A 144179-nucleotide genomic window follows, 5' to 3' on the forward strand; every position below is an offset into this window, starting at 1 on the left:
AGAAGGGCAAGGTCTAAACCCCCACCTGGGCTTCCCAGCCTACAGCAACAGAGTGGAAAGTAAAATAGTATCCAGCTATGAAAAGTGAAAAGCCACAGGATTTCTTGCTAGCCAGAGAGATACAGCGGGAGAAAAAGAGCTCTTAAGTGGATCACATACAAAAATATTTTGGCCCCCATTACCCTGGGCTCAATCAGAGGGAAGGCAGAGAGGAATGAAGATACTTGGGGAGAGTTTGGCGCGGTGGCTTTGAAGGGAGAATTGGAAGAGCAGCCGACCAGTGCTGACTCATCTCCAGTACTGCAGGAAGACCATTCCCCTCCAAGTGGCACCAGCCTGAGGGGAAACAAAAGCCCTGCCTATAGGAATTAAGCTGTCACATCCACGGTCCTTAACCCTGATGGCTACTCACAGATTGAATAAATTAGCAACTAAAGAAGACAAACAAAGGCAGTAGATCCCTGAAAGTCTCCAACAGGCTGCCTAGGGCCAGAGTGGTACATGATCTGAAGCCACCAGAGGCAGATCCAGGAAGTGCAGATCATTCTAAGAAGCACCAACAAACAATAGGAGTCACAAAAATGGGGAGACAGAGAAACAATCCCCCATTGAAAGGAAAGGTAGAATCCCCAGAAAGAGTGCTAAATGAAATAGAGGGGAGCAAAATATCAGATACACAATTCAAAACATGGATTATAGAGAAGCTCAATGAGCTCAGCAGAAACTACAAAGAACTCCAGGGAAACGACAAGGAACTCCATAAAAACTACAAGGAACTTACTGAGAATTACACCAGCATGAAAAAGGACATGGAAGCTATCAATAAGAGCCAGGAAGAAATAAAGAATACGATCTCTGAACTGAAGAACAAGTACAAGGAATTAAAAGCAGGCTAGAGGAAGCAGAAGATCGGATCAGCGAGCTAGAGGACAACGTAGACAAAAACTCCCAGACAGTGTAACAAAATGAAAAAAGACTGAACAAGAATGAAGAGGTTCTAAGACAGCTGCAGGACAACATGAAACATAATAATATTCGTATCATAAGAATTCCAGAAGGAGAAGAGGAAGAGCAAGGGATAGAAAACCTCTTTGAAAAACTAATGACAGAAAACTTCCCTCACATGAGGAGAGAAAGAGTCACGCAAGTCCAAGAAGCACAGAGGATCACAAGGAAGATGAACCCCAATAGGCCCACTTTAAGACACATCATAATTAAAATGGCAACATTCAAAGACAAAGAGAGAATCCTAAAAGCAGCAAGAGAGAAACAACTAATAACATATAAGGGAGCTCCAATAAGGCTATCATCGGATTTCTCAGCAGAAACACTACAAGCCGGAAGGGAATGGCAGAAAATATTCCAAGCAATGAAAAACAAAGGCCTACAACCAAGAATACTCTACCCAGCAAACCTCTCATTCAAAATAGAAGGTGAAATAAGGAGTTTCCAAGACAAAAGAAGGCTAAAGGAATACATCTTCACCAAACCAGCATTGCAAGAGATGCTAAAGGGTCGGCTTTAAGAATATAAAGAAACAGAGAGACAGAGAGGAACATGAACACAAAGGGGGAAAATGACAATGAATAAGTACTTATCGGTAATAACCTTAAATGGATTAAATGCTCCAATCAAAAGACATAGGGTAGCTTAATGGATTAGAAAGAATGACCCACATATATGCCGTCTACGAGAGACCCACCTTAGAACAAAAGATCTACACAGACTGAAAGTGAAGGGATGGAAAAAAGTATTTCAAGCAAATGGACATAAAAAAAAGCTGGGGTAGCAATACTTATATCAGAAAAAACAGATTTCACAGCAAAGGCCATAATAGGAGACAAGGAAGGACATTTCATAATACTTAGTGGAAAAGTCCATCAGGAAGATATAACCCTTATAAATAAATATGCACCAAACTTAGGAGCACCCAAATATGTAAGGAAATTTTTGAAAGACTCCAAGAAAGATATAGACAGCAACACATTCATAATAGGAGACTTTAACACACCATTGTCAACAATGGACAGATCTTCAAAGCAAAGAAACAGCAAAGATATTGAGGCACTGAACAACACTCTAGATCAAATGGACTTAGTCGATATATATAGAAGTTTTCACCCCAAAGTAGCAAAATATACATTCTTTTCAAGTGCACCTGGAACATTTTCGAAGATAGACCACATGGTATGACACAAAACAAGCCTCAAAAAATTCAAGAAAATTGAAATTATATCAAGCATCTTCTCAGATCACAATGGCTTAAAACTAGAAATAAACCTCAACGAAAAAACTCAAAAACATTGAAACTCATGGAGAATGAATAACATGCTGCTAAATAATGAATGGGTTAACAATGACATCAAGAAGAAATCAAAAAGTTTCTGGAAACTAATGATAACGAACACACAACAACACAAAACCTATGGGATACAGCGAAAGCAGTCCTGAGAGGAAAGTTCATAGCAATACAAGCCTACCTAAAACTGCTAGAAGAATCTCTAATAAAAAATTTAACCCTACGGCTACAAGAACTAGAGGAAGAACAACAAGCAAAGCCCAGATCAAGTAGAAGGAAGGAAATCATCAAGATCAGAGCACAATTAAATGACATAGAGACTAAACTAACAATTCATAAGATCAACATAAATAGAAGCTGGTTCTATGAAAAGATAAACAAAATTGACAAGCCTTTAACTAGGCTCATCAAGAAAAAAAGAGAGAGGACCCAAATAAATAAAATCAGAAATGAAAGAGGAGAAATCACAACTGATACCACAGAAATACAAAGAATTATAAGAATTTATACGAACAACTGTATGGCAAGAAATTTGACAACCTAGAAGAAATGAACAAATTCCTGGAAACTTATAGTCTTCCCAAATTAAATCAAGGAGAAGCAGAAAGCCTGAATAGACCAATAACAGCTAGTGAAATTGAAGCAGTAATCAAAAAACTCCCAACACAAAAAAGCCCTGGACTGGATGGCTTTGCAGGTGAATTAAAAAAACATTTAGGAAAGAACTAACTCTTATCCTCCTCAGACTATTCCAAAAGATCCAAGAAAAGGGAAGACTGCCAAACTCGTTCTATGAAGCCAGTATAACCCTAATTCCAAAACCAGGTCAAGACACAACAAAGAAAGAAAACTACAGGCCTATATCGCTGATGAATATAGATGCTAAAATCCTCAACAAAATATTGGCAAACCGGATCCAGCAACACATTAGAAAGATCATACACCACGATCAAGTGGGATTCACCCCAGGGATGCAAAGATGGTTTAATATTTGCAAATCAATAAACGTAATACACCACATAAAATGAAAGGCAGAAACCACATGATCATATCAATAGATGCAGAAAAAGCATTTGATAAAGTACAACACCAATTTATGATGAAAACTCTCAGCAAAATGGGAATACAGGAAGCATACCTCAACATAATAAAGGCCATATATGAGAAACCTGAAGCCAACATCATACTCAATGAGCAAAAACTGAGAGCAATCCCCCTGAGGTCAGGAACAAGACAAGGCTGTCCGCTCTCTCCACTCCTATTCAACATAGTCTTGGAAGTTCTAGCCACAGCAATCAGACAAGAAAGAGAAATAAAAGGCATCCAATTTGGGAAAGAGGAAGTAAAACTGTCATTATTTGCAGATGACATGATAGTGTACATAGAAAACCTTATAGACTCCACAAAAAAACTACTCAACCTAATAAGTGAATTCGGCAAAATAGCAGAGTACAAAGTCAATATTCAGAAATCTAGGGCATTTCTGCACACCAACAATAAAATCTCGGAGATAGAAACTGAAAGAAAAATCCCATTTACCATAGCAACAAGAAAAATAAAGTACCTAGGAATAAACCTAACAAAGGAGGTAAAAGACCTGTACTCAGAAAACTACATAACACTGAAGAAAGAAATTAAAGAAGAGAAATAAATGGAAGTATATACCATGCTCATGGAAGGGAAGAATCATCATCATTAAAATGTCCATACTACCCAAAACAACTTAGAGATTCAATGCAATCCCTATTAAAATACCAATGACATTTTTCACAGACCTAGAACAAATACTTCACAAATTTATATGGAACCAAAAAAGAACAAGAATAGCCACAGCAATTTTGAGGAAGAAGAATACAGTAGGAGGAATCACAATACCTGATATCAAACTATACTTCAAGGCCACGGTAATCAAAATAGTCTGGTACTGACATAAGAACAGACTTATAGATCAATGGAACAGAATAGAGAGCCCAGAAATAAACCCAGGTCTCTATGGCCAACTAATATTTGACAAAGGGGGAAGGAACATCAAATGGAGTGAAAAGAGCCTCTTCAACAAATGATGTTGGGAGAACTGGACAGGGATATGCAAAAAAGTGAAACTAGACCATCAACTTACATCATACACCAGAATAAACTCAAAATGGATCAAAGACATAAATGTAAGGCGTGACACCATAAAAGTCCTAGAGGAAAACATAGGCAGAAAAATTTCAGATATCTCATGTAGCAACATTTTCACTGATATATCTCCTAAGGCAAGGGAAATAAAGGAAAGAATAAACAAATGGGAGTACATCAAACTAAAAAGTTTCTGCTCAGCTAAAGAAAACAGCAGCAAGATGAAAAGGGAACCAACCCTTTGGGAAAATATATTTGCCAATGACATCTCAGACAAGGGATTGATCTCCAAACTATATGACGAACACATACAACTCAACACCAAGAAGACAGACAACTCAATTAGAAAATGGTCAAAGAACCTGAACAAACACTTCTCCAAAGAGGACATACAGAGGTTCCTTAGACATATGAAAGAATGCTCAACATCACTAGCCATCAGAGAGATGCAAATAAAAACCACAATGAGATACCACATCACACCAGTCAGAATGGCCATTATCAGCAAATCAACAAACCACAAATGCTGGCGAGGATATGGAGAGACAGGAATCCTACTGCACTGTTGGTGGGAATGCAGACTGGTGCAACCACTATGGAAAGCAGTTTGAAATTTCCTCAAAAAGCTAAAAATGGAACTGCCTTTTGAACCAGCTATTCCATTGCTAGGATTATATCCGAAAAATCCTGAAACACCAATCCAAAAGAACCTATGCACCCCTATGTTCATAGTAGCACTATTTACTATAGCCAAGTGCTAGAAACAACCTAAGTGCCCATCTGTAGATGAGTGGATCAAAAAACTGTGGTACATTTACACAATGAAGTACTATGTAGCAGAAAGAAAGAAGGAACTTTTACCTTTTGCAACAACATGGATGGAACTATAGAGAATTATGCTTAGTGAAATAAGCCAGGCAATGAAAAAAATATATCTTATGCTGTCACCTATTACAGGAAACTAATGAACAACACAAACAAATGAGCAAAATTGAACCAGAGATATCTAAACAAGGAGTAGACTAATAGTAACAAGGGAGGAGGGGAGAGCGAGAGAAGGGGGTAAGAAGGGGACAGATCTAGTCAGAGAACATGTATAAATGACCCACGGACATGGACAACTGAGTGGGTACTAAATGTTGGAGAAGGATGGGACAGGGTGCAGGGAAGCAAGAGGGGGAAAAGAAAAGTGAGACAACTGTAATGGAAAACAAACCAAAAAATTCTTAGTGGGGTAAAAATGAAAATATGATGAATGGAAATGCCAGTTCAGTGCATATTAGAAGGACAAGGATTTTCCTTCACACTTATATTTTTCTCCCTATCTGATCCCTCCAGAGTTTGGCATTCTAAAGAAGTAAGTAATGACATAAGTTTCTTTGCATAAAACTAATAAGACCAGTTATTAATAGAGGTTTTTTTTTTTTTGTTTGTTTGTTTTTGACCAAGACATTGACCGGAATGTCATGCCTAAAGGAGACATGCTAGGGCTCTGGTTGTTACCAAAAAGCTCTGAGGAACTGGGATTGACTTTTGAAGGTAATAAAAGCCCACAAAATAAAAGGCCTGGTACCATGGTTGGTTGTGTGGTCCAGAGCAATCTTTCCAGGGAAGGAACGAAAGTTGTTTTCCTGAAAGATTGCTGGAAGGGACCTTAAGTCACAATGGAAAACCAGAAGGACTTGGAAAAGACAGGTGTGTACAGACAAGGCTGAATGCCAGGTATGTGGCTCAGCTTCTGTGCCCTGAAGGGAAGGCTGAAGGTCACCCGAAATGTTTCTTGGGTAAGTTCCAGCAAAGCAGAACTAAAGGTCATAAGTGATCATTTTCTGCTCTTATTGTGTTTATGCAAATGAACAGGATAAATTAAAAATGGACTTAATGCAGTCCCTTTAATGACAAGGAGGGTAATATTAGGGAGAAAAATCATTATGCAAGGAAAATCACAATGATCAGTAGTAGACTATAAAGTAGTGCAGCTGTCTTTAAAGTCTCTTTTCATTTAAAATATGTTTTCACTTGAAAGTTAAACTATGTCTGTGGTATCATCAAAGATATTTAAGTTACAGGCAAGAAGAATGTCAAGTGCCTTGCAACTGGATGTCTTTCCAATAAGACAGTCTTACAGATTTAGAGACTTGTATGTGAGTTATGCTACATAAATTAACATGTGTTTTCTGTTTTCAAAGGGCATAAGCCTATGATCTTATTACCTGAGTTATTGTCTGTACGTATAGGCCTCATTTAATCCTGTCTGCATCGCTGCCTCCTGAGACTCAACGGTTTGGCTGAACTAAGTGGCTAGGTTGGTGAAGAATGGGGTGGTCTGTGGGCTTCACTTTAAAACTGGTTCTTCTTTTCTACCCTAATGGCTTGGACTGAAAGGGCCCAGAGGTCTAAGAGGGGGGAAACCTAAAATATTTTCCTCAGCCCAAACTAAGTATAATGGTCAAAAGGGTTTTGGACAGGTGAGATGTGCCTGGCACACCTTCCTCCTAAGAAGCTCTTTCTTTTTTTTTTTCCCCTAATGTGGAACATTGAAAAATTAATCCCTGCCTTTTGTCATCTAGTGATTATGGATTGAATGATGTCTTTTCACCCTGTTGCCAAATCTGTTGCCCCCAGAATACAACAAGGATGCCAGCCTGTTAAACCAAGCATGCTGTTGTCCAGGGACAGCCAACTGACCTGGAGTCTGCATGATCCTTCCCCATGTGGGAAGGCCACCCTCCCCTCCATACCCCCACTGTTATTAGGGATGTCTGGACCCAAGGCTAGGTAGGACGACGACCATGTCCAGCTTGAAGCATCTAGAGGAGCTCGAGACCTTCGCCCATTGTCCTTTATAAGATTATAAAGGGTCTTAATATCTGAGAAGGAGGGATTGTTATTTTTTTATTGTTAAAGTAATTATTTACGTATTAAAAAGAAGAAGAAGAACATGTGAAAGGGTGAAGCGGGAGAGCTTGTATGTATGAATCATGGGCACGGAATTGAGGGGGTATTGCTGGGGGCGGGGGGTGCTGTGTGAAGGGGAGTAAAGGGGGAAAAATTGGAACTATTGTAACAATATAATCAATAAAATATATATATATATAAAATAAAGATCACGTCAGAAGTGTTTTACTTCATGAGTTTCATGAAGGTGCCAATGCAAGCACAGCAGCAAAGTCTATTCAGAGCACTTATGGAAGTGATGCAGTGACTGAAAGAAGTTACAGGAGGTGGTTTTCCCATTTCCAAAGTGGGGATTTCAGTTTGAAAAACGAGCCAAAACAGGGTCATCCAGAAGAACTTGATTCTGAAGTGTTGGAAGCTGTTGTCACAGAAAACCCCACCATTACCCCTAGGGAACTTGCAGAACAATGTAACGTAGCCCATACAACAATGCTACACTGAAAAGTATCAGAAGGTTTCAGTAGCTAGAAAATGGGTCGCACACGAACTGTCTCCGGAGAATCTGCAACAGCATGTTGCTTGTTGTGAATCATTGCTTTCGCGACACCTTCAGGCACCTTTTTTAGGTAGGCTTGTCACAGGTGCTGAGAAGTGGATCCTTTACCATAATGTTAAACACTGCCAATCATGGATCAGTCAAGGAGGAAGAAGAGTTCAACAACCAAGAGGAGGACTTCATCCAAAGAAGATCATGCTGAGTGTATGGTGGGATATGTAAGGAATTGTCCATTACGAACTATTTAACAACAATCAAACAATTACTGCTAATCTTTACTATGAACAACTTTGTCATTTGAAAGCAGCTTTGAACCAAAAGTGATCCTCCTTAGTCAACAGAAAGGGTGTCATCTTCCATCACGATAATGCTCGTCCTCACACAGCTCGACTTACCAAAAATTTCTTGAAAGAGCTTGGTTGAGAAATATTGCTTCATCCTCCATATTCTCCTGACCTTGCTCCTTCTGATTATCACTTATTTCACGGACTACAGAACCATTTTGATGGTCTTAGGTTGACATCAAGAGAAGAGGTTGAAAATGAGTTGGATTCATATTTTGCTTCAAAACCTGAAGAATTTGATAAGCGTGGCATTTATAAGCTAGTTGACAGATGGAATAAGGTTCTAGAAAGCAAAGGATGTTATGTTAATGAATAAATATTTTCATAGTCATGGGCTTTTTCATTTTTAAAATAGACCTCGAAATCGGACATTATTTTTGCACCAACCTTATAAATGAGATGTGTGGCCGATTTTGGAGGCGATGTGCATATTTTGCATTTGTGAAGAAGGTTAATAATTTGTAGTCCAAGAGCAGACACTGATGGTTTTATAATGCATGCAAAAAGTCTTTAAGGCCCTGGCCAGTGCGGCTCAGTTGGTTAGAGTGTCGTCCTGTAATTGAAAGGTTGCAGGTTCGATCCCCAGTCCAGGCACATACGGGAGTCAACCAATCTATGTTTCTCTCTTACATCAATGTTTCTCACTGTCTAAAAAAATTAAAAAACAATAAATAAAAAGCAATGAATAAATGTCCTTGGGTGAGGATAACAAAAATCTTTTTTAAGTTTTTGACATTTGTCTTTTGAAAGGAAGAGCCTAAATCCTCTTCCCTAGACTATGGCTCAGACTTAGCAACTTAGTTCTAACAAATAGAATGTTCCAAAAACGACAACATGTATCTTTTGATGCTAGGTCATAAAGGCATTCTTACTTCCTCTTTGGTCTTTTTCTCAGACCATTTGCTCTGGAGGAAGCTAGACCTACACTATGAGGACACTGAGGCAGACTGTGAGAGGTCCACAGAACAGAAGCTGAGGCTTCCTACCAAAAGCCAGCAGCAGCTCACCAGCCATGTAAGTGAGCCGTGTCAGAAATCTAGCCTATATCCTTCAGATCCAGTCAGGCATTTAAATAGCTGCAACACTGACCAACACTTTGACTGCCAGAAACTATGAGCCAACACACCGTAGAGTTTTGTTTTAGGTGGACATTGGGGTTGAGTATTCATAAAAGAATGTATGTCTGCATATTTATTTTAATAAAAATAATGAATTATTTTATATTTAATAATATATACATATAATTACTAATACACATATATGTGTTATAAAAACAATGTTACCATCACTTAGTCTGTTTGACAACAGAGGGTCACATTTGATGTCATATAATATTTATGAGGTATACTGCAGCAAAAGTGTGGAGTAGACAGAAACACTCATTTATTAGTTTAAATTCACTATATTGCAAGATACTGTAATTTACATGTTTCCAGTTAGATATCTTAATAACATTATTAAGTTTTAAATAAACTAACTCTCACAAATGATTTCAAAAGATTTCTGCAAAGAATATTTATGATATTACTATTGTAAGTACAAGTGGGCAAGAAATGGACAGCATTCTTCATCAACTACATTATTAATTTAAATACAAAACAAATTCAAAAACAATGACGTAATTAGGCCTGCCAAAATATTGGTCTACAAAGTTCAAAATTAACAAAAAGACGGATGCATGAATTTATATCCTGTAAATTTCATCCTAAATATGTTTTGTACCTTAAGATATTAGTTAATTATGGCACTGCGTGCATATAATTTATAAATAAACATACATCTTCTGAGAGAATGTGTTCAAAATAAAGCACAATGGAGTTTATTATCTACAAAGTTTGGAAACTATTGTCTTAATACAATTCCTTATCTTGCTATAGTAGCAATGTTTATTTACATGTCTGTTTTCTATGCTAAATACTAATGTCCTTGGGGAGAGAGGGGCTGTGTCTTATGTTTGTATCTAGAGTATGTAGCTCTTGTTTTTGCAGTGGTAGGTGCTCCATTAATCTCTGCTAAATGGAAACAGAAGTTCACAGCCAACATAATAATGAAGAAAGGATTAAAACAGCCTGAGTTCTGTTACCAGATAGACTAATTTTGGTCATGTGATCTTGGAAAACGCATTTTTATTTTCCTCATATAGAAAATGAGTGAGTTCCTCCCTTTTACCTGTCTCAATGGTTTCTTATGAAACTTGCATGTAAAAATAAATTTTAAAATCATCTAAAGCTATGACGCATTCATATTATTTTTTAAATATAAAGTATTTTCAAATATAAACTTTGAAAGTCTAGTGTAATGAAAAACTAAGCTTAGGAATTGACAGGTGAAAAACATGTTAACTATGTCCTGAAAATTAAATTGAAGTAAGTGTCTTATAGTGTGTTTAGCCTCTGAAATGCTGACACTTCCCTTCAGCTGTTCAAACAAATTGTTCCAACAAACATGCTGTAAATGTCACAGGATTTTTTGAAAAGGAGAGATGTAGGCATTGCTTGCCATTTCCAAATGCCTCTTCTAGTCCAAAGTGGTGTCAGCCTGTCCTTTGTTATTGTTTTAGTCAGTTCTACTTAAAAATAACTCATTTGGAAATAAGAAATGAAAATGGAAAGCACAGAAAGGAAACCAATGGGGCAGCTTTCCTGTTCTGTTTGAGAACTAATTTCCTGAGAATGTGAAGACTTAAAGTTACATGAGAAGGCAAGTCTAATACTTCATTTCTATTTTGTTAACTGAAGTAACCAAATACCTTTGTTTGGGTTTCTTTTTTTGGAGTGTGAGGAAATTACCTTGAGCGGTTTAATGAAACCAAGGAGATGTGTCAATTTGGAAGACTGGACTTTGGTGTTAAAATCTCAGGTTTTTAACAGGTAGGGATCACAGAAGCAGGAATAAACGGGGTGAGGTTTACATGGAGTGAGGCTGACTTTTCCACCAGATCAAAATTAAGGTACGTGAGCGATCCAGGTGAGATATTTTCTGATTATGCTCTGACATCACCTCTTGGTTTTGTGTGTGTGTGAACATTTGTACTCTTTTCAGCTCCTCGCAAACTACTTGCTGCTACAACTTCATGAATCAGTCCATGGTTGTCTGCATTTTATTTTCACTTGCCTTCTATTGTTCTCCTTTACTCCTTTTGATTCTTGCACGTGTGACCTTGTCTAAGTGTTCATAAACACTGCATATGTGATTGTGTATATGAATAGCTACATCAAATTGAACAATGATGACACGCAGCTTGTAAGCACTGAATAAACGTTCTAAAACAAATAAATAAAAGCAACACCCAGTGACTGCAGTTGGATAAATTATACTTACATTTTCTGTTTTCAACTTCACGAGTTAACGAATGATTTACGCCTTCACAAGTTTCTCAAAGCAGAGCTTGTCATAGTGCCAGTCTGTATACTAGCTATCTGTCATAAGGATTATTCAACTCATTCACTCATTTAGAACATATTTACTGAGCACTTAATGTGCCTCAGGTACTGTTTACAGTACCTGGGTGCTATCAGTGAACAAAATGGAGGAAAATACCTGCTGCATAGAGCTTACATTCTAGAGCAGGGAGACAGGCAGAGCCTTCATACATTCCTTACAAAAGTTCAAATTTCAAATATATAATACATGGCAATTCAACCTTGAAAATGCACCTTGGGATGCACTATGTAATTCTCCAAACAATTTAACTTCATAAAATGATGTGGTCTGGAAATGAGGACGAGTATGTATTGCTCAGCCAAAATATTTCTCTCATGACATAAGAATCTGCGGGTAGCCAAGAATCACATCACCCACTCCAGATTTCTGGCTTCCTCCCAGGTGTCTAAACATTTGTTTCCTGAGAAATACCACTTGAGTAATTTCTTGGCCTCTGGACTGGGATATCACAAAGCTAAAACTGCATGGCCCTTACTTTATTTTGTGAGCTCGAGTCAGGACTTTAAAATTTTTTAAATTTGTATTGTTTTTTATTTTGCACTGTAGCAATGTAGCTATATTTTGGATAATCTGGGCAATATTGCTCAATTTTATTATGGGAAATAAAATTTTAGGGAAGGAGCAGATTCTATAGACACCATGGAAATTTGAAATACATTGTAATGGGTTTTAGAAGGCAAAAATGAAAAGTGAAACTCAAATCCAGGAAGACTTTACCAGAGCTCTGATGCAAGTTATTTACCTACAGAAACAGAAGAGAGGTCACAGGATATGAGATGTAACCTGAGAGGAATGTTAAGGAAAGAGTATTCATTAACCCAGAAAAAGAGAAGCTTGGGGGACAATTTAATAATTGTCTTAAACTATCAATGACTCAGATGTAGAGGGTAGTCAACAAACAGTCTCTTAGTAAATAGACTTAAGAAAGGCCATGAGAGATTTAGGTTAGATTTAAGTAGGAATCTTGATTGTGAAACACAGGAAGTGGTTCCTGAGGAAAGTTGCATGACGTCTTCTTACTAGAGAGGTTTATAAGTAGGAGAAAGTCTCATTCATTTGTGATGGGTAGAATGTAGAAGCAAGACTTAGGGACTGTAAGGTTTCTTCTGCAGTACTACATTTGGTACACTGGTCTTTTGGAATCAAGTTGTCTTTGTATAATGTTGGAGTAGACTGGTATGGTTTGTATTTAAACTCTTGGTTAAGTGGCATTTGTAAAAAATATATATCATCTGTAAACAAATTATAGCTTTTAGTAGTTTCCTCTCATTTCTAAACATACGACAGTCTGAGTAATATGACTGAGTAATAAGAGTATGCTTTTTTTTTCTGTGTCAGTAGTGATTATTTCATTTGGTGATGATTAAACTAATGTGAACAATGCCAGTCCACACAAGTACTGTTACCTCAAATATTTTGTAAAAGAAAACAGTATTTATTTGAATAATGTCCACAGATACCATCAGGAAGTTACGACATTTAATGTTCTTTTCCTGGAAGTTTACTTGCTTTTAACCCATATAAATTCTCCTTACTTAGGGCTTGTACAGACAATTCACAAGAAGTGGCTGAGTTTCACACACATTTGGAAAGGTAAGTTTTAATTTTCTTAAAATTTATAATAAAATTATACAAAATAAGTTTATTTGTAATAAAGAAAATTTCTAGTATTTTTGGGGAATAATCAGAGTTGGATATGACTTTGAAGATCATCAAAGGTCATCAAAGTTATTTTACTCTTGAGAAAATTGAGGTCCTGAGGAAAGAAAATTTATATCCAATGTAACAGTGGTAGCATTAGGGCCAAAAGTTAGGCCCCCTAACTCACAGACTAGTGCTGTTTACAACACACATCACTAAATCTTTCTCTGTTTTGGTGGTTATTTGTTTGGTGAGGTGATATGAGTATGTGCATGTTTGTTAAGGCTAAGAATCTGTTGGTCCATAGAAGTATTACAGCCATATGAAAGGGATAGGCAGTTCAGAAGAGCATGTTTTTTAAAGAACAGGGACACAAGAAAGATAACATGGTAAAGGGAGACTCATACAGAAGATATTTCCTGCTTGTAGAGATGACCTTTTTTTTTTTTTTTTGTGGGGACTCTTATAGAATAAGGAGTGAAGAAAACAAAAGAGAGATACTAACTTAGCATGCCTGAAAATATAAACAAACGGTTGACATTATGGGAATTTGCCTCATATTAAATATCATAGATGATAGTTAAAAAATTGAAGATGTCCCACCACACTTTATGAGGAAGGTTTCAAAATGATTGAATTTTTCACAGCTATTGAATTTTTTCTAAGGTATTTAGAGTAAGCAGTATCTGTGTGGCTTAGAATTAAAGTCCATCTGTGTCATTAAGTATTTGAGTGACATAGCAAATGATAATTGTCAAGCAGTGTGACACTCTAAAAGACTCGTGGTAATTTGGAAGGCCAATATCAGTGAGACTTTAAATGAAGGAAAATGCAGATAGCCCAAATTTACAGTCAACCTAGACTGTCCTAAATAAAACCCATGTTTTCTGGACCCATCCCAAGATCTGCCATCCCAAACCATTCAAGTTCTCTCTCATATTTTTTCTCCCTCTCACCCATCCTCCTTGGCCCCACTATACATGCATTGTGTTTTATACTCTAAGAGATCAAAGATGAATACAAATATATTTCTGTCCTTGAAGAAGCTTTCAGTGCAGTGCAGGGAGGTAGAGCTTTAAAGAAATAATTAGGATGCAGTCTACTAAATACTATGATAGCAGGAAGCATTTTCCCAGATGGGTCAATGGAAACCCAGGCTATGAGTTTCAGCAAGGACATGATGTCTGAGTAGAGTTTTTAATGACAAATAGGAAGATCTCATCATCTTTTCCTTGGATTATTGACTGTATTCCCTGACTGGACTTCTTGTTAACATGTTTCCCCCACTACATTTTAAGAGAGCTTCCAGTTTAAAGGCAACAAAGCATAAGAAATCCATAATATATCTTGGGAAATGGCAACAGTTTGGTATGATTTTATTGAGGAATGAAGGGATCCAAGTATAGAAAGTAAGCAGAGGCTAAATCATAGGATGCTTTGTGTACCAGGAACCATGCTTAGTGAAATTAAAAAACAATAGAATATGTTGTAAGTGGAAGACTAACCAAGTCCACTTCACCTTTTGATTGTAGGACTTCTGACTGGAGAATGGGATGGAGGAGGGTAAGCAGGATGGCAGGAAGCCCAGTTAAGAGGCATCATAAAGAACATAATAGCATTCTCAGCTAGGGCCATGGTGGTGGGAATAGAAAGAGGTGGACAGATTCAAGAGGTAATTAGGAAATAGCATTGACAGGACTCCACGTTGGACTGATTGTGTGGATGAAATTTTGCGGAGAGGACAAGGATTATCTTATCTGGATTGAGCAAATAGATAGCAGCTGTAGTTCTGTGGAATCTGGAACATAGAAGGAGGATCAGTTCTAGGTGAAGGAGGAAGATGATGAGTTCAGATTTGGACATGTCGAGTTTGACTTGCCTGTAAGACATCCGGGTGAAAAGTTTTAACAATTTGGTATAAAAGAGCTCAGGAGAGTAGTATGTACTCTTTCTGTTTTGCCTCTTCTGAATGTCCTTAGAGACCATCTTCGACAACCTAGTGTTTGGTTCTGTACTGCCCTGGACATACCCTTTGTTTTCCTTTTTTCCTTCTACTTCCCAAAGGCAAGCATTGTGGGTGAGTATATGAGTGATGACTTTGTAAAGGCTTCTGAGGACTTGCATTTGGCCACCTCACCATTGAGGTCGTCGGCAGCCGTCCGTCTCGAGAGACGATGGTGTAGCTTCTTAAGAGTCTATCTACAACGCCGAGAATGGCTGTGCAGTCCGACTCGGGAGTGACATGGTATCTGTCTCCTCCCGTGTTGAATCGACATCTTGTGATGACGCTGAAGCTACAGAGCCTGGGCAGGGTGATATGGAGGGTCTGCTGTTGCCCATGCAGCAGACCCCCCCTCTCTTCGCAGCTGAAGGATCCAAGGGAAAGACGGAGTCAATACAGCTTGGCTTCAGGTGCGCCGCAGGAGTTGCCGGTGTTGACTACAACGTCAAACCGCCTTAGGGACTCCGGCTCCGGATTTTCTGTCGGGGTTTACTCCCTTAGCCTTTCCCCTGAAGAGGTATGCCGCAAGGCAGCGGAGGTTTTTTGGAGTCAGAGTTTTCCTTCTCTGATGTAATTGAGGTAATTCAGGAAAAATATGGCACTTTAATACTTATTATAAGGTGCAAAGGATAAGTGTTTATAAATAGCTATGAATATCATAAGTCCGGATTAAATGTGTGACAAATTTTACTTGAAAATTACTAGAATGTTTTCCATTGTGCCCTTTCCCTAATTTAGGTTTTTTAAACTTTAGGAAGAAGTGCAAATGATAATTGCTTTTCTACACTGGCTTTCTTACAATCCTTTATTCTATCTTCTGGGTCCCTGAGATTCTGCATCCCAGTCTGGCATATGGAATTAATAAACCAGGGAAGGGATCTGGTCATTGTTATTTAATGTTTGAGGATTTACAATTATCTGTTAATGTGGTATTCTGAGATACTCTCTGCATTGTTTTCACCAAAAGAGGGGCCTCTGTTGTATCAACAATGGAACTTGAAGGATTTCTGTTAAGCATTTACAGCAAATAGCTCCTCTTAACATTAAAAAAATGCAGGAGGATTGGGCACATTTGTCAGCATGGGAATGAGGTCTTTGATAGCTTAATAGTTCTCGCTTTTCCATCTCCTTCCCTTTTGATACTTTTTCATTATGTTTACCCTCGGACTGCACAGCCATTCTCGGCAGTGCAGATAGACTCTTAAGAAGCTACACCATCGTCTCTCGAGACGGACGGCTGCCGATACGATATACGATACCCTTCCTCATAGCATTAAAAAAATTAATTTATGCATGCATTCATGTATTCATATTTATTTCTTACACATCACTAAAATTTACCACTCCTAGTCTCTGTACTTTGCAAAATACTTAAGATCAGAATTAATCGTGCTGTGCAAATGTGAAAGACTGACACATACCTGCTAATTTCCCACACTGACCCCTTTGTGAACATCAATGAGTTTTTAGAAAAAAATAATTCCTGCTTTAGGAGCTTGTCACAAAGAAGTGATGCCAATATTGGGACTTGCAAACACAGTGGGTGATGAGGGGTAAATCTTGGCAAATAAATGGACAGGTGGAACTTTATTTTATTGACCCCCCCCTCCTGCCCACCCTTCCAATCAAATCCTTCTATCACCTAATTTACACATAGGCTACTGTGTGCCAAGAACAGAGTAGGTGCCTTACACACATGGAATCATTTAATTCTCACTACAATCCCATGAAGAAAGTCCTATTACTGTAGCCATTTTAAAGGTGAAGAAAATGAGGCACAGAGATTAGTACATTCTCCAGCATCACATAGCTAGTAAATGATGGTGCTGAGATTCAAACTCAGGCAATCAGACTCCAGATTTACTGCCCAGACAATATGAATCCTGGATGATCAGTTTAGTATGTATAGATGCATTTCTCCCAGCTATTCTGTACATTCTTCTAAATCTGAGTTACATATATATGCTGGAAAGCAGCTCAAAACCAAGGAAAATGATACCCAAGTTTGCTCTCAACATTTAAACACAGCACACAGGATTAATGGGGAATCTACCAAAAAGATCGACTGAAACTAGTAGTAATAGGAATTTGGTGACCAAGAAAAGGGAAGATTTAAAATATATATTTTTTAACAGCTTAATGAGGTATGATTGACATACAAAGAGCAGCACATATTTGATGTGTACAATTTGATGACTTTGGAGGTTTTTTAAGGGTGTCTTCTGAGTCCTGAAATTATGAGTCTTTGAATAGCTTTCGTTCCAAGTAAATGTTCAATTATTGCCTCCTAGTTGTAACAGGGGCACACAACTTTTTAATTGGTCTTCAAAGTTGAATGGAAAGGAAGGTAATGAGACTTCTAAAAGTAAGAAAGTTTCATATTTTAATGTGGAACTGTCACCATCCAGGCAAGAAAATGTTCTAGATAGTATAAGAGCTTTTGTAATAACAAATCTTATAAAATGAATAAAAGACTATGTGGTTTTTAGAAGCTCAGTAATTACCAATGTAATGTTAACATTACTAAAACTTTGACTATATAAAACAATTTAGAATAAGTTTAAAAGAAAAATGAGTGAATATTTTCTGACAGGTGACCATGTAAAATGATGTACTTTTTTTCCTTAATCTTCATCCAAGAATATGTTTATTAACTTTAGAGAGAGAGACAGAGAGAGACAGAGACAGAGAGACTTACAGACATTGATGTGAGAGAGAAACATCAATAAGTTGCCTCCCCAATGTGCCCTGACCTTTCAAACCTGTGACCTTTTGGTGTAAGAGATGATGCTCCAACCAACGGAGCCACCTGGCTAGTGCGATAATGTACTTTTGCAATTGACATCAGAGGACAAAAAGATTAAGACCAATGAACATCATTTAATTTATCTAGTGATATTTGATTATTGTTTCAATCAGGAAGCATTCATCTTTCTTTAACGCTGTGGTAATTATCTACAGTTCTTACTTTTTTAAGTTTTAGAACTACCTATGCCTAAACCTGCTATACAATCTAAACAAATGATCACCAGGAAATCTCATTCAGTCTCAAGGCTTTAAGTACCATGCATATACCATTAACTCTCAAATTTTATCTCTAGTACTGAACTCTCCCCTAAGCTCCAGACTCGTGTATCCAAATGTTTACTCAGTATATTTACTTGGAAGTTCAATGAGCAGCTCAAAATTACCATGTTCAAAACTGAATTCTTTATTCCTACACCAAGCCTGCTCCTCCTCTAGTATGACTACTTTCAATAAATGGCATCACTACTTACCTAGTTGATTAGACTGGAATCCTTGGTATCGTTTTTGATTATCCTCTCTCTTGCATACCCCACATCTGATTCTTTAGAAAATCACCCTAGCCCTGCCTAAAATATATTTAGAATATGGCATTTCTCACCATCATCTGCTGGCTAGACAAATGTGAGAGCTTCCTGAGTCATCTCCCTAGTCCATTTTATACTCGTCTAGTTTATTGTCTACTCAGCTGCCAGAGTTATCTCTAAGACATAACGGCATACATGCCCATGATCAAAACCTTCTAATGGCTCCCCACCTCACTCAGCAGAAGCCAAAGTCTACAATGGCCTATGAGGCCCTACACAAGTTGCCCCCTCTACATCTCTGACCTCTCCTCCCCTGGCTTTCTTCCTTGCTTTCTCTGTCCCAGCAACACAGGTTTCCTTGCCACAACCCACCAGTCACAGTCCCTCTTCAGGATCGTTGCACTTGCTATTCAATCTGCTTGAAACATTCTCTACTCCATTAACTTCATGACTCTCTCCATCCTTTTCTTCAGGCCCTTCCTTAGAGAGGTCTTCCTTCCCAACCATCCCTTCGAAAACAGCCTCTTGCTCTCACTGCACCTATTACTACCTAACCTCTTACCTTTCTTTATTTTTTATGGCATTTATTACCTAACATGTTTCTGTTTATTTGCTTATGGCCTATCTCCATTACTGAAATGTAAGTGCAATGAGGGCAAGATTTTATTTTTATTGTTGTATTCCAATTACTTAACACAGAACTCAATAACTGTTTATTGAATAAACGAAAGACTGAACAAATGAATCACTCAATGGCCATAACCTAGGGATAAAGTGGGTCATAGTCTGAGGAAAGAAATAAAACAGTTATTCAAAGATATACTGCCATTATAAAGTATACTTCATAAGATCATGTCAGTATTAGTGTAAAAAATTCCCACACTTCTCTTTTTAGGATACATGGCTAATTTTATGTCAATTGTTAATATGCAGGAAATATGATCCATAAATCTATGGTTTATTTCTAAATTAAAAGTAAAGATTAATAGATGAGATGGTTTTGAAACCTGATTTAGTGACCTATTTAAGCATTTAAAAACCCATATATCACTAATAGAATTACAACTTGAGAAAATTAATATGTATTGTTGACCTTTATTTTTCCTGAAATTGTGGTGTGCTCTGGCTGTTAGGAATTTTCTGCTGGTTGTTTGGTCTCTGGTGAGACTTAACTTCCTAATTTTATTAAGGCTCAATTCAAGGACACACATGTGTACACTGTGGTTTCCTGTTGCCAGTTTATTAATAAGTTCATTATGTGTTTGTTCCTGTCTCAGCATTATCAAGAGGCAAATTTGGAAAGATCACCATGTTATGGTAAAATTCTATATGATTGTTCCTCTGAACTCTTTTGATTAAGGAACTATTTACTTTATGATGCAATTAGATGTTAAATGGAGATAAATGAGAGAGTTGTTTTGTAACTTGTAATCTTGGGGAGAAAAAGCCTGTAGAAAAGACTCAGATATGGAGAATAGCCTAGTCTGTGTTAACGAATTTATGGAGAAAAGGCTTTTACTATATTTCATCAATTACTTTCAAAACATTAAAATAAAGTAAAGGGAGGTTAATACTAAATAGCAGTGTGGTGAAGTGGAAACTGATTCTTATATAGGCTATTACTAACTAAGTGACCTGATAAGGTCATCTCTCAGTTCAGGACCTGGTTTCCTTGGCTGTAAAAAGAGGGTGCCAAGATTAGTGTTAAATTTGTTTCATCATTACCAGTTTAAATTTCTGTGAAAATGGCACTTCCTGATCTTTGAGACAAGGAGTATCAGTTTTCATGATAAGGTTAATAACTATTTTATCTTGATAATTGTTTAATCTAGATAATGGCTACATGCAATTTTATTGTACTATTTTGACTTTTATGTATGTTTGAATATTCTTAAACAGTAGGAAACTTATAAGTCAATTGATTAGTAAAATGCTTAATAACAGATAATATAGTACATTCAAACTGATCTTGTGTTTATGCTGTTTTCTTCCACTGTCTTCTGAAACAATTACACAAAATAAAAGCCCCTCTTAAGATCATTCCAGAGCAGTTTTCTTCAGTTTTTAAGTAACTGTGCCAAGATTCATGCCAGATTAACGAATTTCTCCATGTACAGATTTTCAAGGTGAAGATGTTTATTGATCAGGAAGCTAGCAAAATTTTCTTATAAGCATGATATAATTTATATTGATTTGGCAACTCGCAACATGTAATTTCGATTGGCTTAATTATCTATAACTCATTCTTAAATCCAGGCTGATTTTTCCCCTTGCTACCCTACACATTGCCAGGCCATTTCTAGAAGATAATGTCGCAGACTACATTGGAGCTAAGAAAGTGTATGGTTTTTTTTAAAGGTTTTAGGGTATATTTCCTTTTCCTTTTCAAAAATGATTTTATTTATTTATTTTTGGAGAGAGAGGAAGGGAAGGAGATAGAGAGGGAGAGAACATTGATGTGAGAGAAACATTGATTGGTTGCCTCTCATATGCCATCAACCCACAACCCAGGTGTGTGCCCTGACTGGGAATCGAATTGGCAACTTTTCCCTTTGCAGGATGATTCCCAACCCACTGAGCAACACCAGTCAGGGCAAGAAAGTGTCTTTTGATGTTAAGGAATACTGGGTTCAAATTTCTGTTTCAACTTTTTCCTAAATGTGAGACCATGGAAAATTTTTTTAACTTCTCTGAGCCTCAGTTATCTTTTCTGCAAAATGGGAATGCCAACAGTAGTGTCTGTATCATAGAGTTATAGTAAAGACTAAAAAACCTGGTTATTTATTAAATATACTGCCTGACAAGCAGCTTAAACCAACAATATCAACCTGTTTTTGTCATCATTATTTTTGCATTTAGTTATTTGCATTAGAATAAAATTTATGTGTGGAAGAATTTAAAAGAAAACAAGGAAAGAAATGCAGCTATTTTGGTTACCTTCTCTGGAAGCATTCAATACATACTCATTGAACATCTGCTACATTCTAGAAAATGGATTTATAGAGGCAAGTAGGGCATTACTTTCTGTTCTTAAGGAAATTACATATAGCAGTTTCCTCTTATATGCAGCTTTACTTTGTGCAGTTTCAGTTATCCATGGTCAACTGCAGTCCAAAACTGTTAAATAAAAAATTCCCAAAATAAACAATTCATAAGTTTTAAATTGCATGCCTTTTTGAATAGTTAGATGAAATCATGTGTTGTCCTGCCTGGGACATGGATTGTCCTTCATTCAGCGTATCCATGCAGTATACACTGCCTGCCTTTTAGTCACTTAGAAATCATCTAAGTTATCAAATCGACCATTGTGGTAGTGCAGTGCTTGTGTTCAAGTAACTCTTATTTTACTTAATAATGGCCCTAAAGCACAAGAGTAGTGATGTGGCAATTCTGATATGCCATAGGGAGGCCATAAAATATTTCCTTTAAATGAAAAGGTGAAAGTCCTTGACTTAATAAGAAAAGAAAAATATGCATATGCTGAGGTTGCTAAGATCTATGATAAGAATGAATCTTATGTCCATGAAATTGTGAAGAAGGAAAAAGAAATTTGTGGTAGTTTTGCCATCCCAACTCAAGTTGTAAAAACATTACATTTGTAGGGGGAAAACATGAACTAAAAATATTTTCTGTTGACAGCAACATGTTGCACCAGAAAGCACTGAGATTTCTGCAAAGAATCTCCTGAAATGAGTGACACCAGGCCATTTATTGTAGTTCAGGATGGTTACACAGATTCAGGAGCAGGTTTGGACTTAAAAATAAAAATACTATTGGAGAAACACCACATTCAAATGACTTTTATTACAGGATATTATTATAATTGTTCTATTTTATTATTGGTTATTGTTGTCAATCTCTTACTGTGGCTAATTTATAAATTAAACTGTATCATAGGTATGTATAAGAAAATAATGGTATACATAAGGTTTGATACTATTAGAGGTTCCAGGCATCCACTGTGGGTCTTGGAATGCATACCTGATGGATAAGAGGTTGGGGAGGGGTACTGTACTAAGTGAAGAAACAGACATGTGAGAGCTTTGAGTTGGGCTGAACTTAAATGAGTGACAGAGTAACCAGTTGTTAGTATACTGAAATTTAAGGGAGGTGAAAACAGAAACAAAACAAAACCCCTGGCCTTTCACTGGGTCTGAATCACCATTAGCATAAATTTTCTTTGAACTTGATGTATTCTTTAACTGTTAAAATCCATGTGCAAATGCCTTTGGAAAGCATAACACATTAAGTAATACGAATAACACTTTCATGAACACTTAGTTCTATATTATTTAGGGTACACGGAAGTTGTTATAATCAAGAGATTTCAAAGTATTATGGCTCAAGCAACAGAAAAAAGGTGGGCAGTAACACTGACACTGGAGGTCACCCAAGGCCAGGATCGTTCTACCTTGCTGGGTTGTCATCTCCTAAGGTGTTGACTTTGCCTGTGTGGTCAAATATAGCTCCCACTATTATGGTTGTGCTGGTTGAGTGAGGGGAGAGAAAAAAAGAGGACAAGGGATTCTCCTGTCAAAACATGATCCAAAGATTGCATATATCACTGCTGTTTGCATATTGTTATCTAAATTTCTGTCATATCTTCATACCAAACTGCAAAGGATTCTGAAAAATAAAGTTTGGCTGTGGAGCCATGTACACAGCTAGAAGTCATGAATTTCTATTGCTAAAATGAAGGGTAGGTGAATGGATAGTGACAAACAGTTAGCAGTGTCTGCCTTAGTTTATCAGATGACTTTATTTTGATAAGCTTCCTGAAAGACCTAGGCCTTTCCAAAGAGGTGGGCCATATGACTCATAAAGAAATGGTTATAAAAAAGGTTGACTTGTCTGAAGTGTTTTCTGACATCAATGAATTACCATATTTTTCACACTATAAGGTGCACCTGACCATAAGACACACCTAGGTTTAGAGGAGGAAAACAAGAAAAAAAAATATTCTGAACCAAGTGGTGTACTAAAATATTTAATAAAATATAACAGAATAATATTTCAACCATGTAAAGTGAACAGTAGTCAACAGCGGTATTAAGAACTATCATCTCTGTCATTAACAAATGAAGAGAGACTTTAAGGTCCAAGTACTCTTCTAGTTTTCTGGGAACCCCAAGAACTCATCATCGCTAGTGTCAGAATTTATGAAGTTCAGTTGCTCACAATAACTGATATCACTTTCTTCACTATCTTCATACTGACCAGATGCCCTGAGATTCAGCAGTAAAGTGGAACATTTAAGTGTCCCCAGGGGTTACGCATGGGCCCACTGCTTCCTCTTCTAACAGCTGTCGCCACTGCTGACAGGTCAGGTAATACACAGTCTGTGATGCAATATTCGCTCCACAAGACACACAGACATATTCCCCCCACTTTTGGGGGAAAAAAGTGCGTCTTATGGAGCAAAAAATACAGTATATGGTAGTACATTCTCTGATGCCAACTGAATATATCCTATCAATTAATTCATTTCTGGCACTAAGCTTCTATATTTAGCAGAGACACTGCCGGTGAAAAGCTGGGTCCCACACATCTGTCCCTACTTCAAATGCCAGTAGAAAGTCTCAGCACTTCTGGCCAACCAACTATAAATTCAAGAGTTTCTATGACCCCTTACAGGTTTGGTAATTTGCTAGAGCAGCTCAAAGAACTCAGGTACAGTAGTCCCTCTCTATATCACGGTTCACTTATCGCAGCCTCACTGTATCGCGGGATCTTTAAAAATACTATATTTAATTACTTATTGCTGATTTTTCACTATATCATGGGATTTTATGATACTGTATACATATGTTAAAGTTATGTAGGTTTAAGAGTGTAGAATATGTTTAAGAACATAAGTAGTGTTTATAAAAGTGTGGAAAAGGTTAATAAGGAACTGGGGACAGTTTATAAGTGTGTGGGAAGGGTTTATAAAGCCTTAAAATATATATACTGCGAGCCAAGTGTCGCTGGTTCGATTCCCAGTCAGGGCACATGACTAGGTTGCACGTCAGGTCCTCAGTTGGGGGTGCGAGTGAAAGGCAACCACAGAGTGATGTTTCCCTCCCTCTCTTTCTCCTTTCCCCTCTCTCTACAAATAAATACACAAACAAAAATAAGTTATTTAAATATATATATATATATATATATATATATATATATATATATCTGCCCTGGCTGGTTTAGCTCAGTGGATTGAGCGTCGGCCTGCGAGCTAAGTGTCGCTGGTTCGATCTTCCAGTCAGGGTACATCAGAGAAGGAAAACTCTGACTCCAAAAAACCTCCGCTGCCTTGCGGCATACCTCTTCAGGGGAAAGGCTAAGGGAGTAAACCCCGACAGAAAATCCGGAGCCGGAGTCCCTAAGGCGGTTTGACGTTGTAGTCAACACCGGCAACTCCTGCGGCGCACCTGAACCCAAGCTGTATCGACTCCGTCTTTCCCTTGGACCCTTCAGCTGCGAAGAGAGGGGGGGGTCTGCTGCATGGGCAACAGCAGACCCTCCATATTACCCTGCCCAGGCTCTGTAGCTTCAGCGTCATCGCAAAATGTCGATTCAACACGGGAGGAGACAGATACCATGTCACTCCCGAGTCGGACTGCACAGCCATTCTTGGCGGTGCAGATAGACTCTGAAGAAGCTACACCATCGTCTCTCGAGACGGACGGCTGCCGACGACGACGACGATATATATATATATATATATATATATAAATACTAAAATAAATGTAAGGTTCCTACTTAGCGGATTTTCACTTATTGTGGGGGGAGTCTAGAATGTAATACCCGCAATAAGTGAGGGAATACTGTAAACACCTCACTTGTTATTATGAAGGATACATCTCAGGAACAACTAAATGAAGAGCTATACTGTACAGGGCACGGTACTGGGGCAGGAGACGTGGATGTACCACAGCTTGGGGAGTTTGCTTTCATTCTCTCTCCAGGCATGTCACCTTCCTAGTACCTTCATTGCTCACCAGCATGGAAGCTCTCTGCACAAGTTTAAGGGTTTGTATGGAAGTCTTATTACATAGGCACGATTGATGAAATCATTGGCCTTTGGAAACTAAACTCAACTTCCAACCCCTCTCCCATTCCTGGAGGTCAGGGTGGGACTGCAAGTTCCAACCCTCTAATCACTTGGTTAATTCCTCTGGCAACTTCCTTTCTATTTAGGTGACCAGCAGTCACCTCATTAGCATAAACTCAAATACGGCTAAAAGAGACTCATTAGAAATAACAAAAGACACTCCTACCACTCGGGAAATTCCAAGGTTTTTAGGATCTCTGTGCCAGAAACTGGGGACAGAAACCAAATATATTTTTTATTATACCACAACTTGATACTCTCAGGAGCAGGAGTGTAATTATTCCATAGTTTCTAGTTTCTATTCCTTCTAACTAGAAGGTGAGCCACATGAGGTAGTATCTCACATTTGTACACCTAGCATCTAGCACAGTGGTTGGAACATTGTTTCTCTGTAAACTGTTGCAGGAATGTGAGTGAATAAAAACTAGAGGCCGGTACTGCTGAGCTTTGCAGTTTGTGGGTCTGTGTTAAAGACTGTTTGCTGCTAATCTGGGCACCAGGTCATGTATTTCCCAGCCCATGTGGGTTTCCTGAGAAGCACAGCTCTGGAGTCCTGCTGTTGAATCTGTGGTTGTCTGGAGGGGAATTCAAAGTCTGTAAATGAGTTGGCTTGAGAATAATAAAAAACTGGATTTCGGGGAAAGCAGGCGGTCTAAATGTCCTCTGTCTCACAGAGTGTGTTCTTTATAGGACACTGTTTTTCTGTATAATAGCCAACTCTACTAAATAAGTTTCCAAGTCAGTTTTCTGGGGATGCTATTGTTTTTAAAAACCCTCAGAACCTTAGAAGTTGACATATGCCTGAATGTTGAAGAACTTTTTAAATCCAGAGATTTTTTTAAAGACTGTGTGTGTGTGTGTATACATGTAAACTATATAGTCAATGGTTATTTTTATTTATTTTTTATTATTTTTGCTTATCGAATGTCCCTTAACCTTACAAAGCAAATAACACTGTGCGAAATTAAATACTGCTTTTGCTGATTGCCTCTTTTCGAACAGAAGTTCAGGAATATCCATTTCCTATTTTGATGGTTAACAGAATGGGAGTTACAGAACTTTACACAATGAAAGAAATATCATGACCCCTGCTTGTCACCTATTTTAGCCGCTGAGATATCAGAAAGTATCCCAACAGTAGTGTGGCTGCAGGAAGAGCACTGGACTAGGCGTCAGGTCCACCCAGATTTTATTTCTACTGAATTTTTGACTTTTGCAAGGTGACTTAACCTATTGAAACTTGAGTCATATCCATTTATAAAACTGAATTAGTATCTCTAGCCAGCTTAGGGGGAGGATGGATAAAATAAAGTAATATATGTATGTTCCTGCTGGAGAGGCCAGGACTAGTACTTGTCTACCCTTGGCCCATCCTAGCTTCACTTCATGGTGTCAGCCTAAAAGGTCTCAGTTCGATGCAGCCCGGGCCCAGTTAGAACCATTAAGCTTTAGCAGGTAAGAAGTCTGGAAATAGCCTAGTGCGTGCTTTGCCTCCAGAATTGATATGAGCCCCGGGAGACTTTATAAGCATCAGGATTTTGCTTTTATCTCCTGCCTCACCATCTGCTTTTGGTTGTTTAATTGGGTTTTGGCTCTGATCTGGAAGCTCAGTTCTTCCTCCATATCTGTTAAAACCAGGGCCCTGGCATAAATCTTTTAGCCTAGTTTCTGGCAGCCCTTTTCCAGGGACTAACTGTAGACTACTTGTGGAATAACTTGTATCATCTTGCCCAGTCTTTCACAAGAATGACGATCCCACCTCTCCTGAGGAACTTTCCTTCCTTGTGGCTTAGATTTACCTCTTCATTCCACCCCCTTGGGCGACACCGACTGTGGTCTGCTTTATGTAGGTTTATTTCTTTTCTTGATTTTTGGTGTAGAGCAGCTTCCAGCAAGGGAGGGACTATTCCAACTAGTATTATTCAGACTCTTTTCTCTGCACCAACCAGGTTTACTCCCAGATTCTCTTTATCTTAGGAGTTGCAGCATGTCTCACATCTGCGGCAGAGTAATGAGAGTGTGAAGGGAAAAGCACAGAAGTATCATTGGCAACTTCTATTGATGTCACCAGAAAGCCACCAAATAGAAGTTTTCATCTTTTAAATTGAGTTGTCTTTTTAGTGTCTTTCTCTTTACACCAGAAAACAAAGCTTAGCCTATGCTTTTCACTGGGTAAGCTGTCAACTCGGGGTGGAAGTTCATATCTGATCAATTTTAACATCTGAGACATGGTGCATGTTTCCAACTGCATTTTATTAACTAAACATAGGGTTTGCAAATCTACAGATAAATACAGTGTATTACTTCAGGATATTAATTATAGTTGCATTTATTTGAATTATACTTTTTCATTATACCATATGATATGGTATAATGAAATATTTGCAAGGGCCAGAAAAATTGGTGGAGACAGAAGCTTGAAGAAAACTTCTTGTAGTTATTTCTTAATAGAAGAAGGTAAATGAGTTAGTTGGAATTCTAATCACAGAAAAAGGAAAAGTTTTAAATTCAGATTTCATTTTTTCTTACCATATGTGAACAAATTCTTAAAATATCTGATAAAGACTTTCTTACAAAAAGAATTGTGGAAGAGCCAAACCAGCTGACATTTGAAAAGCAGATGCTAAACTCTCTAAACAATTCTGTTTCTTCTCACCTTTCAACTTCATTTTAGGATAAAGAATTAACTATACAAATGAATATACAAAATAATAACTCTTAGGGTAAAACATGAAGTTAGTAATGGAGGGAAGACTGTGTCTATGATTTCATCTTCATTTGGTCTCCTTGATTTTTTTTGTTTATTTACATACTTAGTGTAAAATATATCTTTGCTGTCTGAAAGAAGTTATTGACTTTGAACCTGTGTTCCAAAGCAAGGAAGATACTTTTTATCCATTGAAATATTACATGGTATGTAAACTGAATCCAATCTCGATTCATTCCTATTTTGAAATAAATCACTGACATCATTTCATCTACTTTAGAAAAGCATCACAGTATTCTGGATTCTTCTGGATTCTTATGGCTCTTCATAGTTCCTGGGCATGGAGATTAAATCAGGGGTAGATCGAAAACTCTGTGGGGACTAATTGATGAAGGACAATTTGGTGGTGATCTGAGTTTCTTCACTTAATTTTATCTGGGCTGAAATAAAATCTTGTTGTGTAAAGAAATATTTGATAAACTTCAATGGGAAAAAAAGATACATGACACTGAATTTTAATGACAACACCAAGGAATTTAGAAATCAGAGATTCCTCAGGGCAGATGGAAGGGCAATCTTTGTTTGGAATTGAAGGTTGGACTAGATGACTACTGAGGTTTTATTTAATATTTTTACTGAAACTGAAGTTTAAAGATGTTAAAGTAATTCCCCAAGGTCACCTAGCTGATTGCAGGAGGAAGAGCCTTGAACAGAATCCAGACTTCAGATTCCTTGTGCATTTATGACTCTTCATACTTAAAGATATTTGAAACTCAAAACAGTGAAGTACTTTGGAGAGTGCACTTGATGAGGGAACAACATAGACCTGATAAACCTTTGGATTATCTTTTCATTCCCAATGTGATGAGTCATACAGTAAAATAACTTTGGCGTACTGAAATGCCTATCAGGAACTAATTAAAATGGAAAGAAAATAACTCAGATGAACTTTGTGATTTCCTCTGAATCTTTTGACAAATATAGTCTTGGATGCTGACCTGCTTTGAATGCAAATTTTCTCATGACTGTTGGTAAATTTGATGGATAAAGCAGAGCTCCTCCTACGTTAACGACTTCAATTCTAAGGTCACTTAAAATTCATTAAGTTAAGAAACTGTTCATTGAGACATATTTCATTGGTATCACAGAAGACTCGGTTATAACTGGACACATTATTTACTTACAGTAAGTCTCAAACTTAAATTTGGGGAAGGAGTGTGAGAGTGCGAGGTAACTTGTTTTGAATAATTATTTGTTTCACTTTCTTCACCTTTAAAATTTGGCTCATAAATATTTTTTGTAGCAAAATATAGTTTGACTTGATGTAATTTATTAATTTGAGAAAATAGTACATTTTTTTGCATGAAGCTAATTCACAGGTGTGGGATGATTAACATAAATAACACTATTGGTTTTAAGTCTTTTTTAAATTTATTTTTTTAATGACCAACTGTCTTTTATGCAAATTTTATATTTTGACTTTAGAGAGAGTGAGGAAGGGGGAGGAAGAGGAACACTGATTTTGTTCCATGTATTTATGCACTCATTGCTTGATTCTTTTATGTGTCCTGACCGAGGATCAAACCCACAACATTGGTACATTGGCACTATGCTCTAACCAGTTGAACTACCCGGCCAGGCAGCTTTTAATTCTTATTGTTGTTTTCTTACTAACCTTTATTTTCTATAAAAACCATACCTCTTATAAGCAAACTGGTCCATTGAAAATAGTAAAAATAGTTGCATTTTACAGTTAAGAGATTTCCTGACATTATTTTGCAGGAGATTTTTTTCTGTACAAATGAGAACTTCCACTTTACAGTAACTTTTCTCTCTTAAGCTCAGAAATAGCCATAGAGCTCCTCTAAAAGGATTGATTTGTCTTTATATGGTGTTTTGGTTGAATTCATAAGCATGCATATCCTCTATATGTGGTGATTTCATTTATTTGTATATCGTGGTTACATTTAGAGTAGTGTTATTAAAATAAAAATTTCAATTTTCACTGCTTTTGCTGTGAAATGAAGTAGCATCTTACACAATTGATGCTTATTTCCCCCTGAAAGAATACATAGTTAGCACTTAAATCTGACACTTAAAAACATCACTTTTACACATTGCAAGCACTTTGAATGCTTATAGATTAACTTTCATTTTTAATATGTAAAAGGATACATGAATCCAGGACATGAATATAGGGGGGTTATTGGCTGTTTCTACTTAAAAATCTTATTAAAATATAGCATGTTTTAGATTTCAAGACTTAAATAAAGTGCATAGAATTGCTGTTGTTGTTGTTGTTGTTACAGAATAATAAGCTAAGGAGTAAGCAATCTTGTTTTTAGCTACAGCTCTCCCCCGTATAGCTCTGTGACCTTGGAATGGACATCCCACCACCTCCATCTTAATTTATTCATTTGTAAAATAAATCAGGTGTCCGGACTCTGCCTAATGTCATGAAAGGCAATAGAAATGTTAGAAATGATTATTTAAACAGCAGGGTTAAATAAAAAAGAGTCAGAGCAACTATTGGATTCTTTTCATTTTTTGTTTTAGTGCTAAGGTCTTACCTGTAAATGAAAAGCTGCTATCAGGGTATTTTTCAAAAATGAGAGAAATATCACTTGTGTTTTGCTACAGCTTGCAGGAGAGGAGGGTAGGGTGGGTTTCTTGTTCCTTTCAATGTATTTTCAGAGTGTCTTCAACGAATCAATAGGAGGCTTCCGGATATGGGAGAAGTGAAAGGCAACTAATAACACTTGAGTTATATGCCCATTGTGCTGCAGACATTTTATATGTACTATCTCATTTAGTCATTTCCTAAACCTCAAGTATTACTGCTTTAATTTGCTGGATGAGAAAATTGAGGTGTACAGAGCTGAAGTGTTTTTCCCTGACCTATGTGGCTGCAATGTTCTTGCTCTTTCCATTATTCCATGCTGCTTCTAGTGTCAGGTTTAGGCCATGCTGAGGAGATAAACTCTTTGAAATAAAGTCTTCCATTCTCTTTGTGGGATCAAGACTCTAGCTGGGAAGCTGGATAATGTACACAGTCATATAATAGGTTGATAGATGCCTACATAGCATGACTTGGGAGGCAGTTGGCAGGTGCCTGCTTACAAATATTATCCTTATTGACTTGTCACGGTCACTTTTCCTGAGTTTTTTTCCACTAAAATCATTAGTTTGTTTGTCTTTGCCATTGGGGAGGTTGGGGGGACTTTCAAATGCACACCCTTGGGAGGGTTCATATATTAAATCTTTTATCACTTAATACTTTAGCAGGCAGCATGGAACTGGAGAAAGAGCTCATATTCTGGAGCCAGGAAGACATGGAATTGAATTTTGATTACATCATGTCCTCACTGTTTAACTTGCATGTGATATGTGACACTTAACTTCTCAGAGCTTCATTTTCTTCTTGAGTCAAGCACATAGTAATGCATATGCATAAGTCTTTATTATAATAACTAGGATATATTGAGCATCTTCTCTGGGTAGTTGTGGTAGGGTGGGAAAAATACTGAAATAGAACCCAGGAGACTTTGTGTCCTGCCATATCAGTTTCATTCACCCAGGTAAGTATTTATTGAACATCTACTACGTGCCATACACTGCGATGGGCACTTGTGTTATAACAGTGAATAATTTGAAGTCCCTGATTTTTTATATTTTTAATTCTAGTTTGTGCTAACTAACTATATCCATACCCTAGTCATGTAGAGAATATTTAATATATTTCATATTTTATAGATGGGAAACTAATGGTTAAACGATACAACGGTGAGCTGGGTGAATGAAGGTGGGCAAAGGGGGTGGGGAATAGAAGACATCTGTAATAGTATCAACAACAAAAAAAAAACATTACCCTTGAACTCACTGAGTTTATAGCCTAATGAAGTAGAAATTAATCAGGCAATACTACAAAGTAATATGAGATTAAAACCTTTATGAGTCTTTAAAGGAAATAGAGTCAGTGCTCTAAAAGCATATAACAGAGACTTCACTTGAGCTTCACTGAGCAAGTGATATCTGTATTAATATCTGAAAAATGAGTAGGTGCTGACCAGGTCATCCTTCTACATGTCCGTGCTCAGATTCTTCTGGGTTTCCCTCAGCCCTGTTACACATTCTTTGGTGGCTGTTGCAGACTTTCTCTCTTTTTAAGCCTCCTACTCAACTACTACACTTTTATTCTCAGGAAGTATATTTGCTTCCTATTTCACATAGAAAATAGGATCCATCAGATATGCCTCTGATACACCCACCTCACCATCTTTTATACACACATTGATTTGCGTGTTCATCCAGGTTTTTGTTTTGTTTCAGAGAAAAAACTAACCCTCTATCAGTCCAAGTTTTTTTTTCAGAGACCTCTGTACATAATTATCCCTTTTCTGTATTTTAACCTCTTCCCCTCTATGAGTTCTTTGGTTAGCAAAAGAAATAAAAGACACCCTTTCTTGACCCTCTCCTGTATAACCAAGACCTGTACAACCTATATAATCAAGTTTCAATAAAAAGTGGTCCACACATATAACTGCCTTTACCAAAGTCACCAATTACTTCTTATTTCCAAGTAAAACAGACACATTTCAGTCTTGTCTTACTTTTTCCCATGTTCTCTTTTTTTTAAAGCATGTAGAGAATACAGAGGAGGCTCACAAAGTCCATTCTGGGAAAGGGAGTACAGAAAGCTTCGAAGGAAGTGCTACCTGTGATAATCTCAACGACTAAGGGTAATGAAAGACTGGACTTGGTAAAGCAGGATTATATTAGGTTACCTCCTTGGCCAAAGCTTAGAGATAAAACAAGACCATATTTTTCAAGCTTTATAGGAAGAAGATGAGACTAAACATGTTGGTAAGGTCCAGATAATCAAAACTGTTGATTGCCATGCTAAATATTCTATGAGATGCAATTACATTGTAGAAGTTAGGGCACAGACTCTGAAATGACACTTGCCTGGCTTTGAATCTGACTCCATCACTGACTAGCTATGAGACCCTAGCATAATCATTTAGCTTCTCCATGTGTCAGCTTCCTTATTGGTAAAATAGGATGACATAAGTATCCATCTCATAATGCTGTGGTGATGATTAAGTGTGTTACTGCAGTCAAGTGCTTATAAAAGTACTGGCAGGCCATGAGCACATTGACTTGTAAGCTGTTATTATAAATTATTCTGTAGTGCAGTGAGAGGCATGTGAAGGAGTTTGAATAGATATGTTTGTGTTTTGAGAAGGTCACACTGATTACAGCATACAAATTGGCCTGAATCTGACTTATTGTGAGGTGGAAATGCACCAGTAGGTCATTGCAGTTGATTGGTCAAGAGATGGTGATGGATGGAGCAGCCATGAGTATGCTCAGGCTTCAGAAGAGGCTTGCCTCCAGTGTCCTTCGCTGTGGCAAAAAGAAGGTCTGGTTGGACCCCAATGAGACCAATGAAATCACCAATGCCAACTCCCGTCAACAGATTCGGAAGCTGATCAAAGATGGGCTGATCATCCGGAAGCCTGTGACTGTCCATTCCCGGGCTCTGTGCCGGAAAAACACCTTGGCCCACAGGAAGGGCAGGCATATGGGCATAGGTAAGCGAAAGGGTACTGCCAATGCGCGAATGCCTGAGAAAGTCACCTGGATGAGGAGGATGAGAATTCTTCGCCGGCTACTCAGAAGATACCGTGAATCTAAGAAGATTGACCGCCACATGTACCACAGCCTGTACCTAAAAGTGAAGGGTAACGTGTTAAAAAACAAGCGGATTCTCATGGAACACATCCACAAGCTGAAGGCGGACAAGGCTCGCAAGAAGCTTCTGGCTGACCAGGCTGAGGCCCGCAGGTCTAAGACCAAGGACGCTCGCAAGCGCCGTGAAGAGCGGCTCCAGGCCAAGAAGGAGGAGATCATCAAAACACTCTCCAAGGAGGAAGAGACCAAGAAATAAAGCTCCACCTCTCTTACCTGTACATAGTGGCCTTGGCAATTACATGGATCAGTCGTTAAATAAAGTAGCCTCATCTACCTAAAAAAAAAAAAAAAAAAAAAGAGATGGTGATGGCTAGGATTAGCATCACAGCATGACATGGATGAATCCCATAAATACTTAGAGAATGGAATCTTTCTGATATGTGTGTGTGTGTGTGTATGTATGTGTGTGTGTATGAAATGGTAATTGAAGATAAATGAGAAAAAAATAATCTAGGATAGCTCTTCTGTTTCTGTTTTAAGACACCCTTTGGGAAGTCATACTACCATTTGATACTGGAAATAGAGAAAAGAACAATGATAAGTTGCACTAATGTTTTGACTATTCACAATCTCCATGTGTATTCATGTTTTTTGAAACAGAAAACTGAATGACATCATCTATCAGTGTTTTGAAATCATGTGTTGAAGGGTTATCTGGATATTTTAAGATAATCTTATTAAGTGGAATTTATCACTGTTCCAGGAAAGATAAATGTCCCTTTCCATGACATGTTTAATAAGTACAAGTTTGTTATTTACATAGCTTAAAAATATTGAAAAGAATCCTTTGATGAATGATGTTGGGGAACTATCAAGGAAACATGATCCAGCATGGTAAATTTGTTTTGGATGTGGAGCCTGTCAGCTTTCCAAGATGAGGGGATCTCTGGAAATATGTTACTAGTTTACACTCTTAAAGATATATCAGTTCATTCATTCAGTCACCAAATATTCATTGCCTACTATGTGATAGGTATTATGCTAACACAAAAGCAGAAGCAGTTTTTGTTCTCATAGACTTTACAATAAAGCAGAAGTGATGGATATTATTCACATAATCTCAATGACAAATGTGTAATTTTAAGTTCTAACTACTATGAAGGAAAGTTTCCGGTGGCGGTATATTATGAGTGAAAAACACAGGTTCTAGAATCAGACTTATTGGGCTGGAATTCTGCTTCCTCCTGCTTACTATCTGTGTAATCTTAGGCCAATTATTTAACCTCTCTGTGTCTCTGTTTCTTGTCTACAATAGAGATAATAATGAGTAGAAGTTACCTAGTCCGGGGAGGTGGATAGAGAGAAATAAGAATATCCCAGGTAGCTGAAGCAGCATGTGCACAGGCCCTGTGGTGAGTGCAGAACACAAAGTAGGAAAATACATACAAATTGTCTGTAGAAGTTGTCAGGTGCCACAATATTTAGGACTTCGAGGAGCAAGTGAGATAATTTTTATCTTTATCCTAAGATAAAAAACAAATCATGATTAATATTTAGCAGGGAAGTGGTACAATCAAGCTTGCATTAGGAAAACAGAAAAAAAAAATCACTCTGCATATTGCATGAAAATAGACTGGGGCCAGGGTAAATTCAGGGAGATGTATGAAGAAGCTATTGTAATAGTTGAGGCAAATAATGAGGATCAACATAGAAGGAGAGACAGAAATAAATAGTTTCAAGGGCTGTTCAGAAAATGGATCAGCCCTGACCAGTGTGGTTCAGTGGGTTGGGTATTGTCCCGCAAATCGGAAGGCCACTGGTTTGATTCATGGTTAGGGCATGTACTTGGGTTTCTCATCCCATCCCTGTTCAGGGCGCATATAAGAGGCAAATTAATTGATGTTTCTTTCTTACATTGATGTCTCTCTCACTTTCTCCTTCCCTTCCCCTCTCTCTAAAAGTAAATAAATAAAATCTTTTAAAAATTGATCAAGTTCAATTACGAATTGAACATGGGAGGTGTCAGTGTCAGGTGTCTAAGGTGACTCTAACTTCTGGCTTGTACTGTTGAACGGGCACCACTACTAAGCAGTGAGAGAACACTACTACACCTCTGGCAACAAGACCCACTTTCAGATAGAAGAAGATCGTGGTGTTGGTGTTTGACGTTTTGTATTTGAGAGGTGTCTGAGACTTCCAAGTGAAGATCTGGTAAAAGCAATTAAATACACAAATCTAGAGCTCAGAACAGTGGTAAGAGATATATATGTTTGAAAGCCATTGGCATATCAATGGTAATGGAAGCTGGGGGAGTGGGAAAATGACCTAAGGAGAACATACAGTCAGAACAGATGAGGGCTTCAAAGAGCTCTGATGTTTATTATTAGGATAAGTAAAGGATGAACCTAAAAGCGAAAGAAAAAGAGTCACCAAAGAAATAGAAGGAAACTAGGAAGCTGGTGTCAGAAAAGCCAAAGGAAGAGCATGACAAGCAGGACGGCTGCAACAGGAGAGAGCCGCTAAAACGAAACAAGGTTAGGGTATGGAATACCAACTGGATTCCATAACACAGCGGTCACTGATTATTCTAGAGGACCCTGTTTCAGGAGAGTCATGAATTACTTAGTGGTGGGATGAGGGACAAAGCCAGAAGGAAATTGAGCGATGAAGAGTGAGTGGGAGGTGTGAAGAAAATAGCAAGTATTGAGAACTCATTCTAGAGATTTGGTTGTGAAGAAGATGGGAGTATTGTCTGAAGGCAAATATATGGACAAGGTCGTTTATTTTTTTTAAGTTTGCAGAAAAAAGTATGTTTAAATGCTAATGGGATATGTGCAGCTGAGGCATATGTATCTATACATATATCTCATGTATGTTGCAGATATATAAAAGAAGAAACATTTTAAATGGTAAGATTTCTTATAATTTAAAACACATATGAGCAGTTTTACCTTAGAAAGTAGGAAATAGATCTTTATTATAGCAGAAGGGAAGGAAGGAAGGATGTGGAATCAGGAAGATGAGAGAACTTCTATCAGCTTCAATTTTGTTTTTAAAGGGGCAAAGTCATGTTCTGATATGGGGGAGAGAGGAGGAGAAGATTAAGGACACTGAAAAGAGTTTGTAACTGTTGACAAGAATGGAATAAAGTTGAACAGAGACATATACTGTTTATGATGAGTCCTGTGAGTTTATTTAAAATGGAGTGTTATGAATTTAGCATGAAACTAATCTATTGTGGGACTTCTTCCAGCACTCACCTCCTTAGGCATAGGCACAGATAACCCTGACAGATTCAGTCAGGGTTGTGGTTTTGTTAAGAAGTTATGACAAAAAGGCCAAGAAGCAGATTTAATTTGAGGTATGGAAGCTAGTCTGGATTGAATAAAGAAAGAAGGCAAAGCCTGGCTGATGAATTTTGGAAAAGCAGTCAAGGCTTTGCAAACTGAAAATTGATCACGGTGGCAGTACTTAAAAATGTAAACTAGAATGAAAGGACATTATAGGAAAATCATTTAAATTCTTTGGCTTCTGTCTTCTCACCAGTATGTGAGCCACAGTAATAGTGGGTGGAAGCCAAATATGTGTTTGTGTGTGTAAATTTATACATATGTCTCATTGTTTTTTGGTAGTAACTATCAAGGAAATCAGAAGGGCCTAGGAGCTCCGGAAAAGCAACCCACCCACTTCCAAAGACTAAATCAAGGTTGGAAGGTAGGAGGTATTGGTCATTCTAAACTGCCCATGGATACTTATTGAAAGGAATACAAAGCCATGCTTTACAGGTATGATTCTACTACAAGTACTTCTCTTTTCCCTAAGCAAGTTTAACTTTGCTCAGCCAGCAGTGATTAATCTCTAATTATGCAATCAGCCATCTCATTTATCTAGCAGGTTTTCAGAAAGAACAGTGTGCATTGTTGATGGAATTAGTACTGATTTATTGAGAGAAAACTTGAACTCCAGTGCATTCTGATAATAACCAAAGCATGTGGGGTGAGCTGTCAACATCTGGAAAAGGTGAAACTGCATAGGATTAAAGATGTGTGAGGGCTCCATCAGAACATCATTCAGAAAACTGTGGCAGCAGCTCATGATGGTTGAAGAAGTGCTCACTATCAGGACCACATTCTAAGCAGCAGGATGGAGAAGGGAGGAAAGGGGAAGGGGAGAAAAAAGTCCATTCTCTTTCAAGTCACGACTCAGAGACTGAAGATAACAGTTCCCTTTACATCTCTTAGGCCAGAGCTTAATGGGATGTCACATATAGCAGAAAGGCTATTCAGAAATACAGTCTTCATTTTGTGTGGCCATGTGCCCAGCTAAAACTTGGGGGGTAGTTCCATCACTACTGAAGGAGGAAAGAATGAGTATAAGAGGAGAGCTAGTAATCTCAGCTGTACCACATGCAAAAAGGATGGTAGCAATTCACTTTTCTATGAGTAGCCTGAGAAAAGGTTCACCATTTTAAATTAATTTTGCTTGTATTATAATTTATTTAACTGTAAGTTTATATAACTTAATTTTTTCCTCAGAAGGTAACATAGTTTTATTCTATTTATGTATCACTCTTTTTTTATATTCTTTTTTAAAAGTATATATATTTTATTGATTATATTGTTACAATAGTTCCAATTTTTCCCCTTTGCTCCCCTCTGCCCAGCACCCCCCCTCCCCCAGCAAGTCCCCCCCCGCCCAGTCCATGCCCATGGGTCGTACATATAAGTTCTCTGGCTTCACCCTTTCCTATATTATTCTTTCTTTTTAAAAAATTAATTAATTAATTAATTAATTATTTATTTTCAACAATAAAAAATAACAATCCCTCCCTCTCAGACTTAAGACTGTTTATAATCTAAGGAAGGGATGATGGCGGAGGAGTGAGGGAAGGCTGCACTCTCAGGCTCCCAAGACCCGTCTGTAGTTTGGACTAATTGCAGACAGAACATCTCAGTGAGCAGCTGCACACTGGCAGGAGTCGAGCCTTGGCACTGCTGGATTAGAGAAAAACCATCTGGGAACAACCTGTTTAGTGAGGATAGCGGAGGAAAAGGGGACAAAATGGGATTCCTGACTGGGGCGGCTGCCCGACCTGCGGCTGAAATGACACAAAGGCTTTTTGGCGACCACAGGCTTCCCCAGAGGGAAGTCAGGAGGAAAGCGGATCTCTGCCAGCTGGCAGAGACGGGACTCAACCAGGTGGCATAGGCGCTGGAGGACGGGAGACAGCGTGCTGCTGAGCAAGTGAAATCGTAATTTTTTTCTTTATACTTTTCTCTTGTGAACTACGGAGAGGGGGGGAAAGTTTGGGGGTGAAAGTACATTCTTGAGGAGCGCAGGCGCAGAGGTACGCACGCTCACTCTGCAACCCTCCCCCTAGGTCGCGTGGGCGTGCATAGGGAAGTGCCCTCATTCACTGGCTCAGGTGTGCAAGGCCGAGAGTCCAGGGGCCCCTTGGACACACCCCAACAGACATAAGATCAGTGCCCAAATGGGCGCAGGGAGAGACCTCTGGATACACAGAAGACTGTGCGCAGTTGCCCCTGGCCAGCTCCAGTGGGAGCCAGGCCCGAGTGCCAGGCCGGAACGCAGAGCATTCGCTCCGGCTGGGCACGTACCCGCCCAGGCGGGTGCGAGAATGGTGGACGGCTGTGGCGCTGGAACAGCGGGGAGCAGCGACTCACAGACACTCACCCGGAGCTCTACGCTGAGGCTAGATCCCCGGCTGCCCGGGGCAAATAGGGGCGCGCGAGGAACAGCAGACAGCAGCGACTCACAGACACTCACCCAGAACGCTGTGCTGAGGCTAGATCCCCGGCTGCCCAAGGCGAATAGGGGCGTGCAAGGAACAGCAGGCAGCAGCGACTCACAGACACTCACTCAGAGCGCGGAGCGCTGCACTGAGGCTAGATCCCAGCCTGCCTTGGGCGAGCAGGGGCACACAAGTGCAAAAATACCTCGCTGACATCAATAGGCACCAATTGCTCACTTCCACTATACACGAGTGTCTGGGGTCCAGCACTGGCAGGCGACAGACCATCTCTTGGAGCACAGTGCAGCAGACCTGAGGATAACTCCCTGGCCACCTTGGGAAACTCCCAAAGCGCTACGCGACAGGCCTGAGGAGGGCTCTCGGGCCACCTTACCCGCTCACAGGCGTGCCTGCAAAGACAACTCGGCTAGCTCCAACAGACACCGAAGGAACGCGCGGTGCAGGGGCCCACTGCTGCAAGGAACAGGAACCTCTGACCCACCTCATTAGACCAGCTGTGGATACAGAAAAACAAGACAACACACAAAGGCTGAACTGACATCTCCACAAAAGAATTCAAGATAAAAAGGATAGAGTGACTCTCAATCAACGAGCCAGAAGGAAGATCCTAACAAAAAGCATCCGAAATATAACCAGACAGCATAAACAAATGATATAAAAGGTACCCCAAGAACATCAGGCTCAGGAGATAAAAGAGACTGCACCACTGAAACCCCCAGATCTACCATAAAGAATCTAATACCACAAAGGTGGGAAGGCAAAGCAGACAAATCCAAATAACAAAAACAAACAAGAAGAATCCAACATGGTAAGACGCAGAAACAACCTCTCAATGAAAAGAAAAGAGGAACCCCCAGAAAGAGAGGTAGATGGAATAGACATAGCCCAAATGTCACACATGGAATTCAAAACTATGGTGGTGAAGAAGCTCAATATGCTCGAAAACCTCAAAAACAACTATGACAACCTCCAAGGAAGTTACCAACAGCTGCAAGAAAATTACAGGGAACTTGCAGAGAACTACACCAGCATAAAAAAAGATATAGAAATTATCAACAAGAACCAGGAAGAAATGAAGAATGCAATCTCTGAACTGAAAAACACAGTAGAATCAGTCAAAAGCAGACTAAACGAAGCAGTGGATTGGATTAGTGAGTTAGAGGATAATGTAGGTAATAATTCTCAAATGATACAGCAAAATGAAAAAAGACTGAAAAAATATGAACAAGATGTAAGGGAATTACAGGATAGCATTAAAAGAAATAATATCAGGATCATCGAAATAAGAGAGGGAGAAGAAAAGGAGCATGGAATTGAAAAACTGATAGGAGAAATAGTGACAGAAAATTTTCCGAACCTGATGAGAGAAAAAGTTATGCAAGTCCAAGAAGCACTGAGAGTTCCAATAAAGACGAACCCCCAAAAACCCACTCCAAGGCACATCATAGTTAAAATGGCAACATTCCAAGACAAAGAGAGAATCCTAAAAGCAGCAAGAGAAAAACAGCAAATAACTTACAAGGGAGCTCCAATAAGGCTATCGACCAATTTCTCAACAGAAACATTACAAGCCAGAAGAGAATGGTCAAAAGTATTTCAAGCAATGAAAAACAAAGGTCTCCAACCAAGAATACTCTACCCAGCAAGGCTCTCATTCAAAATAGAAGGTGAAATAAGGAGTTTCTCAGACAAAGGAAGACTAAAAGAATACATCTCCAACAAACCAGCATTGCAAGAGATGCTAAAGGGAATATTCTAAGAAAAAGGAAGAGAAATAACAAAAAAAAAAAAAAAGAGTAGAGGAACGGAGATACAAAGGGAAATGAATAAATACATGTCAATAATAACCTTCGATGTAAATGGATTAAATGCTCCAATTAAAAGACATAGGGTAACAGAATGGATAACAAAACAGGACCCACATATTTGCTGTCTACAAGAAACACAACTCAAAACAAAAGATTTGCATAGACTGAAAGTAAAGGGATATAAAAAAATATATTCCAAGCAAATGAACCTGAAAAAAAGCTGGGGTAGCAGTCCTCATATCAGACAAAACGGATTTCAAAGCAAGGGCAATAAAAAGAGACAAAGAAGGACATCTCATAATACTTAAAGGAACAATCCATCAAGAAGATATAACACTGATAAACATATATGCACGCAACATAGGAGCACCCAAATACATAAAGCAAATACTAGAAGACCACAAGAAGGATATCAACAACAACACACTCATAGTAGGGGACTTCAACACGCCATTATGAACAATAGACAGATCATCCAAGCAAAGAAACACCAAAGATATACAGGCATTGAACAACACACTAAACCACATGGACTTAACTGATATATATAGAACTTTTCACCCCAAAGAAGCAATATATACATTCTTTTCAAAGGCACATGGAACATTTTCAAACATAGACCACATAATAGGACACAAAACAAGCCTCAACAAATTCAAGAAAATTGAAATCATATCAAGCATCTTTTCAGACCACAATGCCTTGAAACTAAAAATCAACCTCAGGGAAAAAAATCAAAGACACCCCAACTTATGGAGAATGAATAACACGCTATTAAATAATGAATGGGTTAACAATGACATCAAAGAGGAAATCAAGAAATTTCTAGAAACTAATGACAATGAACACACAACAGCCCCAAACCTATGGGACACAGCAAAAGCAGTCCTAAGAGGGAAGTTCATAGCAATACAGGCATATCTGAAAAGACTAGAAGAATCTCAAATAAAAAATCTAACACTAAAGCTACAAGAACTAGAACAGCAACAACAAACAAAGCCTAGGGCAAAAAGAAGAAAGGAAATCATCAAGATCAAAGCAGAATTAAACAACATAGAAACTAAACGAACAATCCAAAAAATCAACAAAACTAGGAGCTGGTTCTTTGAAAAAATAAACAAAATCGACAAGCCTCTAGCCAGGCTCATCAAGAAAAAAAGAGAGAAGACCCAAATAAACAAAATCAGAAATGAAAGAGGAGAAATCACGACTGATACCTCAGAAATACAAACAATTATAAGAAATTACTACAAACAACTCTATGGCAAGAAATTTGACAACCTAGTAGAAATGGATAGATTTCTAGAAACATATAACCTTCCAAAACTGAATCAAGAAGTAGAAAGAAAGTCTCAACAGACCAATAACAAAGAAGGAAATTGAAACAGTAATCAAAAATCTCCCTGCACACAAAAGCCCTGGACCGGATGGCTTCACAAGCGAATTTTACAAAACATTTAGGGAAGAACTAACTCCTACCCTCCTAAAACTATTCCAAAAAATCCAAGAAGAAGGAAGACTCCCAAACTCTTTCTATGGAGCCAGTATTACCCTAATCCAAAAACCAGGACCAGACACAGCAAAGAAAGAAAACTACAGGCCAATATCGCTGATGAACATAGATCCTAAAATCCTCAACAAAATATTGGCAAACAGGATCCAACAATACATCAAAAAGATCATACACCATGATCAAGTGGGATTCATCCCAGGGATGCAAGGGTGGTTTAATATTCGCAAATCAATAAATGTAATACATCACCTAAACAAAATGAAAGACAAAAATCACATGATCATATCTATAGATGCAGAAAAAGCATTTGATAAAGTAGAACAGCCATTTATGATGAAAACACTCAGCAAAATGGGAATAGAGGGAGCATACCTTAACATAATTAAGGCTATATATGAGAAGCCTGAAGCCAACATCGTATTCAATGGACAAAAACTGAAAGCATTCCCCCTGAAATCAGGAACTAGACAAGGCTGTCCACTCTCCCCACTTCTATTCAACATAGTGTTGGAAGTCCTAGCCACAGCAATCAGAGAAGACAAAGAAATAAAAGGCATCCAAATTGGGAAAGAAGAAGTAAAACTATCACTATTTGCAGACAGCATGATAGTATACCTAGAAAACCCTATAAACTCCACTAAAAGACTACTCGATATAATAAGTGAATTTGGCAAAATAGCAGGGTACAAAATAAATATACAGATATCGAAGGCATTTCTGTACACCAACAATAAAATATCAGAGACAGAGGCAAAAAAGAAAATACCATTTACTATAGCAACAAGAAAAATAAAGTACCTAGTAATAAACTTAACCAAAGAGATAAAAGACCTTTACACTGAAAATTATGCAACATTGAAGAAAGAAATTAAGGAAGATACAAATAAATGGAAGCAAATACCATGTTCTTGGATGGGAAGAATCAACATCATCAAAATGGCCATACTACCCAAAGCAATTTACAGATTCAATGCAATCCCTATTAAAATACCAATGACATATTTCACAGACCTAGAACAAATCCTCCAAAAATTCATATGGAACCAAAAAAGACCCTGAATAGCAAAAGCAATCATGAAACAGGAGAATACAGCAGGAGGAATCACGATACCAGACATCAAACAATACTACAAAGCCACTGTGATCAAAACAGTCTGGTACTGGCATAAGAACAGACATATAGATCAGTGGAACAGAATTGAAAGCCCAGAAGTAATCCCAGGCCTCTATGGTCAACTAATCTTTGATAAATGAGGAAGGAACATAAAATGGAGTGAGAAGAGCCTCTTTAACAAATAATGCTGGGAGAACTGGACAGAGACGTACAAAAAAGTGAAACTAGACCACCAACTTACACCACACACGAGAATAAATTCAAGATGGATTAAAGACTTAAATGTAAGCCGTGACACCATAAAAGTCCTAGAGGAAAACATAGGCACAAAAATTTCAGATGTCACACGTAACAATATCTTCACGGATACACCTCCTAAGGAAAGAGAAATAAAGGAAAAAATAAACAAATGGGACTACATCAAACTAAAAAGTTTCTGCTCAGCAAAAGAAAACATCAGCAAGATGGAAAGGAAACCAACCATATGGGAAAACATATTTGCTAATGATATCACAGACAGGGGACTGATCTCCAAAATATATAAAGAGCTTATACAACTCAACACCAAGAAAACAAACAACCCAATTAAAAAATGGGCAAAGGACCTGAACAAACACTTCTCTGAAGAAGACATACAGAAGGTCCATAGGAACATGAAAAAATTCTCAACATCATTGGCCATCAGAGAGATGCAAGTAAAAACCACAATGAGATACCACCTTACACCTGTCAGAATGGCCATCATCAACAAATCAACAAACAACAAATGCGGAGAAACAGGAACCCTACTGCACTGTTGGTGGGAATGCAGACTGGTGCAGCCACTATGGAAAACAGTATAGAATTACCTCAAAAAACTAAAAATGGAACTGCCTTTTGAACCAGCGATTCCACTACTAGGATTATACCCAAAAAGTCCTAAAACCCTAATTCAAAAAAACCTATGCACCCCTATGTTCATAGGAGCCCTGTTTACAATAGCTAAGTGCTGGAAACAGCCTAAGTGCCCATCTGTAGATGAGTGGGTCAAAAAACAGTGGTACATCTACGCAATGGAATACTATGTAGCAGAAAGAAAGAAGGAACTCCTGCCATTTGCGACAACATGGATGGAACTAGAGAGAATTATGCTTAGTGAAATATGCCAGGCAAAGATAGCAAAATACCATATGATATCACCTAATACAGGAAACTAAAGAACAATACAAACAAACGAACTAAATAGGCAAAGACTAGAATACTAGTCAGTAGGGGGGAGGGAGGAGGGAGAGAAAGGGGATAAGTAAGGGAAGGGTCCAGTCAGGGAACGTGTATGAGTAACTCATGGACATGGACAACGGGGAGGGATATGATTGTGGGAGAGGGTATGGGCTGGGAGGGAGGAGCAATGGGGGAAAAATGGGACAATTGTAATTGAAAAACCAAAAAAAAAAAAAAAAAGAGCCTTTATAATCTTATAAAGGATAATGGACGAAGGTCTCGAGCTCCTCTAGCTGCTTCAGGCTGGACATGGTTGTCGTCCTACATACCCTTGGGTACAGAAATCCTTAATAAGAGAGGGGGTGTGGAGGAGAGGGTGGCCTTCCCACATGGGGAAGGATCATGCAGACTCCAGGTCAGTTGGCTGTCCCCAGACAACAGCATGCTTGGTTTAACAGGCTGGCATCCTTGTTGTATTCATTGAGTCTCAGGAGGGAGTGATGCAGATAGGATTAAGCGAGGCCTATACGTACAGACAGTCACTCAGATAATGAGATCATAGGCTTATGCCCTTTGAAAACAGAAAACAGTTGTTAATTTATGCAACATAACCCACAAACAAGTCTCTAAATCTGTAAGACAGTCTTATTGGTAAGACATCCAATTGTAAGGCATTTAACATTCTTCTTGCCTGTAAATTAAACATCTTTGATGATGCCACAGACATAGTTTAACGGTCACGTTGTGATGTAGCAGCCTTTTCGGTCTCTCCGTGGTCATATGTAACTTAATTTTTAAAGACAAATTTTTAGGGCACTTTTAGGTTCAGAGCAAAATTGAAAGGAAGGTACGAAAGTTTTCCATACACCCCTGCCCCCACACATATGTAGCCTCCCCATTATCAACATCCCCCACCAGAGGGGTATGTTTGTTACTGTCGATGAATCTTTGTTGCCACATTATAATCACCTAAGGCCCATAGTTTCCATTAGAGTTCACTCTTCATGTTGTACATTCTGTGGGTTTAGACACATGTATAATGACACATATCCATGATTATGGTATCATGCAGAGTATTTTCATTGTCCTAAAAATCCTCTGTGCTCTACTCATTCATCTCTCCTGCTCCCTTGAACCCCTGGTAACCCCTAATGTTTTTACTGTGTTCATAGTTGTGCCTTTCACAAAATGTAACATAGTTGGAATCATACAGTGTGGAGCCTCTTCAGATTAACTTCGTTCACATAATAATTTGTATTTAAAGTTCCTCATTTGTTCTTAGTTCTGAATAACATTCCATTGTCTAGATGTACTACGATTTACTTATCTATTTACCTGGTGAAGAACATCTTGCTTTTTTCTAAGTTTTGGCAATTATGAATAAAACTGCTATAAACATGCATGTGCAGGGTTTTTGTGGATATAACCTTTCAGCTCCATTGGATAAATATCAAGAAGCATGATTGCTGGGTCATATAGTAATAATACAGTTTGGTAAAAAACCACCAAAGTGTCTTCCAAAGTGTTTGTGCCATTTTGCATTCCCACCAGTAAAGTATGAGCGTTCGTGTTACACATTCTCACCTTCATTAGTTGCCAGTGTTCTGGATTTAGGCCATTTTAATGAGTGTGTAGTGAGTACATATTTTCTTGTCTGCTCTTTCAATAGACTTGAGGGCAAGAAACAATGTTTCTTGATTGTCTTTGTATCTGCAGCCTTGAGTGCAAAATTGATGTTCAGGAAATGTCTGTGAAATGAAGATTTGCATAAATGCCTATGACCATGTCAGCACTAATACAGCAATCAAAGACATCATTATAAAAATAGAGACTCTGAGCTTCTATTTTGATGACATGACTCTAAAGTCACTTAGGAGACATTTGGCTAATCCAAGCTTAAAGCAGTTATCAAAGTAGTGAGAAAGTAGATAAGTGTTGCAGACTTACCACTTAAGATTTTGAAGTGGGTTTAGAGATTTTAAGTATATGATTATAGAGAAGCAGTCCTCATAAAGCACAAAATTCATTTTTATGAAGGGCAATCAGTCCACTGAAAAACAATAAAGCCCTGCCCACATACAAGTGAAAAAAAAAATAACTGTTTGTCATAAGCACTTTTAAAAACTAAGCTTACAAGATTACAAAACTAGTTTAATCCTCAAGTGGTACATGGAAAATATTTCAAAGGCAAAGAACTAATGAAAATGTATTGAGAAGAGAGAATGCTCCAGTATTTTAAACATAAGGATAGACAGGGACGCAAAAATATATTAATTTCCACTTAATAGGAAAGAGAAACAGCAGTAAGAGAGAGGGAAGGAGGGAGAAAATAGAAAAAAAGAGAGAAGAAAAGGTGGGGAGCAGAGAGAGAGGGTCATGAGGAAGAAGAAACCAACAGTAAGAACCTGAAGTGGCAAAATAGGGACCGTTTAGCCTCAGTTTCAGATGACTGCTTATCTAAGCCGGAATACAAATCCTCTCCCCTAGAGATATGCACTTACTGGAAGGAACCCTTTGGGAGTATTTTCAGTTGTATTGTTTGAACCCTCAGTTTCAAAGTTTTCAAAATACAGCAAATGTTGTATGTTCCTACTCTGCATTTTGAAATTGAGACTAGAATCAGAATTTCTGATGTTTCTAAGTTAAACTCTTTAACTATGTTCTTAGACTAACAATCAAATTTTAAAACTGCCTTATAAAAATACAAAGTTGTTTCTGAAGACTTCTGTACTAGAAAACAAATTTAGAAGAAAACAATGAAATTGCACATAGAAAGTAAAGATGTGCTATAGTCTGGAGAATTTGGCAGGCTCTGAAAATATTACTTCATTAGAAATGCAAGAACTTTGAACAGATGGAACAGATTTGTTAAAGTTATTACTGGTGAAACTAAACTTTGGTAGTTTCTTATTGTGTTAGAAAAAATATTCTGCCTTGATATGGTACCCTTTGATAAGTACAATCCTAAAGCATGCTGACCTGCGTCCCTCAAATAACATGGCAAAAATCTAAGGAAGAGCAGAGCAAGCCTTTATGTGAGATATTCTCCATTCAAGTTTTCAAGGGGGATGGAATGAGTGATTTACTTCTAATTAGAGCACCTTATGTCCTGTCATCACACATTATCTTCAGTTTTTACCCTTCCATTCTATTTTTAAAATTATCTTTTTAAAAGATTTTATTTATTTACTTATTTAGAGAGAGAGGAAAGGAGGGAGAAAGAGAAGGAGAGAAACATGGATGTGGGAAAGATACCTCTATCAGTTGCCTCTCATGTGCCCCCAACTGGGGACCTGGCCCGCAATCTAGGCATGTGTCCTGACTGGGATTCAAACTGACGACCTTTCTGTTTGCAGGCTGGCGCCCTATCCACTGAGCCACACCAGCCAGGGCTACCTTTCCATTCTTTACTGTACCCACTTTAATCTGAGTTTTGCTACAAATATTTCACTTATTCCCTTATCAACTTCACCAATTATCTCATTTGCTAAATCCATTAGGCCATTCTCAGGCTTCATCTTATTGGGCCTGACAGCAGTTTTTGACATGATCTGTCACGTGTCCTTGAAACATTTCCTCCACTTGGTTTCTAATACACCACAAACTCTGGGTTTTCCTCTTACCTCTTTGGCCTCTCCTTAGTCTTGTATGTTAGTACACCCTCATTTGTTTGACAGCTCTTTATTGAAGGGCCCCAGATCTCAGTCTCTGGTCTTCTTTTTTTCTTTTCTTTTTAAATCTCATCTCCAGTGTACCCTAAGTAACTTCAGTTGATCAAATGGCTTTAAATACTATCTATATGCTGATGACTCTCAAATATATGTCTATAGCTCTGATCTTTCCCCTAATCACCAGACTGAAGTATCCAACTGCCTATTCCTCTTTTCCGCTTGGATGTTTAGTCAGGCAGCTGAAACTGAACCATCCAAACTGAGATCTGGTCCATCATCTCCAGGCCCCAGAAACAATTACCCAGTTACCTATGACAACAAAATAGAGGCGTTATCCTCAGATACTCCGCCGTCAGTCTATCAGTAAATCCTATCAGTATCTCCACTGCTATCAATTGGTCCAAGTCACCATCAACTCTAGCCTGGATTACTGCTCTTCCCCACCTCTCCTTCTATAAAGAGTAGACTTTTCCTTTTAAAGTGTAAGTTATATCCTGTCACTCAGCTCACAACCCCAAACTGTCCAATACTTCTCATTTTACTAAAAGTAAATGGTAAAATAAGTAGGCACATGGCCTATCCTGTACCTGTGAGATCATCAAAACTTTTCTGCTTTCTATTGTACTGGTTTTTCTGTTTCTAGGACTACTAAGCTGCTTCTCACCTCAGGGCTTGTGAAGGCACTATTCCTTCTACCTGGAAAAGTCTTCCCGTGTACTTTCCCCTGGCTCATTGCCTTACTTTGTTGAGGTCCTTAATGTCACATTCAGAGAGGCATTCCCTGACCACTGTATCTAAAATGAGCCCCATTATTTTCTTTTATATTCTCCTGCTTTACTTCTCTTTATAAAACTTATACTTATCTGATATGTTTATTGTCTGCTTTTCACATCAAGAAGTTAATGTGAGAAAAAATTAAATTTGGCTTAGCAGACTGAATGCCAGCCTGCAAACCAAAAGATTGCTAGTTTGATTCCCAGTCAGGGCACATACTTGGGTTGTGGGCCAGGTACCCAGTTGGAGACATGCGAGAGCCAACCACACATTAATGTTTCTCTCCCTCTCTTTCTCCTACCCTTCACCTCTCTCTAAAAATAAATAAATAAAGTCTTAAAAAATTAATTCCAACAGGGTAGGTTCTTTGTATTGTTCACTGCCCTACCCCCAGTGCCTGGAACAGTGCCTGGCATGTAGTAGGCTTACAAAAATAATTGTTGACTAATGAGTACATGATGGAAATATTTACATGCTTTTGTTAGCATTCTTTTCCATAATTGATTATTTAATACCACATTTCCATGTATTTATAATTTATGTCTGTCTTATGGACATGAAAGAATATACTGGTAGGATAACCTTGAAGTAAAACAAAACCTGCTTTTTACATTTTGTATTCTGTTCTGATTTAGTGTGGAGGCGGTGAAGCACACTCTATTATTTACTTTTGAAGTTACACGGAGTGAATGTTTTGGGTACACAGTGTTTGCTTGCTAACAAGTATTTGAGAGCATCTGGGAGTGGGGAAAAGGGTGTTGATAAAAAAAAATTGTTTTGTCAATTCCAGAGCAGTGGGGACTTTCAAGATACTGCATTGCTTTCCAGCTGTGACTGCATTTTAATAGAATGTAAGGCACATTTAATTAATAATAATTTGACCTGTGTTAAGAAATTAATGATCTGGGAGGGATTTTTCATTTAAAAAATATTTTATTTATTCTTTTTAAAAAAGTTATTCTTAGAGAGAGAGGAAGGGAGGGAAGGGAGAAAGAGAGGGAGAGAAACATTGATTTGTGAGAGAAATATCGATTGGTCACCTCTTGCAAGACCCCAACCAGAGACCTGGCCCGCAACCCAGGCATGTATGTTGACCGGTAATCAAATTGGTGAGTTTTTGGTTTGCAGGATGATGCTCAACCCACTGAGCCACACCTGTCAGGGCGACCTTGGGGGATGTTGTAAAGGGTTGTAAAAGCCTGTTGTTGGTATGTTGGATGGCATTATAAACTAAGAAGACCATGATCTGCTCAGATTAGGAACAGATTCTGAAATGTGTAAATTGCTTTGTGAATTAACACTGTTAACCTGGTAGTTACTATAGGAGTTTGAAACTGAATTCTCTAGCTTTGACAGTGCTTCAGGAAATTTGTTAACTGGGTGAACTCAGGATGTCATACAGGAAATCATCTAAAAAAGAATTAGGGAATAAGTTGACTACCTATGTTCTATAAGATGTATTGAATATATTTTTTAATTATGAATAAGAATATTAGTATGTAATGTTGGCAGGGACACAAATATAACTGTGTTGTACGTAACTGGATGGTAAAGTGATATTTATTTAACAGAGATCCTACCTGTATTTCATTTGCCTACAGTGGTTTCCATCATTCAATATATGCCTAACTTCTTTGTGTATTTTGGTGGGAAATGACTTATACCACTGGCCTAGTGGTGAGCATGATGAATTTATTTGATTCAAAGTCTTTGTGTTTGAAAATACACAGTTGCCTTCATCATTCTTCTTAAAAAATATTTTTAAATTTATTTTTAGAAAGAGGAGTAGGGAGGAGAAACAGAAGGAGGGAAATACTGATGTGAGAAAAAACATCCACGGGTCAGCTCTCATATGTGCCCTGACCACCAGGGACCAAAACTGAAACCCAGGAATCGAACCAGCGACCTTTCACTTCACAGAACAACACCCAACCAGCTGAGCCACACCAGTCAGGGCATCTTCATCATTCTTTATAGAATACTCTACTGCAGGATATAATATTTACTAGTTATTATCTAAACTAGAATTGACTCACCATCAGTACATAGGCTGACTGTACTATTATTGAGTCGTGTGTTGATCTCAGCATGTTGTCAGATTTTGATCTGGCAGGTCCGTAAGTGTTGACTATGATGCTGAGTCATGGTCATTCTCTACAAGCTTTGCATAGACATTAGTATATGTTGAATGGTCTCCTTTAAATAAGATTAGTTATTCAGGAAGCCAGTTCTTTTGAGTCACATCCTGGAACTGGGTGAATACACAGCAGACTGAGGAAACAAAATGATATCCCAGGGATAATTATGTGAGAGGAAACTGAGCTATGTTAAAGTAAAAGTAGTTGAGAGACAGTATTATATGTTAAAATGATCAGAGTTTATAGAATCAGATATAAACATCTTTTCTTGCTCAAATTTTATGACCTTGGATAATTTACTTAAACTTATTGAGCCTCAAACTACTCAGTCGCAATAATGAGATAATAATTATAGTAACTATTAACCTTGCCTGGTGTGGCTCAGCAGATTGAGTGCTGGCCTGTGAGCCAAAAGGTCACCGGTTTGATTCCCGGTCAGGGCACATGCTGGGGTTGCGGGCCAGGTCTCCAGTTGGGAGCATGCAAGAAGCAACCAATTGATGTTTCTCTCCCACATCTATGTTTCTCTCTTTTTTTTTCGCCCTTCCCCTCTCTCTAAAAATAAATAAATTAACTAATTAAAAAATTAAGTATTGGTGAGACTTAAATGAGCTCTCCATATTAAGCATCTGGCACAGAGCTTGACACTTGGTAAGAGCTTAATAAACTCTAATCCTTATTATCATTATTTTCTAAAACCTCTGGAAAATTTGGTGCTAGAGCTCAGTTCTCCTGGTCAGTGCCTTCTCATGTAAGACCGTATACATTTATAATTTCACCCACAGACAACATTTAAGCCTTTGTGATCACACTACATTTTTTTTCTTTTCTCAAGTTCTACTTCTCTGTTTTCTCATTTTCTGTTTCTCTAAGCCCTATTTTAATTGCTTTGGCTGGTATTTTTCGCTATTTTAAATAATGTGAATGGAAAGTGTCAAATTTTAGAACACTGAATATTTTAACCCTACCTCCAAATAACCTAAATTTTGAAAAAAGCTTAAAGAAGTATAAATAATATGCCCATACTTCTTTTAGGTGGTTTTTAACTTTTAAAAAATATTTTTTATTTATTTTTAGAGAGGGGAAGGAAGGAAGAAAGAGAGCAAAACATCGATGTGCAAGAGAAACATTGCTTGGTTGCTTCTTGCAGTGCCCTGACTGGGGACTGAAACCGTAACCCAGGCACATGCCCTGACTGGGAATCGAATCATCAACCTTTAGCTTTGCAGTATGATGCCCAACTGAGCCACACCAGTCAGGGCTAGGTGATTTTTTTAGAAGCCACTTCAGTAACATTGGAAGTCTATTCTTCATTTTCTAACACACAATTATTTGTCTCTGCAACTTGGTCATTGCTTTTATAAATAAAACAAGAACCTGTGGTAATTTCTGATACTTTGGAAGATTTTTTTTTTTTTTTTTGTCAAGGTAGAGAGAAAACTTTTCTACACATCCATATTATGTGGGTGATTAGATTCTTAGCCTTACAACATTTTTCTATCCCTTTCTTCTTTTAACTTTCCTTTCAGTACAGATTATACCAGCTATGGGATCTTGTAGAAGTCACATGACTCCTTTAAGTCCAAGTTTTACTGATTGTAAATATGCAGTACCAACATTATACACCTGAAGATTTCAAAAAATCCAATAAATTCTTTGTAAACTATAAAAAGCTCAATAAATGTAAAAACTTACTTTTTTATTAGGACAAAGAGCAGTAAAGGCAGATAACGGATCAACGAGGGCGGTGGAAGTTGGAGTTTAATATTAAGTGACTAGTTATCAGCTGTCAGGTTAATTTTGCTGAATTAGTCGGGGCAAATGTGTAGGTTGGAGCAAGTTATTTTCAAGTTTTTGCTTAGCGGCTAGGCGCTCAGAAGCAAACCCCCTTCAAGCATATAGAGCAATTTACTATTCTCATAGAACTTTCACAAATACTATATCATTTAATCTTCAACACAAATCTGCCAGGCTGTTAATACCTTCATTTTATAGTTGGAAGTCGAGTTATGATTTTCCTCTAAGCACATTAATGGTTGAGGCAGGGCTGAAATTCAGGTTGATACTTATAACATCATGCCTTTTATTATAACAAGCTCCTTAGATATATATCTGTTAGTTTATCCAAAGATTAATCAGTCTTGTAAACTTTTATAACAACTTGCTGCGATTCTAAATTTACTTTTTATGGCTTTTAGTCTCACCAATAAATTCACCTATCTTGTGACTTGTACAGTCTGCATCCAGGCCACTGGCTGTTTTTGGATCACCTATCAAAATATTCTTCAGTGTGCTTGATCCTCAAACAGGAAGGGAACTATTAGAGAATCTAATTAATGCCTCTACAGTGGGGAGGAGAAAAAACAGGGCCTGTGATAATTGCCTATGATAATATATTTCTTGAGAAGTCATATCATTGGTAAGTACCTGGAGTTTCTCCAGTAATGCAAGGATTATCCTAGCCAACTCTTAGAATGGGGTTATATAGCATGGCTTTGAAGAGGTAGGGAAGTAAGGCTGAAAACGAAATAGCTTTAAGCTTGCCATTCAAAAGGAGTGTCTGTTTCAGTGGGAAAATGTCTAAGGAATAGTATTAAGTGAAACTGAGTGGGTAGAAACCAGAAACTGCCTTCCACATTAATCTTAAGTATGGAAAATGCCTAGTATAGTGGTTGTCTTCAAGGATTCTGGCAGGAGACTATCTGGATTCAAATCTAAACTTCACAATTTATGGTCTGTGTGACTTGTGAGAAATCGTTTAAGTTCTCTATGTCTCAGCTTCTGGTCTTTAAAATGAGAATAAAGGGAGTATATACACCCAAGGCTGACTGTGTGGATTACATAAGATAATGTATTTGAAGTGCTTAGTGCAGGGCAGTAGCTGAGCTGTTGTGAATGTTGAATAAATAGTAGGAGGTATCATTATTGCAGATATTATGACAGTCTTCATTTGCACATTGTATATTAGACAGGATTTCGCTGGAATAGTATCTGGCAAAAAAATAGGTGCTTAATGAAACTTTTATTGAATTATTACTCTACCAGAAATGTCATGATGATGAAACTGTATGGTGGGTTGATGGTTTGGTTGGTGACAATTAGTTGAGGAGGGTACAGGGTGAAGCTTCTGGTAAGACAGGTATAGGACAGATACCTTATAACAAGAAAATGTATTTGCTAGTCAGAGGAAAGGGCTCAAGAGAGTGTTTTCCAGTTCTATATCTGCCACAAGTAAGTCGTCTGAGGTTCAACAACTCACTTTCATTTCTAGGTATTTCCTCATTTTTAAAAATAAGGAGTTAAGATCAGACAAGTGATTGTTAACTGTGGGTTGGGGTGGGGGTGGGATGTATCAGAAACTGTTTTAAATCTTGTATATCTGCATTTCCACTCCCCATCTTCCCTTTGTCCTTAGATCATCCCCTCTACAGCCCCCTTGTGCAAACTCCATCCTTCTTGGTAACCATGTAAAGAATATAGTGTCATGAGCTTGTGTTCGTGATACAGTCTTTCCTATAAGTCAGCCAGGCAGCTGCGGGGCTAGCTGCCTGCTGTGCAGCCTGGCACCAAGGAATAGACAGGAGTCACACACAGTAACTGTGCTATTCACTGAACTTTTATTGAATGCAGGTTCGCTCAGAGTAGAACATCAACATGCATTAATATTCTACTCACGCCCTAACAGTATAAGAGAAATATCACACACACACACACACACACACACACACACACACACACACACACACACACACACACAGCAATCAATGGGGGATAACAAACCCGAGTCCCAGAGTCTCAGTCTGCAGGTCCGGGAGACAGCACGGTGGGCAGAGGAGTTGTCAGCATCTTACAAGGAAGGATCTCCAGAGCCAGGTGGGCAGCAGGGCAAGTGAAGTCCTCAGTCCAGCAGGGCAAAGCCTCCAGTGGCCGAAGCCAAGGGACATCAGTGTGGCATGGAGCAGCACTCTGGTGTGTGGAGCTCGGCTGTCTCAGCAGTGGTCTGGAACCTGCCTCAGTTATACAGTGAAAGTGGTGTACTCCACCCTTCTGGGTCTTTTTGATAAATCTCTTGGCACCCCTGATGCCAAGTGTGGAATTTGTCCAGGAGCCTGTGGGTGTTACATAGCTGTTCTGCTTGACACCCCTGCTGGCAAAAGCAGAATTTCCCCAGGAGCCTATCTGTGGGTGGTCCCTCTCTGCAGGCATGGGCATTCTGATCACATGTGCAGATATCTTAGCTGTGCCTCCCTGCCAGGAGTGTCTGCTCTGATCATGTGGGCAGATATCTTAAGTGTGTCCCCTTGCCGGATGTGTCTAAAGTGACTTAGGAAGTTTACCTCTTGAACCATTTTAGTTGACATGAGTGGCTCCACTTTGTTTTATATACTTTCTCTTACCTTGATTGGACTAATGCCATTTTATTGGTCCTGCTCTCCACATACAGCCCTGGCTGGGTGGCTCAGTTGGTTGGCGCATTGTCCCATATACTGAAATGTTGCAGGTTCCATCCCTGGTCAGGGCACATACCTAGGTTGAGGGTTTGATGCCCGGTTGGGGTGCATATGGAAGGCAACTGATCAATGTTTTACTATCACTCTGATGTTAATCTCTCTCCCCCCCACCTTCCTCTTTTTCCAAAATCAACAAACATATCCTGGGGTGAGGATTTTAAAAAGGACTATAAAGAACCTTATTGCATTAGTGATAATTCTGTAACCCAGTAGGCAAGGAAATGATTGCCGTTGTGTTCATTTGGATAAGAAAGTCTCGGTGGGATCTAGGTTTATTTCAGGAACTTCTTTCGTGCGTGTAAAGATAACTAAGTCAGGAAGCCAGCTATTCTGTTTCCTGCCTTTGCTTAAGTGTATTCAGCTGATCCAGGAAATACTACTTGATAGCTTGAGTCAAGCTTCAGTAGCTTATAAATAGAATAGAAGCAAGTGATTTTTAACTCTTTAGTTAGTATTTATTCTATACATGACATAAGGATATGAAATATTTAAGGACAGATTGATAAAAGAAAGAGAACTTTAAGGTCTGTCTGTGAGCATTTTAAGGGAAGCCGATTGTCTTAGTCTTTTTAGGTAATATTAATGGATTTCTTTGTCATACCTCTTGCCTTGGGTCCCTAAGTGACTAGTGTGTTTATCTCAATCTTTGAGAGCAGCTTTGTGGAAGATCTGTGGTCTTATGTTGACCACACCTCCCCATTACTTACAGATGCTTTAGAAGGCAGCAATGGGCTGGCGAGTGGGTAGGGAGGAATTGTGGTGAGATATTTATTGAAATGGCATCTTACAATTTTATGAGGCATAAAAAACAGCATAGTGTTGATTCATCCTGGTTAGCTATTTGAAGGAAGACAAATGTTGGAGCCCCAGAGGAAAAGCTTTCATAATCCTGAGTCAAACGTGTGGGATCCAGCACAGCAGGGTGGAAGTGCATTGGACTGGGAATCATATCTCTGTCCTCTCCCAGCTTTGTCACTAACTTGCTGTGTAATCTCAGACAAGTCTGAGCTTTCCTTTTCAATGTATAAAGAAGGATTGGACAAGCATTGTCTCCAGTATAGTAGCTGTCTCTAACAGTTTGATCCCAAGGTTCTATTATGTAATAATTGTAGCCTACCAACATTAGAACATTACACATCGCCCAAGTAGATACAGAGTGTGGGGCAGGGAGAGAGGGTCTCTTATGGTCAATTAATTTACATAGGAGAAAAGAATGGTTGTCTGTGAATGCTGGGGTAAGTGACCTTTAATCCTTAACTTCCTGTGAAATTGTTGATTTCAGAATTATAGACTCATAGAGAAGTGTAGAACTTTGAGTAAGTAGTGATTTTTCTTTGAAATGAGAGTGTTTTTTATTTTACTTTTTAATTTTTTATTGTTATTCTATTATAGTTGTCCCAATTTTCCCCCCTTTGACCTCCTCCACCCAGGCCACGTCCCTTCCACAACCTTCACACTGTTGTACATGTATTTTTTTTAAAATATGTTTTATTGATTTTGCTGTTACAGTTGTCCCAATTTCCCTTCCCTCTGCTCCCCTCCACCCGGTGACCCCCATCTCTCCAGTTGTCCCCCCCTTTTAGTCCATGTCCATTGGTTGTGCATATAGTTCTTCTCAACTTCTTCCTGTCTATTCCATTCCTTACTACTATGCTTCTTAATTCCTGTACCATCACCCTCCCTCTCCCCATTCCCCGTCCCTGCTGACCTCCCCACAGTGTGTTCCCCATACCTATAGTTCTTTTTCCACTCTCATTGCCTATTTAGTTAGCCTTTGTTTCAATTCCCTAGCTTCTGTTGTTGGTTTCTGTGATGCAGTTTTCATTTTAATGTTCATAGTTTTGATCCTTCTTCTTCTGAACCAGTCCCTTTAACATCTCATATAATAGTGGTTTGGATCTAATGAACTCCTTCAGTTTTATTTTGTCCTGGAAGCACTTTCTCTACCCTTCTATTCTGAATGACAGTTTCACTGGATAGAGTATTCATGGCTGTAGGTTTTTGATTTTCATTACTTTGAATATTTCTTGCCAGTCCCTTCTTGCCTGCAGGGTCTCCCTTGAGAAGTCAGCTGATAGTCTAATTGGGACCCCTTTGTACATGATTCTTTTCTTCTCTCTTGCTGCTTTTCAGATTATCTCTATCTTTAATTTTTGACAATTTGATTATAATATGTCTTGATGTGGTTCTCCCTGGGTCCAGTTTTTCTGGAACTCTCCGTGCTTCCTGGACCTGTAAGTCTATTTCTTTTCCCAAGTTCGAGAAGTTTTGCTTCATTGTTTTTTCATATAATTTTTCAATTAGTAGTTATTCTTTTTCACCCTCTGGCAATCCTATAATCCGAATGTTCGCTCTCTTATAGCTGTCCCAGAGGTTTCTGATCCTCTCCTCACTTTCCTTACTTTTTGTTTCCTCTTTCTGCACTGGTTGACTATTTCTTCCTTCCCTGTGCTCCGGTTTGTTGATTTGATCTCTGGATTTTATTTCTTCACCACTTGTCTCATATGTGTTTTCGCTCGTTTCAGTATGAGTGGCTTTCTTTCCTTCCCTGTCTTGCTCCAAATTTTTTGTTAATTCTGTAAGCCACCTTATAACTATAGCTCTGAACTGAGCCTCTGAAAGGTTTTTTATTTGTTTGTCTGTCAGGTTCCCTATCTGCTGCCTGGTGAGCTGTGTCACCAGGCTTTCAATTGTGGTCTGCTTCATTTTGACAGATTTGTGTTTTGCTTTGCTTCCTGGGCAGGCTGTAGGATGCGGTGCCCCGTGTACTCGTCACAACCCGGTGGCCAGCGGTGATCCGCAAGCTTTTTTGCTGCGTTGTGGCGCTTTGTGTGTGGTTGGGGGTCCAAGATGTACTCCTATCGTTATTCTCCACTGAGAGACCGAGATCCATCCCCCTGCCCTCTGGGCCTCTCTGTCCGAGGCAATGGAGGGGTTGCCTTTCCCAGCGTTGGGGTCGTGAGCTGTCAGGACTCGACTGCAGCTGGGATTGTTCCCCCTGCCGCTATCCCTGCCACTACCACAAACAGCACCACCCGACCTTTCTGTTCTGGTTCCGATTTTGCCCCTCCTACCCATCCGGACAGGCACCGCTGGTTTATAACTTCATACATTAGGCTTCCATGTAGTTTTATTTTCTGTAATTTCTGGTTATCTTTTTTTTTTTGAGGTAGTTGTATTCTTTCTAGTTGTAGAGGGAGACCGAGCGTGTCTGTCTAAGCCTCCATCTTGGCCGGAAGTCTTGTACATGTATTTTTAATTGAATTTATTGGGGTGATATTGGTTAATAAAATTTTATAGGTTTCACATGTACAATTCTGTAATACATAATCTGTATATTGTGTTGTGTGTTCACTTTACCAAGTCACTTATCCCCTTTACCCTGCTCTGTCCCCCCTCATCCCATTTCCTTCTGGTACTCACCATAGTGTTGTTTGTGCCTGTTAGGGGTGTTTTTGGCTTAATCCCTTCACCTTTTTCACCCAGCCCCCCAACCATTCCCTTTGACAGCTGTCAATCTGTTCTCTACCTATGAGTCTGTTTCCATTTTGTTTGTAATTTATTTTGTTCATTAAATTCCACATATAAGTGAAATCAAATGGTACTTGTCTTTTTCTCACTGGTTTATTTCACTTTGCATAATACTCTCTAGATCCATCCATGCTGTTCAAGAGGGTAAGAATTGCTTCTTTTTTATGGTCGAGTAGCATTCCATTGTGTAATGTATCACTGCACTTTTATCCACTCATCTACTGATGGACACTTGGGTTGCTTCCAAATCTTGGCTATTGTAGATAACACTGCAATGAACATAAAGGTGCACATATTCTTTTGAATTAACGTTTCAGGTTTCTTTGGATATAGTCCCAATAGTAGGATTGCTGGGTCAAAAGGCAGTTCCTTTTTTACTTTTTTGAGGAAATTCCATACTGTTTTCCATAGTGGCTGCACCAGTCTGCATTCCCACCAACAGTGCACCACAGTTCCCTTTTCTCCACATCCTCACCAGCACTTGTTGTTTGTTCATTTATTGATGATGGTCATTCTGACATATGTGTGGTGGTACCTCATTGTGAAAGGAGCATTTTTTTATTTGTTTGTTTTTGTTTTTTTGATTGAGCAGGTATGTGGAGAAATGAATCCTTTAGGGTTTTATCATAAAACCTGTATTCTCTAAGGATAAAAAGATGATTACATTGTATTCTGTGGCCGTGAAGTGCTGCTTTAAGAAAAATCTAATAAGTTCAGATTTGCCCTTTAGAAAGGTTATTCTTGCTGTATGTGGTTGAGAATGGTTTGGAGGCAGGAAACACTAGATAAGGAGATCTTTTTTTTTTTGTCATATAAATGATGGATGCTTTTTATTTGTCAGTGGTATTTTAAAATTTCCTTTTTATTATTGATTATGCTGTTACAGTTGTTCCAATTTCTTTACCCCCTTTGCCCCCCTTCCTCCAGTTGTCCCCCCTCTTAGTATATGCCCTTTGGTTGTTCATATAGTTCTTCTCAACATCTTCCTGTCTACTCCACTCCCTCCTACTATGCTTCTTAATTCCTGCATCACCTCCCTCCCTTTTTCCCCTTCCCCGTCCCTGCTGATCTCCCTCCAATATGTTCCCCATACCTATAATACTTTTTCCCCTCTCATTGCCTAGTTAGTTTGCCTTTGTTTCGATTCCCTAGCTTCTGCTTTTGGCTGTTGTGATACAATTTTCATTTTAATGTTCATAGTTCTGATCCTCCTTCTTCTAAACCAGTCTCTTTAACATCTTGTATAACAGTGGTTTGGATCTAACAAACTCCTTCAGTTTTACTTTGTCCTGGAAACACTTTCTCTGCCCTTCTATTCTGAATGACATCTTTGCTGGATACAGTAATCGTGGTTGTAGGTTTTTGCTTTTCATTACTTTGAATATTTCTTGCCAGTCCTTTCTTGCCTGCAAAGTCTCCTTTGAGAAATCTGCTGATAGTCTAATTGGGACCCCTTTGTACACAATTCTTCTCTTCTCTCTTGCTGCTTTTAAGATTCTCTCTTTATCTTTAATTTTTGACATTTTGATGATAATGTGTCTTGATGTGGTCCTCCCTGGGTCCAGCCTATCTGGAACTCTCTGTGCTTCCTGGATCTGTAAGTCTATTTCCTTCCCCAAGTTAGGGAAGTTCTGCTTCATTACGTTTTCACAATTTTTTTTCAATTTTTAGTTCTTCTTCACCCTCTGGCAATCCGATAATTTGAATGTTCAATCGCTTATAGCTGTCCCAGAGGTTTCTGAGCCTCTCATCATATTTCTCACTTTTTGTTTCCTCTTTCTGCACTGGTTGACTGTTTGATCCCTCCCTATGTTCCAATTTGTTAATTTGATCCATGACTTTCCCTTCCTCACCACTTGTCTTGTATGTATTTTTGTTCATTTCAGCAGGACTAGCCTCCATTCCTTCGCTGTCTTGATTCAGCCCCGCTGTTAGGTCTGTAGGCTGTCTGATAACTATAGCTCTGAATTGAGCCTCAGAAAGACTCGCTATTTGTTCATCAGTCAAGGCTTTTATTTGTTTTTTCGTTAGCTGTGTGATTGGTATTTCAATCATTGATTCTGCCATTCTGAGCATTTTGTTTATCTTTCCTTTTTGGGCTGGGCACTGTCACACCTCCTATGCTATATTAGGTGGAGCCCCATGTGCTCGTCACAACCTGGAGACCTTTCTCACCACCCTGTGGCGCTTTGCGTGGGGGCAGCGGTCCAAGATGGATGCCTGCTGTTACTCTCCACTGAGGAACAGGGCCGCCTCCCATTGGGGTCTGCCTTCCCGGGCGTTGGAATTGCGAGCTGACGGATCTGGTCTGCAACCAGGGCCGCCTCCCAGGCACTTCTCTCCTCCCTCCAAATACAGGTGTCTGCTTACAAGGTCCCGCTGCTCGCTGCTGTGGCTGCCGCCTCCAGCACAGTTCGATCTTTCTCAGCCACGGGCTCACACTTCCTACTCGTCCGGACGAGCACCACTTGTTTATGACTGCATACGTTGGACTTCCATGTAGCTTTATTTTCAGGAACTTCTTTTATTTTTAGTTTTGCAGCAGTTGTAATCCTTCTTAGTTGTGGAGGGAGACTGAGCATGTCGGTCTATGCCTCCATCTTGAGATAAGGAGATCTTTAATGAAAAGATCCTCAATTTAGGAAGTGGTATGGGTTTTATGATAAAACCCTGAAGGATTCATTTCTCCACATACCTGCTCAATTGAGAGATTAGATGGGAGAGGGAAAAGTTGAGGAAGACTTCCAGATTTCTGGTTTAGGCAACTAGGAAGATGATGATGCTGTTTATTGATACAGGAAGAAACACAGGAAAGAGTGAAACAGATGTGAGTAGATGATGATTTAATATTTGTGAAGAAATAGAACAGAGTTATGAGTTATTTGAAGTTTGATGTAGGTTCTGAACGTTCTTAGTAGTTAGATAACTTTCAAATATTTTTTGTTTCAGAAAAAGGTATATTTTTCTGTGTGTTTTCTTCATCGCTAGGGAAGAGGATTGCTATGGAGACTAATGATGTCATAATTCCCCCATGTGAACCAGTAAGAACATTCTGGTGGGTCTGGTTCAGTCTCCAGGCTGAAGTCTATTTAAGTCACCCCATCCTGGCCACGGCTATGATGTATACAAAAGTGTGGGGGTGGGGGTGGTGAAGGGATAATGGTTTTTGTTTGTTTGTTTAGCTTTGTTTTTACTTTTATAAGAAGGATGAGACTATAATCCTCCTTTTCCAATTAAATTAGTTCCAGACTTGATTTTTCTCTCTGTTCATGGTTCAGTGGGGCACAATTTTCCCAAGTCTTGGTAGAAAGCATGCAGAGAGTTCCCAAATGTATTTTCAATTACATTTAGTCATTTGGTATTCGAAGTAAGATCAAGTTAAAATGTTTTTGTTTTTTATTTTTTTGTTTGTTTTTTTTAGAGTGGAAATTTCAAGGTATTAAATTTTAGAGAAATGGCTTTCATTCATTTGGATATCAGATGTCTATATGCCATTGTTATTTGCACAGCATTTGGCTCTACTTTGTCTTCAAACGCTGAGATAAAAGGTAAACTAACAATGGAGTAGTTTGAAAATTAGGAATATTAACTGGCTTTTCAACTTGACCTACGAAAAATGCATGACAAGTAAGTGGATTGTTATTGAAAGTAATTCAGGAAGTCCATTCACAAAAGATATGTTCATACTAGTCAGTGCCATGTATAAGATAACTGATGATAACAAACGTTTTGTGGAATAAAAGCCAAACTAAAAGATGCTTTCTAAATATTTTCTATAGTCCTCTCTAATGAATATGTTAATTATCTGAAACATCACTGACTGATACCCCACTAACTGCAATTTTCCTTAATTACTATCCTTAACTTTTAAGGCAGTTATATAAGTAAAATATATACACAGAGATCTAAGGTAAAGTTAAAAATAAGTACAGAATTATTAAATTATGTCTCGTGAACCCTGCTTATAACCGAAGGTAATTAGAACAATGCATTTGACAAAGATTTCTAACCATAAAAGTTGAAACAGCAAGACTATTATATCTTTCCCAGTGGAGACCTTCTTTATGGGCACATGAGGATCTTACATCAAATTATTATTTGTACCACAATTTCTTCCTGTGGACTCTTCCCCTCACCTCAGTAAGTGTTATAAAGTATTAAAATGAACAACACGGCAGAAATGAGAGGAAATTATCAGCAGAAAGGCAACATGAATGTCATAGTATAGTACTACTAACTTTGCTAGTAGGAAAGTTTATAGAATATTTGTTTGTTTTCATTGCTTTTGAAATTATCAGATAGGGGAGCCATTGCCTCCCACCGGCTCTTCCCCCAGAATAAAAGGGGCTGTGTTCTGATGCCACTTTATTCAGCTGCCTGCCATTTCCTGAATCCTTCCAAAGAGTGGCTCGGTTTGCCATACTCTAGGGATAGCTCTGAACTTGTTTTTTCTAGAGGTTTTAATTAACCGAACTAGACCAACAAGATCTGCCTGTTCCCCTAATTCTTAATGCTTTGTTATATTTTATATTTTATATTCATTATATGTGTCTGCTATGATATTATATAGATATAGTAAACACTGACTTAAGACTGTTTGGTTCTTGCTATTAGAGAGATTTGTGTAATAAAATGTTCCCATCCTAGACCAAATTATGATTTGTATGACCACCAAGATAACTCCATGTGAATTTCTTGTTTCTGTGAAAACTTAGTACCTCTCTAGGCAAAGTCAAATTTTGCATATGTGATTTCTTAAAGAGGGGATAGCTATATAGCAGTAACCTAATTTTGTAACTGCTTTATTGAGATGTAATTTACATAGCAAAAAACTCATGCTTTTAAAGTGTACTGTGCAGTGCTTTTTAGGATATTCACAAGATTGTTTAAGAGCGACCAATATCGAAATCTAGAATATTTACATCACTCCTAAAAGAAAGCCCATATTCATTCAGCAGTCATGTCTCATACTCTTCTGCCTCCTGCCCCTGACAACCGCTAATCTATTTTCTGTCTTAATGGATTTGCTTGGTCTGGATAGTTTATGTAAATGGAATTATGCAATATGTGGTCTTTTGTACTGGCTTATTTCATTTAACTTTATGTTTCCAAGATTACTCATATCGTGGCATATCAGTACTGCATTCCTTCTTATGGATGAATAATATTCCATTGTATAAATGTATCACAGTTTATTTATCCATTCATCAGTTGATGGAAATACAGATGCAATCTAGATTTAGCAACCTTTGTCATTAAGTACAGGAAAAAGTAAAAATATTTTTATTTTATTTCAGTTAATCCTCCTCAAGATTTTGAGATAGTGGATCCTGGATATCTAGGTTATCTTTATTTGCAATGGCAACCTCCACTGTTTCTGGATAATTGTAAGGAATACACAGTAGAATATGAATTAAAATACCGAAACATTGGTAATAAAAACTGGAAGGTACGTAAAGCCTGCATTCGTGATATTAGAGTGATTATTAGGAGTTTTCTTTTAATTCCAGATGACAGTGCCCACTCTAATTTCCACTGTTCAATAGTTATTATTAAGATAAAACAAGCCACCACAGCTGCTGCTTTTTCCTGTGCTTTGTCAAATCTGTTCTCACCCCATCCAGCATTAAGAGTACTATTGGAAGTGTAGGAAAAAAAAACAAAACCTTCGTCCCATGGAATATGAACTTGAAGAGTACTTATACATTTTGCCATATTTTACAGTTACTTATATACCTGTCTATGGGTCTTATATATACTACTAGACTGTGAATATTTTTCTCTGTGGGAATCAAACCTTATTTATTTTTGTATTCACTCCACAGAACACGACATGGTTCTTTATATATATTTTAGTATATTAAAAAATTTAAACAACTGATATGTTACTTTATTCAATATTTTATTTTATTTTTTTTCTTTTATTTTTTGGTTTTTCAATTACAGTTGTCCCATTTTCCCCTCATTGCTCCCCCCACCCAGCCCATCCCTTCTCCCACAATCATATCCCTCCCCGTTGTCCATGTCCATGAGTCATTCATACACGTTCCTTGACTAGACCCTTCCCTTATCCCCCTTCTCTCCCTCCCCCCTCCCCCCTACTGACTACTATTCTAGTCTTTGCCTATTTAGTTCGTTTGTTTGTGTTGCTCTTTAGTTTCCTGTATTAGGTGATATCATATGGTATTTTGCTTTCTTTGCTTGGATTATTTCACTAAGCATAATTCTTTCTAGTTCCATCCATGTTGTCGCAAATGGCAGGAGTTCCTTCTTTCTGCTACATAGTATTCCATTGTGTAAATGTACCACAGTTTTTTGATCCACTCATCTATAGATGGGCACTTAGGCTGTTTCCAGCACTTAGCTATTGTAAACAGGGCTGCTATGAACGTAGGGGTGCATAGGTTTTTTTGAATTAGGGTTTTAGAATTTTTTGGGTATAATCCTAGCAGTGGAATCGCTGGTTCAAAAGGCAGTTCCATTTTTAGTTTTTTGAGGTAATTCCATACTGTTTTCCATAGTGGCTGCACCAGTCTGCATTCCCACCAACAGTGCAGTAGGGTTCCTGTTTCTCCACATCCTCGCCAGCATTTGTTGTTTGTTGATTTGTTGATGATGGCCATTCTGCCAGGTGTAAAGTGGTATCTCATTGTGGTTTTTACTTGCATCTCTCTGATGGCCAATTTTATTCAATATTTTAGGTTGTAAGAATATAAATATATGTCATTTGATTTATGTATTTGGGATTTACATATTTTTGATATTTAAAATGTATATTTTACTGATTACACTATTACAATTGTCCCAATTTTCCCCCTTTGCCCCCATCTTCCTAGTAGCCACCTTCCCTCCAGCAATTCTCCCTCTCTTAGTTCATATCCACGGGCAATGCATGTAGGTTCTTTGGCTTCTCCATTTCCTATACTATTCTTAAGTTCCCCCTGTCTATTTTGTACCTATCAATTATGCCTCTTAATCTCTGCACCTTTTCCCCCATCCTCCCCCTCCTCTTCCCAGCTAATAACCCTCCAAATGATTCTGTTCCTGTTCTGGTTGTTTGCTTAGTTTGTTTGTCTGTTTTTTTTAGATTCACTTGTTGATAGTTATGAATTTGTTGCCTTTTTAATGCTCATGGCTCTGATCTTCTTTTTCTTAAATAAGTCCCTTTAACATTTCATATAACAATGGCTAGGTGATGATGAACTCCTTTAGCTTTACTTTGTCTGGGAAGCACTTTATCTGCCTTTCAAATCTAAATAATAGTTTTGCTGGATAGCGTAATCTAGGTTGTAGGTCCTTGCTTTTCATCACTTTGAATACTTCTTGCCAGTCCCTGCTTGCCTGCAAAGGTTTTTTTTTTGAGAAATCAGTGGGTAGTCTTACAGCCACCCCTTTGTAGGTAACTCTCTGTTTTTCTCTTGCTGCTTTTAAGATTCTCTCTTTATTTTTAACCTATAGCATTTTAATAATGATGTGTCTTGGTGTGGTCCTTTTTCGGTCTAGCTTGTTTGGGACTCTGTCTTTCCTGGACTTGTATGTCTACTTCCTTTGCCAAATTGGGGGAGTTTTCCTTCATTATTTTCTCACGTAAGTTTTCAATTTCTTGCTGTTCCTTTTATCCTTCTGGCACCCCTATGGTTTGGATGTTGGCACGTTTAAACTTGCCCAGAGGTTCCTCATTTTTTTCAATTCTTGTTTCCTCATTCTGTACGAGTTGATTGTTTTTTTCTTCCTTATGTTCCAAATCATTGATTTAAACCCTGGTTTCCTTCCCTTCATCATTGGTTTTGTGTGGATTTTCCTTTGTTTCATTTAGCATAGCCTTCACTTCTTTCCTTATGCATTTGCTTTACTTAAGCATATCTGTCAAGCCTGTGAGCTTCTTTATTGCCACTGTTTCGAATTCTGCATCTGTTAGGTTGGCTATCTCCTTGTCACTTAATTCTCCCACTGGAACCTTGATCTGTTTCCCCTTTTGGGCCATACTTCTCTGTCTCCTCATCTTGACAGGCTCCTGTGTTTGTTTGCATCTGTGTCTTAGAGCTGTTGCTCCATTTATGTTGTAAGGGGTGGAGCCTTAGGGATTCCTCAGTACAGGGTTACCCGTTTCACCACGTTGTGGTGCTGCGTGTGAGGGAGGAGTATGAGAGGGAATAATGCCACTTGCTCACCACTCACCCTTGTTCCAGGCACTTCTCCCACTTCCGTATGGAACTGGCGCCTCTCTAAGCTGTTGCCCAGTCCATCGTTCTCAGAGTGGGTGGGACTTCAGATATTCTAGGACCATGGGGGCTCTTTAAACAAGCGGACTCTGCTGAGAGACCAGCAGTTTCTTCCTCCACCCCAACCCCACTGGTTCGCACAGTCAAAAGCTATGAGGTTTTATTTTCTCTGGCGCTAGGACTGTGAGCTGTGTGGTCTGGTCTGGTGCTGGTGCTGGGAGTGCTCCCCATGTGTTCCTCCTGACTTTTTAAAACATGTGACTGCGCTTTCCGCTGGCCCACCACTGCCACCGCTCCTGCTGCCACCACACTGCATCCTCTCCGCCTCGGCTCTGCCCCTCCTATCTGTCTGGATGAGTATTTCTTCTTTAAATCTTTGTTTGTTGGACTTCCATGCAACTCGATTTTCTGGAACTTCTGATTGTTCAGTTTTGAGATAGGTGTTCTCCTTCTTAGTTGTGAAGGGAGACACAGCATGTCTGTCTAGGCCTCTATCTTGGCTGGAAGTCTCACTTTATATTATTCTTGAAGAATTTATATGATATTTGAAAGCTGATAAATCATTTTCCATGTAAGATATGCATGGTATGTAAAAATTTTCTCTTGATTTCAAGTAGGTTATAGCTCAAGTCCTGCCATAAAGCATTTTTCCTCTTCCAGAATTTTTTGGGGTTTTTTTTTTTTAAATGAGATACTAAGATTCAAATGATCTCATCAAATGTCAAAATATACAGAAGTGAGTTCTTCCAGAAATATAACTGAGACATTGTATCAGATAATCATGACTAATTTCTTAGGTATTAGGAATTCTCCAGAGTATTAATGTCTTGTTAGCTTTATTAATGTGGTTTATGATGCCATCACTGTTTCTAAGCTTGACTTTGTCTCATCTTTTTATCAAACAGACCATCATTACTAAGAATATACATTACAGAGATGGGTTTGATCTTAACAAAGGTGTTGAAGCAAAGATACATACACTTCTGCAAGGGCAATGCACAAATGGATCCAAAGTTCAGAGTTTATGGTCAGAAGCTACTTATTGGATATCACCTCAAGGTTAATACAAAGATCTCCTTTCATATTTAATACTCTCAGAACAATCCATAAAGGGAATAATTCCTTTAACTCTTATACATGAGATTGCATTGCATGTACAATTGAAAGTATGGCACAAAAAGAATCCTCCTTAGGAGTGGGTGACTTGCTTTTTTGAATTCTTCAAATTAGCAGGCACATTTGGCAAAACCTACATCTTATTAGGCTAATATAGTTCCAAGTTTGGGGGGTGTATTAATAAATATGCATGTGAGCATTTACTCAAGTGCTCAGAGCATTCTAGCATCATTAATTTAGTTTGCATATATGCTTACACTAGTACTTGCACTAGTAAATGAGCCCTCAAAGGTTTTTGATTTTTCATGCCCCACTTACAGTGAAGTGATTTTCAACAACTTCCTTTTGGAATATTCTTGATTTCATTGATTGCTAAGTTAAGTGGAGAGGTCAAAGAAAATGAAAAAGAATTGTACAGTGATTTCCCAAATGATTCATCACCATGCCTTTCAAGCACTCACATTTCATTTATTCCTTAGGAAATCTGGAAACTAAAGTTTGGGATATGAGTTGCATATATTATAATTGGCAATATTTACTCTGCTCTTGGAAAATTGGTGTGGGTGTCCATTTTGATACCGATTACAACTTGTTTTACTGGTAAGTATTTTTATAATAAGAATTCCATATTAGGAAATATCGATTAAAATTAATCCATAGTATGAGTAACTTTATTTTCACTTAATTAAATTCATTATATTTTTTAGTGTTATGTTTATGATGAAGTTGTTTATAATTATTGGGGGTTTTAAATGATAGAAAGTAGGCTTAGGCTGTGGCTTCTGGAAGGCATTCTATGGGTGATACAAGGAACACAATCACTGTTTTTATACTAGATTAAAATTTACATTCTTTAGATAGATGAAATTATAACCTAAAAATGTTGGCACATTTTATATTTTTGCTTTTTGAAAAAGCAAATACCTATTAAAACTGGATCCTTTTTCTGACTCTCCTGCCTTTGGTAACTATCACTGAGGCTTTTAACCTTAGGGCTATCTTGAATCTTCTGCCTCCTTCTTTCTTTAATTGTCTCATGATAACATTGATCATGTGCTAACACTCTCTTGCAAGGTGATATATCTGTTCTTTACTTCCCATATATTCTTTAAGAACACTAATTTGGGCTCAGCTCATTGCACACCTGGATGATTGTCATAGCTTCCCAAAGGAATGAAGGTTTCTGCTTTCAATCTCTTCTCTTCCTGTTCATACTGCACACTATAGTCAGATTTATCTTCCTATACTGCAATATTTATATGCCACTCTTTTGCTCTAAACCTCCAGGATAAAATCCAGACTGCCATTCATGTCTCTGCCCTACTGTATCACTGTCTTTTCAATGTTACCTTCTACTATCAGCACTGTAAATGTTCCATTTGATCTACAACCATTTCTACATTCTTTCTCACTCATGTTATGCTCTTTTATGCTTTTGTGTGCATTGCCATCTGAAATGCCCTATGGCTCTCTCTTTTACCAACTCTTATCCATCCTTCAAGGTCCATCTGGTATTTAAGGTCCTTAAACCATTACTGATCATATCAACTTCTGCTCAGTTTTTCTCCAGACTATTACTTATTGTGCAGATGACATTTAACTTTTTGTCACATATATGCTTATATGCTTTGTCTCCTCTCTTAAATTGTTAAGAGATTGGTGGGCATGAACTGTTTCTTATATTTCTCTTCAATATTTCTGTACTATATCCATAGTGGACTATCACTAAATATTTATTAAATGAATGAAACAAATGATGTAGTTATTAAATAATAGAAAAAAGTGCTTTTCCCCTGTTGGAGCTATGCTGGGCCCACAGGTCTGTGGCGAGTTGCAAATGTGGGTCTCTCTTTTGCAGGCTGGGGCTTGTTAAAGTTGTCAAAAATAGGGCCTACTTCAAGAGATACCAAGTGAAATTTAGATGATGATGAGAAAATAAAACTGGTTACTATACCTAAAAATGCTTGGTAATCTAGGATAAAAATAAGGACATCAAACCTAAATACAGGATGATAGTTCGTGTAACCAACAGAGATATCATTTGTCAGATTGCTTATGCCCCTGTAGAAGGAGATATGATAGTTTGTGCAGCTTATGCTCATGAACTCCCCATGTGTTGTGTGATAGTCAGCATGATAGCTTAGGTTGCCGCATATTGCACTGGCCTGCTGCTGGCCCGCAGGCTTCTTAATAGGTTTGGCATGATCAAGATCTATGAAGGCCAAGGGGAGGTGACTAGAAATGAATACAATGTGGAAAACATTGGTGGTCAACCTGGTGTCTTCACCTGTTATTTGGGTGCAAGGCTTGCCAGAAACACTACTGGAAATAAAGCTGTGGGCCCCTGAAGGGAGCTGTGGATGGAGGCTTCTCTGTCTCTCATAGTCCCAAATGGTTCCCTGGTTATGGTTCAGACAGCAAGAAATTCAATGCAGAAGTATATCAGAAGCACATCATGGGTCAGAACATTGCAAATTATATGTGTTACCTAATGGAAGAAGATGAAGATGCTTACTATAAACAATTCTCTCAGTACATAAAGAACAGCATGACTCCAGACATGATGGAGGATATGTATAAGATAGCTCATGCTGCTATACAAGAGAATCCAGTCTATGAGAAGAAGCCTAAGAAAGAAGTTTATAAAAAAAAGTGGAACAGTTTCAAAATGTCTCTTGTCCATAAGAAAGACTGTGGATCCAGAAGAAAGCAGGCTTCCTCAGAGCTCAGAATGGGCTGCTGAGAGCTAATGAACCAAACTACAATTTTCTATGAAGATGTTTCAGATGAAGACAAAAAACTACTGAACAAGCCAAAAAAAAAAAAAAAAAAAAAGACAGAAAGAAAAAATAAAAAAGAAAAGCACAAGAGGACAAAGTGTTACTCTATGTGAGTTTTAGGCCCAAATTGTCACGGGATTTTTTTTAGAAAATCATAATAAGAGGTAATATATGTTATTAACAGTCTTGAGCACTAAGTTCTAATCCTTGCTCTGGCATCTTTTCACTTGGGGGTCTTGGGTAAACGATTTCCCTTTCTGGGTGTTCAGTTTCCTCATCTGGAATTAGATTTGTCAGTTTCTAATGTCTAACTTTTTGTTCATAAATGCAATAAATACTAATCAATTATTAAATGCCAGGCTCTGTTCTACATAAAAAGGACAAAAATGTGAATAAGACAGAGTTCCTGCCCTCTTGTACATTGTATTACATGTTTAACTTAATTTTGTCATCATCATTGTAGTAAAGTGGTGAAGGATAAATATTATAAAAAATGGAAAATAAAGTGTATCATGTGGTTTCCCACTGGCACAAAGCAAATCTGTGCAAAGTCAAACCTAGAAGTCAAGTCTCTAATCAGGTGAACTAACCAAGAGATTACAATTTTACAAACTCTGGCTTAAGTAAATACTTGACATAAAGTGAATTCTGCAGAATCCAGATATTTCTACCAGTATCTTACCAGCTTGGATTTACCTTATTTCAAAAGGAAATTTGGCTGCTCTTATAATGTCAAAGTTTGCATTGCAAGCTTTTCTTTAGGAAAATAACCCAGGCATTTGTTGCTTTGGAAATCAGTAAGGAAATCCTCCTTAATTCCCATTAGTTTTATTACTGGAAAGAGGTTAACTTTCAATGATATGGCAACATTTCTTATCTAGGAGGTTGGGAAATTACATATTTACTTGCCAAATAGTTCCTCTTTTGCTTTATCACTCCTGTAGATTTTTCTGAGATTTATCTCTTCATGTGTATTGTATCCTCAGATAATTTTCATTTATTTTATTAAACATAAGTGTTTTGTAAATTTGTTTTTATTTTTTATTTTTTAAGTGTATTTTATTGATTATATTGTTACAAAGTTCCAATTTTTCCCCCTTTGCTACCCTCCACTCAGCACCCCCCTCCCCCAGCAACCCCCCCAAATCCATGCCCATGGTTCATACATACAAGCTCTCCTGCTTCACCCTTTCATATATTATTTTTTTTTAATAAATAAATGATTAATTAATTATTTTAACAATAAAAAATAACAATCCCTCCCTCTCAGATATTAAGACCCTTTATAATCTCATAAAGGACAATGGGCGAAGGTCTCAAGCTCCTCTAGCTGATTCAAGCTGGACATGGTCATCGTCCTACTTACCCTTGGGTCCAGAAATCCCTAATAAGAGTGGAGGTGTGGAGGGGAGGGTGGCCTTCCCACATGGGGAAGGATCGTGCAGACTCCAGGTCAGTTGGCTGTCCCCAGACAACGGCGTGCTTGGTTTAACATGCTGGCATCCTTGTTGTGTTCTGGGGGCAACAGATTTGGCAGAAGGTTTAAAAGACATTCAATCCATAACTACTAGATGACAAAAGGCAGGGATTGATTTTTCAATGTCCCACATTAGGGAAAAAAAAAAGGGCTTGTTTGGAGGAAGGTGTCCCAGGCACATCTCACTTGTCCAAAACCCTTTTGCCCATTATACTTAGTTTGGGCTGTTTTTAAATCTGCTTTCTTCAAATGCAAGTTCCCTAGTACAGTATATACAATGCAGTAGCACTTAGCATAAGTATTTTTGCAAATAAACAAAATGTTATTCTTTTTTATTGCTGAGTAATATTTCCTCTCACATCTTTATCCACTCATCTATTGATGGACATCTACATTACTTCCATATCTTGTCTATTGTAAATAATGTTTCAGTGAACATAGAGTGCATATATCTTTTCAAATTAGTCTTTTCACCTTCTTTATATAAATAACAAAGGTACAAATTGTTGGGTCATATGGAAATTCTAGTTTTAATTTCTTTAGGAACTTCCATAACGTTTTCCATAGTGGCTGCACCAATTTATAATCTCCCCAACAGTGCATGAGGGTTGCCAGAGGAGAGGGGCTTTGGGAGAATGGGTGGAAAAAGTGAAGGGGAAAAAGAGGTACAAACTTCCAGTTATAAAATAAATAAGCCACATAAAGGTAGTGTACAGCACAAGGAATATAGTTAATAATATTGTAGTAACTTTGCATGGTGACAGATGGTTACTAGACTTATTGTGATGGTCATTTTGTAACATATACAAATGTTGAATCTATGTTGTACACCTGAAACTAAGATAATATTAAGCTAAGCCAACTATAATACTAAAAAGGTGGTACTATCTAGGATTGTATGAATCCCTGGTTTTCTTAATAGGAATTTTATTATTTGATTCATAAATCCTGCTGTTGAGTCAACATAAACTTACATATCTTTGAAATGTTGCAAAGGTTCCCATCATGAAATCATGGACTATGTTTTCCTTACTGTTGTATCCCTACCACTTATCCTAAGATCTGGCATGTAGTTGTTAATAAATATTGCATGCTCTTAAGTGATTTTTAATTCACTTAGTATCTTAAGATAATTGAAAATTGGGCACAGTAATACTAGAAGATATTGGTAACACAATTATTATGAAACTTCCCTTTACAGGTATGAAGAATTGGACCATGCATTACAGTGTGCTGACTATATCAAAGATAATGGAAAAAATATTGGATGCAGGTTTCCCTACTTGGAGTCACCAGACTATAAAGATTTCTACATTTGTGTTAATGGATCATCAGAATCCCAGCTTATCAGACCCAGCTATTTCATTTTTCAGCTTCAAAATATAGGTAAAATATACATATATGTATGTGTGTGTGTGTGTATATATATATATATACATATATATATACACATACATACACACATATATGTAAGGTAACCAAACAACTTTAAAATGTTTCTAGTTTAAGCCATTTACAATCACATGGAAGAGATTGACATAGACAGAGAGAGAGGTGGAGATGGAGACCTACTAAAGCGCAAAGCCAGAAAAATGAGGGCCAGCAGAGCATATGAGAAAGATCTTATTAAATATAAAAGTATGGAAGATAAGGAACTGAATGAAAAGTAAAGTGTCATTTTCATTTAGAACTCACAATCTACTTCTCAGCTTCAAGGGGCTGATCTGCTATAGAGTATTATTGTCTAGTGTTTAGTGATGGAGTAATTATGGAATCACTTACTTCCAGGCTTTAATAGGAAAATGGCTGGTTATTTTCTGAGTTTGGGTTCTCAGTTCTAATAGTTGCAACAATGACAGGTTCTAGAGTCAGCCATACCTGGGCCTGAATCTTGAATTTACGACTTTTGAGTTGTATCACTTTGAGCAAGTTACTTTTAACATATTTCAATTTCCTCATCAGTAAAATGAGGGTAATAAAGGATTATTTCACAGATTTATTGTGAGATCTGAATGAATTTATGGCTCAGTGTCTGGTAGTCATAAGCTCTAAATATGTTAGCTATTAATAAAAATATTAGTAGTCATAGTCATGGCAGTTGCTTCTAATGCTACTATGGAGGCTAAAAAATTTTCCTCTACGCCTAGGTTCCTCTGACTGGTCTAATAATTAAATTGACATAAGACATATTAACAGGGGAAAAACAAATTTAATTATATATGTATGAAAGCCCCACATAGACATGAGAGACCCAAAGATAGTTAGGCTTATATGTTATACTGAGCTAAGTAGAAGGGCCTAAGGGTCTGGGGTTTCAAAGAGAAGGAAGGCAATTCACAGGAAGATGGAAAGGGTAATTGATAAACAAATATTTACAATGCCATGCAGAGACAATGGGACACAGAGACAACTTTGAACAAACAGTCCCTGCCAGCTCTCCCCATCCACCACACCTGGCCTGTACACTTTGTAGTTATCTCTGGTGATAGCTCTCTTTCTGGATCAGCCCCTCTATTTAAATTATTTTAATCAGTTAGGAGGGAGTTAAGAAAAAAAAGAAAGAAAAGCAAGAAAACTTCCTGAATTGAATTGTTTGGACCTTAATTGTCTTCAGGTCCAAATAATCCACATGCTAATGTGGTACATTTTGGGGTAATGTATTCTGCGTCCCTTCACTACAAAATGAAAAAGTGACTATAATTATTTGGATTTTCTAACTTTTTTCTTCAGCTTTATTATTTGTCAATATGTGACTCACCAAACATTAGTTTACAAAACAACCAAGTTTATTAATAACCCAAACTTGGTTGGCAAGCTACGTTTTTTAAATTTAAGTTTATTGTTGTTCATTACAGTTGTCCCAATCCCCCCCCCGTTGCTCTCCCCTGCCCTGCCCACCCCACCCCCTCTTCCACAGTCAATCCCCACCCTGTTGTCCATATCCATGGGTCCTTTATACTTGTCCCTTGACTACACCCTTCCCCTTCTTTTTTTTAATTTTAATTTTTTTATTATTTTTCTGTTGCAGTTGTCCCATTTTCCCCCCATTGCTCTCCCCTGCCCCATGCCCCCCCACTCCCACAGTCAGTCACCACCCTGTTGTCCATGTCCATGGGTCATTTATACTTGTTCCTTGACTAGACATTTGTCCTTCTTTGGTTTTAATTCACATTATAGAGAATAGTCTTGAGCCACCTGATTTGTCTTGGAGGCTTAGGTTGCTAGGTTTCCTTTGCTTTTGATACAGACTACTGCTAAACTTCAGTAACCTCCATGTTGAAATAGTTTCCTTTTTGCTTTTCAGTTAAACCTTTCCCACCAGACTATCTTAGAATTATTGTGAAGAATTCAGAGGAAATTAACCTGAAATGGAACATACCTAATGGACCCATTCCATCAAGGTGTTTCATTTATGAAATTAAGCTCACAGAAGATGATACTACCTGGGTGGTATGAATATTATGTTCATTTAAGAAAATCAAACATAGGCTTTTAAATAAAATAGCAAACATGAGAACCAATCAGTTGCTATCCACAGGAGGACTAGAACATGACATTGACATGTATCTTAGTTTAATTTCCAGAAAATCAAATTATCTAGTGAACAAAAGAAATTTATTTTTGCTGACTGAAAGTATAATCAATCATACCAATTTTAAAGCTGCATAGGACCTTAGAGGTAATCTAGTCACTTATTTTCAATAATGTGTGAATAAATTAAAGTTGCCAAGTACATGCATAAGATGGATTATGTAGAGGTCTCAGGTTTAAAAAAGAGAACAAAATAAAAAACACAAACATAAAAATTACTCCTTGAGGAACAACCATCAGGTCAAAGTTAGAGAGAGTCTAGCCGGGCTTCCTGAGAACTGCTTGTAGCAGGGAAGAGAGGCTAACCGGACATAAGCTATGGTTGCAAGACTGATTATCTTCCAGCACCAACAAAGTGATGATGCCTTTAGCCCCACATTGTTATATGTTCATTTTAATCATTGATCTACAGCTTAAAGGGTGGTGCATTAGTTCTAATCAATTCATTTCATAAACCTGAGAAAACTGGGGGTTGAATTGATTTACAAATCCCAAGGAAGTAAATTGATTTACAGTCACATTACACAGCTAGAACTAAAATCCAGATCTTATGCTCAGTCCACTTTAACCTCTATTACATTATGCTTATTCCCAAGAAAAGTTACAACAAAAGAAAAACTGTGATTTGGGATGAGAAACACTCTTCAGCTCTTTAAAATGTAAATTGAAGTAATTGCTTCAGTGTTCTTTTTTTCCTTTGAGATTATTCACCTTTTTCTACTCATATATGAAAGGGTTGTTTCATGCCAAGCCCTGAGCACCAGCTACAAGGATATTACAGCGATTAACCAAAATAAAAAAGGGGGAAAACAGCTTTATGTATATGAATTGTATAGTTTCCATAGAAACAGCTTTCACATGATGGCTCTTTTTCTAACTCAGCAAATGTAACATTTTTCAATTCATGGAATCTGGGAAATTTGACAATAATCCAAATACTGGGTGTCAAAAACACCAAAGCTACCTAGGAATTCTGTCCTGTCACATATGCCCTTTACTGCATGTGATTCATTGTCACTATAGGAAAAATTAAAAATATAGATAAGGAAGGGGATAAAAAATGAAAACAAGTAACCCACGTTACAGAGAGATCATCACTGTTAGGATTTGGGTTTCTACACATTTCTAGTCATTTGATGCATATACTTTAAGTAACAAAATCCACTTTAAAAGTGACAAAACAAATGGGATTGGTCTAGCTACAATTAGAGCAAATAATGGCACCTTATTTTATCCTTGGCTTTTAGACTACCACGTTTGAAAATGAAATACATGTCACAAGAACATCAAATGAAAGCCAACAATTATGCTTTTTAGTGAGAAGCAGAATTAACATTTATTGCTCAGATGATGGAATGTGGAGTGAATGGAGTGGTACACAGTGCTGGAGAGGTATGAGATATAAGAACAGCAACTAAACAACTGGCTATTTGCTAGAAAAATTATTTTTCTTTCAGTGTATTTTATAATTATGGAAATCAATGGGCTCTTTCATATAGTCTATAATCAAAAAAGATAAATTAGCAAGTGCCTTAATTGAACATAGATCTATGGAAAATCTCATACTCAGTTTTAACTAAGAGGAGTAACAGTAGTTTAACTAAGGCCTTGTTATAGTTCTATTACAAACATTCTTGTTTTTCTGTCAGTAAAGAGAACATGATAGTTTTTTTGTTTTTGTTTTTTTTGAGGGGCAGGTTATATTAAAAATATTTTTCTATACTTTCAATTTTTAAGAGAACAGAAATCTTAAATTAAGGATAGGTCAGCATATATGTGTTTTTGAGTGTCTGGTATTGTGCCTAATGAATATTTTTTAACTTCATATGTCATCATTAGTAAAATGCGTATTCTGTTCAATTCAACACCGATTTAAAGTGACATGCATGATAAAATACAGATTGAAATAGCAATATAGGACTTGCGACCAAGATGGAGGCATAGACAGACATGCTGCATCTCCCTCTACAACTAAGAAGAAATACAACTACCACAAAACTGGAAACAACCAGAAGTTTCAGAAAATCAAAGTGCATGGAAATCCAGTAAACAAAGATATAAAGAAGGAATGCTCATCCAGACAGGTAGGAGGGACGGAGCCTGGGAAGAGAGGACACGGTGTGGTGGTGGTGGCAGCAGCAGCAACAGCAGCAAACCAGCGGAAAGTGCAGTTACACGTTTTAAAAAGTCAAGAGGGACACCTGGGGAGTGTTCCCAGCTCCTCACCAGCCAGTGCAGCTCACTTTCCCAGCACCGGGGAAAATCAAGCCTCATTGCTTTTGACTGTGCAAACCAGTAGGGGTTGGGACAGGGCAGAAAATGCGGGTCTCTCAGCAGAGCCTGCTTGTTTAAAGGGCCCCCACAAACCTAGAACATCCGGAGACCCACCCACTCTGGGAATTATAGCAAGGGCAACAGCTAGAGGGGTGCCAGTCTGGTGAGGAGGTGGGAGAGGTGCCTGAAAGGGGGGCGAGTGCTGGGCAAGCAGCATTGTTCCTCCTCGGACCCCTGTCCTGCATACAGCACCACAACATGGTGAAATAGGTCACCCATTACTGATGAATACCTAAGGCTCCACCCCTTACAACGTAGTAGGAGCGAGAGTCCTCCCTGGGACACAGAAGCAAACAAACACAGGAGACTTCTGGCCAAGATGGAGGCCTAGACCTACATGCTCCATCTCCCTCCACAACTAAGAGGGAATACAACTATTGCAAAACCAAAAATAACTAGAAGGTCCAGAAAATAAATGGAACTTCAACGTATAAAGTTATAAAGAAGTGGTGCTCATCCAGACAGGTAGGAAGGGCAAAGCCGGCGAGGAGAGTTCTAGGTGTGCTGTCCGTGGAAGGAGAAGTGATGGAGGCAGGACAGCAGTAAGCACAGACACCCGTATTTAGGGGAAGGTGAGAAGCGCCTGGGGAGCACCCATGGCTGCAGACCAGACCCGTCAGCTTGTGATTCCAAAGCCAGGGAAGGCAGACCTCCATTGCCTTGGACTGTAGGCCCAGACAGGGTGGGGATGGAGGAGGAGGCTCTTGGTCTCTCAGTAGAGAGTGAATGACAGGAATCCATCTTGGATCCCCGCCCCCCACAGAAAACACCACTGCATGGTGAGATGGGTTGCCTGGTTGTGACGAGTGCATGGGGCTCCACCCCCTATAGCATAGGGGATGTGACAGCCCTGCCTAGGAAGCAAAGGTAAACACGAAATGGTCAGGATGGCACAGATCATGATAGAGATCCCAGTGACACAGCTGACCAGACAGCAAACATCTAAATCTAACAGCTCAGCAGATAGGAAATCTTTCTGAGGCTCAGTTCAGAGCTTTGGTTATAAAAATGCTTACAGACCTAACAGCAGATCTTAAACAAGATGGGGAAGGAGTGAAGGCTAGTCCTGCTGCAATGAACAAAAACACATACGAAACAAGTGGTGAGGGAAAGAAAACCAGGGATCAAATCAACAAGTCAGAATATGGGGAAGGAACAAACAGTCAACCAGTGCAGAAAGAGGAAACAAGAAGTGAGGAAAATGAGGAGAGGCTCAGAAACTTATTGGACAGCTATAAGCGGGCCAACATCCAAATCATAGGGTAGCCAGAAGGTGAAGAAGAAGAACTAGAAATGGAAAAATTATGTGAAAAAATAATGAAGCAGAACTTCCTGAACTTGGGGAAGGAAATAGACTTACAGGTCCAGGAAGCACAGAGAGTTCCAAATAAACTGGACCCAGGGAGAACCACACCAAGACACACTATCATTAAAATGTCAAAAATTAAGGATGAAGAGAGAATCTTAAAAGCAGCAAGACAGAATAAGAGAATTACATACAAAGGGGTCCCAATAAGACTATCAGCTGATTTCTCAAAGGAGACTCTGCAGGCAAGAAGGGACTGGCAAGAAATATTCAAAGGAATGAAAAGCAAAAACCTACAACCATGATTACTCTATCCAGCGAAGCTGTCATTCAGAATAGAAGGGAAAGTGCTTCCAGGACAAAGTAAAACTGAAGGAGTTCATCAGATCCAAACCACTGTTATATGAAATGTTAAAGGGACTTGTTTAGGAGAAGGACGATCAAAACCATGAACACTAAGATGAAAACTGTATCGCAACAACCAACAACAGAAGCTAGAGAATTGAAACAAGACAGACTAAATAGGCAATGAGAGTGGGAAAAAAAATTATAGGTATGAGGAACATTTTGGGGGATGGTCAGCGAGGAGGGGAAAGGGGGAAGGGAGGGAGATTGTACAGAAATTAAGAAGGATAGTAGGAAGGATTGGAGTAGATAGAAAGATATTGCGAAGAACTATATGCACAACTAATGGGCATGGACTAAGGGGGGAGGACAACTGGAGGGAGGGGAAGTCACTGGGTGGAGGGGGACAAAGGGAAAAGAAATTGGGATGACTGTAATAGCAAAAACAATAAAGCATATTTAAAAAATGAAAAAAGAAAGAAATATCAATATAAACTAAAAAGCATTGAGAATGAGGTAAAATATTATCGTGCTTCACAGTATACTAGCTTTATCAACAGAAATGACTAATAATTATTTGAAATTGAAGTAAATTAACTTAGCACTGCTCTTTCAGATATATAGGTATGTAAATACATATACAGGCATAGATACGAACAGATTCTGGCATTTCTATCTATCATTCATCTCCTTTCATGTTGTTCTATTATATTAGAATCACTGTTTGACTATTTATCTCCTTATTAATATAGTGGTATTATTGTTCTTTTCCATTTTTCAAATATTTATTAAGCACCCTACTATGTGTCACACTTTTCAGACATGAGAGATACAGCAGTAAAAAAAAAAAAATCCCCGTCCTCAAGAAATTTATATTTTACTCCCAAGTTGAGTAAAGATAGGCAACAAACAAAGAAGCCAGATATATTGCATATAATCACTAAGGGCAGTGGAGGAAGAAATAGGCAGAGATGGAGAACCCTATTAACCAAGAGATAATGTGAAATCAGAACAAATACTTCCTGGTTCTATTTTTTTCATTTTGTCACCACTGTAAGAAATCTGTAGATTCTATGGAACTGACATTGAGAAAGTCATGTCCTACTGGTATCTTATCATTAGTCAATGCATAGTTTATGGTGAGTTCTTAGCCACATCCTTAAAACATATATCTTTCTATGTATTTTACACATAGTCTTAACTGTGAGATTGATGACTGAGATTTCTTTATCCCTGATGGGTATCTCTCAGTAAAATCTTAAAACTCTGAAGTCAGGAGCAAAGAATTTCCTGAGATGCATGTGGCTTTAGTTCTTTAGGCTATTTTTTACTGGATGTTTCAAGTTATTGGAAAATTAAGACAATTTTTTAATGAAAATATATCTTCTTCAGAGTTGACTCTATATAGAGAGAAAGCAGCTGGAACCTCAGGAAAGTAATCTGCTTTCCTACTGTTTTTGCATGCCAAAAACTTACATTATTAGTTATTGTTCTGGATTATATCTTTGCAAATCTTAATTGAACTGACCATATGAATTTGACTTAGAAAATAAGATTCAGAAGGAATAGGACAAAGTAACAGAGGGGTTGTGGGTAGTTTTAAAGTAAGTGTATGTGTGGGCCTAGGATTCAAGATGCTCTGTAGTACTGCTTCAAAACACGTGAGAGATACCAGTTTTGAAAGGACAAGCTTTGTCTACTTTCTTAGTCTGTCTAGTGATTGCCCATTTCTTGCTGTGCAGAAGAAACAATTAAAAGTTCACCTCTAAAAGAAAAAATAAAATGCCTTTACCAGTGTGGCTCGATTGGTTGGGCATCATTCTCATTCTGCAAAGCAAAAGGTCATCAGTTCGATTCCCAGTCTGGGCACATGCCTGACTTACGGGCCAAGTCCCAGGTCGGGGATGTGTGCTAGAGACAACCACCTAATGTTTCTCTCTCACATTGATACTTCTTTCCCTCTCTTTCTTTCTCCCTTCCCCTCTCTCTAAAATAAAATATAAAATAAAACTTAAAAAAAAAGATCATTACGTCTTTAGCCACTTTTGAAATGTGAGACAACTTTAAAATCATGACCTTTAAAGACTAGGTCTATTATTCACATATAGACTTATACTGAAAACTAGCCCTTGCTCAGTACAGCATTATATGATATAAACATTTACCTTATTGTGATTTAAGAGATACACAAGATATGTTTATTTTATCATTGGTCTAATGTTTTATCACTTTGGTCCTATGAAAAATTCACAAGGTCAATTTTTAAACAAAATCATATCAGAAAGTAAGGGTTGGGCATCAAAGAGTTATTTTTCTAAGTGAAATGAAGAGATGTCACATTTCAGTGAAGTGGTTTTTCTATATAAAAAGTGCACAAATGAGAGAACTGTTACATTCAGACATAACTGTTGTGTCTGCATTGACAAAGATAGCGGAAGTTTCTGAGTTAAAACTTAACTCTTCACCATTTAGTAGATTATTTATGAAATAATTCAGTATCAAAAATCATTGTAAACATCTAACACTTTCCCCCTTTCCTTGTGATTTTTTTTTTCACCTAGGTGGCAGGAAGGAAGTCTTATTTTTCTTGATACCACTTGCTTTTGTCTTAATTTTTATTCTGTTAATAAGTTACCTGCTTATGTCTAAGCAAAAAGCTTTACTGAAAATGGTAAGTTGTATAACATTATAATACTCTGGGACAGTAGATAAAAAGAAATGTTCTGCATTTAGGACTAATGTGCTTTCATTTTATAATTTTGCCTACATACTGTGGATGTACAATTGATGTTGTATGTATCGTGATATTCAGAAAATACAGCAATTTATAAATTAACCCTAAAAAACTACATTTGGGGGTGGATTTACTTTTGCTGAAATAAAAGAACAATGCTTTAGAACATGAAATACTATTTATGATTAGATTGGGGAAAATATAAGGAAAGTTACAGGAGAAAAGCAGGACTGGGAGAAAAAAATTGAGTGACTTAAAATGGACATACTCTGAAATATATTACTAGTGTGCCAGAGGCAGAGGATCACAATGAAAAACCAGGGTGCCTATCCTTGAAGAGCTCACACTCCAGTTGAAGCAGATAGAATTCATACCAAAAAATAAAATAACCTGCATTATGAGCTGATTTTAGATTACTGTTATTTTAATTGTGCAGATAATGTAATAGAATTTCAGAAGATGGATAGATCACTATGGGTTCTTGGTTTTCAGGACGAATTGTGACTTGGAGGAAAATATCTTAATGTCAAGTCTTTTAAAGATAAAAAAAAGTGTATAAAATGGTTTACTTTATTTCTCTGCTGAATGCTTTTTTTTTTTTTTGCCTAGTCCTGTGAGTTATTAATCTAAGTCAAATAGTTTGTTATTAATGCCTATTTGTTGGTAATAAAGCTCTTTTTAAATTTCAGATGCTTCATACAAGACAAGAAGTCTTTTCTCATCAGGAGACACTCTTTTGACTCAATCATTTTGTCTTATAGCCAACTGTTTACTATGAGTCTTATTGAGTTAAAATATTTCTCCAAATTTTAATAAACATGATTTGAAAAGCATTCTATTTAAGTAGTTTTTAGAGTAGTACTGAAACCCTTAACTAGTATGAAATTTTCTAGATTCTATTAAGGTTTTTCCTCAATCTGCAGTGAGAGTGCTGCAGTACAGAAGTCAAGGGGTGGGTAAGATTGTATTCGGTGATGTGTTCATCGTTAGCTGCGGAAAAACAGCACCAGGTGTTAGGCTCAGTTCAGCAACCTCAGTTCTTGGAGTTCTGGCTAAGAGAATTCAGAGCCAAGTCTCTCAAATTATAAGAGAAAGTTTATTTAGAAAGTCATAGAAGTAGGAGGGCCCTTGGAAATTAGGAGAAAGAATGAAAGCAATACATACGTGCCTTGAGAAAAAGAAGAGGGAGGAGAGGCTCTGGTGTGCTCTGAAAGGTGCATGCGCCCAGGGAAAGCACTGGTGTGCTCCATACAGGGTCCTCCGTCCTGAGGGCTTTTATCTGAGGTCTCAGGGGGAGAATCCCAATAGAATATTCATCTTTCCTGGCGTGTCTCCTCAAGGTCATGGTCTCCACTGAATGGTCAGCACCAGGGGTTGGGGTCATTGGTCACTGTATCTGGTCCTGATGTCAGCCATGGTATTGCTCCACCTGGTTTTGCTGCTTCTCTGGGCTTAGCGCTGAAACACTTCTGAGGCCTAGATGTTGTCTCCAGGGGTTAATGCTTAAGGGAGTGGTCATGCAAGGACTTGTAGTTTTGCCCCTTGCTAGGCACCGGGACTCTCTGCCCTCTACACCTGGCCCATTGTTCCTGTTCTGCTGATGCCTATTTAACTACCTACTAGATTAATAAAACAATGTGATTTCACAACTTGCACCAAGCCACAGTGATATTGTCAAATCTTAGAAGATGAGAGTCTAATTTTAAAAAAATGTACTTGGAATGAAAGGGTTCATCATAAATAAGGTTGATTGGCTTTAAAAATAAACCATGAAGAAGATTAATAAGAAGTTTCAAATGCATTCATAGTGTAAAGTGTACTTCACATTTGATGGAGGAAGTGAGAAGAACACCGTGCCCAAAAGGCTGAAAGTAATAAAGTGACTAGAGATAGTATTTGATAAGTTCAGATGTCACAAACTACACAAAAGTTTGGGAGTTTCCTATACTAGCTGGCAAGCAACATATTTTCCTTTTTGATGCTGTGATTTTTTTTTTTTTTTTATTTTTTTTTTTAGTTCAGAGACCAAAAGGCACAAGCCTATGAAATAACTAAGAAGGCTTATAAAAGTACATCCAAACTTCAGACTAATTGACAATTGACTTCTAGGAGAGAATGTGGCAATTTAGGGGTAGGCAGTTGCTTTAAAATATAAGAAATAATAAGTGACCTACAGATTATAATCAAGAACCAAGGTTTAATTTGGATCAATTACTGTTTAATATTATTCAGAGTAGTTCTACTCTGGTCCACATACCTAGAGAGTGGGCATTAACTGGGAGCCTATTAGAAATGCAGAATCTCAGACTCCAACCCAGACCTATTCAATTAACAACCTACATTTTAATATTGTCTCCAGGAGATTCATTTGTAAATTCAATTAGAAAAACACTGATGTACAGCAGGTCCTTAAATAACACCTTTTTACTCTAACATTGAGAACAAATTATTTTCCATCCATGGTTGCTGTCTGTATGGACTTTGCATGTTCCTCCTATGTCTGTGTGGATTTTCTCTGGGTAGTCCAGTTTCCTCCCACATACCAAACATGTGCATGTTAGGTAAGTTGGCATGTCTACACTGCCCCAGTCTGAGTGAGCATGTGTGTGAGTGCACTCTTTCATGGGAGAGCATCCTGTGAAAAGTGGGTTTGCACCTTGTGCTCTGAGCTGCCGGGATAAGTTCCAGCAACCTGCCACCCTGAATTGGAATAACTGAATTGGAAAATAATATTTGTTTTTATTAATCTTTCTTAATTGTATATATAGCTCATATTTATTTCAGTGTTTGATAACAGAAGTGTTTTGGGTCTTTAGAAGTTTAATGATGTTTTTGTTACCAGAAATATGCCAGGGGAACTTAACTCTTGTTTATATCAATTAGCCTATGGTAAAATTTTTTTTCCTTCTGTCATTTCACTTAAAGTCACACTTTCCAAGAACCTATCAATGACATTAAGTGAGAACTTATTGTATAACACTATTTTAAAATGGAAAAGACTAAAAGAATATAATGAATAATCAAGCCCATGGGCAGGGTAACTACAACTTTGTCAATGTTACTAATCTTATACCTCTAAGAGGGGAAAAAGCTAACATTTTTTTGTGTAGGGGAGGAAAAATAATTTTTCCCTATCTTTCTAGGTTCTTTGCTGAGGCACCCTCCCCATACCTCTATAATAAAAGACACTTTAACAGAGGAAAAACATAGGTTTAATAATGTGTATACCTCCTGTATACATTGGAGAAACCCAGGAAAACTGAATAAGTCTCCAAAATGTCCCAAGCCACCAGTTTAAACACTATCTCCAGTTAAAGACAAAAGAAGGTGTTGGGTGGTGGGGGAGGTCAGTTATTGGAGGTTACCAGGAAAAGAAAAGTAAACAAGGGTAGAGTTGTAATGCAGATTTAAACCAGTTGTCTTATCCATTGATAGGAATCTCTAGAGATATAGCCATTCTCCTCTTTCCTGCAGAGAGGGAGACACTCTTAAAAATGGAGATTCCCTTATAAATGTAAATGTCTCTTGTTAAAGGATAAGTTCTACTTAGTTTTCAGAGCTTTTCTTCTGTTTGCTATTTCTTAAAAATAATCCTTATGTCAAAAAGACAACTTTTTGGGTGGCAAATTCTGTTTCTGTTAAGATGTAAACTAGAATACTATAAACCAAAATTAATTTTAGACTGTAATAAAAGATAAAAAGCATTTATTTGAGTCAACAGGGCTGAGTTACTGAACTGAGAAGGTTCATTTGCCTGTGTACATCAAAGCCCAATAAAATGCAAGCAGGAGTTTGCAGTCCAAAAGTAAAGGTTTATTTATGGGAATGGCTTCAGTCCCAGAGGCACGGGTGAGCTGTTGCTCTAAGATCTACCAGATGGCTTCTAAGGGATAGATTATTTAGGTGAAAATCATTAGTCGTGGTGACTAACGGAGATGGAGTTGTGGTATCTACTGATTCGTCAGGGTCAGGATAGAAAGTAATTAATTATTGTATCAGGTTCTGATGTCAGCCATGGCACTGTCCTGCCCAGCTTCATGGGGGGGGGTGGTTGGAAGCGGTTTTTCTGCTTAGATGAGCCTAGGGCTGAAACACAACTGAGGTCAATATGTTATCTTTAGTCTGATCAAAACTTAGTTTTTGAGAAACAAGATGGCAGAGGAGTAAGTGGAAGCTACATTAACTTCCTCCCAGAACTAGTTTGAATTTACAACCTAATTTTGGAGAAATCATCTGGAGTAGCCAACCAAACACCAGCTGGAGAGAAGTCTTATAACCACGGAGAGACAGAAAAGGCCGCTACATCACAACGTGACCGGTAGGGAGTGCGGAGACGCGGAAGGGCTGGCTGAGCTCCCACGAGTGGCAGCTGAAGGGACTGAGAAACAGCTCAGCATACGGTGATTCCCCCTGAGAAGGGCAGGGTTTAACCCCCAGCTGGGCTTCCCAGCCTACAGCAACAGACTGGAAAGTAAAATAGGATCCAGCTGTGAAAAGTGAAAAGCCACAGGGTTTCTTACTACCCGGAGAGAAACAGCTGGAGAAAAAGAGCTCTTAAGTGGATCACATACAAAAATATTTTGCCCCCACTAACCCTGGGCTCAAGCAGAGGGAAGGCAGAGAGGACTGGAGATGCTTGGGGAGAGTTTGGTGTGGTGGCTTTGAGGGGAGAGCTGGGGAAGCGGCCGGCCGGGTCCCAGTGTTGACTTATCCCCACACTGCAGGCAGACCATTCTCCTCCAAGTGGCGTCAGCCTGAGGGGAAGCAAAAGCCCTGCCTACAGGAATTAAGCTGCCACTCCCACAGTCCTTAAGCCTGATGGCTAATCACAGATTGAATAGGGTAACAATTAAAGAAGTCAGACAAAGGCAGTAGATCCCTGGAAGTCTCCAACAGTCTGCCTAGGCCCAGACTGGTACAGGATCTGACGCCACCAGGGGCAGACCCAGGAAGTGCAGATCATTCTAAGAAGCACCAACAAACAATAGGAGTCACAAAAATGGGGAGACAGAGAAACAACCCCCCATCAAAAGGAAAGGTAGAATCCCCAGAGAGAGTGCTAAATGAAATAGAGGGGAGCAAAATATCAGATACAGAATTCAAAACATGGATTATGGAGAAGCTGAATGAGCTCAGCGGAAACAACAAAGAACTCCAGGGAAACTACAGAGAACTTACTGAGAATTACACCAGCATGAAAAAGGACATGGAAGCTATCAATAAGAGCCAGGAGGAAATGAAGAATATGATCTCTGAATTGAAGAACACAGTAGAAGGAATTAAAAGTAGGCTAGAGGAAGCAGAAGATTGGATCAGCGAGCTGGAAGACAACTTAGACAGAAATTCCCAGACAGTGCAACAAAATGAAAAAAGACTGAACAAGACTGAAGAGGTTCTAAGACAGCTGCAGGACAACATGAAACGTAATAATATCCGTATCATACGAATTCCAGAAGGAGAAGAAGAGCAAGGGATAGAAAACGTCTTTGAAAAACTAATGACAGAAAACTTCCCTAACATGAAGAGAGAAAGAATCATGCAAGTCCAGTAAGCACAGAGGGTCCCAATGAAGATGAACCCCAACAGGCCCACTTCAAGACACATCATAATTAAAATGGCAACATTCAAAGACAAAGAGAGAATCCTAAAAGCAGCAAGAGAGAAACAACTAATAACATACAAGGGAGCTCCAATAAGGCTATCATCAGATTTCTCAGCAGAAACACTACAAGCCAGAAGGGAATGGCAAAAAATATTCCAACCAATTAAAAACAAATGCCTACAACCAAGAATACTCTACCCAGAAAGGCTCTCATTCAAAATGGAGGGTGAGATAAGGAGTTTCCAAGACAAAAGAAGGATAAAAGAATACATCTCCACCAAACCAGCATTGCAAGAGATACTAAAGGGTCTGCTTTAAGAAGATGAAGAAACAGAGAGAGACAGAAAGGAACACGAGTACAAAGGGGGGAAAATGACAATGAATAAATACTGAAAGAAAGAAGGAACTTCTACCATTTGCAACAACATGGTTGGAACTAGAGAGAATTATGCTTAGCGAAATAAGCCAGTCAACAAAAGAAAAATACCTTATGCTATCACCTATTACAAGAAACTAATGAACAACACAAACAAATGAGCAAAATGGAACCAGAGGTATGTAAACAAGGAATAAACTAACAGTAACAAAGGGGGAGATGGGAGGGAGAGAAGGGGGTAAGAAAGGGAAGGGTCTAGTCAGAGAATATGTATAAATGACCCATGGACATGGACAACAGGGTGGGGACTGAATGTGCGAGTTGGGGGGGCAGGGTGCAGGGAAGCAAGAGGGGGAAAAAAGTGAGACAACTGTAATGGAAAAACAAAACAAAAAAATTTTAGTGGGGGAAAAAGTTAAGATATAAAGAATAGAAATGCAAGTTCAGTGAATATTAGAAGGACAAGAATTTTCCTTCACACAGTATATTTTTCTCCCTATCTGATCCCTCCAGAGTTTGGCATTCTAAAGAAGTAAGTAATAACGTAAGTTTCTTTGCATAAAACTAATAAGACCTGTTGTTAATAGAGGTTTTTTGTTTGTTTGTTTGTTTGTTTTAACTAAGACTTTGACTGGAATGTCATGCCTAAAGGAGACATGCTTGGGCTTTGGTTGTTACCAAAAAGCCCTGAGGAACTGGGATTGACTTTCAAAGGTAATAAAAGTCCACGAGATAAAAGGCCTGGTACCTTGGATGGGTGCGCGGTTCATGGCAATCTTCTCAGGGAAGGAATGAAGGTTGTTTCCCTGAAAGATGGCTAGATGGGACCTTAAGGCACAATGGAAAACCAGAAGAACTTGAAAAAGACAGGTGTTTACAGGCAAGGCTGAATGCCAGGTATGTGGTTCTGCTTCTGTGCCTTGAAGGGCAGACTGAAGGTCACCCTAAATGTTCCTTGGGTAAGTTCCAGCAAAGCAGAACAAAAGATCATAAGTGATCATTTTCTGCTCTTGTTGTGTTTATGCAAATGAACAGGATAAATTAAAAATGAACTTAATGCAGTTCCTTTAATGACAAGGAGGGTAATCTTAGGGAGAAAAATGATGATTCAAGGAAAATCATAATGCTCAGTGGTAGACTATAAAGTAGTGCAGCTAACCGTCTTTAACGTTTCTTTGCATTTAAAATTTGTTTTCATTTGAAAGTTAAACTCTGTTTGTGGCATTATCAAAGATGTTTAATTTAGAGGCAAGAAGAATGTCAAATGCCTTGCAATTGGATGTCTTTCCAATAAGACAGTCCTACAGATTTAGAGACTTGTATGTGGGTTATGTTACATAAATTAACATGTGTTTTCTGTTTTCAAAGGGCATAAGCCTACTATCTCGTTACCTGAGTGATTGTCTGTATGTATAGGCCTCACTTAATTCTGCCTACATTGCTGCCTCCTGAGACTCAATGGTTTGGCTGAACTAAGTGGCTGGGTTGGTGAAGAATGGGGTGGTCTGTGGGCTTCACTTTAAAACTGGTTTCTCTTTTCTGTCCTAATGGCTTGGACAGAAAGAGTCCAGAGGCCTGAGAGGGGGGAAACCTAAAATATTCCCCTCGGACCAAACTAAGTGTAATGGGCAAAAGGGTTTTGGACAGGTGAGATGTACCTGGCACTCCTTCCTCCAAAGAAGCCCTTCTTTTCCCTAATGTGGGACATTGAAAAATTAATACCTGTCTTTTGTCATCTGGTGGTTATGGATTGAATGATGTCCTTAACTCTGTTGCCAAATCTGTTGCCTCCGGAATACAACAAGGGTGCCAGCCTATTAAATCAAGCATGCCATTGTCCGGGGACTGCCAACCAACCTGGAGTCTGCATGATCCTTCCCCATGTGGGAAGGCCACCCTCCTCTCCACACCCCCACTCTTATTAGGGATTTCTGGACCCAAGGGTAGGTAGGACAACGACCATGTCCAGCTTGAAACAGCTAGAGGAGCTTGAGACCTTCGCCCATTGTCCTTTATAAGATTATAAAGGGTCTTAAGTCTGAGAAGGAGGGATTGTTATTTTTTTTTGTTAAAATAATTAAATAAGTATTTTAAAAAAAGAAGAAGAAGAATATATGAAAGGATGAGGCAGGAGAGCTTGTATGTACGACCCATGGGCATGGACTTGGGGGAGTGATTGTTGGGGGAGGGGTGGTGCTGGGTGGAGGGGAGCAAAGGGGAAAAATTGGAATTATTGTAACAATACAATCAATAAAATATACTTTAAAAAAAACTTAGTTCTTTTGGTCAACAGAACTGAGACTTTATTCTTAAGACCAGAATGTGATATCCTAGGGCTTAATAATTAAAGGAGTGGATCTGCAGTACTTTATGGTACTATTAGACTAGCAAAGCTATAGCTTGAATTAAGGAAAAGGTTATATTAAAGAAATGAAGTTCCTGTGCAGTTACTGCTGCAGCTCAGGAGACAGAGATTCAGGTAGCAACCTAAATTGGGATCCCCTGAGACAAACGGGGAAACCATCTTTTATAAAGAAAGTTCCAGCACAAGTTCTTAATTTTATGCAAATGAGGTTTTCAAATGTTGCAGATCTGATTGGTTGGTGTAGATGCGAGTGAGTATACAATTTGAGTAGTTCTTACTGGAGAGGACAGATCTCAGTCCCTTGGCAGAAAGGGAAACCAAGGCATCCCTGCAGTGGTTGACTTAGACTACATTAACAAGCAAGGCATAGTATTTGAAGCCAAGAATCCAGTTTGAGGGTCTTCCTAGTATACAGAGTAGGTGTAGCCTCTGTCAACAAAACGGGCTAGACTCTTATTATTCACAAAACGTGGGCCTCCTGTCGAATGTGGGCAGTCCCCTCTCAGCAGTTAAATTTCTTCTCGTGGTTCACATCAAATGAATCTTTCTTCTCAGGGTTCACAGTCCTTTACTATCATGTGTAATCAATGATGCACTACAATTTCTCTAAGTAGATCTATCCTTGTTGAACGTTATAACCCCTGCAGTAATATGAGTTGAGATATAAAATGATAGGCAATTGCTTTCAAGTCAGGGTTTATTAAAGTTGTTTTTAGTGTGTTGAGGTGTTTTGGGGAGGAAGAAGGAATGTGGAGGGTAGAGGTCAAGGCTAGGCAAGGAAATGGCAGGTAACCCCATTCTTGGAGGCTTGATAAGTCTTGGGGACCTAGTATTCCAATTCCCCTATTCAGAACATGCGTAACAAACTCAACTAATTAAAAGATTTCTGGAATTCCTGCCATAAACCTAGAAACCCCTACCAGATCTTCCTGGACAACAGACCCTCTGTCTTGGAAAGGGTTCCAGCATTGAGGTTCTGATAATATTCTGGTTCTTTGGTTTTATGTGGGGGAACAGTAAAGGATTCACAAGTGTTATTTGTGATTGATGTCACTAATAAGTGGCATATTCAAGGTTTAAACTTTGGTTTCGGGTCTTGTTAGAAACAGGATAGGACCAGCCTGAGCTGTTTTTGCAGTTACAGAGTTGCCCTAATAAGTGCATGTGACAACCAAGTGGTAGCAAATCTAGAAAGATTTGGACCTTGTAAAAGGACTGATGGAACTACTGGGCTGCTGCTGTGTAGGTTCCTTAACCTTTCAATAATGTGATATCAAATTTCCTGAAATTGAAATTTTTGAGCTCTCAATTTCTTTTTGTATTATGATAAAGTTTTGAGGCATTAAATATTTCTAAATGTTTGGAAAGAAAACATCCAGAGTTAGAGTGGGAATTTATTATAATTTCGGTGCTCAGAATAGTTCTAGGGTCATTCACAGTGAAAAGAAGTTATTTGAAAAAGTACTTCTAGAATGGCTGCCTGAGGAGCTCCATTGTCCCTCTAAGTCAGCAACACAACCATAACTGTGAAAATTATTTAAAAGTTATTTAAAGTATCTGGAAATTACCTTAAAAGACTACAGAAAGTAGAGAAACATTTATTCAAGAAAAATCTAGTAAATTTTGATAAAATCAATTTGTGTCATTTGAGCCATGAATTGTTCTCCCATCTTTTCCAGCTCAATACAATGGAAACTCTACTCCAGGAGGGTGTAGCTGATAACATAGGATGCCCTCGTTTTCCACACTTCTCTCCAGAGGAAGTTAGCCACCAGCACCCTTATCTTTTTCTTTTTTTAAAAAATATTTTATTTATTTATTTTTAGAGAGAGGAGAAGGGAGGGAGAGAAACATCAATGTGTGGTTGCCTCTCATGCTCACAACCAGGGACCTGGCCTGCAACCCAGGCATGTGCCCTGATGGGGAATCAAACTGATGACCCTCTGGTTCACAGGCTGGCACTCAATCCACTGAGCCACACCAGCCAAGGCATATATTTCTTAATTCTTTTTTTTGCAGAAGCTTTATTCCAAGGCAAGAGATGTCCACAAGTACCCATTCAGAGACCAGAAACTCTATCCCAGGCATAGCAAGATGAAAACACTGGGGTCCAATGACTTTCACCCCAGGTTCTGTGTAGAGCAGAGGTTCCATGTTGGGAGGAACAAACCCAGAAGACCAGTGGTGCCCTCCTCTCCCCAGGCCAGAGTTTTACATGTAAAAGTCTTGCCTCCATCTCTGGACAGTAGCACAGAGATTCTGCATAGGGGCAGAGTCAACCCATAAGAGCAAAGAGCTCCTTAGCTGTCCCTAAATGGGCTGACTTTATTTGGAATAAAGGATGAGGAAGTTCAAGTCTAAGGGTACCGTAAAAATGCATATTTTTCTAGTGAGCAAACATAATAGCACAAAAGGCAGAAGAGAAGATAGGGCTAAATAGGAGTAACATTTCTATCTATAACAGTATAGTTAGTATAAATCTGAAATAGATATGATAACACATATACTGAAAGCCGTAGTGTAACCACTAGGAAATACATTTTAAAACCTATTGAACAATCATTAAAATAATTTAAACACTACACTAAAAACATTCATTTACAATTAAAGGCAATAAAGAGGGAAAGAAGGACAAAAGAACACGAGTCAGAAAAAAAAAAAAACCCTAAATTTTCAGTATTAAATCCAATCATATGAATAATGACAAAATATGACTGAATTAAACAATCTAATAAAAATGCAGACAATTTGAGACTGCATAAAAAACGAAGACCCAACTATATGCTATCTACAGAAGACACACATTAGATTCAATTATGTTAAGTTTTAAGTGAAATGACTAAAAAAGATACACCATGCAAACGTCAACCAAAGAGAACAGAATTCATTATACTAGTGTTAAAAAATGATTTTAATTGTAAAAAATGTCACTAAGGATAAAGAAGGACATTTTATAATGCTAAAAGAGTGACTCCATCAGGAAGACATAATGATTATATTATATGCGCCTAACAAGACAGCACAAAAATACATGGGAAAAAACCTGATAAAGAAGAAGAGAGAAATAGACAATTAAATAATAATAGTTAGATTTCAACAATCAACTTTCAATAATGGAACAACTAGGCAGAAATTCAATTACAAAACAGAGGACTTGAAATTTTTAAAACAATTTATTCTACAACAGCAGGATACAAATTCTTCTTAAGAGCACATGGAACATTCTTCAGGATATACCATATGCTAGGAGATAAAATAAACCTAAATATATTTTAGATGACTGAAGTTATATAAAGTATGTTCTCTGAATATAATGTAATGAAATTAGAAAAGAATAAAAAATAAAACTTGAGGGACAGAAAAATCAGTGGGAATTAAATACCGCACTCTTAAATAACCAGTGGGTGAAAGAAGGAATCAAATGGGAAAGTAGAAAATACTTTAAGAATGCAAACAAAAACACAACAAATGTACCTCATGGAAAGCAGCCAAAGCAGTGCTTAGCAGGAAATTTATAGATATAAACTCATATATTAAAAAAGAAGAAAAAATCAATAACCTAACCTCTACTTAAGACGCTGGAAAAAGAAAAGCAAACTAAACTTAAAATAAGCAGAAAATAAGAAATCATAAAAATTAGAGCAAAATAAACAAAATAGAAAATAGAAAACAACAGATATAACGAAAAACCCCAAAACTGGTTATTTGTAAAAGTAGATAAATTGACGAACATTTAGCTATATTAATCAAAGGGAGTGAGAAGACTCAGATTGCAAAAAATAGACTTAAAAGGAGAAATTACTAGTAACCTTAGAGAAATAAAAATGAATATAAGGGAATATCATGTTATAAACTGGAAAACTTAGATGAAATGGAAAAATTTCTAGAAAGACAAAAATGACTAAAATTGACTGAAGAAATAAAAAAAAATATTAAATAGTAAAGAAAAGAGATAGAATTAGCAAAAAGCCTAGGCCCAAATGGCCTCACTAGTGCATTCTACCAAATATTTAAACAAGAATTCATGCTGATCTTCCAGAAATTCATTCTAAATGTAGAAGGGGAATGAACTTTTCCCAACTTATTCTATGAGACCAGTACAGTAGTCCCTCTCTATATCGCAGTTCACTTATTGCGGCCTCACTGTATCCAGGATTTTTAAAAATATTATATTTAATTATTTATCGCAAATTTTTTGCTATATCGCGGGATTTTGTGGTACTGTATACATATGTTGTTAAAGTTACATAGGTTTAAGAGTGTAGAATATGTTTAAGAACATAAGTAGTGTTTATAAAATTGCGGAAAAGGTTAATAAGGGAGTGGGAAAGGTTAATAAGGGACTGGGAATGGTTTATAAGTGTGTGGGAAGAGTTTATAAAGCCTTAAAAATATATAGATACTAAAATAAATGTAAGGTTCTTACTTCGCGGATTTTCACATATCGTGGGGGGTGGGGGTTCTAGAACATAATATCTGCAATCAGTGAGGGAATATTGTATTACCCAGATGCCAAAACTAGAGACCAGTTTTGTAGAATTCTCAATTTTGGTTTGTCCAGTGTTTCCTCATGGTTAGTTTCATGGTATGTATCTTTGACAAGAACATCCCAGAAATGATGCTATGTTCCATCTCATTGCATTCTATCTGGTAGTGTGTCCCATTATTGATGTTGTTCACTCGGATTTCTGGATTAAAATGATTGCTACTGAGCTTCTTCACTGTAAAGTTCTCTACACCCCCCAACTCCCCGTAATTAATGTGTTTTGTATTTTAAAGTGTGTGAATATCCTATTGTTTATCAAACTTTAGATTTATTAATTTACTTATATGTTTGATTTAATGGTTTCTTATTTTAGTCAATGAATTACAATCTGTCACTATCATTACTTATTTTGATGTTCACATTGTTCCAGGTTTGGACAGTGGGAACCTTTTTTTTTTTTTTTTTTTTTAAGATTTTATTTATTTACTTTTAGAGAGAGAGGAAGGGAGGGAGAAAAAGAAGGAGAGAAACATGGATCTGTGGTTGCCTCTCACGCGCCCTCAGCTGGGAATCTGGCCTGCAACCCAGTCCTGTGCCCTGACTGGGAATCAAACTGGTGACCCTTTGGTTCACAAGCCAGCGCTCAATCCACTGAGCCACAGCAACCAGGGCAGTGGGAACCTTTTTAAGCTGGCTTCTCACCTTTTAATACATCCTCATTATTCTTTGAGAAATTTCCTGCATTTCCTGCAAGGTATTTGAGGCACTTATTGTACTTTCCCTGTCCTAGCCAAGAACTCTCAATTCCTTTTAGTGGAAAATGAAATCTAGAAGGCAATATCTAAAGGCTGAAGATACCCATTATTTTCCAGCTCCTCTCATTGGACAGAATTTGGGATGTGTATATGTGAGTGTGCAAGTACAGTGTGTGCACACGTGTGTGTATTTATCCTCCTATATAGCTCACATTCTGATATCACAAAATGCTGGATTGCCTGCTCAGACTCTGACACTCCACTCCAGGCCACCACTTCCCAAACATGCCTCCCTTACCCTGCTTGGGCTCTGACACCCTGGCCTGGGTCTGTGTGTATGTCTGTCTGTCTCTCTTCATACAGTGAAATTAATATATTTCGAGGGTACAGTTTGCATTCTTTTTAAAAATGTAAAAAACATTGAGATTTCCTAGGCATCTTTATCAGTCTTTGATAACCTAGCATTAATTAAAGTTTTTTTATTGTCTTCTTTCACTGAGTGCTTTGTACTGAGGAAAAGGGAAATTCAGTCTGTGTATAGTAAGTGTAGGCTATACTGGAGCACCAGACTGGGTATTTTAGATATTTAGAAGATAGTGTGTGAGTCTTATGCTTACAGAGAGTGGTGTTTAGCAGAAGAATTGGGATACCTTCACTGCATGTCTTGTTTGATGAGAAACTTTGACCGAAACGCTTTACTTCTTAACAAATAAATGTTTATAAATATACAAGTGGCTGATGGCAGCTTAAAAAATAAATTAACTGAAAGCCCCACCCAACTTCACAGAGTAGGAATTATTAACTTCAATCTATAAATCTTGGATTTGTAGGTAGGCACATGCTGTATAGCAGCCAACAGGGATTGCTTGTCTTCATGGAAACCTAGGACCAGAGAATTAAGAAATTGGGCAACTGTCCTTATTTTTCTCGTTACAATTATAACAATACAATCTGGAAATTATTTGAAAATAATAGGAACTATTGTTTTTTTAATTTTAAAAAATTTTTAATTTTTCAATTACCGTTTACATTCAATACCATTTTGTGTTAGTTTCAGGTGTACAGCAGAGTGGTTATATAATTATATACTTAGTTATTAGAATATTATTGACTACATTTCTTATGTTGTACTTTACATCCCCATGACTATTTTGTAACTACAATTTGTACTTCTTGATCCCTTCACCCTTTTTCACCAATCTGGTAAACATCAGTCTGTCCTCTGGATCCATGAGTCTGTTTCTATTTTGTTTGTTCATTTATATTATTTATTTCCACATATAAATGAAATCATATGATATTTGTCTTTCCCTGATTGAATTATTTCACCTCAAAGGTCCATCTGTGATGTTGCAAATGGTCAGATTTCATTCTTTTTGTGGCCAAGTTGTATTCCATTGTATATATGTACCATGTTTTCTTTATTTGCTTGTCTATTAATGGGCACTTGGGCCACTCCATATCTTAGCTTTTGTAAATAACACTGCAATGAACATAGTGGTGCATATATCTTTTCAAAATAGTATATTGGGTTTTGTATAACCAGGAGTGGAATCACTGGGTCACAAGGTAGTTCTATTTTTAATTTTGGGGGGAACTTCCATACTGTTTCCATAGTGGCTACAACAACTTGCAATCCTACCATCAGTGCATGAAGGTTCCCTTTTCTTTACATCCTTTCCAATACTTGTTTGTCTATTTATTGATGATAGCCATTCAGACAGGTGTGAGGTGATATCTCTTTGGTGTTTAATTTACATCTCTCTGATAATTAGTGACAGTGAATAGATTTTCATATGTCTACTGGCCATCTAGCCCTGGCTGGTTTGGCTCAGTGGATTGAGCGTCGGCCTGCGAGCTAAGTGTCGCTGGTTCGATCTTCCAGTCAGGGCACATCAGAGAAGGAAAACTCTGACTCCAAAAAACCTCCGCTGCCTTGCGGCATACCTCTTCAGGGGAAAGGCTAAGGGAGTAAACCCCGACAGAAAATCCGGAGCCGGAGTCCCTAAGGCGGTTTGACGTTGTAGTCAACACCGGCAACTCCTGCGGCGCACCTGAAGCCAAGCTGTATTGACTCCGTCTTTCCCTTGGACCCTTCAGCTGCGAAGAGAGGGGGGGTCTGCTGCATGGGCAACAGCAGACCCTCCATATCACCCTGCCCAGGCTCTGTAGCTTCATCGCAAGATGTCGATTCAACACGGGAGGAGACAGATACCGTGTCACTCCCGAGTCGGACTGCACAGCCATTCTCGGCGGTGCAGATAGACTCTTAAGAAGCTACACCATCGTCTCTCAGGACGGACGGCTGCCGACGACTGGCCATCTGTATGTCCTCTTTGGAGAAGTGTCTATTCAGATCTTTGGCCCATTTTTTAATTGGATTGTTTGTTTCTTTGGAGTGTTGGATTGTATCAATTCCTTATAAGTTTTGGATTTTAACACATTATCACATGAACATTGGCTAATATGTTTTCCTAGTCAGTGAATGTCTTTTCATTTTTTTTATGGTTTCCTTTGCTGTGCAGAAGCTTTTAGTTTGATGTAGTTCCATTTGTTTATTTTTTTCTTTTGTTTCCCTTTCCTGAAAAGATATAGTATAAAAATACTACTAATAGAAATATCTGAGATTTTACTGCCTATATTTTCTTCTACAATTTTTATGGATTCAAGTATTACAGTTAAGTTTTAAGTTCATTTTGAGTTTGTTCTTGTATATGGTGTAAGAAGGTGGTTCAGTTTTATTTTTTTGCATATATGGGCCAATTTTCCCAACACCGTTTATTGAAGATACTGTCTTTACCCCATTGTATGTTTATTCCTTCTTTATCAGATATTAACTGATAATATAGATGTGGGTTTATTTTTTTGGATCTCTGTGCTATTCCATTGATCTATGTCTCTGCTTCTATGCAGGTACCACAATGTTTTGATTCTATAGCCTTGAAGTATTGCTTGATATCAGTTAGCACGATACCTCCAATCTTGTTCTTTTTTGTCAAAACTTCTGTGGCTATTTGGGTTCTTATGTGGCTCCATATAAAGTTTTATATTATTTGTTCTTGTTTTGTGCCATACCCCTTTGGTATTTTGATAAGAATTGCCTTGAATCTATAGATTGGGTAGTATGGACATTTTAATGATGTCAATTATTATTCAGGAGCATGGTGGATCCTTCTATTTATTTGCATCTTCTTCACTTTCTTTACTATCAAATAATTTTCTAAGAACAGGTTTTTTACATCTTTGGTAAAATTTATTCCTAGGTATTTTATTTTTGATGCAATTGTAAATGGGATTTTTTCTTAGTTTCCTTTTCTGATAGTTTATTATTGATATATAAAAATGCAACCAATTTCTGAATATTTATTTTGTACCCTGCTACTTTACTGAATTTATTTATCAGTTCTAGTAGTATTTTTAGTAAAATGTTTAGGGTTCTCTATATACAGTATCATGTCCTCTGCTGATAATGATAGTTTTACTTCTTCCTTTCCAATTTTGATGTCTTTTATCCCTTCTTCTTGTCTGATTGCAGTGGTAGGACTTCCAGTACTATGTTGAATAAGACAGGTGAAAATGGACATTCCTGTCTTGTTCCCTTTGCTCCCACATTACTGAGAGATTTTTTATAATAAATGGGTGCTGGATTTTATCAAATGCTTTTTCTGCATCACGATATGATCATGTGGTTTTTATCCTTCATGTTGTTTATGTTGTGAATCGCATTTATTGATTTGCAAATGTACCAAGCTTGCATTTCTGGAATAAATCCCACTTGACCACAGTGTATGATCTTTTTGATGCATTGCTGAATTCGGTTTGCTAATACTTTATTGGTCGTCTTAACATCTATGTTTATCTGGTTTTGGAATTAGAATAATGCTGGCCTCATAAAATAGGCTTGGCAGCCCTCACTCCTCTTTAATTTTTTGAAATATTTTGAGAAGAAGAAATGTTAGCTCCTCCCAAATGTATAGTAAAATTCACCTGTGAAGCCATCCAGTCCAGAGCTTTTGTTTGTCAGGAATTTTTAAATTATTGCTTCAATTTCACTAAATGTAATACCTCTATTCAAATTCTCTGATTTTTCCTGATTTAGTTTTGGAAGATTAGGTGTTTCTAGGAATTTATCCATTTCATCCAGTTGTACAATTTGTTAGTATATAGTTGTTCATAATATTTTCTTACAATCTTTTGTCTTTTTGGTGTCAGTTGTTATTAATCCTCTTTCAATTCTGATTTTATTTATTTGGGTCCTCTTTCTTTTTTTCTTGATGAGCCTGGTTAAAAGTTTGTCAATCTTGTTTATCTTTTCAAAGAACCAGCTCTTGGATTCATTGATTTTTTGTATTGTATTCTTTAGACTATTTCATTTATTTCTGATCTGATATTTATTATTGCCTTCCTTCCATTCATGCTGGGCTTTTTTTGTTGTCCTTTTTCAAGTTCCTTTAAGAATAAAGTTAGATTGTTTGGGTTTTTTTAAAATATTTTCTTATTTTTTTTAGATAGGCCTGTAATGCCATAAATTTCCCTCTTAGGATTGCTTTCCCTGTGTCTCATAGATTTTAGGTTGTTGTGTACTCATTTTCATTTGTTTCAAGGTATAATTTGATTTCTTCCTTGATATTGTTATTGACCCATTCATTGTTTAATAACATGTTATTTAGCTTCCATGTCTTTGTGTGTTTTTCAGTGTTCATCTTGTGATTCATTTCTAGTTTTATAACACTGTGGTCAGGGAAGATGCTTGATATGATCTCAATCTTCTTAAATTTATGGAGACAGGACAGTTTCTCTACAGTTTAATTGTAATCCTAGATTGGTACTGGAAGGAGGTTTGTGCAGCTTCCACTTACTCCTCTGCCCCTTGGATTCTTTGATTTCTTTCTTGATCTCATTGTTAACTTATTCATTGTTTAGTAACATGTAATTTAGTCTTAATGTGTTTGTGTGTTTTCAAGTTTTGTTGTGTAATTGATTTGTAGTTTCATAACATTGTGGTCATAGAAAATGCTTGATATAATCTCAAACTTTTTAAATTTATAGAGATTTACTTTGTTTTCCAATTTGTGATCTATCTTAGCAAATGTTCCATGTGCTCTTGAAAAAATGTATATTATGCTATTTGGGGGTGAAGTGGTCTGATTACATCAACTAAATCAACTTGGTGTAGTGTGTTATTTATGGCTGGTGTTTCCTTATCGATTTTCTGTCTGGAAGATGCACCCATTTAAGTGAATGGGCTGTTATAATAAAATCTGAGTATGGCTATTACAGTTAATCTCTCTCTTCATGTCCACTAAGATTTACTTTATATATACAGGGTGGAGCAAAACTTGATTTATAGTTGTTTGTATAAAAATAATACTATAAAAATAAACTTTGTGTTTTATGTACTCACAGTGGTAAACCTACTTTTGCCCATCCCTCAATTTAGGTAATCCTATGTTGGATGCATAAATGTTTACAAGGGTTATGTCCTCTTTTTGGATTGATCCTTTTAGCATTATGTAGTGTCATTCTCTGTCTCTTATTATAGCTTTTATTTTAAAATAATTTTGTCTTATACAAGTATTATTTTCTCAGCTTTAAAAAAATTTATATTTGCTTTAAATATCTTTTTCCATCCTTTTATTTTCAGTCTGAGATGGGTCTCTTGTTGACAACATATGTATTGTCCTTTTAAAAAATATCCATTCAGGACTTCCGGCCAAGATGGAGGCTTAGACGGACACGCTAGGTCTCCCTCTACAACCAGAGAGGAATACAACTACTTCAAAACAAAGGATAACTAGAAATTCCAGAAAATAAAGCTACACGGAAGCCCAACATATGAAGTTATAAACCAGCGGTGCCATTTGGGCAGGTAAGAGTTAAAGAAGGCAAAGCTGTTTGCGGAGCGGCGGGGCGGGGCGGCGAAAAATCCCGGAGGCAATCAAGCCCCTGGCGTGCGCGACTCAATCAAGCCCCTGGCGTGCGCGACTCCGGCGCTGGGGAGCAGCCGCAGCATCGCCTTGAACAGTGAGGCCCAGGGGGGCGGGAGGACGGATCCCGGTCTCCTAGCTGAATAACTGTGTGAATCCATCTTGGACCCCCGCCCCCACAGAAAGCACCACAGGGCTTCGAAATAGGTCGCGGACAGGCAGGCGCCGGCCGGTCGCTGATTTGTGACGCCAAACGGCGCCCGCCGGTCGCTGGGTCATTACGAGTACACAGGCACCGCCCCCGACAGCCAGCCCAGGAAAACAAAACGCATCTGTCAAAATGTGGCAGACAAATATAGAGATCCCGGTGGTGCAGCTCACCAGGCAGCAGATAGAGAACCTGACAGATGAACAGATAAGAAACCTGTCAGAGGCTCAGTTCTGGGCCATTGTTATCAGGTGGCTTACAGAATTCACAAAAGAGCAGGAAAAAGATATGAAAGAAGCGAAAAACTTTCATAACGAAAGGAACAAAACCACATACAAGACAGATGGTGAGGAATCCAGAGTTCATTTCAACAAACTGGAATATGGAGAAGGAACAAGCAGTCAACCAATGCAGCGAGAGGAAATGGGAAGCAACAATGAGAGGATCAGAAACCTCTGGGACAGCTATAAAAGGCCCAACATAAGAATCATTGGTTTGCCAGAGAATGAGGAAGATGAACTAGAACTTGAAAAATTGAGTGAAAATATAATAAAGGAGAACTTCCCAGACTTGGGGAAGGGAATAGACTTGCAGATCCAGGAAGCAAGGAGAGTTCCCAAGAGACTGGACCCAGGGAGAACCACTCCAAGACACATTATAATCAAAATGTCAAAAATTAAAGATAAAGAGAGAATCTTAAAAGCAGCAAGAGAGAAGAAAAGAATTATGTACAAAGGGGTCCCAATTAGACTATCAGCTGACTTCTCAAGGGAAACCCTACAGGCAAGAAGGGACTGGCAAGAAATAGTCAAAGTAATGAAAATCCAAAACCTACAACCACGAATACTCTATCCAGCGAAATTGTCATTCAGAATAGAAGGACAGAGAAAGTGTTTCCAGGACAAAATAAAACTGAAAGAGTTCATTAGATCCAAACCACTGTTATATGAGAAGTTAAAGGGACTGGTTTAAAAAACAGAAACTAGGGAGATGAAACAAAGGCAAACGAAACAGGCAATGAGAGTGGAAAAGGAACTGTGGGTAAGGGAAGCATAGTGGGGGGAGGTCAACAGGGAGGGGGAGTGGGGAGAGGGAGGGAGATGATATAGGAATTGGGGATCATGGTAGGAGGGAATGGAATAGACGGAGAGAGGTTGGGAGGAACTGTATGCACAACTAATGGACATAATCTAAAAGGGGGGGACAACTGGAGGGAGGGTGCCACCGGGTGGAGGGGAGCAGAGGGAAGGGAAAGTGGCACAAATGTAATATTTTAATCAATAAAACACATTAAATCTGAAAAAAAAAAAAAGAAAAAAATATATCCATTCAGCTACCTTAGGCCATTTTTAAAAATCCTCATCTGAATATATTCATTGATTTTAGAGAGAGGAAGGGAGAGAGAGAGATAGAAACATCAACATGAGAGACAAACATTAATCTGTTGCCTCCTGTACGTGCCCCAACTGGGGGTCATATCCACTACTTATGTATGTGCCCTGCCTGGAGATTGAGGATCAAGCAGACATCCTTTTGGTGCACAGAATGATGCTCCAACCACCTGAGCCACTGGGCCAGGGCTACCCTAGTTCTTTTGATTGGTGCATTTAAGCCATTTATATTTCAAGTGATTATTGAGGTATGTATTTATTGGCATTTTATTCTTTATAACTGTATTCCTCTTTTTATTTCTTTCTTCCCCTTAAAAAACTCCATTTAACATTTCTTTTAAAACTGGTTTAGTGGTAATTAACTCATTTAGGTTTCTTTTTCTTGTCTGGGAAGGTCTTTATTTCTTTTTAAATTTTAAATGAGAGCCTTGCTAGGTAAAATAATCTTGGTTATAGGTCTTTGATTTTCACCACTTTGAATATATCACACCAATCCCTTCTGGCCTGAAATGTTTCTGTTGAGAAATTAGCTGACTGCCTTATGGGAAGCTTCTTTGTAGGTAGCTTACGGTCTTCCTTTTGCTGTTTTTAAAATTCTCTCTTTGTCATTAATCTTTGGTATTTTATTTTTATGATGTGTCTTAATGTGAGCCTCTTTCAGTTCATCTTTTTTGGGACTCTGTGATTTCTGGACTTCTGTATCTTTCTTTTTCACAAGGTTAGGGAAATTTTTAGTCATCATTTCTTCAAACAGTCTCTCAATCCCTTGTTCTCTTTCTTGTCCTTCTGATATTCCTATAGTGTGGGTGCTATCATGCTTTATGTTGTACCAAATGTCCCTTAAACTAGCCTCATTTTAAAAAATTCTTTTTTTTCTCTCTGATTGAGTATTTTCTGCTATGCTGTCTTCCAAATTGTTGGTTTGATCCTCTGCTTTATATAATATGCTATTGATTTCTTTTATTCTATTCTTCATTTCAGATATTGTATTTTTATTTCTAACTGGTTCTTGTTGATTGTTTTGATATCTACTTTTATGGTGTAGAAGTTCTCACTTAGTTTCTTGAGCATCCTTATAACAATTGTTTTGAACTCAATATCTGGTAGATTGTTTGCCTCTAATTCATTTAGTTCTTTTTCTGCAGATTTCTCCTGTTCTTTCATTTGGAGCATGTTTCTTTGTCTCCTCATTGTTGCTGCCTTTCTGTGCTTTTTCTCTGTATTAGGTAAATCTTCTATGTTTTCTAGTCTTTGTAAGGTGGCCTTATCTAGTGGGTGTTCTGTGAAACCAAGTAGCAGTCTCCCTGATTACCTGAGTTTGGCACTCCAAGAAATGTCCCTTTTGTGGGTTATGTGAGTCCTCCTACCGTAGTTGAGTCTTAATTGCTATTAGCCCATCTATGTGAGGGGTTGACTCTGAAGCTGACTGACTGTGAGGTTCAATGTTGACTACCATGTACAATTTGCTGTGTGGGTGCTGACCACACCAAGTGGAATTTGCCTCAAAAGGATCTGGTGCCACCTAGACTTCATGTTGAATGTGTCACTTGTGTGCTGCATGCTGGAAGCCTGCCACTGAAGTGTGCTGGTTCTGGTTCTGGGGCCTCTTTGGAAGAAGTCTGGTGTAGATCAATGTCAGACACTGCCTGTGACAGGTCCTGGGCAATTTGTGTGCAACTCCAAAGTGATCTACATTTTGTGGCTGCCTCTGTTAGGTCTAGGTGTGTGGGGGAAAGGCTAAGCTACACACCAGCTCTGGGGACAAGTCAGCAAAAGGCCCAAGTCACCTTGACATCCACTTGTACCTACCTCTGCCTGCCAGTTTCTCGTTAGGCTCAGTCACTCAAAACGTCTGTGCTGGTACTCAAGTTGCATGAGGTAGGTTCTCAATGAGTCGCGACATAAGGACGAGTAATGTTCACCAGATTGATTTAGATTCAAACTTTGTGCCAGTGATAGGTCTTAGGTCACTCAGCAAAAGTTACAGGGTACACCAAGGCCTGCTGCTACCCTCTGTTTGCCTGGAGTCATTTGTAATGCTGTAGTGTCTCAGGGAGTCATCAGGGTGAGGTCTGCACAGTTTATCAGGCCCCAGCAGAGCAAGATTTGTCCATGTGAAGGAAAGTCTCAGCACTGGTCAGGAATTCAAGGGGAAAATGGCCTCTACCCTGGAGCCACACTGTAGGGGCTTCAGCCATTCCTTGTGAGGAATTCCAAGCATCTCTTAAGAGCCCCATTGGCTAAGGCCTGTAAAAATTTGCAAATAAATGCTGCTAGCATTAAGTAATTGCCTCTTTGAGGCTTTTCCCTTGCAGAGAATCTGGCCTTTTTGCAGAGCTGTCTGTCCTGCAGAGAATCCGGTTAAGCAGCTGACTATGACTAAAGATAACCCCATAAACCTTGTCCCTGTTGCTGCTAGATGTTATATACACACCTACCTGCATCTGCCCCACCCCCACTTCCTGCTAAGATTGTTTTCGCGCCGAAGGAAAAGACCCTATATAAACCCTGTCCTAAACCCCATTTGGGGTCAGCACCATTTTGGAGACTTGGTCTCGGCCTGGCCGTTGGCAATAAACCTTTTGCTTTACTTATCCACTGTCTCTGAGTGGTTTATTCTCACTGAATCTGCTGTAACAACACCACTCAATCTGTCTGGAATTGTACTTGGACATCCTTGAGAGCTTGTGGTCAGCAGGTCAGGGGCTCTGGGAATTGGGATGGTGGGGCTAGTGAATCTCTCCTAGGGGGATTGCGCCTGTCAGACTCAGAAGAAGGTGGAGAAAAAATGGTACCTGCTCCAGAGCCACTCAACTCAGTTTCTGACAGCTCCTGTGTCCACTTGTATTTCTGCACCATGGGCCCAAGCAGCTGACTCCTTAGCTGTAGTCAGTGAAGGGATGATTTCTGCAGGGCAAGGTGACAGGGAGTTGGGAGGATGAGGCTATTGCATTCTCCCAAGATGATGCTGTATGGAGGGGAGTGCTCAACCCAAGAAAGAAGAATGTCTGTGGACAGTGTGGAAAAGGGACTCAGCGCAGGGATCCTAGCAGCTGTCCCTTCAGCTCTCTCACCAGAGCCACATAACCCAGTGTCTCTTCATGTGACTCTAGTCTTCTTGTGCTGTCCTTCCTCCACCAGAGTGCCTGAAAACAAGATTTGTGTGTTGGTTCTTTAAGAGATTGCTTGTGTTTCTAGCAGAGTTCCATCTCTCTTTCTTGTGGACACATTGCCCACTGAATTTCACAGCTAGATGATATATGGGTTCATTTTACTGGCTCTGGTGCTCTGGACTGGGAAGCTGAGGTGGGGTTGAGACCCAACACTCCTCAGGGGAAAATTTTTCAGCTGAGATATCCCTCTGAATTCTCAGCTGCCACACATAGGTGCAGTACATTTTGCTCTTTTTGCATCTCTGTCCTTCCTACCTCAGTCTTGATGTGACTTTCTCTCTACATCCTTGGTTATAAGACTGCTGTTTCATTTGCCTTCAGTTTGTTATTTAGGTTGATCTATATTTTAGTTGTAAAATCAGTTTGTCCAAGGAGGAAGTGAGTGAAGTTGCACCTATTCTGCCACCATCTTGGGTTCCCTGGGACAATTGGTTTTTATATGCTTGGGGTATATTGAGGTGATGCTACACTCAGATTAGATCTAGATCATTGCTGTCCCTTGTAATCCATTGGTATATATTTACTTTGTGATAAGTAAGGCCATCTAATCAGAAATCTCTCACTGGAACATCAAAACCTTCGAAATCATTACCTTTAGTTCTTTTCCTCAAGAGGAAGGCCTCGTTAAAGAGACATGGATTTTTTCCTCTCTTCTCTTGCAAGCTTAACACAATAGCTAGTATGTTTATAAATATTGTCATATAGTAGAGAGAAGGGTCATAGTGGAATAAAAAACAGGCCAGAAATGACACAAAAGCACTTATATCAGAATTCAAGGGCTCTAGTGATTCTATTTCAGCCCAATTCCTGTATATTACAGATGGGAAAACTGAGATTCTGAAATTGAAAAGGAATAAGTTCAAGTGCACTTAGTGAAAGTACTGGAACTAATCATTATGTATGACATCAGATGGGTACCAGATTTATTGGGGTAATTACTTTGAGTTATATAATATCCAGGGTTATACATCTGAGACTAATAGAACATTGTATGTCAGCTATAATTTTTAAAAAATTAGGTAAAAAATAGAAAGAAAATACTGGAAAAAGACCCAGCCTCTGGATTCCTTCTCCATTATTCTTTATATTATTTCATTCTACTTTTATCTTTCCCAGAGGATGGAGACAGTCTGAGACACCAAGGAAGCTTTCTTGGGATCCTATGCACCCAGGAAGCAGCATGAGGACATTGAGTGCCTGAGGGTAATTGGTGGAGTTAATGGCACCTTAAAAATGAGAAACAGAATGTCATGTAAATTGCAAATCAAACCTCAATGCTTGGAATAACCATATCTATCATAGGATTGCTATAATAATGTGGTTGGCTGGTAGTTTGAAAGCTTAATAAAATAAAATAATACACATTGACCTTCCTGAGCTCTGACCTTGAAACAATGTGTTTTCTCTCCATGATTTTTTTTTTTTTAGGTATATTTTATTGATTACATTGTCACAATAGTTCCATTTTTTCCCTTTGCTCCACTCTGCCCAGCACCCCCTCCCTCAGCAATACTTCCACCCCCCCAGTCCATGCCCATGGGTCACGCATACAAGCTCTCCGATTTCTCCATTTCCTATATTATTATTATATTTTTAAATTAATTAATTAATTTTTATAACAATAAAAAAGTAACAACCCCTTCTCATACTTGAGACCCTTTATAATCTTATCGAGGAAAATGGGCAACGGTCTCATGCTCCTCTAGCTGCTTCAAGCTGGACATGGTCCTACCTACCCTTGGGTCCAGAATTCCCTAATAAGAGTGGGGGTGTGGAGGGGACGGTGGCCTTCCCACATGGGAAAGGATCTTGCAGACTCCAGGTTGGTTGGCTGTCCCTGGATAATGGCGTGCTTGGTTTAACAGGCTGGCATCTTTGTTGTATTTTGGAGGCAACTGATTTGGCAACGGGGTTAAAAGGCAGCATTCAATCCATAACCACTAGATGACAAAAGGCAGGTATTAATTTTTCAATGACTCCCATTAGGGAAAAAAGAAGGGCTTCTTTGGAGGAAGGTGTGCCAGGCACGTCATACCTGTCCAAAACCCTCTTGCACACTATACTTAGCTTGGACTGAGGGAAATATTTTAGGTTTCCCCCCTCTCAGACCTCTGGGTCCTTTCTGTCACAGCCATTAGGATAGAAAAGAGAAACTCGTTTTAAGGTGAAGCCCACAGACCACCCCATTCTTGAACAACCCAGCCACTTAGTTCAGCCAAACTATTGAGTCTCAGGAGGCAGTGACGCAGACAGGATTAAGTGAGACCTATACATAGAGACAATCACGCAGGTAATGAGATCCTAGGCTTATGTCTTTTGAAAACAGAAAACACATGTTAATTTATGCAACATAACCCACAAACAAGTCTCTAACTCTGTAAGACTGTCTTATTGGAAAGACATCCAGTTGTAAGGCATTTGACATTCTTCTTGCCTGTAGATTAAGCATCTTTAATGATGCCACAGACTTAGTTTAACTTACAAATGAAAGGAAACTTTAAATGAAAAGAAACTTTAAAGACTGTTAGCTGCACTACTTTATAGTTCACCACTGAGCATTGTTATTTTCTTTGCATCATGAGTTTTCTCCCTAAGATTACCCTCCTTGTCATTAAAGGGACTGCATTAGGTCCATTTTTAATTTATCCTGTTCATTTGCATAAACACAACAGGAGCAGCAAATGATCACTTATGATCTTTAAGTCTTCTTTGCTGGAACTGACACAAAGAACATTTAGGGTGACCTTCAGTCTGCCCTTCAGGGCACCGAAGCTGAGCCATATACCTGCCATTCGTCCTTGCCTGTAAACACCTGTCTTTTCCAAGTCCTTCTGGTTTTCTATTGTGCCTTAAGGTCGCTTCTAGCCATCTTTCAGGAACGCAACCTTCATTCCTTCCCTGGAAAGATTACCATGGATCACACATCCAACCTAGGTACCAGACCTTTTTTCTCATGGGCTTTTATTACCTTATAAGGTCAACTTGATTTCCTCAGGGCTTTTCGGTAACAACAAGAGCCCAAACATGTCTCCTTTAGGCATGACATTCCAGTCAAAGTCTTGGTCAACAAAACCTTTATTAACAACTGGTATTATTAGTTTCATGCAAAGAACCTTATGTCATTACTTACTTCTTCAGAATGCCAAATTCTGGAGGGACCAGGAAGGGAGAAAAATATACAGTGTGAAGGAAAATCCTTGTTCTTATAATATTCACTAAAATTGCATTTCCCTTCTTTATATTTTATTTCCCCCCCCTAAAATTTTGTTTGTTTGTTTTTCTATTACATTTGTTCCACTTTATTTTTTCTATTGCTTCCTCGAACCCTGCCCACCCTTTCTCCCACAGTCAGTCCCCACCCAGTTGTCCATGTCCGTGGGTCATTTATACATGTTCTTTAACTAGACCCTTCCCCTTCTTTCCCCCTTCTCTCCCTCCCCCATCCCCGCTTGTCACTGTTAGTCTACACCTTGTTTATATACCTCTGGTTCTATTTTGCTTATTTGTTTGTGTTGTTCATTAGTCTCCTGTAATAGGTGATAGCATAAGGCATTTTTCTTTCGTTGCCTGGCTTATTTCGCTAAGCATAGTTCTCTCTAGTTTCATCCATGTTGTTGCAAATGGTAGAAGTTCCTTTTTTCTTTCTGCTACATAGTACTCCATTGTGTAAATGTACCACAGTTTTTTGATCCACTCATCTACAGATGGGCATTTAAGTTGTTTCCAGCACTTGACTGTTGTAAATAATGCTGCTATGAACATAGGGGTGCATAGGTTTTTTTGAATCGGTGTTTCAGGTTTCTTCGGATATAGTCCTAGCAATGGAATTGTTGGTTTAAAAGGCAGTTGCATTTTTAGTTTTTGAGGAAATTCCAAACTGTTTTCCATAGTGGCTGCACCAGTCTGCATTCCCACCAGCAGTGCACAAGGGATCCCTTTTCTCCACATCCTTGCCAGTACAAGTTGTTTGTTGATTTGTTGATGATGGCCATTCTGACTGGTGTGAGGTAGTATCTCATTGTGGTTTTTATTTGCATCTCTCTGATGGCTAGTGATGTTGAGCATTTTTTCATCTGTCTATGGACCTTCTGTATGTCCTCTTTAGAGAAGAGTTTGTTCAGGTCCTTTGCCCATTTTTTAATTGCGTTGTCTGTCTTCTTGGTGTTGAGTTCTATAAGTTCTTTGTATATTTTGGAGATCAATCCCTTGTCTCAGGTGTCATTGGCAAATATATCTTCTAATATGGTTCGTTTCCTTTCATCTTGCTGATGTTTTCTTTTGCTGAGCAGAAATTCTTTAGTTTGATGTAGTCCCATTTATTTATTCTTTCCTTTATTTCTCTTGCCTTAGGAGATATATCAGTGAAAATGTTGCTACGTGGGATATCTGAAATTTTCCAGCCTATGTTTTCTTCTAGGAATTTTATGGTATCACGGCTTACATTTAAGTCTTTGATCCATCTTGAGTTTATTCTTGTATACGGTGTAAGTTGGTGGTCTAGTTTCATTTTTTTTTCATGTCCCTATCCAGTTCTCCCAACACCATTTATTGAAGAAGCTCTTTTCACTCCATTTTATGTTCCTTCCCCCTTTGTCAAATATTGGTTGACCATATAGACCTGGGTTTATTTCTGGGCTCTCTTCTGTTCCATTGGTCTATATGTCTCTCTCCATGATTTTAATTTTCAATTATGAAATCCCTTTTACTTCAGATAATAAAGATTCCAGGTCTATTTGTTCACTAAGCAGTTATCTCCCACATGCCTGGGATCCCTGAGATATGTAACTGCTGACTGAAATCTGTGTATCTCTGGCATAAATTTAGAGCCCACATAAAACCCTGGTTACATTGGGCTATTTATTCTGTGTATTGCCAAAAACAACCCTGAGTTGACAATGATGGTAATGTTGCTTGGCACTGTTGTGGTTTTTTATGCACTTTAAAGTATGCTATAAACATGTCCTTAATTGTTTCTCACAACAATCCCATCATAATGAGATTTAAAAAAAACAAAGAATATTAAAACCTTGGCCAGTATCTTGTAACTCCAAATGTTTTCCTCATACCAGCACTATGGGAACTTCTTAAGAAAGCAATCTGTGTAAAGGAGAGCTGAATATAGGTTTCATGTTTTCCCACCACCATATCACATTCGACCATACCATTCAATCATTCTCTTTTTCAATATGTAATTAGTGCCAGTTTGACCAAAAATAAATGGAACCTGTTATATGGAGTCTGCATTCTATCGAGACAGAGAAACCTAGATAATGAAAGAATTAAATGAATATAACTTGTGGAAAGTATTTGGAAAGAAGTAGTGTGCTATGACAATGTGCATGTGGTTGTTGGTATTTAGTGATATTTTGAATAGTGTGATCAGAAATGTTCTCTTGTGAAATATGAAAAATGAAGATGATGGAGCCATGGAAGGGTACCAAGCAGAGGAAATAGCAAATACAATGTACCTGGAATGTGAAATTCTGGCATTTTGGAATCAAAAAGGCATCAATGCTGTTGATATGTCATTCATGGTAGAGAATGATGTGAAATTGTATCAGTTATATGAGCCAGATATCACAGGACTTTGTAGACCATGATAGAGTATTTGGACATTTTTTCAAAATCAACTATTTTGAAATAGTGATAGATTCACAGGAAGTTGCTAAATAATGCACAGAGGTTTCATGTACTGTTCATCATTTCCGACAACGGTAACATTTTGCATAACCATAGAGTAATATTAAAACCAGAAAGTCAGCATTGATAGAAACTACATAGCTTACTTAGATTTCATCAGTTTTACATGCCTTCACATGTGTGTGTATGTGCATGGTGTGAATGTGTGTATAATTCTATGTAAATTTATCCACATAGACCACAATAAAGATATAAACATACAGAATTTATCTATTACCACAAAGATTTATTATGCTACCCATTTTTTTATTTTTTTATTTTTTAAATTATATTTTATTGGTTATATTGTTACAATAGTTCCAATTTTTTCCCCTTTGGTCCCCCCCACCCAGCACCCCCCCTCCCCCAGCAATCCCCCACCAAATCCATGCCCATGGTTCGTACATACAAGCTCTCCCGCTTCACCCTTTCATATATTCTTTTGTTAAAATAAATAAATGATTAATTAATTATTTTAACAATAAAAAATAACAATCCCTCCCTCTCAGATATTAAGACCCTTTATAATCTTATAAAGGACAATGGGCGAAGGTCTCAAGCTCCTCTAACTGCTTCAAACTGAACATGGTCATCGTCCTACCTGCCCTTGGGTCCAGAAATCCCTAAGAGTGGGGGATGTGGAGGGGAGGGTGGCCTTCCCACATGGGGAAGGATCGTGCAGACTCCAGGTCAGCTGGCTGTCCCTGGACAATGGGGTGCTTGGTTTAACAGACTGGCATCCTTATTGTATTCTGGAGGCAACAGATTTGGCAAAAGGTTAAAGGACATCATTCAATCCATAACTACTAGATGACAAAAGGCAGGGATTAATTTTTGAATTTCCCACATTAGGGGAAAAAAAGGGGGGGCTTCTTGGGAGAAAGGTGTGCCAGGTACATCTCACTTGTCCAAAACCCTTTTGCCTATTATACTTAGTTTGGGTTGAAGGAAATATTTTAGGTTTGCCCTCTCTCAGACCTCTGGGCCCTTTAGGTCCAAGCCAGTAGGATAGAAAAGAGGAACTGTTACAGAACCCCTGGGCTTCTCCAATTGAAAACAAACCCATGGGCTCTTCAGTTAGGGGTCCAATTGCCCGCCGCCAGAATTACAACTCTCAATACTTCAGTTGAGTGAAAAGAAAATTGTTTATTTAACAGTTACACATATTCTTGCCTCCCCCCTACCAAACCTAGTCAGTTTTAGGAAGGTCAGAAACACCATTTCCCTACTTCCCAAACTCAGTTCAGCTTTACCAGCGGCTGCCAATCATTCAATCTGATTGGGGAGGTCCTTTTTGTGCTGTGGTGCCCTTCAGCTCTCAATACAAAACCGCCAGGATTCTCAGCCTCCTTGCAAACTGTCTTCTTTCTGTAAACTGCGTGGATCTCCTCTCCTTCTCCAGAGCACCCTTGTGAACACCCGCCAGCGAGGGAGATAGCCCCAGAGCGCACTGCCGCAAAGTGTTTGCAGCTGCCTATATATCCCTGACTGTGTCCTCTGACGCAGTGGGTGTTGCCAACAGTTCTGGCCATTCACAGAACCCCATGTAGGCTCTGTGCCTTCCATACCGTCCCTTTGTTCAAGACTCCTCCCATCCACCTGAGGCCTTGGAAGCATCCAAGCAATTTTGCATAATGAAAGACTCCAGCCACCAGCCTCAGGCATGTGGAGGCATTCTGAAAACTGCTTCCTTCTCCCCATCCCCCAGCTGCAAACTCTGGGGATTTTTGGACTCCCCTGTTTCTGTAACAGAACCAGTTTTAAAGTGAAGCTCACAGACCACTCCATTCTTCACCAACCCAGACACTTAGTTCAGTCAAACCATTGAGTCTCAGGAGGCAGCGATGCAGACAGGATTAAGTTAGGCCTATACGTACAGACAATCACTCAGGTAATGAGATTGTAGGCTTATGCCCTTTGAAAACAGAAAACACATGTTAATTTATGTAACATAATGCACAAACAAGTCTCTAAATCTGTAAGACTGTCTTATTGGAAAAACACCCAGTTGAAAGGCATTTGACATTCTTCTTGCCTGTAAATTAAATACCTTTGATGATACCACAGACATAGTTTAACTTTCAAGTGAAAACATATTTTAAATGAAAAGAGACTTTAAAGATGGTTAGCTGCACTACTTTATAGTCTACCACTGATCATTGTGATTTTCCTTGAATAATGATTTTTCTCCCTAAGATTACCCTCCTTGTCATTAAAGGGACTTCATTAAGTCCATTTTTAATTTATACTGTTCATTTGCATAAACACAACAAGAGCAGCCTATTTTTAACCACATACATCCCTTCTTTAACCTCCACCCCAAGTCCTTATACTGTTTTCCAGCTTTATAATTTTGTCATTTGTCATTTCAAAAGTTATATAAAAGAAATCATACAATAAAGCCTTTGAGATTTTTTCTCTTAGCATAATTTATTTGAGATAATTAAGTTGTGTTTGTCAATAATTTGTTTTTTATTGCTGAGTAGGATTTTATACCTCTCATGTGCCACAGTTGTTTTTTTGTTTGTGTTTTTCATCCTTGCCTGATAACAGGCTTATTGATTTTTAGAGAGGGGAATAAAGGGAGAAAGAGAGAGAGTTTGGGGTCAATGGACATGGCCCTTCCCCCTCCCATGACTGAGTCTGGTCACATGGCCACTGGCCAGAAGAAATGGACATTGTTTTGGAAATGGATTGTAACTGCCTCCTCCCTTTCGGGAGCTGCTTCTTGTCCCGTGACTGCTTCTTGCTGCACATATACACTAAGGTAACATAGTTTAGGGTGACACATAGGACATGTGTCTCCTTTGTCTGGAACCCCTTGCTAGGAGCCTCAGACTGGAGGAGGTGTGGTCTCTCTCACACTGACCCACAGCCGTAGGGATACTCCCCTATAATGTGAGTAGTAAACACAAATCCACATCTGCTAGTCCAACAGGTGGTTTTTTCAGAATACTGTATCATGAACACTTAAGCATCTCCCCAGTTTCATTTTGGCGCTTCTGTGCTACAATGGGCATCATGAACAGGATATTCCAGAAAATATCCCTGTTGAGTAGACTGCATGTGATAATATGCTGGATAGAGGAGTCCAAGGGTTAATCCTGGAAATAGCAGGGGGAATCCTGGGTGCCCCCAATGTGCCCGTAGGCCTTGCAGAGGACCTGCATGGGGGAAAAGAAAGAAGTAATCGAAGCAATAGTATAGCAGTTAGAGGGTGAGTATAAGTTAGAGAAAAAATATAAGGAGATGAGATTCTAAATCTAGTCCTAATCCCTTATTGAAATTTTGCCTTTGCTTGAGATTTTGTTTTTGTTTCTGTTTTGGAAAGGAGTGGCTTATTTCGCATTTTAGACTAATTAGAATTATTTTGCTAAAGGTCTAGTAGACAAGGTAAGTTTTATGAAATGGTCACAAATTTTTCGATCTAAAGAATGGTAATTACGTTTAAGTTAGGGAAAAACATGCCTTTATTAATAAAAGTATAAGTTATGGCAATAGATTTTGAAGGAAGTAGAATTAAAGTAGATCATTCTAATTTCTGGATGAGTTAAAAGGAACAAGGAAAGTTGCAAAAGGATTGTGCAGAGGGAAGAAGCAAAAAGACAAGCAAATGAGAACATCTCGTGCTTTCTCTACCTCAATTAGTAACTCTTTGTGTTCAGTCTTCATGTGTGTGGTCTTTATGTGATATGTGATGACCTGTATATTACTAGTGGTGTGTTTTCTGCCTCCAGATGGCATAATTTGGGTGTAATATTGTCTTAGTCTAAAGAAAGTAAACACTGCCCTGGCTGGTGTGGCTCAGTGAATTGAGTGCCGGCCTGTTAACCAAAGGGTCACTGGGTCAATTACCAGTTAGAGTACATGCTTAGGTTGTGTGAGAGGTCCCTGGTTGAAGGCATGTAAGAGGCAACCACACATTGATGTTTCTCTCCTTCTCTTTCTTCCTCTTTTCCCTTCTCTCTAAAAACAAGTAAAATCTTTAAAAAATAAAGTAAACATTTATGTAAATTAAGCAGGATCCTGTGGTCTAGACAAATAATTTGATGTGAAAACTGGTTTGAAGTTAGTACCGTAAAAATGTGTTATCTCACCAAAAGTTTATGTTATGTTCTTTTGGTTAAGTTTGTTTGACAGCCTTCCCAAAGTTTAAATTTTAAGAGACTTTTTAAACTGAGAGATGACTTCGAGTTATTCCAATGCTTCCCTAGAATGCCTCAAGGACTTGTTCTCCCTCTTTTATAAAAGAAGTTTTTGAACTAATTGGACTTATTTAATATGCTTAAAGTACATGGGAAGTTTTGTCAAAGAAATAAATATGTTCTATTTGTATATACATATTTTTATTATTAAAGTAGATGTTCTAGAGATTACATAAGTTCTGATATGCTTTCATTTGCGATTTTAGTTGTTGTCTTAAAATGTTGCAGGAAAGCAAATTCCTTTGTCAATTGCATTATAATTAACTCTGTAACTATGTCATTTTAATCTTGTCATTTATAAAGTCATTGTTTTACTCCAATGCATTTGGAAAAATATGTCTTTGGAGGGGTTCCTGGAGAGGATTCTGACTTGTTTTGAGTTGCATGTTTCTGAAACGGATTTTTGATCATACCTATGAACTGAATGAAGATTGCTGGAGCTCTGTGAAATGACTGGGCTTATAGAGATATTTGCAGATGATCAGGAGAAAGAGGAATTAATTATGGGACATAATAAACTGAAGATAATTGTGGCTTTTATAACTTTTGTTGAAAAATATTGCTAATTTTTAATCTTTTTTTTCAGACATAAGAAAACTTTCTGCTTCTTAAAGCAATTTGCTAAATAGTACTTTCATAAGCAATATTGAGGCATTTATATTTTTCTCCTTACCTGATCCCTCTGGAATTTGAAAGCTCTTAATGAGTGAGTATTATTCTTTCCATAGCAATATGTTTGCTTGCATAAATCCAATAGGAAACTGAGTTCTTAATAACAGGATGTGTAAAGCCAATTTCCAATTGTGATTCTATTAACTATGTCTTTGCCTGGAATGTCATGATCAAAGGAGTCTTTCCTGGACTCTGGATGTCATCAGAAAGCAATAAAGAATTAAGATAGACTTTGAAACCAATAAAAGCCCCTTGGAGAAATGGCCTGCTACCTTGCTTGGTCACATGGTTCACTGCCGTCTTTCCAGGTAAGGAACGAAGGTTACTTTTCTGAAAGATGGCATTGGAAGAACCTCAGGATATTTTGGGGACCCAAGAACTTGAGAAACTCACCCAAACCTGCAGGTACTATAAGCACAGCCTAACGGCAACTATGTGGCTTGGCTTCCCAGCCCTGAGGGACTAATTAAAGCTCAACCTAGGAATTCCTTGTAGCATTCCAGCAAAGTAGGAGCCTATATGGTGAATTGCTATTTCTATTGTGTTTATGCAAATTAAAACTGGACAGTAAATAAATTGCTCTTCATTTGACTATTTGATAAAAATGAGGGTGATTTTCGGGGAAAATTATGTTTCAATAAAATCTATTATACACAATTATGGAAAATAGACTCTAATTCGGTGTATTGTCTGTAAAATTTTATTTCTAACCTACGAACTAGATTGGATTCAGAATTTTTTGTTTTCTTTCAAACTAATGTTTTATTATTTATTTATAAATTTTTATTTATTTGTTGTTTTTCTATTACAGTTGTCCCATTTTTCCCCTATTGCTCCCCCCCACCCTGCCCAACCCTTCTCCCACAGTCAACCCCCACCCGGTTGTCCATGTCCATGGGTCATTTACACCAGTTCCTTGACTAGACCCTTCTCCTTCTTATCCCCTTCTTCCCCTCCCCCCTTCCCTCTAGTCACTGTCAGTCTGTCCCTTGTTCCCATGCCTCTGGTTCTATTTTGCTCATTTGTTTACGCTGCTCATTAGTTTCCTGTATTAGCTAATATCATATGGTATTTGTCTTTTGTTGCCTGGCTTATTTTGCTTAATGTTTTATTTTTAATTTTGTCCTCTGATTTGGAGCTGTTAAGAATTACTGATGCAGTGTCAAGTATATAGAGTTTACCTGAGCACCTGATGGTATCACCAGAGATATTTAAACTACAGATAAAGAGGATCTATCGGATTGTCACTGATTAATTTAATTCCAGCAAAAGCCTTGCATATGGGAGTCTTCTCATCTGGCACTCGTGCAGACTCAGAAACTGGTTTATGATTTGCTGTGTTCATTAACCTTTTTGTTTTTTTCTGTTTTCATAGAATGTATAATATGACCTTGTTCTCTGTTAAATTCTTGGGGGTTGTCTTGTTGGATTCTGTGGAAGAACATCTTCCCCCAATGAGCAGTAATGGTGGCCACTATGAACAAGTGCTCAGACTGTTGGGTCTGCACGGAGTTACTGAACAGGGCCTCTGTCTACATTCCATGGTGGATTCACCCTGCGAACCAGACACGCTGGAACTTGCTGGAAGGCTGGAAGGTTTCTGGCCCCCTCTTCAAACTGATGCATAAGAAGATGCTTTCCCTCGTGGGAGAGCAGGCCAGCAACCACACCAAGGCATAGCTCATGTATGCAGCGTGGGACTGTGTGGGGTGGTTGTCTGCATTACAGGTAGAAGCACTGATACAGAGAGATAAGATTAAGATCGCTGGGGAGAGGTAGGAGAGGCTGTAGGAGGAATTTGTTGAGGCAATTGAAGGCAGTCTAGAATGGGATTGGCTGAGAAGCTGAATGCCTCCAGAGCACATGGAAATAAAAGGAGGGCTGGCTCTTTGACTCACGAGCATCTCTGGCTCCTGAGCTGGCTCTCTCTCAGGCTCTCGCTCTGGCTCCAGCTCTTGCTCTCAAGCTCACTCTCAGGCTCTTCTTCCTCAAGGATACCTGGATGATCTTGCTGCAGTTGGGAAGGAACTCCAGACACAGCCTTGGATCAGGCTGCCCTAGCAAAAGGTAGCAAGATTATTCTTTAGATGTTCTAGAGGGAGCAGGCTCTGAGGCAAAAGCCTGCCATTCTTCCAAAATTGTGTATCTTTTGTGCATTATGTTGTTTTAGTTTGTAAACAAACGAACCTTAGAGAAACTAACAGGGAACTATAAGGAGAACCCAGGTGTTAGAGTTTAGCCTTAATCGACAGGCTTAAGTAATTAAAACTGTGACTTGGTAGGCTTACGTAACTGCTTTTAAATAAGACTCTTTTCCTTTATCACTAAACCTTTACCTCTGGAATTTTGCCTAGAGTGTGGCAGTGGGCAGTGGGACCCAACTGCTGTTTGGTAATGTTACCGAGCAAAAGGGGGTTCTTTCATGTGGCATCTTGGTGTAAAACCCAGCAACTAGTGTTGAGGAAAACAGGTCTTTATTTACAATATTCCAACTTGGGAAGGGCAGTGAGCACTTCAGCTCAGAGTCCTGTTCTCCCACGGTACCCAGCACGTCCCTTGCTCCCCAATAGGATATAAACCAAAACCAAGCCCAATAGCTCCCCATCCCTTTTCCATTAGCTCTTGCCTTAAGGATCTGTGGTATGATGTCATCAGCCTCCGTATAACAGTCCAGGAAAACATGTGCCCTCTTGCAATGGATCACGCATGGTTCTCTCCTCTCTTTCCCTTTAAAAGCCACGTGGTTCTCCCTCTTTTCCTTTCAGAGCTGCATGGTGCTCTCTTTCCTTCTAAAACTACATGGTCCTCTTTCTCCAAATGGCTGCCACCTTATTTTTAAGTCCCTGACCACGGCCTGTGACTCAGTGGGCATGGTAACCGGTTCTGACCATTCACAGAACCTTGCGCAGGCCCTGTATGCTCTTTCTTCACTATTCCATGATCAAAACCCCTCCCATCTCCTTGAGGCCTTGGAAGAACCAAAGCCATTTGTATAACTAAGACACTAGCTACTAGCCATAGATATGCAAAGACTTCTTGAAACCTGTCCCCTTCCCCCATCCCCCAACTGCAGGCTCTGGGGAATTTGGGTGACCTCACTCTGTAACAGTAACAGTATGGCAACCTGTACCCATATGTATTGAATGCAGAAACAGGATTGCAAATGAAACTGTAACCCGTGGGGTGGATGCCAGCACCCTTGTGCAAGAATATTACAGTACTGACTGCTACAGACTATTGGTGGCATTCCCTTCTCCTGGGCCTCTTTGGTTTCTGATTTGTGCTTTTAGTCTTGGGGTGTAGCCTGTACTGTATCCTTGGTATATGAATGCAATGTGCCAACATGCTCACCACACAGGTCCCCTATCAGAAGAATTAAAGCAAAGAATGTGAGCTGGAAGAGCAATGTTGGGGTGGAGTGTGGGGTCAAGCTGGACATGGCTCTTCTCCCTCCCATGACTGAGGGCTGGTCAGATGGCCACTGGCCAGAAGGAATGTGTATTGTTTTGGGAATAGATTGTAACTCCCTCCTCCCTTCTGGGAGCTGCGTCTTGTCCCATGACTGCTGCTTGCTGCATGTACACACTGAGGTAACGTAGTTTAGAGTGATGCATAGGACATGTGCCTCTTTTGCCTGGGACCCCTTATAACAAGCCTCAGACTGGAGGAGGTGTGGTCTCTCTCACACTGACCCACAGCCATAGGGATACTCCCCTGTAATGTGAGTAATAAACACATGTCCACATCTGCTAGTCCTCCAGGTAGTTTTTTTCAGAATATCATGTACATTTAAGCAGCTCCCCAATTTTGGTTTGGGGCTCCTGTGCTACGGAGAGAAACATCGATCTGAGAGAGAAAGATCTATTGGTTGCCTCTCATACACACCCTGAGTGGAGACCAAACCTTCAATCTAGGTATGTGCCCTGACCAGGAATCAAACCCATGACCTTTTAGTTTGTGAGATAACCTACAACTGACTGAGCCACAACAGCCAGGGCTACAGTTGTTTTATTCTCTCACTTTTTGAGGAGCATCTGGGATGATTATGGGTTTTGGTTATTATGAATAAAGATGCTGTGAATATTCATGTACAGTATAGGCTTTTATATGAACATGTTTTCATTTCTCTATGATTAATGTTCAATAGTGTAATTGCTAGATCATATGGTAATTGCATATTCAGTTTCACAATAAACTGCCAAAGTATTATCCAGAGTGCCTGTGGAGTCAATGGGACATGGCCCTTCCCCTCCCATGACTGAGGGCTGACCAGGGGGCCTCTGGCCAGAAGGAAGGTGTATTGCTTTGGAAATGGGTTGTAACATCCTCCTTATCCCTTTTGGGAGTGGCTACCTGTCTTATGACTGCTTCTTGACCTTTTCTTTATGCTGAGCTAATGCAGTTTAGAGTCACAGACAGGACACATGCCCACTCTGCCTGGGACCCCTTAAAACAATTCTCAGACTCAGAGAAGTGCTCCTGCTTCGCTGACCTGCTGCTATCCATGCCCGCTGTAATAAAGGCTAAGACTGCTCCACCCAGTCCTCCTTGTGGATTTTTCGCTTATCTGAAGGAACAGCGAGATTTCCAGACCTGACCTCCTGTATTACAGTGCCCATAATATTTTTTATTCCCACCAGCAATGTATGAGTAATCTAGTTTTTCTGTACCCTCTCTAGCATTTGGTGTTATGACTATTTTTTTTAATCTTTGCCATTCTGTTAAGTAACTAATGATATGTTATTGTAGTTTCAACTTACGTTTCCCTAATGTCAAGTGACGTTGAATATCTTTTCATGTGCTTATTGGCTATCTCTATATTCTATTTGGTAAAATATCTCTTTATGTCTTTGCTTATTTGCTAATTTGATTGTTTTTTTAATGCTGTCTTGATAGTTCTTAATGTATTCTAGATGTGGGGGTGGAACAAAGTAATTTTCCTCCCACTTTCTAAGTTCTTCTATCTGGGCTAATAATTAAAATAACAGAAACAGATTAACTGGAGAAAATAAAGTTTTAATATGTGTGCACAAGGAATTCACATAAGCATAAAAATCCCAAAAGACTGAGGCCAAATTAGGTATCTATGTCATTTTGACTGAAGGAGAAAGGTAGAGGAGTCTGGGATTTCAAAGGGTAAGCAGGTAACTCATAGGTTGCCAAGAACATGACAAATTCTTGTTAGGCGACTCAAAAACAATGGGGTAGAGAAAATTCTATGAGCAGATTTTGGCATGGACCCTTCATGTCTACCATCCTTAATTCATATGCTGTAACATGAATATGCTAAGGTGATTATGCTAAGGTTCCCTTCTGAAGCAAGTTTTCTATTGAATCTCTTTTAAAGTAAAGGGGGTGGTAATCAACAACAACAACAACAATGACAAAACTTTTGCTGAGTGTTTTGGGCTTTAATTGATTTCAGCTCCAAATAATCTGCATCCCATGGTGGCACATTATGAGAAGACTTGTTTCGGACACCCACATAGACATGATGCCTCTTTAAGATACGTGACGTTCAAGTATTTTCTCACAGTTTGTAGCTTGTCTTTTCATCATCTTCACAGGGCCCTTTATAGAGCAAATTATTTTACTTTTGGTGAGATCTAATTTATAAATTTTTCCTTTTTTTTGGATTGTTGTGTCATGTCTAAGAACTCATGAAGCTCTTTTTTTTTTTTGTGGTTTAACAGAAGGAAGGTTTATCTCTCTCACCCAAAATCTTTTGAGAGTTGAGCAATTCTTCCAAGTGGTGACTCAGGGATCCAGGCTGCACCCGTGTTGTAGCTTCTAAGCAAGCTTCAGAGGGAGAAGAACGGAATTCTTTTTTTTTTTTTTTCAGATTTAATGTGTTTTATTGATTAAAATATTACATTTGTGCCAATTTCCCTTCCCTCTGTCCCCTCCACCCGGTGGCCCCCCTCCCTCCAGTTGTCCCCCCTTTTAGATTATGTCCATTAGTTGTGCATACAGTTCCTCCCAACCTCTCTCCGTCTATTCCATTCCCTCCTACCTTGATCCCCAATTCCTATATCATCTCCCTCCCTTTCCCCATTCCCCCTCCCTGTTGACCTCCCCCCAATATGCTTCCCGTACCCACAGTTCCTTTTCCACTCTCGTTGCCTATTTAGTTTGCCTTTGTTTCATCTCCTTAGCTTCTGTTTTTTAAACCAGTCCCTTTAACATCTCATATAACAGTGGTTTGGATCTAATGAACTCTTTCAGTTTTATTTTGTCCTGGAAACACTTTCTCTGTCCTTCTATTCTGAATGACAATTTCGCTGGATAGAGTATTCGTGGTTGTAGGTTTTGGATTTTCATTACTTTGAATATTTCTTGCCAGTCCCTTCTTGCCTGTAGGGTTTCCCTTGAGAAGTCTGCTGATAGTCTAATTGGGACCCCTTTGTACACAATTCTTCTCTTCTCTCTTGCTGCTTTTAAGATTCTCTCTTTATCTTTAATTTTTGACATTTTGATTATAATGTGTCTTGGAGTGGTTCTCCCTGGGTCCAGTCTCTTGGGAACTCTCCTTGCTTCCTGGACCTGCAAGTCTATTCCCTTCCCCAAGTCTGGGAAGTTCTCCTTTATTATATTTTCACTCAATTTTTCAAGTTCTAGTTCATCTTCCTCATTCTCTGGCAAACCAATGATTCTTATGTTGGGCCTTTTATAGCTGTCCCAGAGGTTTCTGATCCTCTCATTGTTGCTTCCCATTTCCTCTCGCTACATTGGTTGACTGCTTGTTCCTTCTCCATATTCCAGTTTGTTGAAATGAACTCTGGATTTTTTTCCCTCACCATCTGTCTCGTATGCGGTTTTGTTCCTTTCGTTATGAAAGTTTTTCGCTTCTTTCTTATCTTTTTCCTGCTCTTTTGTGAATTCTGTAAGCCACCTGATAACAATGGCCCAGAACTGAGCCTCTGACAGGTTTCTTATCTGTTCATCTGTCAGGTTCTCTATCTGCTGCCTGGTGAGCTGTGTCACCGGGATTTCTATAGTTGTCTGCCTCATTTTGACAGATGCGTTTTGTTTTCTTGGGCCGGCTGTCAGGGGCAGTGCCTGTGTACTTGTAATGACCCAGCGACCGGCGCCGTTTGGCGTCACAAGTCAGCGACCGGCACCTGTCTGCGACCTATTTCGCAGCCCTGTGGTGCTTTCTTTCTTTGGGGGCGGGGGTCCAAAATGGATTCACACAGTTATTCACCTAGGAGACCGGGATCCGTCCTCCCGCCCCCCTGGGCCTCACTGTTCAAGGCCATGCGTCGGCCGCTCTCCCCAGCGCTGGAGTCGCGCACCGCCAGGGGCTTGCGCAGCCGGGATTCCTCGCCGCTCAGGGTGCGACCGCAAACAGCACTGCCCTCTTTAACTCTTACTTGCCCAAATGGCACCGCTGGTTTATAACTTCATATGTTGGGCTTCCGTGTAGTTTTATTTTCTGGAATTTCTAGTTATCCTTTGTTTTGAAGTAGTTGTATTCCTCTCTAGTTGTAGAGGGAGACTTAGCGTGTCCGTCTAAGCCTCCATCTTGGCCGGAAGTCCACTCATGAAGCTCTTGGTGCTGAAGGTTTTCTTCTGTGTTAACTTTTATAAGTGTTGCAGTTTTACATTTATTTATTTTTATTTTTTTTTATTTTATTTTTTTTATATTTTATTTATTTATTTTTAGAGACAGGGAAATGAAGGGAGAAAAAGAGGGAGAGTTACAGTATTTGGTTTCCTCTTGCATGTGCCCCCAAAGAGGACTGAACTTGCAACCAGGCACATGCCCTGACTGGGAAACAATCAGTGACCTTTTGATTTGTGGGATGATGCCCAACCAACTGAGCCACACTGGTCAGGGCTTAAGCTAACTTTTGTACAAATTGTGAGGTTTAATTCAAGGTTCATTAATTTGTGTGTGGGGGTGGAGGATCAGGCATGGTTAAAAAAATTGTGTTTCCTTCTATGCAGTAGAGTGTCCTTTACTCTCTTACACCACTGGTTGTATGGAGAACATGCCAAAAGGGACAGTCAACGGAGTTAAATCCAAAAGGTTATAGCCTGAGAAGGGAAGAATTTGAACTCTATTTTCTCTTCATACAGTTAGCTGTCATCTTTGGCAATAGGTTCAGAAATATTCTAGGCTTTGGTTATCTTTTCCAGCACTCAAGCTCAGAGTTAAACAAGTGAGGTAGTTGGAAGAATAGACTGTGAGATTTAAGTTCTTCCTAGAAGTTTCTAGAGAGCATAACAATTGATTAGAAAACTGAGACAAAGCAAAGTTAAATCACTTGGGAAAACTGCCTAGTAAGTCAGTTGTGGAGAGAAATAGAAAGTAGCACACAACTTTACAGCAATGGCCATGATAATACCCCATGGTAAATGAATATGGGCTCAGTAAATGTTCTCATAGTTGCCAGAAAGAGTAAAAACCTTGCTCTATAAAAAAAGACATAATAGTGTGAATAAATTACTGTTTTATTCACTCTTTCTGCTGGTCATAAAAGTAGCTTATGGTATTTCCCATCATTCAAAAATTCTTGTAGTTTTTTTTTTAATATCTTACACTGAACAATTCCCTGAAGTACTAACTTTCAAAGGAACTCGCTCTGCAACTCAAGTTTACTGTATACAATTAGAATTCCAAGCTAATCAAGTAAAAGGGACTTTTCAGGCAAAATCATGCTGAAAACATGACACAAGCTGGGAAGAATGAGCTAAAGTACAGATTTGTACTTTTTCAAGTACTAAATTGACAAATGTTGGCACGGTATTTTCTGTACCAGAAACCATCAATTTGCAAAGTGACTTTCTAGAAGAAATGCTCTGCTAATTACTAATAATTCCATGCTTAGAGAAAAGAGAAAGTCACTGAAAAATTGCACATTGCTGAGGTATGTATTATTCTGTCTGCGGATGGTTCATTCAGCTCTTGATAATGTGGTGTTAATGAGGCCAAATGCAAAGGTCATATTTCAATATGGGCCATGCTATGACTGAAAGTTTATGTTCCCCCAGTTCCTATCTTGAATTCCCCACCCCCAATATAATAGTATTAGAAGGTGGAATGTTTTGGAGGTGAGTAGGTCATGAGGGTGGAGTGATGACATTATAGCCCTTATAAGAAGAGACAGGAGAGAGCTTGTGTCTTCTTTCTTTACCATGTGAAAATAACAAGGAGGTGCTTTAATTTTGGAATTCCCAGCCTAAAGAACTATGAGAAATAAATGTTTGTTATTTAAGCCTTCAAGTTTCTGATAATTTGTCATACAAGCTAGGACTAAGACAGGCATTTAATTGTCTCTTCTATAACACAAACTTTTCCTCATCCCTCCTCAGCTCTCTGGCCACTGACTATACTACATAGTTGGAAACACTACAATGTGGTAATCTCTGTTGAAATGAGAACACTTTTATTTTATTTATTTTTCATATGTTTTATTAATTATGCTGTTACCGTTGTCCCGATTCATTTTCCCTATGCTCCCCTCCACCCAGTGACTCCCCTCCCTCCAGTTGTCCCCCACTTTTAGTCCATGTCCATTGGTTGTGCATATAGTTCTTCTCAACCTCTTCCTATCTACTCCACTCCCTCTTACTATGCTTCTTAATACTTTTTTTTTTTTTCATTTAAGACAGGGAATACTTTATTCAAACCCTTCAGAGAAGTGGACTAGCTGGGTCTGTAACAAAGCCTCATGTTTTAAAGCATAGGCCAGTAATTGTATGAGTATACACTGCTACATACAAGTTAACTGATCAGACCACAACTTTTCATGTTTGAAACAGAATAAGCTTCCCTGTAAAAGCAGCACTGTTGACGTTTTAACTTTAGTATTCCTCTCCTTCTTCCTCACCCTCTCCTTCAACAGAATCCACACCAACCTCCTCATAATCCTTCTCTAGGGCAGCCATGTCCTCACGGGCCTCAGAAAACTCTCCTTCCTCCATGCCCTCACCCACGTACCAGTGGACAAAAGCACGCTTGGCGTACATCAGGTCAAACTTGTGATCCAGGCGAGCCCAGGCCTCAGCAATAGCTGTGGTGTGGTGTTGCTCAGCATGCACACAGCTCGCTGTACTTTGGCCAGGTCTCCACCAGGCACCACAGTGGGAGGCTGGTAATTAATGCCAACTTTGAAGCCAGTGGGGCACCAGTCCACAAACTGGATGGTACGCTTGGTCTTGATGGTGGCAATGGCAGCATTGACATCTTTGGGAACCACATCACCACGGTACAACAGGCAGCAAGCCATGTATTTACCATGGCGAGGGTCACATTTCACCATCTGGTTTGCTGGCTCAAAGCACGCATTGGTGATCTCTGCTACAGAAAGCTGTTCATGGTAGGCTTTCTCAGCAGAGATGACAGGAGCATATGTGGCAAGAGGGAAGTGGATGCGGGGATAGGGCACCAGGTTGGTCTGGAATTCAGTCAGATCGACATTCAGGGCTCCATCAAACCTGAGGGAAGCAGTGATGGAGGACACAATTTGACCTATCAACCTATTCAGGTTAGTGTAGGTTGGGCGCTCAATATCGAGGTTTCTACGACAGATGTCATAGATGGCCTCATTGTCAACCATGAAGGCACAATCAGAGTGCTCCAGGGTGGTGTGGGTGGTGAGGATGGAGTTGTAGGGTTCAACTACAGCTGTAGAAACCTGGGGGGCTGGGTAAATGGAGAACTCCAGCTTGGACTTCTTGCCATAATCGACAGAGAGACGCTCCATCAGAAGGGAGGTGAACCCAGAACCAGTTCCCCCACCAAAGCTGTGGAAAACCAAGAAGCCCTGAAGACCTGTGCACTGGTCAGCCAGTTTCCGAATTCGGTCCAGGACAAGGTCAATGATCTCCTTGCCAATGGTGTAGTGTCCACGGGCATAGTTATTGGCAGCATCTTCCTTGCCTGTGATCAGCTGCTCAGGGTGGAAGAGCTGGCGGTAGGTACCAGTGCGAACTTCATCAATGACTGTGGGTTCCAGGTCTACAAACACTGCCCTGAGCACGTGCTTGCCAGCACCTGTCTCACTGAAGAAGGTGTTGAAGGAGTCATCTCCCCCCCCAATGGTCTTGTCACTTGGCATCTGGCCATCAGGCAGGATGCCATGTTCTAGGCAGTAGAGCTCCCAGCAGGCGTTGCCAATCTGGACACCAGCCTGGCCAACGTGGATGGAGATACATTCACGCATGGTTGCTGCTTTGCGGCTGCCTAATGGATGACGGAGAGGAAGAAGAGAGGTTGTTGCTTCTTACAGCGCGACTCTTAAGCGGTCGATGTAAGAGAACCTTAATACTATTTTTTTAATTTTATTTTTTCCTTTTTCAATTACAGTTGTTCCATTTTCCCCCATTGCTCCCCCCGTCCCCAGCCCGCCCCTTCTCCCACAATTATATCTCTCCCCGTTGTCCATGTCCATGAGTCATTTATACACATTATGTGACTAAACCCTTCCATTACTTATCCCCCTTCTCTCCCTCCCCCTTCCACCCTATTGACTGCTATTCGGCTCCTTGTCCTATTTAGTTCATTTGTTTATGTTATTATTTAGTTTCCTGTATTAGGTGATATCATGTGGTATTTTTCTTTCTTTGCCTGGCTAATTTCAGTAAGCATAATTCTCTCTAGTTCCATCCATTTTGTCGCAAATGGCAGGAGTCCCTTCTTTCTTTCTGCTGCATAGTATTCCATTGAGTAAATGTACCACAGTTTTTTGATCCACTCATCTACAGATGGGCACTTAGGCTGTTTCCAGCACTTAGCTATTGTAAACAGTGCTGCTATGAACATAGGGGTTCATAAGTTCTTTTGAATTGGGGTTTTAAGATTTTTCGGGTGTAGTCCTAGCAGTGGAACCGCTGGTTGAAAATGCAGTTCCATTTTTATTTTCTTGAGGTAATTCTATACTGTTTCCCATAGTGGATGAACCAGTCTGCATTCCCACCAACAGCGCAATAGGGTTCCCATTTCTCCACATCCTTGCCAGCACTTGTTGTTTGTTGATTTGTTGATGATGGCCATTCTGACTGGTGTAAAGTGGTACCTCATTATGGTTTTATTTGCATCTCTCTGATGGCTAGTGATGTTGAGCATTTTTTCATGTGTCTATGGACCTTCTGTATGTCTTCTTCAGAGAAGTGTTTGTTCAAGTCCTTTGCCCATTTTTTAATTGGGTTGTCTGTTTTCTTGATGTTGAGTCGCATAAGCTCTTTATAAATTTTGGAGATCAGTCCCCTGTCTGAGATATCATTGATAAATATGTTTTCCCATATGGTTGGTTTCCTTTTCATCTTGCTGATGTTTTCTTTTTCTGAGCAGCAACTCTTTAATTTGATGTAGTCCCATTTGTATATTTTTTCCTTTATTTCTCTTGCCTTAGGAGATGTATCTGTGAAAATATTGTTACGTGGTATATCTGAAATTTTCCTGCCTATGTTTTCCTCTAGGGCTTTTATGGTGTCATGGCTTATATTTAAGTCTTTGATCCATTTTGAGTTCATTCTCATGTGTGGTGTAAGTTAGTGGTCTAGTTTTATTTTTTTGCACATCCCTGTCTAGTTCTCACAGCACCATTTGTTAAAGAGGCTCTTCTCACTCCATTTTATGTCCCTTTCTCCTTTATCAAAGATTAGTTGACCGTATAGTCCTGGGTTTATTTCTGGACTCTCTCTTCTGTTCCACTGATCTATATGTCTGTTCTTATGCCAGTACCAGACTGTTTTGATCACAATGGCTTTGTAGTATTGTTTGATATCTGGTGTTGTGATTCCTCCTGCTGTGTTCTTCTGTCTCAAGATTGCTTTTGCTATTTGGGTCTTTTTTGGTTCCATATGAATTTTTGGAGTATTTGTTCTAGGTCTGTGAAATATGTCATTGGTATTTTAATAGGGATTGAATTGAATCTGTAAATTGCTTTGCGTAGTATGGCCATTTTGATGATGTTGATTCTTCCCATCCAAGAACATGGTATTTGCTTCCATTTATTTGTATCTTCCTTAATTTCTTTCTTCAATGTTACATAATTTTCAGTGTACAGGTATTTTATCTCTTTGGTTAAGTTTACTCCTAGGTACTTTATTTTTCTTGTTGCTATAGTAAATGCTATTTTCTTTTTTGTCTCTGTCTCTGATATTTTATTGTTGGTGTGCAGAAATGCCTTAGATATCTGTATATTTAATTTGTACCCTGCTATTTTGCCAAATTCACTTATTATATCGAGTAGTCTTTTAGTGGAGTTTATAGGGTTTCCTAGGTATACTATCATGTCATCTGCAAATGGTGATAGTTTTACTTCTTCTTTCCCAATTTGGATGTCTTTTCTTTCTTTTTCTTCTCTGATTGCTGTGGCTAGGACTTCCAACACTATGTTGAATAGAAGTGGAGAGAACGGACATCCTTGTCTTGTTTCTGACCTCAGGGGGAATTCTTTCAGTTTTTGTCCATTGAGTATGATGTTGGCTTCAGGCTTCTCATATATGGCCTTAATTATATTAAAATATGCTCCCTCTATTCCTATTTTGCTGAGTGTTTTCATCATAAATGGGTGTTGTACTTTATCAAATGCTTTTTCTGCATCTATTAATATGATCATGTGATTTTTGCCTTTCATTTTGTTTAGGTGAAGTATTATATTTATTGATTTGTGAATATTAAACCATCCTTCCATCCCTGGGATGAATCCCACTTGATCGTGGTATATGATATTTTCCATGTATTGCTGGATCCTGTTTGGCAATATTTTATTGAGGACTTTAGCATCTATGTTCATCAGTGATATTGGCCTGTAGTTTTCGTTCTTTATTGTGTCTTGACCTGGTTTTGGGATTAGGGTAATACTGGCTTCATAGAGTTTGAAATTTTTCCCTCTTCTTGAATTTTTTTGGAATAGTTTGAGGAGGGTAGGAGTTAGTTCTTCCCTAAATGTTTTGTAAAATTCTCCTGTGAAGCCATCTGGTCCAAGGCCTTTGTGTGTAGGGAGATTTTGGATAACTGTTTCAATTTCCTTCTTTGTTATTGGTCTATTGAGACTTTCTGCTTCTTCTTGATTCAGTTTTGGAAAGTTATATGTTTCTAGAAATTTGTCCATTTCTTCTAGGTTGTCAAATTTTAAACCATGCAGTTGTTTGTAGTAATTTCTTACTATCGTTTGTATTTCTGTGGTATCAGCCACGATTTCTCCTCTTTCAATTCTGATTTTGTTTATTTGGGTCTTCTCTATTTTTTTCTTGATGAGCCTGGCTAGACGCTTGTCGATTTTATTTATTTTTTCAAAGAACCAGCTCCTTGTTTCGTTGATCTTTTGGACTGTTTGTTTAGTCTCTATGTCACTTAATTCTGCTCTGATCTTAATGATTTTCTTCCTTCTTATTGCCCTAGGCTTTGTTTGTTGTTGTTGTTCCAGTTCTTGTAGCGTTAGGGTTACATTTTTTATTTGAGAGTCTTCTATCATTTTCAAATATGCCTGTATTGCTATGAACTTCCCTCTTAGGACTGCTTCTGCTGTGTCCCATAGGTTTTGGGCTGTTGTGTGTCCATTATCATTAGTTTCCAGAAATTTCTTGATTTCTTCTTTGATGTCATTGTTAACCCATTCATTATTTAATAGCATGTTGTTTATTCTACTTGAGTTTCGATGTCTTTGGTTTTTTTCTCTGAGGTTGATTTTTAGTTTCAAAGCATTGTGATCTGAAAAGATGCTTCATATGATTTCAATTTTCTTGAATTTGTTGAGGCTTGTTTTATGTTCTATCATGTGGTCGATCTTCGAAAATGTCCCATATGCATTTGAAAAGAATGTATATTTTGCTTCTTTGGGGTGAAAAGTTCTATATATATCTGTTAGATCCATGTGGTTTAGTGTGTTGTTCAATGCCTGTATATCCTTGGTGTTTTTTTGCTTCGAAGATCTGTCTATGGTTGAGAATGGAGTTTTAAAGTCGCCTACTATGAGTGTGTTGCTATTAATATCCTTCTTGTGGTCTCTCTATTATTTTCTTTGTGTACTTGAGTGCTCCTGTGTTTGGTGCATATATGTTTATCAGTGTTATATCTTCTTGATGGATTGTTCCTTTAAGTATTATGAAATGTCCTTCTTTGTCCCTTTTTATTGCCCTTGCTTTGAAATCTGTTTTGTCTGATATGAGTACTGCTACCCCAGCTTTTTTTTCATGTCTGTTTTCTTGGAATACTTCTTTATATCCCTTTACTTTCAGTCTGTGTAAATATTTTGTTTTGAGGTGTGTTTCTTGTAGACAGCAAATATGTGGGTCCTGTTTTCTTATCCATTCCTTTACCCTATGTCTTTTAATTGGAGCACTTAATCCATTTACATTTAAGGTTATTATTGACATGTATTTATTCATTTCCCTTTGTACCTGTGTTCCTCTCCTCTTTTTTTCTTCTTTTTCTTAAAACGTTCCTTTTAGCATCTCTTGCAATGCTGGTTTGGTGGATATGTATTCTTTTAGTCTTCCTTTGTCTGAGAAACTCCTTATTTCACCTTCCATTTTGAACAAGAGCCTTGCTGGGTAGAGTATTCTTGGTTGTAGGCCTTTGTTTTTCATTGTTTGAAATATTTTTTACCATTCCTTTCTGGCTTGTAGTGTTTCTGTTGAGATATCAGTAGATAGCCTTATCGGAGCTCCCTTGTACGTTATTTGCTGTTTTTCTCTTGCTGCTTTTAGGATTCTCTCTTTGTCTTTGAATGTTGTCATTCTAATTATGATGTGCATTGGAGTGGGTTTTTTTGGGATTCCTTTTCATTGGGACTCTCTGTGCTTCTTGAACTTGGATAACTTTTTCTCTCATCAGGTTGGGAAATTTTTCTGTCATTACTTCTTCTATCAGCTTTTCTATTCCTCACTCCTCTTCTTCTCCCTCTCTTATTCCGATGATCCTGATATTATTTTTTTCTCATGCTATCCTGTAATTCCCTTACATCTTGTTCATATTTTTTCAATCTTTTTTCATTTTGTTGTATTGTCTGGGAACTTTTTTCTACATTGTCCTCGAACTCACTGATCTGATCCTCTGCTTCGTTTAGCCTGCTTTTGATGGATTCTACTGTGTTTTTCAGTTCAGAGATAGTATTCTTCATTTCTTCCTGGTTCCTGTTAATAGTTTCTATGTCCTTTTTTATGCCGGTGTAGTTCTCCGTAAGTTCTTTGTAATTTTCTTGGAGCTGTTGGTAATTTCCTTGGAGGTTGTTGAGTATATTGAGCTTCTTCGCCACCATTATTTTGAGTTTCATATCTGACATTTGGACTATGTCTATTCCATTTACCTCTCTTTCTGGGGATTTCTCTTTTCTTTTAATTGAGAGGTTGTTTCTGCATCTTACGATGTTGGATTCTTTTTGTTTGTTTTTGTTTTTTGGATTTGTCTGCTTTGACTTCCCACCTTTGTAGTATGAGATTCTTTATAGGAGATCTGGGGGTTTCATTGGTGCAGTCTCTTTGATTTCCTGAGCCTGATGTTCTTGGGATACCCTTTATGCCATATGCTTATGTTGTCTGGTTATATTTCAGATGGCCTTTTGTAGGATCTTCCCTCTGGCTAGTTGATTGAGAGTCACTCTGTCCATTTTGTCTTGAGTTCTTTTGTGGAGTTGCTGTTCAAAACATAAACACACAGCCCAGGCAGGAAACCCACACCCTCAAAAATATCCCCCACCCCCTATCCCGCTATCATCAGCAAATGAGCCAGTATTAATATAAATCTAGTGAGATTAGGGCTTTTATACTATAGGAAGAATAGATAAGAGTTGTTTTTAAAGAGGAAAAATATAATTTTTGAGAGAGGGGATGATAGATTAATAATAGTAGTAAGTAGTGTGGAGACTATGCAAGACAGTAGGTAATATTTACACTGTATGTTAATAATAATAAAAGAAAAAGATGGAAGAATGCAGAATATAGTAAGAAAGTGGAATTGTATAGTATTAGATTCATATAGTAGTTATACACTAATTATTTAATATGAAACGGAGGCTAAACTAGACAAACAAATAAACAAAAATGAAAGAGGAAGGATGAGAAGGAGAGATGGTATGAAACAAACTAGAGTTAGTTTTTTTTAAAAATTAAAAATAAATAAATAAAAGTAAAAATTAAAAATAAGAAATTAAAATAAAATTAAATACAAATAAAAAACAAATAGAAATACAAATTAAAAGAAATACAAAATGCAAATTTTCACTCAGTGCAGCCTTTGTGTGTCATCTTCTTTTTCTGGATCCACAGCTGGTCTAATGAGGTGGGCCATAGGTTCCTGCTCCTTGCAGCAGTGGTGTGCACCCGAGGTGGCCAGCATTCGTTTGGCGCCTTTTGGAGCAACCCAGGGTGCTTGTGCGTGCAAGCTTGCGCAAGGTGGCCTTTGCGCTAGCCTCAGGCATGCCGAGCCGCACCCCAGGAGTTGGTCTCTCGCCCCTTGGGGCGGGGACTCGGGCACTTGTGCACGATGGAAGTGAGCGTCTGTGAGTCGCCACCAGCCTGCTGCCCACTGGGGCTGGCCCGGGGTGTCTGCGCACAGTCTTCTGCATGCCCAGCGGGCCCTCCCTGCTCCCGTTGGGGCACTGATCTTATGTCTGTTGGGGTGTGTCCAAGGGGCACCTGGACACGCAGCCCCGCGCACCTGTACCAGTTAATGAGGGCTCTTCCCTGTGTGCGCCCACGTGACCCAAGGGGAGAATTGGGGGGTGGGTGAGCGCACTTCTGTGCCTGCGCTCCTCAAGAATGTCCTATCACCCCTGACCTTTCCTCCCCTCTCCGCAGCACACAAGAGAAAATTATAAAGGGAAATCATGTTCTCACATGCACAGCAGTACGCTGTTTCTTGTCTTTCAGCACCAGGTGCCACCTGGCCCACTCCTGGCTCTGCCAGTGGGCAAAAATATGCTGCTCTCCTCCCAATTCCCCTCTGGGGAAGCCTGTGGCCGCCAAAAGCCTTTGTGTACTTCCAACCACAGATCGGGGAGCCAACAGAGTCAGAAATCCCATCTCTCACCCTTTTTCCTCCGCTATCCTCACCAAACAGGTCGTTCCCAGGTGGTTTTCTCTAATCCAGCAGTGCCAAGGCTCGACTCCTGCCAGTGTCCAGCTGCTCACTGAGATGTTCAGTCTCCAATTAGTCCAAACTACAGACGAGTCTCGGGAGCCAGAAAGTGCAGCCTCTCCTCACTCCTCTGCCATCTTCTCTCTCCCGCTTCTTAATTCTTGTACCATCTCCCTCCCTTTACCCCTTCCCCCTCCTTGCTGACCTCCCCTCAATATATTCCCCATACCTATAATTCTTTTTCCACTCTCGTTGCCTACTTAGTTTGCCTTTGTTTCATTTCCCTAACTTTTGTTGTTGGTCGTTGTGACACAGTTTTCATTTTGATGTTCATAGTTTTAATCCTCCTTCTTCTAAACCAGTCCCTTTAGCATTTCATATAATAGTGGTTTGGATCTAATGAACTCCTTCAGTTTTACTTTGTCCAGGAAGCACTTTCTCTGCCCTTCTATTCTGAATGACAATTTCGCTGGATAGAGTATTTGTGGCTGTAGGTTTTTGATTTTCATTATTTTGAATATTTCTTGCCAGTCCCTTCTTGCCTGCAGAGTGTCCTTTGAGAAATCAGCTGATAGTCTAATTGGAACCCCTTTGTACATAATTCTCTTCTTCTCTCATGCTGCTTTTAAGATTCTTTCTTTATCTTTAATTTTTGACAATTTGATTATAATGTTCCTTGGAGTGGTTCTCCCTAGGTCCAGTTTTTCTGGAACTCTCTGTGCTTCCTGGACCTTTAAGTCTATTTCCTTCCTCAAGTTTGGGAAGTTCTGCTTCATTATCTTTCACGTAATTTTTTAATTTATAATTCTTCTTCTTCGCCTTCTGGCAATCTTATAGTTTGAATGTTCGCTTATAGCTGTCACAGAGGTTTCTGAGCCTCTCCTCACATTCCTCCCTTTTTGTTTCCTTTCTGCACTGGTTGACTGTTTGTTCCTTCCCTATGTTCTGATTTGTTGGTTTGATCTCTGGTTTTCATTTCCTCACCACTTGTCTCATATGTTTTTTTTGTTCATTTCAGTATGACTAGCTTTCATTCCTCCCCCATCTTGTTCCAAATCTTTTGTTAATTCTGTAAGCTACCTTATGACTATAACTCTGAACTGAACCTCAGAAAAGTTTCCTATTTTTTCATCGGTCAGGTCCCGCATCTGCTGCCTGATGAGCTGCGTCACTGGGATTTCAATCGTGGTCTGCTTCATCCTGACAGTTTTGTGTTTAGCTTTGCTTCCTGGGCGGGCTATAGGGAGCAGAGCCCCGTGCATTTGTCACTACCCGGCGACCGGTGGCGACCTGCGACCTCCTTCATCAGACTGTGGCACTTTGTGTGGGGTTGGGGGTCCAAGATGGATTCCTGCCGTTACTCTCCGCTGAGAGACCGGGGTCCTCTTCCTCTGTCCTGACACCCTCTGGGCCTCACAGTCAGAGGCAATGGGGGTCTGCTTGTCCCCCCAGCATTGTATTCGCAAACTGATGGGTCTTGACTGCAGCCCAAATTGCTCCCCTGGCATCTCTCGTAGTCCTGCCGCTATCCCTGCTGCTATCACAAACAGCACCATGGTTTTTCGCACCCCCTACCACTCCAGACGAGCACCGCTGGTTTATAACTTCATACGTTGGGCTTCCATGTAGTTTTATTTTCTGGAATTTCTGGTTCTTTGGTTTTGAGGTAATTGTATTTCTACTTAGTTGTGGAGGGAAACACAGCGTGTCTTTCTAAGCCTCCATCTTGGCTGGAGTAGAGAACACTTTTAAATGTGGATCTGTTTCCCAAGCTGTAAAATGAATTTTGTAGTTAGTATTAAAAAGTATTCTTTGGATTAATAAAACATGTGTTCTGTGGAATTTTGGTCCACTGGATGTAGTAAGTATTTCATTAGAAAAATAATTGTAGGATCAAATAATTGTGCAAGTCCTTTGTTAAACATAGGTAAAATTTTTTTAATTGTGGGATTTGGCAGAGCCTTTATTATACTATGTGTTGTAACTCTGAGATTGTAGCATTCAACATTTTCCAAACTTGTTTGATCATGAACCACTTAAGAAAAACTGTACCTATTTTTTTTTAGCTTTATTGAGATATAATTGACATATAACAGTGTGTAAGTTTAAGGTGTACTTGTTGATTTCATACATATAAATTGCAAATTGATTACCACCATCGCATTAGCTATCACCTCTATCATGTCACATAATTGTCACTTCTTTGTGGTGAGAAGATCCCTTCTCAGGAACTTTCAAGTATATTTTACAGTATTTATTAATTCTAACACCATGCTGTACATTAAATCCCAGAACCTATTTATCTTATAACTGAAAGTTTGTACCCTTTGACCAGCATCTCTATATTTCCCCCAGTCCCTGGAAACCACCATTGTACTCTCTGTTTCTATGAGTTCTGCTTGTATAGATTCCACGTATAAGTAAAACACAGCTATTTACATCTCCCTGCTTAACGAAAATTAGCGATTCATTCTGATGTTGAATGAGAAACAAGAGTCCTCAAGGCTGAAAAAAAAATGCTTAGAAGTGAGACAGCCAGTACCTGAGACAAAACAAACAAACAAACAAGAAAAAAAAAAAAAAAAAAACCAACCAAACAAAAAGTGCTAAGAGGACTGTGGGAGAGTGAGATACAGAGATGAGCAATCTGTCTTCTGCTGAACACTTTTCTCTTTCTTTCACTTCCCTTTCTTTATCCTTCATTTTCTCCTTGAGTAACCTTACCCATTCTCTTGGCCTTGGGTACCATCTCCCATTTATTGGTCTTCAGTGCAGAGCTCTGACCTGAGCCCCAAACCTGCATTTCTACTTGGATGTGTCAGTCACCTGAGGTTCAAAACTTAACTTCCCCCCTCTTTCCTACTTCAAATATGCTGCTTCTGTTTGCTTGGAGCTGTGTGAAAGAGGATTTCCAGGCAGAAAGTAGGATGGATTGATGCCGAACACAAAGTCTGAGTGGGAGTTGAAAGCAAACATGTCCAGGCCCCTTTCTAGATGCTGGTTTAAAAAAAAGAAGTGGAGAATTAGGAGTCCCTGACGAAGAACAGCCCAGGGTCAGAGATCCCATCACTTCCTGTTTTGAGTGGTTGGAGAGAAAAGGGGTGAAGGGTGAGAAATCTGGCTGAATACAATATAGTTTTTGTTAATAGATGTGCATGCAGGAGGAAGCTCAGACACTCGGCGTCTCTATTCTCATTGGATGTAAACAAATGGTGATCAGTGTGGGGAAAAAAAGAATAGCAAGAATATTCTTTTATTTTCTTCTGACTATCCAACAGCTGTGATAAACTTTCTACAACAAAATAAAACCATTGACAAAGGAGAAAATTACTTTATAAAGTCTTTATATTTCAAGATATTTTGAAACACTGTGCACATACCCTGGAAAAGGTGGGTTTTTTTCTCCCTCTAGATTAAGAGATTTGGTTGTGGTGGGGTATTTATGGCTGCCATAGGTTTGGTGGTGTTCTATACAAACAAAGGAATGCAACTAAAATTAATGAACACCTCTGAGACCAAGATTCCAAATGGGATAATAATATCATTGCTTCATAGAGTTTTCTTGAGGATTAAATAACTACAGTATGTAGTAGTGAAGACTTCATTGATCACGTAGTAAGAGACCAACAGATGTTATGCTTCTCCCAAAAGAGGTAAAATTATGTACTTTTCCCCAGAACACAGGATGTAGATCTTGCCTGAGCCAATTTATTCCTTGAGGACTGTTGTATTGCAGTTGGGGGTGGGGATGGGGGCTGGGAGAACACAAATACTCAGGCAAAGTGGATCTTCCTTAAAGACACAGAATCTGGTTTTTGACTTTGTGTTTCTCAAAAAGTGATTTTTCACTAAAACCTTAAATTCTGTTCTTCCACCAATATTATCATTTTAACTGAAACTGAAGAAATGTTCTCAGTTAAGGATTCCATACATTAAGTAGAAATAATCGAAAGAACAGCAGCTAACATTTGGTTAACACTTATATGCCAGTGTGCAAATCACTATAGATTTATTATTTCATTTAACCTCTTAGTAACCCTGTTTGGTAGCTACTGTAATTATCCAAAAAGGAGAACAAAAAGTGTTATTTATAATCTTTTGCTGTCCTTTATTAAGTGGAGCTTACAAACAAATGGAGGGTTTTTGTTTGCTGAGTGGGTTTGTGTATGGGTATGTGAGTTTGCTAATCTGTAGACAGAGACACTCACTTTGCCTAAGAGAGGGATAAAAAGAGGAGTATAATGATGCTGAAAGGGAGAAGCCCAAACTGAGGAGGCTAAGCATAATAGGAAAGAGTGCAGAAAAGGAGACCTGCTGTTGTGAGAAGTAAAACTTAGAGATTTCAAATAGAGATTTTTGGAGAAAAATACTTTGTTTGTAAATCTCCAACTTCCCTTGGAAATTTTCAGTTAGATGTACATATAGTGCAAAGGGCTTCTTCACAAAGAATGCAAAGAAGTTCTAAGTCCTGCTTAACAGTTGGTGCAGAGCAAAAATGAGATGTAGGTGGATACTGCCAGCGTATGAATGCGTTACACAGTTCCACAAATACACTGAGGCTGGGCAAGGTTAAGTAACTTTTTCAACATCAATAGCTAGTAAGCAAAGAAGCCAAGATTTAACCCCCATTCTGTAACATCCCAGTATCTACAATCTTAACCTTTAAAATAGGCTGCCTTTCTTGAATATGTTAGGTTTCAATACTTTTATCACTTCATAATCCCAGACCATAACCTTTAACCTGAGGCCCATCATATTCACATAGCTCACTGGAGAACTACAGCGTTTCCTCCTTGGCCAGGGTGCAGGGAATTGCTTTGCATTTCCTTTTTCCACAACAATTTTGAGGAAGGTAAGCAGACATTCTCTCTGGAATAAATTTTGGAGGGTAGCTTGTTAAGTAAATGGCTTCTGCTGTTTTTTTTTTCTTTTTTCTTTTAAGTGTTTCTTTGGTAAGGATTTTAATTTTTCCTGATCTTCAAGTTATCTTTTTTTTAAATGTATTTTATTGATTATATTGTTACAAAAGTTCCAATTTTCTCCCCTTTATTCCCCTCCACCCAGCATCTCCCTCGCCCAGCAATCCCCCACCCAAGTCCATACCCCTGGTTCATAAAAAATAACTATCCCTCCCTCTCAGATATTAAGACCCTTTGTAATCTTGTAAAAGACAATGGGCAAAGATCTCAAGCTCCTCTAGCTGCTTCAAGCTGGACATGGTCATCGTCCTACCTACCCTTGGGTCCAGAAAACCCTAATAATAGTAGGGGTGCGGAGGGGAGGGTGGCCTTCCCAATGGGGAAGGATCGTGCAGACTCCAGGTCAGTTGGCTGTCTCCGGTCAACGGCGTGCTTGGTTTAACAGGCCGGCATCCTTGTTGTGTTCTGGGGGCAACAGATTTGGTGAAAAGGGTTAAAAGACATCATTCAATCCATAACTACTAGATGACAAAAGGCAGGGATTAATTTTTCAATGTTCCATATTAGGAGAAAGAAAAAGAAAAAAGAAAAAAAGGGCTTCTTTGGAGGAAGGTGTGCTAGGCGCATCTCACCTGTCCAAAACCTTTTTGCCCATTATACTTAGTTTTGGCTCAGGGAAATAGTTTAGGATTCCCCCCTCTCAGACCTCTGGGCCCTTTCTGTCGAAGCCATTAGGATAGAAAAGAGAAACCAGTTTTAAAGTGAAGCCCACAGACCACCCCATTCTTCACCAACCCAGCCATTTACTTCAGCCAAACCGTTGAGTCTCAGGAGGCAGCCCTGCAGAGAGGATTAAGTGAGGCTTATATATACAGACAATCACTCAGGTAATGCGATCATAGGCTTATGTCCTTTGAAAACAGAAAACACATGTTAATTTATGTAACATAACCTACAAACAAGTCTCTAAATCTGTAAGACTGTCTTATTGGGAAGACATCCAGTTGCAAGGCACTTGACATTCTACTTGCCTGCAACTTGATTATCTTTGAGGATATCACAGACATGGTTTAATTTTCAAGTGAAACCATATTTTAAATGAGAAGAAACTTTTAAGACGGTTAGTTGCCCTATTTTATAGTCTACTACTGATCATTGTGATTTTCCTTGCATAATGATTTTTCTCCCTAAGGTTACCCTCCTTGTCTTTAAAGGGACTACATTAAGTCCATTTTTAATTTATCCTGTTCATTTGCATAAACATAACAAGAGCAGCAAATGATCACTTATGATCTTTAGTTCTGCTTTGCTGGAACTTACCCAAGGAATATTTAGGGTGACCCTCAGTCTGTTCTTCAGGGCACAGAAGCTGAGCCACATATCTGGCATTCATCCTTGCCTGTACACACCTGTCCTTTCCAAGTCTTTCTGGTTTTTCATTGTGCCTTAAAGTCCCTTCTAACCATCTTTCAGGAAAACAACCTTTGTTCCTTCCCTGGAAAGATTGCTGTGGACCGCACAACCAACCATGGTACCAGGCCTTTTGTCTCCCAGGCTTTTATTACCTTTGAAATTCATTCTCAGTTCCTCAGGGGTTTTTGGTAACAACCTGAGCCCAAGTATGTCTCATTTAGGCTTGACATTCCAGTGAAAGACTTGGTCAAAAAAAAAAAAAGGAACCTCTATTAACAACTGGTCTTATTAGTTCTATGCAAAGAAACATGTCATTACTTACTTGTTTAGAATGCCAAACTCTGGAGGGATCAAATAGGGAGAAAAATATACAACGTGAAGGAAAATCTTTGTCCTAATATTCACTGAACCGTCATTTCCATTCTTCATATTTTCATTTTTCCCCAACTAAAAAAAAAATTTTTGTTTGTTTTTCCATTACACTTGTCTCACTTTTTTCCCCTTCTTGATTCCCTGCATCCTGCCCTTCCCTTCCCCCACATTCAGTCCCCACTCAGTTGCCCATGTCCGTGGGTCATTTATACATGTTTTTTGACTTGACCCTTCTCTTTCTTACCCCCTTGTCTCCCTTCCACCTCCCCCCTTGTTACTGTTAGTCTAGTTCCTGTTTACATAGCTCTGGTTCAATTCTGCTCATTTGTTTGTGTTGTTCATTAGTTTCCTGTAATAGGTGACAGCATAAGGTATTTTTCTTTCGTTGCCTGGCTTATTTCGCTAAGCATAATTCTCTCTAGTTCCATCCATGTTGTTGCAAATGGTAGAAGTTCCTTCTTTCTTTCTGCTACATAGAAATCCATTGTGTAAATGTACCACAGTTTTTTGATCCACTCATCTACAGATGGGCACTTAGG

At 38.8% G+C, this 144179-nt stretch overlaps 1 protein-coding gene and 3 pseudogenes across 3 annotated transcripts; 3 read left to right on the top strand and 1 right to left on the bottom strand.

The window, feature by feature from the left end:
• Positions 1-12708: 12708 nt before the first annotated feature.
• IL13RA2 (interleukin 13 receptor subunit alpha 2) lies at positions 12709-84878 on the top strand. 3 transcript variants are annotated; one of them, XM_090264727.1, is made up of 12 exons: positions 12709-12838; positions 13202-13255; positions 37761-37913; positions 63583-63709; positions 65459-65610; positions 69289-69442; positions 69979-70099; positions 74958-75142; positions 77061-77206; positions 78595-78739; positions 83894-84003; positions 84756-84878. In XM_090264727.1, exons 4-12 carry the CDS (start codon positions 63616-63618, stop codon positions 84804-84806), a joined length of 1158 nt encoding a protein of 385 aa, XP_090120853.1. In that variant the 5' UTR covers positions 12709-12838; positions 13202-13255; positions 37761-37913; positions 63583-63615; the 3' UTR covers positions 84807-84878. The 3 variants fall into 3 exon arrangements, with proteins under 3 accessions (XP_090120853.1, XP_090120852.1, XP_090120854.1); XM_090264726.1 differs by lacking the exon at positions 37761-37913; XM_090264728.1 differs by lacking the exons at positions 12709-12838; positions 13202-13255; positions 37761-37913 and adding an exon at positions 63117-63216.
• LOC149990923 (large ribosomal subunit protein eL19 pseudogene) lies at positions 33793-34406 on the top strand (annotated as a pseudogene).
• Positions 70963-72274, top strand: LOC149990924 (large ribosomal subunit protein uL18 pseudogene; annotated as a pseudogene).
• Positions 84879-128570: 43692 nt separating the features above from the next.
• Positions 128571-130168, bottom strand: LOC149990925 (tubulin alpha-1A chain-like; annotated as a pseudogene).
• Between the last annotated feature and the right edge of the window lie 14011 nt (positions 130169-144179).

This window comes from Furipterus horrens, unplaced genomic scaffold (genome assembly GCF_987537825.1).
Source record: "Furipterus horrens unplaced genomic scaffold, mFurHor1.1.pri manual_scaffold_17, whole genome shotgun sequence".
In the NCBI taxonomy this organism is placed as follows: domain Eukaryota; kingdom Metazoa; phylum Chordata; class Mammalia; order Chiroptera; family Furipteridae; genus Furipterus; species Furipterus horrens.

Coding starts and splice junctions, on each gene's coding strand:
- IL13RA2 (XM_090264727.1), top strand. CDS start 63,616: ATGGCTTTCATTCATTTGGATATCAGATGTCTATATGCCATTGTTATT. Junction 70,100..74,957: donor GATTACAACTTGTTTTACTG/GTAAGTATTTTT, acceptor TTCCCTTTACAG/GTATGAAGAATTGGACCATG. Junction 84,004..84,755: donor AAAAAGCTTTACTGAAAATG/GTAAGTTGTATA, acceptor TTTAAATTTCAG/ATGCTTCATACAAGACAAGA.